A 144,179-nucleotide genomic window follows, 5' to 3' on the forward strand; every position below is an offset into this window, starting at 1 on the left:
GCTCCCGGGGTGGGCGGGGCATGGGCGGGGCCTCGTGTGCCGGCCCCACGGGAGGGGCGGAGGGGCCGTGCCCCGGGGGTGGTGCACCGGTGTGGGCGGGGCATGGGCGGGGCCTCGTGTGACCTCCCCACGGGAGGGGCGGAGGGGCCGTGCCCTGGGGGTGCACCCGGGGTGGGCGTGGCCTCGTGTCCCCTCCCCACCGGAGTGCGGGGGGCCGTGCCCTAGGAGAGATGCAGCCGGGGCGGGGCAGGGGCGGGGCCCTCGTGCGTCCGCCCCACAGAGGTGGCCGTGCCCTGGGGGTGGTGCACCCGGGGTGGGGCGGGGCAGGGGCGGGGCCTCGTGTGACCTCCCCACCCGAAGACGGGGGAGCCGTGCCCTGGGGGTGGTGCACCCGGGGTGGGCGTGGCCTCGGCCGTGCCCTAGGGGTGGGGCACCCGGGGCGGGGCGGGGCAGGGGCGGGGCCGGCTCGCGGGGCGCCTGCGTTCTCGACGTCTGCCGAGCCCCCGAGGCCAGGCTAATCTTAGAACGACGGCAGAGCACTCCAGGCTGCCCCCCAAAGTGCCGGGAGCGCGCAGCTCTGGTCTTAACGGAGTCGGGCTTAAGTCAAACTCGTTGCTGAGAGCCTGAAGGAGTAGCCTCCGACAATAGTGACATCTGACATTTGGCATGTTATCTTGCATTTTTCCCCATTATTACTGGCTTAATTTCTTGTCCCACACCTGTACACTTCGAAGTTCCATTATCCGTCAAAGTGGTCTGCATATGTTTAGTAAAAATAGTTGGTTTGAAAATATTCTATTTTTAAAGAGTTTGTTTTTTCCGAGAGACACAGAGAGGCAGAGACATAGGCAGAGGGAGAAGCAGGCTCCCTGCGGGTAGCCCCATGCGGACTCGATGCCAGGACCCCGAGGACACGACCTGAGAAGGGCAGATGCTCAACCATTGAGCCACCCAGGCGCCCAGAAAATATTTTATTTTAATGATTCTGCAAATATCAACACTAGTTGTGGTTAAGTCCTACGAGCTTTGTAATCTTTCACAACTCTTCAGCAAGGAGACAAGTGTGGCCTTATGGATAGAATCTTGGATTAGGAGTCTAATAAGGTACCAGAGATAAACCAAAAAACTCTGACTTTCCCTTAAAATTTCTAATTCATTTCTTACGAAATACCATTATTTCTATGTACAGAACTGGCAAAGGAAGTTACTAGGTGTTAACATTGTATTTATGGAAACCACTCCTTCAATAAATGTAACTAAGTACAAATATGCCAGTTATTGTACCTGGTATAGGGATAAAGAATAACGTTTTGAAGTAGGAGAATTTTTTTCTTTAGGGAGAAATATCTTTTCCCTATTTTTTTCTTTAGGGAAAAAAATTCCCCAAATAAGAATAGGTTGTATTGTGATGTAATTGTCAAGTCAAAACTGTCTATATTACCGAAGTTTTCATTTATTGTAACATCAAATTTGAAATAGCACATGGAGGAAAAAAAGATATGCAAACTTGAACAAACCTAAATAATTTCCATACTAAATTACATTGCTGTAAGCAGGATTTTTAAAAATGTATCATATACTGGACTCCCAATTTACAGTAAAAAAAAAAAAGGAGGGGGGACTGAATTAGAACATAGAAATTTAGGAATTAGGGGCTGCCCAGTGGCTCAGTAATCCTCTGCCTTCACTCAAGTCAGGATTCCAGGGTGCTGGGATGGAGTCCAGGTCAGCCAGGAGTCTGCTGCTCCCTCTCCCTCTGCTCCTCTCCCTGCTCCTGCCCATGTGCTCTCTCTCTCAAATAAATAAATCTTTTTGGAAAAAAAGAAATTTAGGAATTATGCAAACACCATACAATTTTTCTTGGAAATGACAAAGTTCCAAAGCTACCTTGATTTCTAGAGGTTTACATATTATTTTACAACTTGATTTTTTTCACTAGACAGTATATCTTGGACATAACTTTATATTAGCCTCATTCTTTTGACTAGTTGCTTAAAACTCCAGTGAATGGATGTATCTTTTTTTTTTCCCAATCAGTTTTCTGTTGATGTACCTTTATCTTGGCCCACTTGTGCAAATACCATCAGAGAGATAGCAGTGGAAATGCTGAGTCAACAGATAAATTCATTTTAAGTTTTGATAGAAACTCTTCCCCCAAAAAACTGCATGAAAAACAATACATTTCCTAATTCTTCATTTGATTTGTCAAATATCTGGATACTTGTGAATTTAGAAAGAAATGGGGAGGGATCCCTGGGTGGTGCAGCGGTTTGGCGCCTGCCTTTGGCCCAGGGCACGATCCTGGAGACCCGGGATCGAATCCCATGTCGGGCTCCCGGTGCATGGAGCCTGCTTCTCCCTCTGCCTGTGCCTCTGCCTCTCTCTCTCTCTCTCTGACTATCATAAATAAATAAAAATTTAAAAAAATTATAAAAAAAAAAAAAGAAATGGGGAAAATCTCCTCCTTCCCAGTTGCCTTTCACTTATGTCATGCCAAGAAATAAACAAGTTGTTTGAGAATCAATGATTCATATCATCTCAGCACTAGTAGACCTTTCCCAGGAGAATTAAACTATTTTTCTCCCTTTCATCCCACTTTAAGCCTTCCTGACTCTCTCTGAAGAGAAGAACTTGGACACTTGTCCAAGGAACAATGATTAAGACTCTCTTTTGACAAGACTTTTTACTATAAGAACTCTTAAATAAACTACGTCTGGCACTGTGTTACGTACGGGAAGAGCTATTCATCTTTCGAGAGAAAAAATCCTGCAGAAAAATATTTCTCAAATAATTAGTCATGAACATTGGAAAAAGAATTCTTGCATAATATGTGCTCTTGCAAAAGCCTAAATCAAATTGAATGCGATTTATTGAGACCAAGCACACATTGTTTCATTGTTTCCATATCTGTGTTCATACTACCTATGGTTTTTTTTTTTTTTAAGATTTTATTTATTTATTCATGAGAGACACAGATAGAGAGAGGCAGAGACACAGACAGAGGAGAAGCAGGCTCCATGCAGGGAGCCCGATGTGGGACTCGATCCTGGGACTCCAGCATCATGCCCTGGGCTGAAGACAGGCGCCAAACCGCTGAGCCACCCAGGGATCTCCACTACCTATGGTTTTAATGTATTCAGGAGAGCTTGAGGATGCCATGGAGAGTACATGAATTTACAATATATAATGACATTTTAGTTCAAAGCTAATTCACAAAATAGGTTATATAGAGACTATAGCTAAATTTTATTTTTTTTATTTTTTTATTTTTTAAGATTTTATTTATTAGGGACACAGAAAGAGAGACACAGGCAGAGGGAGAAGCAGGCTCCATGCAGGGAGCCCGACGTGGGACTCGATCCAGGGTCTCCAGGATCACACTCTGGGCTAGAGGCGGCGCAAAACCGCTCAGCCACCAGGGCTGCCCTATAGCTAAATTTTAAATAATTTGGAAAAAGATAATTGTAAGTGATGACACTGGCATAGAAATTTGAAATGGTGCTACTATTAAATTATTGAAAATTAAATAATCTTAAAGTGCTTAATGAAATTATTCCTTGGACACCTACTTTAATAATGCCATTTAGAAATTAATTTTTAAATTTTCCATTGTAAATTAATTTACAGTTAAATATAGCTTCTGTTATGTTGGGGGACAAAATTGAGAATAAATTTAAAATAAGGTAATGAACCACAGCAATTATAAACTACGTGGTGCACGGAATAACACTCCCCACCCTCAAAGGTGTTCTAATTCCTGGAACTCATGATCACTTTACCTTACATGGCAAAAGGACTTTGCATATATGATTTAAATTAAGGATCTTAAGAGAGGGAAATTATCCTGGATCATTCAAGTAGCCCTAGAGTTATCACAAAGGTCTTTAGAAAAGGGGGGCAGGAGGGTGGGTCAGAGGAAGAATAAGGGATGCAACAACAGAAGCAGAAGTCAGAGGTAGAGATTTGAAGATGCTAAACTGCCGGCTTTGAAGATGGGGAAGGGGACCACTAGCCAAGGAATGCAAGCAACTTCTAGTGGATATAAAAGGTAAGAAAAGAAATTCTCCCCCAGAGTCTTCAGAAGAACACAGGCTTGCTGACACCCCAATTTAAGCCGAGTAATCTGACCTACAGAACTGTACCTAATAAATTTTGCTTGAATCCAGTACATTTATGGCAATTTGCTACAGTAGCAATTGCAAACTGACACATTTTGTAAAATAGTTGCACCTAACTCTGACAAGTTATGGTCCATTATAGTCAAATATCAAAGTTGTGGGGGAAAGATGACAGCATGAGATTACCTTAATACCGACATCAGTTGAACCAGCTATTGGAGTTAAGAGCAATTCTTAGAAAACCATCCATGCAGTTTGCTTTATTTTATTTTTTAATAATAAATTTATTTTTTATTGGTGTTCAATTTGCAGTTTGCTTTAAATTAATCTACAAGGGAATGCGGGGGCGGCTCAGTGGTTGAGCGTCTGCCTTCCGCTTGGGTAGTGATGTGGGGTACGGGATCAAGTCCTGCATGGGACTCCCCGCGGGGAGTATGCTTCTCCCTCTGCCTATGTCTCTGCCTGTCTCTCTCTGTGTCTCTCATGAATGAATGAATGAATAAATAAATAATCTACAAGAATCCTATTATGGGGACGCCTGGGTGGCTCAGTGGTTGAACGTCTGCCTTTGGCTTAGGGGTGATCCTGGAGTCCTGGGATCGAGTCCTGCATCAGGCAAGCTGCAGGGAGCCTGCTTCTGCCTCTGCCTATGTCTCTGTCTCTCTGTGTCTCTCATGAATGAGTAAATAAAATCTTAAAACAAAAAAGAATCCTAGTATAAAGTGGGAAATTTCATCTTTTTTTTTTTTAAAGATTGTATTTATTTATTTATGAGAGGCACAGGGGGGCGGGGCAGAGACACAGGCAGAGGGAGGAGCAGGCTCCCTGCAGGGAGCCCGAGGTGGGACTCCACCCCGGGACTCCAGGGTCACGCCCTGGGCGGAAGGCGGGCGCCACACCGCTGAGCCACCCGGGCTGCCCTTTGGCTCAATTTCTACTTCCCACTCTTACACTTGTCTCTCTTTCAAAAATGATAATCCAAAAATAATAATAATAATAATCCAGACCAAAAGAGCAAGCCCAACTCTCGGTTTCTTTCCAAAGTCAAGTTTGAGAGGCGGGGCGCGGTTGGCGCCCCCGGTTTGGGCCAGCGCCGGGCTGGGCTGGGGGCGCTCGAGAGCGGGGGGCGGGGCGGCGGGGCGGCGGGGCGGCGGGGAGGGGGCGGAGCGGCCGAGAGCGGGGAGGAGGAGCGGGCGGAGGGGGCGGGGCGGCCGAGAGCAGGACCGCGGGCGCCGGGTGCGCGGCGGGCGGGCGGCGGAGAGCGGGGCTGCGGCGGAGAGCGGGGCTGCGGCCGGAGCAGGGAAGCGGGGTCCGGGTGCGCCGCGGGCCGGCGTCGGGGTGCGGCGGATGGCGCTCTCGGGGCCGCTGCTCGGGGGTGCGCGCCGGGCGGTCCTCAGGTCGGCGGAGGCTGCGCTCTGGGGTGAGCTCGAGGTCCCCGGGGGTCCCCGGGGAAGGAAGTGGCCCGGGTGGCGGTGCTCTCGCTCCTTGAGGCTACCGGTTAGACAGGAGACCCATGATTCTGGGCCCCTGGGAAGACAGCACCCACTCTCAGTTCTCGTTCCTTCGGGTCCCGGGCTGCTTGGGTCTGGGGGTGCCCCTGGGGGCCGCAGGGAGAGGTCAGCGCTGCTGCTCGGGGCAGGCGCGCGGGAAGAGGCTGGTGCTCCACCGGGCGGCGAAGGTGGGCTCGCGACGCCGGGGAGCCAGGGTGCCGGGGGAGCCAGGGTGCCCGGGGAGCCAGGGTGCCGGGGGAGCCAGGGCGCCCGGGGAGCCAGGGTGCCGGGGGAGCCAGGGCGCCCGGGGAGCCAGGGTGCCGGGGGAGCCAGGGTGCCGGGGGAGCCAGGGCGCCCGGGGAGCCAGGGTGCCGGGGGAGCCAGGGCGCCCGGGGAGCCAGGGTGCCGGGGGAGCCAGGGCGCCGGGGGAGCCAGGGTGCCGGGGGAGCCAGGGTGCCGGGGGAGCCAGGGTGCCCGGGGAGCCAGGGTGCCGGGGGAGCCAGGGTGCCCGGGGCGCCAGCTTCGCGAGCGACCCCTGGGACCCACTGGGGGGCCGCGCTCGGGGCTTGATGGCAACAGTCGCCTGAGATTATAACACGTTACAGCTATTAAAGTCCCGTGCTGATTTCACAGGCGGCAGAACAAGCCAGAGAAACAAGGGTGTTAGTGGAGGCCTCGGGTGCAGTACTCGGAGCAGGCTTCCTTCCAGTCCCTTCTTTTTGCTTCCCATGCTGCCTCTCCTTTAGCACAATTTTTATTTGTGGATGCAGCTGCAGAGACTGTGGCGTAACACTGTGCCCCCAGCTCTCCCTCCCAGTTCTTCCACTTGAACTGTTGGTACCTCCTCTGTAGTTTAAAATGTGCTTTAAAAAAATTTTTTTTAAATTTATTTATTCCTAAGAGACACAGAGAGAGAGAGGCAGAGACATAGGAGAGGGAGAAGCCGGCTCACGGGGACTCGATCCCAGGACCCCAGGGTCCCAGGATCACGTCCTGAGCCGAAGGCAGATGCTCAACCGCTGAATCACCCAAGCGTCCCTAAAATGTGCTTTTTCTCTGCAAACTTGTTTGTTGAGCACCTAGTAATGCAGGCCTCCTGCTGGGGATGCAGCCTCTGCAGTTCAAGTCACGGTTTTGGGAAGAGACAGACACAAGGAAACAGTCCCCACACATGGCCTCATGAGACAGCTATGGAAAAAGCTACGATTGTACCTGAGTTGGAGAAAGTGGTAGAGAAAAGGTGCATTTTCATTTAAAAATTTTTACTAGTGTGGTGCCTGGCTGGCTCCATTGGTAGAACGTGCAACCCTTAATCTCAGAGTTGTAAATTCAATCCCCAGATTCGGTGTAGAGATTACCTAAATTTTTCAAAAAAAATTCTACTAGTGATATATTATTATGTTCCCATTATATTCAAATAGACAATAAAGCACAGCCTGCGTTCCCCTTTATATACCCTCCCACATTCCACCCTCCTCTCCAGATGTGGTTTGGTACCCGTCCTTCTAAACACGTCTCTATGGTTTAGAATTTATGCCCCAGAATTCCTGTCCCTGCAATCGTACTCCCCAGGAATAGTTTCATATTTCCTTCCAGATGTTTTTCTGGACATTTATGAAACCTAAGTATTATATTGTCTTATGTGCATATAGATCTCAAAGGGGAAGCTTTTTCATTTAGCAATACGGACATCTCTCCAAGTCACTAAATGTAGGTCTGCCTCTTTCCTTGTAAATGCTCCGTGGTATGCTTCATCATTACTTTTTTTTTTTTTAATTTTTATTTATTTATGATAGTTACAGAGAGAGAGAGGCAGAGACACAGGCAGAGGGAGAAGCAGGCTCCATGCACCGGGAGCCCGATGTAGGATTCGATCCCGGGTCTCCAGGATCGCGCCCTGGGCCAAAGGCAGGCGCCAAACCGCTGTGCCACCCAGGGATCCCCGCTTCATCATTACTTTAACCATTTCCTGTATGAACATTTAGGTTGCTTCCAATTGCCAGGATGGGTTTCTGATCTTTCAACCAAGACTTTCCAAAGAGAATGCAGTCAATCCTTGTCTTCTTCATGACTTGAGGCTGCTAACAAGCGAGGTGGTTACTTAATCAGTGACCCCTGTAACACTGAAAATGGCCTTTGTCTCCTGCATTTCCATGAAGACAAAAGCTTGCTGTCTACCTTTATTCTCTGAAGCTATCCTCTCAAATCTTTTTCTGCTAGTTTTGTTGTTCTTATCTTCCTTTTAGCTTCTGTTTAGACTTAGGCAGAAGCAGGATCCCAAATCTGACCTACTAAGTCATGTGCACTATAGCCGAGTGCCTTCCTGACACACCTGTGTGGTGGCAGGAAGTGAGTGAACTCTGACGTACTCCATCCTGCCCTATCTTTGCCCTGAGTTCTGACCTCTGTAAGATAATAAGTAGCTTTCTGGGAGGTAGCCAGGTTGTATACAGGCCTTTACTTGATCCTTGTCCTGGGGCTGCAAATAACAGTGGAAAACACAGAGGTACCCTTGTCAACATGAATCAACTGCCAGAGTAGAGGATGCTTTAAATAAGGAGGGAGGTTGGGGAAGGTGGGGACCTGGGGACTGGTTGGGCTCTTTAAGGGAAAGTACTGTGATGAGAATAGTAAAAGGAGATGGAGAAGACAAGTGACTTTGAGAAGCTGAAAGATAGTGTAAGGTGGTCCCATCTGCTGTTAAACTCACCATTTCATGAAGTAAATGCATTGCCTTACCTAAAACTTCCATCTTAACCTTCATTCACTAGGATGGTTGTTCACATGCTTTTCACATTTTGCTGTAAGTGGTTGCCAAAAAAATCAAAATATTTATTAAAGTGATTATATCAGAAGTTATAAAATGTTCACCCTAAACCCAAATACCCATTTGAGAAATAAGCACAGCAAATGTTTTTCCTAATATTTTCTCTCCAAAGTAACAATCATTATTTCTACTATATTCTTTCTAGGTTATGTGTTGTTTATATTGACCGTTACATGGCCCCTAGTATAGTTTTCAATATTCAACAGATACTGACATGGGTTTTCTAAAGTGTCAACATCCCAAAGAAGAGGAGGGATGAACCAGAGAATTTATTTTATAACTGTGGCAAGAGTGAGTTGCTATTATTATGATTGTTGTTATTATTAAACAAAAACTGTTATGTCAAATAAGTACATTTTTCACATCAAAACTTTATTTATTTGAAACTATAAAAAGTATACCAAAATGAATTGGTAGGAAATAATGGTAGACTATTTCTTTTTTTTTAAGATTATATGTATTTATTCATGAGAGACAGAGAGGCAGAGACAGGCAGAGGGAGAAGCAGGCTCCCCACGGGGAGCCCAGTGCAGAACTCGGTCCCAAGACCCCAGATCACGACCTGAGCCAAAGGTAGATGCTCAACCACTGAGCCACCCAGGCTCCTGGTAGGTTATTTATAAGAAATTTAGTTTAGTATTTTTTTTAAGATTTTATTTATTTATTCATGATAGAGAGAGAGAGAGAAAGAGAGAGAGAGGCAGAGAAAACAGGCAGAGGGAGAAGCAGGCTCTATGCAGGGAGCCCAACTTGGGACTCGATCCCAGGACTCCAGGATCATGCCCTGGGCCAAAGGCAGGCACTGAGCCGCTGAGCCACCCAGGGATCCCCTAGTTTAGTATTTTAAAGTACAACATATAGTATAAGACTATGCTATACAATAATATAGAAAAGAAGCTAAGTTTATGAAAAAATAAATTCAGAACCCAAGTCATGTATATGGTTTCTATATTTAGTTTCCTTAAACATACAATTAATTAAATTGCATTAGGCTAATTGAAATTAAATAATTTAAAGGATAGGGGTGCCAGGATGGCTCAGTTGGAAGAGCACAGTGACTCTTGATATTGGTCATGAGTTTGAGCCCCAGTTGGGTGTAGAAGTTATCTAAATAAATAAATAAACTTTAAAAAATTCAAAGAATAATTGAATCTAGAATTTAGAAATAATGTTGAAGTAATCCTAAATTTCTTAAGTTTTTTGTTTGGAAAAAGTGCTTATTTCTACAGGTCTCCTTACTAAAAAGACCTGATAATTGTAGTAGAAAAGCAAACTTCTAAACATGTAAACAGTATGGATCAGAGCATTCTGAATTATACTAGATCTTCAATTTGCATAGTCTAATATGATGTGATTTTAAATATTTTTAGGTCATCGTACTTATTTCAAACAAATTTGGGTTGGTAGGTTGATTTTTTAAATTTTTGTTGAACTGTAGTTATTTGAAAAACAGCAAATGCAGAGACAGGCGTTTTCTGAACTCCTCTTACCCATCTAAAGACAGATCCTCCAAAAGGATCTCAACTGTCATAAATCCCTTCCCCCAGAATTTCATCAACCAGGGAAGATTAACTCATCATAGGAAAGGAGATCAGAACTCAACACCACACCCAGATTTTGTCACAAACTGTCAAACTTTCTATCTCTGTTCCTCTTAGGGCCTATTCATCCTTCCTAAACATCATTTACTCTCCTCTAAGAAGCCTAAGACCCTTCTCCATTTTCCCTGTTAAAGATGAGAATTCTAGGGGCGCCTGGGTGGCTCAGTAGTTGAGTGTCTGCCTTTGGCTCAGGTCGTGATCCCAGAGGGCTGGGATCGAGGCCCACATCGGTCTTCCAGTATGGGACCTGCTTCTCTCTCTGCCTGTGGCTCTCTCTCTCTGTGTGTGTGTCTCTCATGAATAAAAAAAAAAAAAAAAAAAAAAAAAGGATGAGAATTCTAATTTTTTATCTAAAAAATATATATTTTTAAATTTTTACCTTTTCTACCTTCATCCATTTCTCCCACCCCATACTCCCTGCCTCTGGCAACCACTAATCTGTTCTGTGTCTATAAGCTTGGGCTTTGAGAGTTTATTTTTTTTGTTTGTTTTAGGTTCCACATATGAGATCACACATTATATTTGCTTTTCTCTGACTTAGTGTAATAATACCCATGTCTCAAATGACAAGAGTTCATTCTTTTTTATGGCTGAATAATATTCGTGTGTGTGTGTGTGTACTACAATTTCTTTATCCATTGACACTTGGATTGTTTCCATATCTTGGCTGTTATTTTTATTTTTTTAAGGATTTATTTATTTATTTATTTATTTATTTATTTATTTATTTATTTATTTATTTGAAAGAGAGAAAGCGAGAGTACAAGCAGGGGGAGACAGAGCAGCAGGCTCCCCACTTAGCAGGGAGCCCGGCGTGGGGCTGCATCCCAGGACTCTGGGATCAGGACTTGAGCAGAAGGCAGATGCTTAACAGACTGAGCCACCCAGGTGCCCCATATCTTAGCTGTTATTAATAATGCTTCAGTAAACATGGGAGTGCATATAGCTTTTCAAGATAGCATCTTCATTGTCTTCAGATAAATACCAGGAGTGGAAATGCTGGATCATATTGTAGTTCTATTTTAAAATTTTTTAAAGATTTTATTTATTTATTCATGAGAGACACAGAGGGAAGCAGAGACATAGGCAGAGGGAGAAGCAGGCTCCCTGCAGAGAGCCCGATGTGGGACTCCATCCCGAGACCCCAGGATCACGCCCTGAGCCGAAGGCAGATGCTCAACTGCTGAGCCACCAGTCATCCCCCTATTTTTAATTTTTTGAGGAACCTCCATACTGTTTTCCACAGTGGCTGCACCAATTTACATTCCCACCAATAATGCACGAGGGTTCCCTTTCCTCCACATCCTCACCAACATTTATTATGTCTTATCTATGGATAATGGCCGTTCTAGCTGGAGTGAAGTGATAACTCATTCTGGTTTCAATCTGCATTTCCCTGATGATTAATGATGTTGAACATCTTTTCATTTGTCTTTTGGCCATCTATATGTTTTTTTTTTAAGATTTTGTTTATTTATTTGAAAGAGAGTGAGAGTGAGAGAGATCACAGAAAGAGAGGTAGAAAGAGAAGCAGTCTCCCTGCTGAGCAGGGAGCCTGATGCAGGGCTGGATCCCAGGACCCTAAGATCATGACCTGAACTGAAGGCAGATGTTTAACAACAGAGCCACCCAGGCATTCCATCTGTATGTCTTTGGAAAAATGTCTGTTCAGATCTTCCACTCATTATGCTTTTGTATATTATATATAGATCTGTAGCAGAAATCATATATATATATATATGTATAATGTGATCTATTGTGCACACTTTTCTGCATTTTTTCTCACTTAGGTATTTAGAAGTTTCCATGGCAGTACACATAACTCTCTTAACCACTGCTTGTATTCCACAGTATGGATTGCCACAGTTTATTTAACCAGTCTCCTGATGGACATTTTGGTTTCTATTTTTTGCTGTTAAAATTTTTTTTCCAATAATTATCATTGTACATACCTCTTTGTGTATATGCACAAGTATTTTACTAGAATAGATACCTATAAATGAAACTAATTGGGCTGGGGACAAGTGGCATTTAACAGTCTTCAAGGAGAGTAAGAGTGTGTCAGGTAGAGATGAGGAAGGGAGGTATTCCCTTCAGAAAGAAGTGTGCAGGGATCCCTGGGTGGCTCAGAGGTTTAGCCCCTGCCTTCGGCCCAGGGTGTGATCCTGGAGACCCAGGGTCAAGTCCCATGTCGGGCTCCCTGCATGGAGCCTGCTTCTCCCTCTGCCTATGTCTCTGCTTGTGCTCTCTCTCTCTCTCTGTCTCTCTCATGAATGAATAAATAAAAATTTTTTTTAAAAAAATCTTAAAAAAAAAGAAAAAAGTGTGCATAAATCATGAAGGAAGGCGAAAAAATATACTTAAAGATTGCACTGTATAGATTATCTAAATTTCACAGCAACTCAGAAAGGTTAAATAATAGTATTCCTGTTTTACAAATAAGAAACTAAGTCCCAGAGAGTTTATATAATCTGCCCAGGATTACAGAGCTAAATGGACAAGCCAGGATTTGAACCTGGTTTATCTGACTCTAGAATCCCTGCTCTTTCCATTGTAAAAATGTAGTGAGAGCACATGTATACTTTTAACGTAGCTGGAGGGAAGGGTTATTGAGGCAGAGGAGGAATGAGGAAGAGGAGAAGGTGTGGTAAATTATGCTGGTAAAGTAGGTTGAAGGACATAATAGAACGTACTAAGGAGTATGGACTGTGTCCTATAATGTAGGCTGTAGGTAATACCCAGGTGAGGCTAGATTTACCACTGTGCCAACAGCCAAACTGGAGTTTATTTAAAAATTAGGCTCAAAAATGTGAAAAATCAGGTACAGCTTGTGTTACTCTCGGGAAGCCCTCAAGAGAACCCTACATCATCCCAATAAATCCCAAACAGACAGTTTTCCTTCAGTGTAGGAACTGATTGCTGTTTCTTTGATCAAGCAAAGGATGAAGTGGTTGATTTACACGTGGAAGCCCCCTTGTACAAAAAGATACACTAAAAAAAAAAAAAAAAAAGATACACTATAGCTTTACCTAAAGAATTAGTGTGGACTGGAGGCTCATACCATGAGAGGCTTGGGGGAGCTGAGACTTATTAGGGGAATATTTGTACTTTGGCTCAGAGTGGAAAGCTAGGAAAACTATTCCTCACTGATTATAAACCTGTTTTCCAATGCCCCCCCCCAAAGTATAGCTGAATTAGAGAAAGTTCAAGGTCAATTTGATTCTACAATATAAGAAAAACATAACTGGGGGTACCTGGGTGGCTCAGAGGTTGAGCATCTGCCTTTGGCTCCAGTCATGATCCCGGGGTTCTGGGATCGAGTCCTGCATCAGGCTTCCGGCAGGGAGCCTGCTCCTCCCTCTGCCTGTGTCTCTGCCTCTTTCTCTGTGTCTCTCATGAATAAATCGATAAAATCTTAAAAAAAAAAAAAAAGAAAAGAAAAGAAAAATACGTAACTATCTCTGATTCAGTGGCAGAGGTTACATGCTGAGATGATGTTTGCTTCCCAGTGTGAAGTACCACAGTCTTGATTTTAACAGTTTTTTAAATTACCACACTTCTCCAGTTCCTAACAATGAGGTACTCAGGAACAAGTGTGAACTCAGCCTACTGACTTTTTATATCTGGGAATTCACAAAACAGCATGTTGAGTGAGAAATAGTTTTATCCCAGGCATTTTAAAGATCTAATCTTGTAGATAACATGAGCTGACTTTTCAAAATCTGAAGAGGATGGGGAAATTTGTATTTGTATTTTTTTTATTTTGTTTACTGTGATAGAAATATACATAACATAAAATATGTCATTTTAACCATTGTTGAACGTACAATTCAGTGGCATTAATTATATTCACAACATCGCGCAGTCATCACCACTGTATTTCCAAAAATTTTCATCACTCCAAACAGAAACTCAAGCCCACTGGGGAATAGCACCTTTCCCTCCAACTCCTGGTTACCTCAAACCTACTTTCTATGAATTTACCTGTTCTAGATATTTCAAATAAGTGGAATCATAAAATATTTGTCATTTTGTGTTTGGCTTACTTCACTTAGCATGTTTTCAATGTTGTAGTTTCGTGCTGTAGTTATGTGTTAGAATTTCATTCCTTTTTCTGGCAGAATGATATTCCATTGTGTGTGTATCCTACATTTTATTTACCCGTTCATCTGTTGAATGAGCTTGGGTTGTTTCCACCTTTTGGCCTTTGTGAGTGATTGTGAATAATGCTGTTATGAACATTGATGTCTTTGTTTGAGTCCCTGTTTTCAGATCTTTTGGGTACATACCTTGGAGTGAAATTGCTGGGAAACCTGTATTTTTAAACTATTGTATTCGTCCATTTCCCCATCTTTTGCTATCAGTGAGAAAGGCAAATGAAAGTAGAACAGTGTTTGGTTTTTATAAGAAAATATGGTGCTTCAGAACTCACTTTTGGCTTTTCTTAACTACTTAATAAATAGAACCATAAAACATCTCTTTTGGCCTATGTTTAATCCACAGACCTTATTTAAATTTCATCAATTTTCCCACTGATGTTTCTTATCTGCAGGAAATTTACTGAGACGTGAAAGGATGAACCAAGGAAGAATGGGAACCTCTGGTTCATACGTGGTGTTCTCCAACTAGTTCTTTACATTTAATGCTCTATTTTGGACTACTTACATTAAATAATATTCCATTGTATAAATGTACCACTTATAACCATTCCCTTATGGATAGACTTCCAGCTTCTTTCCATTTTTCAGTATTGTAGAGAATGCTGCCAACATATATATTTATACATACACACATTTGTATGTATTCGCGCTAATACTTCTGTATTAAGATAGATTCCTAAAAGTAAAATTGTGAGGTAAAAAAGATATACCTACATAAAATGTCATTAGGGCTAAATTTTCCTTTCAAAAGGTTTTAACATTACACATTCCCAACAATGTACAAGAGTACTAATTTCCTCATACCCTCACTAATATTTGGTGTTATCAAATCTTTATTTACAAACCTGACAAAATTTGAAAACTTTTGTTTACATCTTGTATTTCCTTCATAAGTAGTGAGACAGGGCATTTTTTTACATTTTATTAACCATCTGTATTTTTCAAGTCAAGTTCCCTGTTTTTGTTTTGACTGTTTTCCTAGTGAGAATTTTGTCCTTTTCCTATTTGTACGGGCTCTATTAATACTAATGTTTTGTCTTTTCTATGTTACAAATATTTTGTTCCTGCCTGCCACTTGTCTTATTATAGCACTTTTATGAGGTCAATTCTTTATGACTTTTGATTTTGCCATGTTTAGAATGGCTTTCTTATCCCAAGATCTAAATTATCTGCTCATATTTTCTATTAGTATTTCTAAGATACTAGTTTTTAGGTTGAAATTTTAATTTATTTACACGTAAGGAATGAGGCCATAGCCTGCTTAAAGTTTCTTCCTGATGCCTAGCTACATATTTATTGAACAAAATTTCCCCATTGATCTGACTGTTACCAAATACCTAATTCTCATAGATAGAATATTGTGTGTTTCTGGACTTAGACATTTAAACCTTTTCCTGTGCCAGTTTATACTATTTAAACCAATTTCACTTTGTAAGATCTTTAATATTTTAAGCAGAATTTGGAGCATTATTAGTTACCTTTTTTTACAGTAGTCATTTTGTTGTAAAATATTAGTATGTTTTATTTTTATCCTATTTTTAAAAATCTTTTGGGTTTTCTTTCATGTTTAAAAAAACAATTTGGGGGCAGCCCTGGTGACGCAGTGGTTTGGTGCTGCCTGCAGCCTGGGGTGTGATCCTGGGGACCAGAATCGAGTCCCACATCGGGTTCCCTGCGTGGAGCCTGCTTCTCCCTCTGCCTGTGTCTCTGCCTCTCTCTGTGTGTCTATGAATAAATAAATAAAATCTTAAAAAAAAAAAGAAATTGGAGGGCAGCCCCGGTGGCGCAGCGGTTTGGCACCGCCTGCAGCCCAGGGCGTGATCCTGGAGACCCGGGATCGAGTCCCGCGTAAGGCTCCCTGCGTGGAGCCTGCTTCTCCCTCTGCCTGTGTCTCTGCCTGTGTCTCTGCCTGTCTCTCTCTCTCTCTCTGATTGAATAAATAAATAAATCTTAAAAAAAAACCAAAACAATTTGGACCTACAGAAAGTTGCAAAGGTAAAAAAGAGTTCCCTTTATTCTTACTCAACTTCCCCTAATATAAGCATCTTACATAGTACAGTTTTTGAAATCAGGAAATATTGACATAATACTGTGAACTAATCCACAGACCTTATTTAAATTTCATCAATTTTCCCACTGATGTTTCTTATAGTCCTATATCCAATCCAGGATCCTATGTTGTATTACGCTGTATGACTCTTTAGTCTGCTTTAATCTGTGATAGTTCCATAGTCTGTCATAACTTTGACACCTTTTAAGAGTACTGGTTCTTTGTAGATTGAGTTTATCTGAGATTTTCTTCTGATTTGATTCAGAGTATACATTTTGGCAAAAATACTAAGGAAGTGATGTAATCTTCTTTGAGCATATCAGAAAGTACGTGATGTCAACATTTCTTACTAGTGATCTTTGAATAATTGGTTAATGTAGTATCTTTCAGCTGATTCCTTTTGTAATTAGTAGGTATCTCCTAGGGAGATACTCTCCTATTTCTCATCATAATTTCACCCACTAACTCTAGCATCCACCAACATCTCTTGCTGAAATAATTATTATTGGATTGTCAACCTAATGGTGATTTTCTCTTCAAAATTCGTTCTACATTTATAAATTGAAATAATCCCTTCTCCCCATTTACTCAATTATATCCTTATATCAATATGGACCCATGGATTTATTTTATGGGTTATTACCCAGTACCATATTATGTTATCAATTATTTTTTTAAGGTTTTTTTTTTTTAAGTTTTTATTTATTTAAGTAATCCCTACACCCAATGTAGGGCTTGAGCTGACAACCCCAAGATCAAGGGTCACATGCTCTTCGGAGCCAACCAGGCGCCTCACCAATTATTTAACAGATAGTAACAGTGCCTGTAAGTACTTACAAGTGTAGTCTCAAATGTAAGGTTCCCACATCTAACATATGGCTTATTATCTTCGCTTGCAAGGGGAAATTAAAATTTTCTTAACATTATAAGTTGGATCATGGTAAGACTTACAAATTATTTGCAAGATTCAGTTACCAAATAGTGAATGTGTACTTACAAGCTCCACAGAATTAAGGACTTGGAGAGTAGAATATGAGCTGGCCAAGGCCAGCCATTATGCATGGAGGGCGAGATGGTAGGCTCTTACAGGGTGTGTGCAAAATACACAGTATGGTGAAGTCAAAAGATCAACTACAGTTAGCTGACTGGAGCCAGAGGGAAACTCCTTTGACCTGCTTTCCAGATATTAATAGCAATGTTATTTTGAAGGTGCCTAAATTATTTTATTCTTTCCAGGTTTGAAGTCAATAAAAGGAAGCTGCCACAATTTTTGTACTGCTATTTTTAAAGATGTCACTTATAAGGAACTTAAAAACCTCTTGAATTCCAAAAAAATTATGTTAATTGATGTTAGAGAGACATGGGAAATTGTCAAGTATGGAAAAATCCCTGGGTCTGTCAATATACCACGTAAGTGACATGTATCTCGAACTGATTCATCCCACAAAAGTATATATTGAGTAATTTACTGTATCTAAAATTTAATTCAAATTCTTTTTTTTTCAGTGGGTGAGGTAGGTGAAGCTCTACAGATGAACCCAAAAGACTTCAAAGAGAAGTACAATGAAGTAAAGCCATCCAAATCTGACAGTCTAGTGTTTTCTTGTTTAGCCGGAGTGAGAAGCAAGAAGGCATTGGACACAGCAATATCCCTGGGCTTTAACAGGTGCATAGATAAAGTATAAAATGTATTCAAGAATGTGCATAGCAATGTTTCATATGTATTACATTTTTACTGGTCTACTGAAAAATTTCTTATAATTACTGTGTTAGTAATTGTAGGCTCTTATATTTTCATCCTACTCAAAAGTAACTCTTATAAATAGGCTTGAGGTCTAGAGTAGTCATTGTATCTCTAAATCACTAAAGTTTCTATCAACCTTGTGTTATAAAGCAGGAGGAAAGTTTACAGCACTAACCTTGCTATATGTTTTCAGTGCTCAACACTATGCTGGAGGATGGAACGAATGGGCAACCCATGAATTTTCAGAGAAGAAACATGAAAATTGAATTCTGGAACACAAGTTGGCTCTTTTCTTGTGTACATGCAGCCTAGGATAGTGAAATGAACAAAAGAATAACAATCTAGCCCTGGCATCACTGGCTAATGGGAAGGGGATTTTGTGTAATTCAATTATTTGTTGAATCTTTCCCTTAACTATAAATTGAGAATACTACTTGCCCTTAGCTATTTCCAAAAGCTACTGATAATTGAAATAATGTATATGACTTGCCATGGAAATATAAGGTTGGGATTCTCGAATTTTTAAATAGTTTAGTATAGTACAATAGTTTTCCTGAAGCCTGGGTTACTTATAATACCTAATCATATTGTATGACCATTTGTGTTAGCATAGCGTCTATTCATTGAAGAGGCTATGAGCTAGACAAGTTATCTTTTTAAATGATTAAAATACTTTTTTCCTTTGTAAATTTCCCAATTTTAGAAAATTCATAAAAGTTATTTTCCTATTATGATATACAGTACAGATATTTTTGTGGATCTACTTTTCACCCATGAGTATTTACTGAATGTTGAATAATATAAAACAGCTAGTAAGCATTTCTTGAACATCTTTTCTTAGTTTAGATCCTATGCTAAATATTCCAAATGCTAAAAAGATAATAAAAAAGATGTGATTCTTCTCTGAATATGTTTGATTTCTAGCAGAAACTTATAAAACTTTATCAGCTTATAAAAGTTAAATTTAAAAAAGCGGACTTAGTCTTAAAACACCAAGAATCTGAGATCCAGAATAGTAGGTGAAATATGAACAATGAAAATACATTAACACCACCCAAAAACTTATGGCAGTGTTGTAACCAGCATGATAGTGATACGATCTGCAACTTAAAAAATTAATATGATCTATAAAGATAGAAATAACAACAGTGATTGCTTCTGTAGAGGGAAGATTAACTGGAAAAAGCAAGGAGGGAAATTTCTAGGGTGATGGAATTGCTTTAGATCTTGATTGAGGTGTTGGTACACAGTATACATTCATCAAAATTCACTGGACACTTGAAAACATACATTTTCTGTAAATTAATCTCAATTAAAAATAATGAAAATAGGAGGGAAAAAGTTTAAATGTAAAAGACTCTCACTAGCATGAGTATATGCCTTTGGAATGTCAAGTCCTATATTTATCAATGCCCTAGTGCACTGGTGCTTCCTTCCATCTGTGCCTTTCCAGACCCAAATGTGTTTGGTCTCTTTTATGTAGTCATTCAGACCACGTAGGCCTAGGAAGTAACTATAAGAACTTGGTTTGTCGGGGGATCCCTGGGTGGCGCAGCGGTTTGGCACCTGCCTTTGGCCCACCGCGCGATCCTGGAGACCCGGGATCGAATCCCACGTTGGGCTCCCGGTGCATGGAGCCTGCTTCTCCCTCTGCCTGTGTCTCTGCCTCTCTCTCTCTCTCTGTGTGACTATCATAAATAAATAAAAATTAAAAAAAAAAAAAAAAGAACTTGGTTTGTCCTAAATGATATTATAAAGCCATGGGGAATCTGGGGTAGAGATGTGATGTGGCCACCTTGAACTTCTATTTCTGATAATGTCAGTCTAGTTTCTAGCAGAGCAAATTCCCTACAAGAACTAGAAAAGCTGGGAAAAAAAAAAAAAACACCTGCACACATGCATGAATGCAGGCTCCTTGATGTTGGTTCATCCTCTACAGCTTTCCTTCTCTCTGCATCATATAGCTCTTCAAATCCTCGCTGCCTTAGTAATTCCTTCATGGCTTTAAACTGATCTTATTGATATACCTATATAGACAAATGTTACTAGGACAAATATACTAAGGTGGGATTTGAAGAGACACAATCTGAGAGAGAAGGGAAGTTGTGGTTGAAGTACTGGGCCCATCAAGAAATAAGAACCTGGGTAAATACACCAACCATTTTAGTTGGAAGCCCTGGGAAACTATACCCGAGGAGTAAAGGTGACCCAGAAATTGACCAACCCTCAGAAAATGTAAGACCAGCTTTGAATCCACTAAATCCCTGAATTGAGGTGATCTTCCTGATACCCTAAGTACCTACCAGCAGTAAATCTTCTTGTAAGAAAGATGTCATTAGCTGGCGCAAGGGGTTGGCAACAATAAGTATTTTAGGTTTATGGGCCTTAAGGTCTCTATTGCAACTAGTCAGCTCTGCTACTGTAGCACAAAGCAACGAGAGACAATACACAAATGAGTGAGTGTGGCTGTATCTCCACCAAACTATGGCCACTTTGGTTTGAATTTTATATTTCATGTGTTCCAAATAATCTTCTTTTATTTTTCAGCCATTTAAAAATATGGCAAACATTCTTAGCTCAAAGGCCAGGCAAAGCTAGACGGCAGGTAGGATTTGACCCATGGGGCATAGCCATGAACCACAAATATTCCCTACAGTTCTTCATATTTAATGTTCAGAATTCTATAAAACTTATCAGAAATAGCAGTAAATAAGACCTCATGATTGAAAAAGAAGAAAAACAACAGAACAAGGTAGAAAAAGAAGGAAAAAAGACACAATAGAAACAAATCTACAGATACGTGTCAGAAAATAACCGATTTTAGGGCAGCCCCTGTGGCGCAGCGGTTTAGCACTGCCTGCAGCCTGGGGTGTGATCCTGGAGGCCCGGGATCAAGTCCCATGTCAAGCTCCCTGCATGGAGCCTGCTTCTCCCTCTACCTGTGTCTCTGCCTCTCTCTCTGTGTGTCTCTATGAATAAATAAATAAAAATCTTAAAAAAAAATAACTGATTTTATATATTCAATAACTTAGGTGAGAAAAATTATTAAAGTAATGGAAACTACAAAAAGTATCAAATAGAAATTCTAAATTTTAAGAATACAGTAACTGAAATTAAAAACCCAGTAGATGGTGGATGGGCTTAACAGACACAGGTAAGGATTAATAAAAATGAAAAAAAATGAGGTACATATTAACGTGATGACTCTGAATATTTAGAGAAGTAAATTACAGAAACATGTACAATATAGTTTGAAACCATGCAAAGTACTGTTATTTATAAGTATATGTACATAAGTATAAATTCTGAGAATAATAAATAGCAAATTCAGAATAATTTCCTTTGGGGAGAAGCCACAGGAGACTTTTTAGCATGTTTGTTGGTTAAACAAATATTTTACATTTTGAATATATGGGATAGGAACTTAGTATCTCTAACTTGGAGGCAGGCAACTAAACCAGATTTTTATAATTATAATACTTTGGATTCCTGGTGCTTTTTAAAAGAAAACTTATGATAATGTTTCCTATTTACCCAAATATAATTGTACTTGTATCATTTTGAAGATAATATATTTTATATTCTATATTCAAATTTATAAAGACAAGCCTCATTGTCAGTTATTCTGAAATAAAAATTTAACAAATGTATCTGAAGCTTCACTGACCTTTATACTAAAAGTCTTAAGAGTAAAATCATTACTAACTTCTATGGTATTGGATGCCTCAAAATATATAACATGATTTAATACATAATTTAACAAGTGGCTACATCATGTTTCAGAAATGTAGAATGGCTAGATTACTTTTTAAAATGCTGAGCCACCTGGGTGGCTCAGTGGTTTAGCGCCTGCCGTTGGCCCAGGGCGTGATCCTGGAGTCCCGGGATCAAGTCCCACATTGGGCTCCCTGCATGGAGCCTGCTTCTCTCCCTCTGCCTGTGTCTCCACCCCCCCCCCCCCGCTCTGTTTCTCATGAATAGATAAATAAAATCTTAAAAATAAAAATAAAATGCTGTATGTACTGCTCATAGTTCTCATAATGGGATAAAAGGAAGCTGTCCTAGAAAACCTGGCAACAGTGGACAGGCTCAGAGTTCTGAGTTAAAGTGCGTCAGTTGGGGCAGCCTGGGTGGCTCAGCGGTTTAGCACTGCCTTTGGCCCAGGGCATGATCCTGGAGACCGAGGATCTAGTCCCACGTCGGGCTCCCTGCATGGAGCCTGCTTCTCCCCCTGCCTGTGTCTCTGCACCTCTCTTTCTCTCTCTGTGTCTCTCATGAATAAATAAATAAATAAGAATAAAGTGTGTCAGTTTTCCTTCATTTACATTCTCTTACTTGCCTTATGATCCCACTGAGGTCTCTTGCATTCTGATAATGCATCCCTTTGCTATCTACTATGTATATGCCATGGAAATACTGGAGAGAGGTAGGATCAGGAGCTAACCTGTGAGAAACTGGTACTATTGACAAATGGAAAACTGAGTGCTTCTACCATCAGTCAGTAAAAGTTATTTCTCAGTGTCTAAAAGGGCAGCAATTAAATAACAGAAAAGTCTAATTTTGTCACCTTTTCTCAGTGCTGCAAGTGTCGCCAGGAGCAAGGACAGAAAGGAAAAAGGAAATTTTAATAAAAGTATCATAATAGTAGAATCTGGCTCAAGTATATTCACATGGGGGATAATAGTATTGTTTTGAAGCTTACATAAGATAATGTATGCCCAGTATACTGTTACTATGTGGATCCGTACAGTATGGTACTTGTTTACATAGGCAGCTGATATTTTAGGTTGCATTCATTTGACATTAATGGGTAGAGTGGTGAAACTTCCAGCTAAACATGTGTGGGCAAGAATGCCAGTGAGATCCCTTACTGCAGGTGGGAAGATAAAATGAAACTGAATGCTGTACGATGAGATTCCTAGGTCCCTGACCTCACTTGTCTCCAAGAACTCTGAATGGTCCAGCTCACTACCACCACACATAAAGCCAAAAGCTTCCTTTCTAGGAAAGCTGACTCCCTGGCAAAGAAAAAGCTTTAGAATATTTTGTTGGGGGTGGGAGGGATAATAACGAAAACACTTTGTTGTTCCCTGAACCTATAATGAGGCCCACGACTGTAAAGTCCTACCCATGCACACAGACCTCTCACTTATCATCTTGGGCCTTTCAAATATCAAGGATCCTGAGACGATTAAAGCAAGATTCTAACTTGAAAAATTATGACCAAACAGAGAAAAGGAACGTCAAGGAAAAAGTGTTAATGAAGGAAACAAAAATTTTAAAATGACCGAAAAGCCCAAATTAGTATCTGTAGAATGATAACACACTGCATTCTCAAACAAGAACAAGGTGCTACTTAAAAAGCACCTTTTCTGAAGCAACTAGTGTAGTCCATTAAAACAAAGGCAAAGAAAAAGATAGGATTCCCCCTATCTTGGCTACCTAAACAAAGATGAAGGGCTTGGGGAAGAATGTTTCCTTGTGAGAAACCTAGGGAGTAAATGAATAATAAGTGATTCTGGTGATAAATAAAAGATACAAAGTAAACTGAGCAAATTACAACCAAGGCAATTACCCTCCTTTCATAAAGACAAAAATATTCTCCAAGAAAGGAAATATACCACAGTATACTACAGAACACAATGTTATCTATATATACTTAATATATATATTATTAATTTAACAAAAAGTGTACACTTAAATTGAGAAGACAATGGAACAGAAGTCTTATTATTATATAACCGGTTTGGTGGGGAAGCAGGAATAGATGGAGGTGTGTGAGAAAAAAGTGAAATCTTCACCTTCCAGAGTAGGAAGTTACTAGATAATTTTACTACTGAAAAAAGAATCAAAACACTGGAGGGTAAACAGAGGAGGCAGTAAGGTGAAGTAATTAAGAGCATGGCCCTGGAGGCCAGCTGCCCAGGTTTTAAGAATTAGAACCTAATCCAAGCTCTTGTCACTTATTTGACCTGTGATTGGTAAGTTAACTTTCTGTTCCTGAGTTTCCTCCTCTCTACAATAATTGTTCTGAGGATTAAAGTACTTCATAATATAGGAAGCTGAGAAAATTCTTGTCATCTAAGTGCTCAATAAATGCTATAATTATATGCTTGTTACTTGGAAATGTGGAAGTAACACAACAGCAAAGAAATAACCAAAAGTTGCTCCTGGGGAGCAGGAATGAGCAGTAGGGAGAATGGGTCAGGGGTCTAACATTTTCCTTGCCTTACAGCAGCACAGTCCAACAACTATAATGCAAGCTGTTTAGGTGATTTAGTTGTCTTACATTTTAAAAAGAGGTGAAATTAATTTTAATAGTGTCTTATTTGGTCCTATCATCATTTAAAATGTGTAGCATTAAAAATTAGATATTTTACTTTCTTTTGTTTTTGTCCTAAGTACTGAAATCTAACATGTATTTTTACATTTATAGCACATCTCAGTTTTGACTAGCCACATTTTCAGTGTTCAATAGCCCCATGTAGCTAGCTAGTGGCTCTCACACTGGGTAGTGCAGCCTATACGATTTGATTTTTAAAAACAATACATGTCATCAATGGCTGACAAATTACAGAAAGAGACAATCAACTATGATATGCCCTCTAATGGAAGATACCTTATACAGTAGTCTACCTTTTCAAAAAAAAATTTTTTTTGAATCTGAACTTGATCAAGACTTACAGAAAATACTGGAAAAGGAACACGTTAAATGGCACCTCAAGGATACAATTAGCAAGATCCATATTGGTGGGATACTCTTAGTAGATAATCAAACCACAAAGGGAAATTTAAAAAATAAGATGGAAGAGGAACCATGAATTTAAAAAGATTTTAAGGATTTATCAATTAATTGCAATGTTTGGTCCTTATTTAGATCTGACTAGAATTATTTAACAATTTCTCCTGATAAATATAACTGAGAATTTCAACAATGAATATTTGATAGTACAACATTATTTTGACTAATTCTTTAGGTATAATACTTCTGGTTTTTAAAGAGCCATTGTCTTTAGGAATATATACTGAAATAGAGATGAAAGATGGTATCTTGGATTTGTTTCAAAATAATATCCATTTTATGGGAAGCAAATGTGAGTTTAATGAAATGAAATTGGCCACGAATTAATCATTGTTGAAACTGGGTAACAACACATGGAGTTCATTACACTATTTTATTTACTCTTGTATATGTTGTTTTAAATTTTCTATAATAAAAATTTGAAAACAAAACACCAAGTCATATGTATTGCTTTTCAAAATAAAAATTTTAAAGGAATAAAAGAGAGCTCAAATGAAAAATTAGGGTCAAGTCAATGATTGTGATATATAATCAGTCTGCTCTTCCAACCCAAACCCAACCTTAATCCTTTCAGACCCGAGGAGAGCTTTTTTCCTCATTTCTTATCCTGCCCATAAGCCTACAAAACCTATATTTATCATTGGTATTGACTTTACACATAATCTCTCAATTTATCTAATCCTCTCCACAAGGAAGGAGAACTCTAAAGTCTGTTTATAAGCCATTTGAAATTACCCAACTTGACAAACTATAGAAGACATTAATACTGATCCAAAGGAAGAAGGACTCAGAAAACAAAAGGCAGATTAAAAAAATAAATTCAAGACACTAGTCAATATAGCTGGAGAACTTTACTTTTATTCTTGAAGTTTTATACTAGGAAGTCAACATTTAATTTAATAATCCATTGTTCACAATTGATTTATAAAAAATTTAATCCTTAAGTTGTACATCAATATCCTATGACTCCAAATTTTATCACTCTCCTTCAAATCTGAAGAAAATGATTATTTTAAGTTCCACAGACAGCACAGTCCCACTGACATAACATTTAGTTCAAAGTCCTACACTCATGAGAATTAAGAATAGCCAGTATCAAACTGGCCTGAAACCTGATTGTGTTCCTGGCTCAGGATACCTGTAGTAAATTTGTAAATCCACACTAAGACACAAAAATAAACTAGGGTGTGATGTCATATAAAAAACTTTTCACAGTAGAGTAAAAATTAACATTAAAATGTTACCAAATTTCAACCATATTATGGTATTTTATCCAATTAGCTTTCAAAATGCCTGATTAACTGTGAATCAAATGCAAAGAACATCATGTAGGATTTTTTTTTTTCAAAGTTTGCCCAGCACTTCAAAATGGTTATGGAATTAATATAACTTTTAAAATGTCAAAGTATGCTATACATATTGCACTTTTCTGCTAGGCTGGGCTAGTATCTTCCATGGCAAGATACTAAAACTATTGAATAAAATACACTTTTAAATCAATAGGTACTTGATTAATTTCCCTGAAATTATCAACATCATTACCAAAATCTTCCAGGATTTTGTAAGATTTGATTCCTTAAATACAGTTTTAAAGTTTAACTTAAGGAGGGAAAAAAACCCTCATATATTTGACTTTTTATGTCCTTTTTTGGTCCTTCAATGACCAAAGAGAATTTTAAACAAATTATGCTTCATGTTTCTTGGCTTAATAAAAAGCTACAATTTCTATTATCCAAATTAAGAAAAAGTATACTAATCAAAAGCTATTAATTTTGAAATGTCTATGTAAGTCTGTCTGTAGGTCCCCTTAGAACCTTTCCAAGCTTTTATAATCAATTATAATCAATTTTAATCAATTATGTACTAGAATCAAATTAGGTAAAGAAAAACTTATTTTGCAAAAATAAAATCACTTCCCAATATGCTTGACAGAAACAAGCTATTCATTTTCATTTGTGTTCCATTGAAGACATAACTGAAATCTGTCCAATGGTTTATTTCCAACTGGTCCACTATGGAATTCTTCGGAATGTTTTAAGATTGGCTGTAGCTAGAGTTCTGACTTCCATTTGGACCCTGCTCTCCTTCACTGTTCAAGTGGGGAAGAAAGAGATGTTATACCAATTAAAAGACTCATTTTTAACACCCTGATAAGCCAACTAATTTTTTAAGTTAGTTACTCTGTGGTACAACTCTACAAAACAAAAGCATTCCTGATTGTAAGACACAGATATGGAAAATTAAAATACAGAAGACTAACATTTGGTTTTATATTTTTATTCTTATGTAACTTGGTGCCCTCACACATAACAAGCATTCTGGAAGTTAGTGTCCATATACACTCAAAAAATTTAAATAAGGGTATGGGATTTCATTGTCATTACAGGTATCACTCAACATAGAGATAAGAACTTTTGAACAAATTTCCTATAAAATTAAATCTTACATATAAAATCTTATATCTACTAAATGTGATAATCAAGAAGTGTTCTTTCAAAAAAATTACTGTCCAAAGACATAATAAAATCACACATAAATACAACAAACTATAAGTCAGAAAGAAAAATGGCAATTTCCTGAAAAATGCTGAATACTTAAAATAAAATTAACTAAAACTGAAAATACCAGTAACTGTGGCAATAGGATTATTGCCTTATCTTGTCCATCATCATCTTGCAGCTTCAGGCCCTGCCACTAGTGGAGAATCACTCAGGGAATTTCTGCAAAAAATGCATCCAAAGGTAGCTGTTTGAATGACTGCCTTAAACAGCTCCTTGTAGAAGTCAAGTATTAATTCTTTCCAAACAGCAAGAACTTACTAGACTACAAATCCATCCTAATATTATATAACTTAGGTTTTTTTTATCATTAAGATGGATAGCATTTCTTTGTTTCCCTTCTGACAGTTTTTCCTACTCCAAATGATCTGATATAGTGAGAGCTGAAAACCACTGAACTAAATGAAAAGATCCTATAAAAAACTACCAAAGAAAACCCTTGTAGCACAAGTGATTCATAGTTAGCAAAATTATGTTACTATGTGCCATGGATCTTCAGGTCATTTAAAAGCCAGAATTCCTTATTTATAATATCAGATTGATCACCTAAGTTTTTGAAACCTGCTATTGAAATTTATAAAACAGGATAATAGCCATGGGGGGCAGGGTCACAGAGTCAAATGGACAGGTGATACTACACAATTCTTTATCTTTGAATTTCAGATGAACTAGCCTAATTCTGTTCTGTTTAAATTAATGTACAGTATATAGCCATATGTTGAGGGATACCTGTAAGAGACCTGCCATTACATCAGGAAAAGTCAACAAATGATCAAATTAATGTATTTTTTTAAAATGAGACACTGTCAATCTATCATGTCAGATTTTTTAAAAAGTCACATAAATCATGAAGTTTGGAAGAAATTTCATGAAAATAATAAATACAACATAATCTATGAGAAAATATAATGTACATGAAAGATATAATTAAGTGTAATCAATAATTAAAATCTACAAAGTACCTGTTTGGAGGAGGTTTTGGTTTCGGCATCTTACTAAGAATAGTTGCCATCTCTTTTCGCTCATCAAAATTCTTCCACTGCTCATACAGTTTTAAAATAACCCTGATTATTTCCAAAATCTAGAAGTAAATATTTGAAAAGTTCTCAATGGCAATGTCAAGCAACATTTAGTATGTAAAAAACACACATCCTCAGAAAAGAGTGAAAAGATAGTCTCTGTCCTTAAGTATTCAAGTTAAATTAGGCAATCTTGTTAAACTTGAAAGCAGTATTTTTACCACACTGCTCTGTAGGCTTCTCCTTCTACCCTCTCATCTTTTAATAGGTATACCTTTCCATCCTTATCCATCTCTGCAGTTAGTTTTCTTCTATCTGCTGATATCTTGAACCAAAAAATGTGAGGTACTGGCAACAGAGGTCTAAATCATGAAGATATTCCTTCATGTATGTATGCCACTACAGAGTACACTCTTCTAATACCGATTGGGTCAGACAATTCAATGGGAGTTGGTACATGAAAGACATTGTTTTATTTCTCTGTTAACTGCTCTACACAAGTTAAGGTGCTCAAAAATTGGCAGCTATAAATCTGTCAGATCCAGTTTCTAAATTAGCCCTCTTTCTCATCTGAGTAGACCTCACATTGGATTGATTCTAATGCTATCAACATTTCAGGAGAAAAGGCAGAAAAAAGGGCAAAACCCATTTTGTCAGGAGACAGGCTGTGTTACAACAATTTAGAGTAGTATTTGATGGTCTCTAAGTAGCTTTTAAAATAATCCTGAAAATTAGAGGCAGCTTTGCAATTAAGCAAACCAAGTTTACCATTCTGTTTAAACCTAAACCCAAAAGAGAAATATCACCTAAAGAGTCAACATCAACTCTTTTTACCAAACTTGTTTCTTAGTATTTTTTACCAAAAATCTTAGCCTGGTGAACATCATAGGATTTTAGACTCATGTTAAGTAAATATCATATTAACTTTAAAATGTCAAAGTTTATATTCAACCAAGGGAATTTTATTTTTATTTTATTAATTTATTTTTTAAATGTTTTAATTTTTGTTTTAGAGAGAAAGTGCAAGAAAGGGAAAGGGAAGAGGGAGAGAGAATCTTAAGCAGGCTCCACACGCAGTGCAGAGCCTGAAATAGGGCTCGATCTCACAACCTTGAGATCATGACTGGAGCCAAAATCAAGAGTTAGACACTTAACCAAATGAGCCACCCAGGCACCCCTCAACTAAGAGAATTTTAAAGAATACCTTCTCCATATCCACAGAAAGCTCAGCAAACCACTGTCTGGCATCTTTCTGCTGAACAACACAAGCTACATGTAGACAAGCTAGAAAGAAAATGAGAGAAAAAGGCCCATGTTTAACCACAAATATGGAATGCAGGGACTTAGAACTAAAGATATTCACTTAAAATTTTCACGTGCATTTTCCAATATTCTTTTTAAAAATTACATAGATTTAGCTAATAGTTACCAATAACTATCCCATCAATTTAATGTAATACAGAAAAAATTACTAGACTATATTAAGGTTCTTGACATCTCCAGCTGCTCACTGTGTACCAGTGATAGTACAGTTGCTCTGAGATTCAGAGCATGTTAGGAAAAAATTCAATAAGGAAACTAGAGCAGGGAAATGATCCCTGAACAAAGGAGTGGTCAAAATACATCCAGGAGTCAGTCTGACACACACACACACACAGAGCGCCAATAATATTCTGATAAATTTCAACTGATTATATTTTGATATTTCAATTACAAGAAGTGTGTGCCTATTTAAAGTTACCAGCACATGAGCAAGTCAGGCAAATACTGGGCACCCCAGTAACGAATTCAGTGTTACAATCAAATGGAGCTTAGAAAAAAATGTAATGCCCTATATACAATATAATTACAGTTGACCTCTGAACAATATGAATCTTAGGGGTGCCAACCCCTCTGCAGTTAAAAAAAATCTGCAGGTAACTTGACTCTCCAAAAACTTTACTAATAATCTACTCTTGACTGGAAGCCTGACTAAATAGCAGATTAACACATATTTTGTATATCTATTATATTCCTTACTCTTATAATAAAGGAAGCTAGAGGAAAAATGTTGTTAAGACAAGCATAAGGAAGAGAAAATACATGTACAATACTATAAAAAAAACCTGGCTGTAAGTACAAGGCCTGCACAATTCAAATCCATGTTGTTCAAGGGTCAACTATATACACATTACACGCACTATAAACATTAAAGGAGCCCAAAGACAACAATCTACATCATAATTTTGCCTGATATAACTCCAACAACCAGCTTGGCTACACTGAACTCACACCAGCTTCGTAAGTTATATTACCCTGGTTTAGTTAACCATACGATTTTGTTGAGGATGACATTCTAAGCAAACAGTGACTCATATGTGAACTGACATACTGGTTGCCCCAAGTTAAATGAAGCTGTAAAGTAGGGTGTAGGCCCTGATGGGACTGAAAAGCCAAAGAACTGAAATTAACAGGTAATTAAAATACAGTGGGAAATGTCATAACAAGGAAAACACAGAGTAAATTAGAAACAAAAAAAGACATCCTAAACCCAGACTGAAGTGATATAGGAAGTTTGGGCATAGGGAGGGTTATTACTAAAGAGGTGATATCTGAGACAAGTCTTAAAATAAGGTGAGAATGTAAGCAGAGAATGGTATGTACAGGTTAAAAGAAGTTGTGTATTTTATCCAGAAATTGAGTGGTAAAAGAATAGGGGGAAAATCAAGATGACAAAATCTTGGAAATCAATAGGAAAAAGAGAAAAGAAACTAATAAGTGCTTAATATATGGCAGGCATTACTGGTGTTCTAGAAGATATCTCATTTAATATTTGCAACAGTTCTGTATGTAGTATCCCTAACATTTTGCAATTAAGGAAACAAACTCAGCAAGGTTAAATACTTTTCCCACAACTGTAAAGAAAGCAAAGTTTAAACCTAGGACTATCTGACTCCAAAGACTATGTTCTAACTAACCCATTACACTGCCTTCCACAGATAAACAAATTGGGAGCTAACTTCTCCCTCCAGCAAGGCACTGACTACAGAGGCTCCTTTACTGTTTTATTTTTATTTATTTATGATAGTCACAGAGAGAGAGAGAGAGAGAGAGAGAGAGGCAGAGACATAGGCAGAGGGAGAAGCAGGCTCCATGTACCGGGAGCCCAACGTGGGATTCGATCCTGGATCTCCAGGATCACGCCCTGGGCCAAAGGCAGGCGCTAAACCGCTGCGCCACCCAGGGATCCCCCAGAGGCTCCTTTACTGAACCTCTGAGGACTGAAATGGGCTCAGGAAATAAATGACAGGCCCAGTTATTCTATATAATTTACAAGTAATATTAACAGGCTTAATTCTGAACTTTTTCTCCTAAACAAAAATGTTCTATTCAAACACTGGTCAAAATGATTTTAAATGATTTAAAACACAAACTTAACAAGAGAGGGGAGTGAAAGGGGCAATAACTCTGACCTCTGAAAGCTGCATATTATTAAAAGTTCACATGCCAGGATTAGTCTATTATTTCATGAAATGTAAGAACATAGAGTATAATAGGGTGAAATTTCTTTTGGGATGACCTAAATAAGCTTATAACAATTTAACTAATAAAGAAATACCATGCTTACCTACCTAAAGCTATCATGAAAGGAGGATACAGTAGGCAAAGATCCGTTCTGTAGGTATCATTCACTATCCTCCTATAGAAATGTAAATCATATTATTACTGAAATCAGAACCACCTTATATGATTGTACATCTCCCTCCAGAGAGGGCCAGAGTTCCCATCTTTGTACATATTTATTTCTTTTAATATTATTGAAGCATAGATATAAAGGTGAAAACATCAAGGAAAAAAAAGATGGATACATGAAAATGACAATGAATAAGCATTTTTTAATGGATAAAATTACAGCTAAATAGATTTTAATTTTTTATTTTTTTGCTAAATAGATTTTAAAACTTAAAACCTTACAGTAAATTACAATATAATGATTTTTCCAATTTTTCAAAAATTAGAAAATCAGAGGAAACCAGAAATTATACAATATGTATATTAAATACCAATACAAAGCATTCTATTTGAAAACCTGTCTTAATTTTTATGTAAACAATGTTTTTTATAAGAATCAAATTTTAATGGAAATAATAAATAAGAATCCTTACCAATTTAGCATTTATAAATATAGTTAATTAAAATTCAACGAGCAGATATTTCGCTCAACATACAATATCTTGGGGCACTAGTTTAATTACTTTAAAAATACTAAACTTGATATTCAGTTGTCAACCTTCCTAGCTAATAACATGTTACACTATGAATAACTTCTGTTCTAATTACCATGCAAGGGGAAGCAACATGTCTTCTTGGCCCATGTCCTGCACATACTGGAGCAAAGGTCTATAAGGATGATACACTATCAAGCAACAATCCTAGAAACAGTTTAAAAAATGTGTATTGTATAAAAACAGATTTATTACAACACAAAAACTTATCATTACCCAACTGATTTATAATTGTGTATTTCAAAATGTATTTCTCTAAGTCATGCTTGCTTCCCTCTTATTCTCTTAAGCAAGCAGTATGGCAGCCCTAAACTCTACTATAATAGTGAAGGCAGTGCTCTCTCTGGAATATACCTTGGTAAATCGGTTGGCAGTCAGTCAGCATCCATTCCCTTAGAGACTCAAAGTGTCACATCTGCAACACACTGAAACCTCTTATTAGCCTATAAATCCATAATTCCCAACTGGAGGAGCAGAATTCTGCCAAAGACATAATCTATCTTTAAATAACACCACACACATACACAAATTGTGCAAATAATTTACAGTGGCTTAATGTCCTGACTGGTTTGCTTGTAATCCTTTTACCATAGTTACTATAGAACAGAAAAATTTTCCCATCCTAAGTGGGATATATAATTATTTTACAGGCTTGTGAGAGGATATAGGTGATGATACCACTAGATACTGTGATTTCACCATCATGTATAACTTGGATGGTTTTAAAATGCACCTCCCTACAAATCATTTCTTTAAATATTTCTGACTTCACTGTAGTTGAAAGTAAGTTTTACTTTATTAATCATAAGGAAGTAATATACTTACCATTAGTTCTAAAAGATAGAATTCACATTCTAATATCTGTTTTAAAAAAAAGATTACAAATGTCAACATGAAACAAATTAGATGAGTCTACTTAGTCTAACATAACAATTCATACATTAATGTAACATAGATTTTTACCAAAAAATTTTTTAAATCAAGAAAATATACACAGTAGTTTATATCAGAATGAACATGCCCAATAAAAATTACTTTTTTACTACCATACAATGCATGAAATTATTATTATAAAGGATTTTAATCCTTATAGAAAAGTCAGCCTCATGTAAGCATTACTACTTTACTTTAAAATATTCTGTGTAAACTTCAGATTTTCCAATATACCTTCCACTCAACAAATGCAAAAAATGCAATTATCTCTATTTATGTGTTATTCTTATATTACAAATCAATAAAAGGAAAGAATACTGAATACAAAACAAAAATATACAATTTACAGAGATGAAGAAATCTCTTACAAGTTAGGAAAAGGAGATGTCTATTAAAAATGTTAATAGAAACTCACCTTCTAAATTAATGTAAAGTTTCAAATATGGTTTTCATATTGTTACATTATAGTAGTTCTCAGTCCTAGCTGCACACTAGTATTGGGAGCTTTTAGAAAATACCAGTCCCCAGGCCTGAAGCCTAAAAATTCTGTTTTAGTTGGGCTGGAGAGCCCCTGGTATTAACATTATTAAAAAGTTCCCAAAGTGATTTGATGGGCATCCAGGTTTGATAACCACTGCTATTAAGTACCTTTTTTTAAAAAAAAAGTTAGAACTTAGCTTTAATTTAGAATTAAAATTTATATTTTTGTAGTATTTAAAACTGCCATTTATAGGAAACTGTTCAATTTATTCTAACATAAAATGGAGCTAGCTTATACAGCTTTGAAAACAGGTTTTTGTTTTTTTTTTATAACATATACTTACATGGTTCATCCTATAAGGAAATTCCTTTGGAAAGGCATATGAAAATCTAGTTTTTACTGCAGAAAACAAAAAAATGACTTAAACTAAGAAAATGAAAAAGTAAATTAAACCAAAATTTCTTTAACACCGTGTAGAATATTAGAGGAAGGGCTAAATCACTTTTAGTAAGAGCTCTTAGAGATGCTTAGGGACCCAGATTTTGTTTTTTGTTTTCAGGCAAGTAGAAAGCACTAAGTGGCAGGAAGCCCTAACTATATTACAATTAAGAGAGAGCTTTAATTATATACTTCATGTATTAAGAAAGGGTTCTGCTGCTTAAAAAATAAAGGGGTTGGATTAAAAAAAAAAAATCACTTAGATTTTTTTCATCTCTAAAATCTTTCCAGCTCTAGAATGATATTGGTTTTATTTTTCAGTAATTTAGCTTGGAAGGAACACCAGTTATATATGTATTCATACATACGTTTATATGAATTGAAAAGATAATACAACCAAAGAATGTTAATAGTGGTCATCTGAGATTTAAGGATTTTAACTAATCTGTACTTTCTATAATAGATACTTTCTTATCAAAAGATACATTTTAATAAAAGTATAAACATACATCCAAAATTCTCCAGCACTTTTCCACACCACGCACAAACATATAGTTATTACTCTTCTTTGTCACTAAGTACAAATGAAAAAAACTGTTGATTATCAATCCTCTATGTCCTCAAAATGATAAGTATACACATTTAAGTACTACTTGAGAAAACTGTATTCAAATCACTATGATGCTACATTTCATCAAGGGACTGACTACAGATAGTCTCTAGAGGATCTGTTCTGTGATTTCTTTCATTTTTATAAAAACCAAGACCTCACAAGGATTTAAATTTTTTTTCATTTAGCCTACATACTTTATTTTCAAAAAGTTTTATTTTGGGGCAGCCTGGGTGGCTCAGTGGTTTAGCACTGCCTTCAGCCAGGGGCCTGATTCTGGAGACCCAGGATCGAGTCCCACGTCAGGCTCCTTGCATGAAGCCTGCTTCTCCCTCTGCCTGTGTCTCTGCCTCTCTCTCTCTCTGTCTCTCTCATGAATAAATAAATAAAATCTTAAGAAAAAAAAGTTTTATTTTGTAAACTGAGGAATCTAACAACTAATTTAGATAGGTAACATCTGCCAAGATTTGAAACCTGACCCATTTCAAGTTGACTTAGAAAATTTATACTTAAGCTTTCCTCTTCTTCTTTATTTGAAAACATACCTAATATTAAGGTTTCTGAGTTTTACAGATCCTTCTGATCTAAACAAGATATACAAGTAGGAACGCCTGGGTGGCTCAGTGGTTGGGTGTCTGTCTCCAGCTCAGGGCGTGATCCCCTGGTTCTGGGATCAAGTCCCACATCGGGCTCCCTGCATGGGGCCTGCTTCTCTCTCTGTGTGTCTCTCATGAATAAGTAAATAAAATCTTTTAAAAATTTTTAAAAAAAGTATACAAGCAAAATAGGTACTTAAATGATAACTAATCAACAAAGTAACATCTCTGTACATAAAACAAATCTACATCCCCAACTCTGAGACCTTGACACCTAATGTTAAGATTTACCTGATACTGTTAGCCTTTCTTCTATTCCATGATAAAATTGATTTTCTATCATCTTCTAATTCTTTTCTAATTTGTGAGGAAAATTAGAATGAGATTGCTTCTTTCTTATTTGTATATTCTCATTCTCTATTGCTACCTCTACCATGTGTGTATTTGTTTTTCATCTGCTCAACTGACAGTCTGTACTTTTCTTTTTGTACCCTTAACCATTCCTCCTCCAATAAATCTGTCCCATCACTTATTAAATGCTCAAATTTCTCTTAAAAACAAAAACACATAAAACCTCTACCAAATTATATTCCTCTGCTTTTTAAAAGTAGACTATTTTTTAGAACATTTTTAAATTTATAGAACTGAAAAGGTAAGAGAGCTCCTATATACTCCTGTTATGGGCTGAATTTTGTGTCCCCCCAAATTCATATATTGAAGCTGCAATCACCCTGTGATAGTATATTGAGCCACCTCCAGATTTACGGAGTTATGGAGTTAATTAGGTTTAGATGGGGTCATGAGGGTGGGGTCCCCCTGATAGGATTAGTGTCCTTATAAGAGGAAGAACAATCTCTCTCTGCCATGAGAGTACAATGAGAAGGCAAGCTGTCTGCTTGCCAGGAAACAAATGGCCAATCATGGAACTGATCAAGGCAGACACTTTGTTTGATCTTGGACTTCCCAGCTTCCAGAACTGTGAGAAATAAATGCCTATTATTTAAGCCACTTAGTCTAAGGCATTTTGTTAGAGCAGCTGGAAGAGACTGAAATAACCTCCCATCTGATTTCCTTTGTTTTTTTTTGTTTGTTTGTTTGTTTTGTTTTGTTTTATGATAGTCACACAGAGAGAGAGAGAGAGAGAGAGAGGCAGAGACACAGGCAGAGGGAGAAGCAGGCTCCATGCACCAGGAGCCCGATGTGGGATTCGATCCCGGGTCTCCAGGATCGCACCCTGGGCCAAAGACAGGCGCTAAACCGCTGCACCACCCAGGGATCCCTGATTTCCTTTGTTATTAACATCTGATATTAGTATGGTACATTGTTTAATTAACGAACCAATATAAATACATTATTATTAATTAAAGTCCATAGTCTATAAACTATGGACTATCTCCTTAGTTTTTTCCTAATGTCCTTTCTCTGTTTCAGACTCTCATCCAGGAGACCTCTACATTTACTTGTCATGTCTCCTTTAGATTCTACTTGGCTGTGACATTTTTCCAGACTTTCCATGTTTTGATGACCTTGGCAGTTTGAGAGTACTGTTACTTTCTTTTTCAAGTAAAATTTTGTTGTTTGACCCTCTACTGGAATTTGTTTGATGTTTATTTAATATTTAGATTGGGGCTGTGGGATTTTGGAAGGAAAGATGAGAGAAGTAAAGTGTCATCGCGTCATATCAGATGAGAGCTACATGCTACTAGTGATTTATCACTGTTGAAAAGGACCTCAATCACTTGGTTGAGGTAGTGTTTGTTGGGTTTCTCTACTCTGAGGTTATTTCCCCCTTCCCTTTTTATAAAATACACATTAGAAGGAAGTCATTATGCACAACCAACACCTAAGAAGTGGAAATTTATGCTTTTCCTCTTTGAGGGTGTAGTTAGCTACATAAATTATATTAAATTCTTATGTATTAGAGACTTATCTCTTCTCCCCCCATTAATTCAATAAATTATTTACATCAGTATAGACTCATGGATTTTTTTTATACTTTGGGTTACAAGCCAATATTACTTTTTGTTATTGTTATTGTACAAATTCTTCTGTCTTTAGTCATTGAGCCCTTTCAGTTGAATTATTTGTCCCTTTGACATATCCCCATTAAGGTAGGTGTTTTGTTTTGTGGATTTTTTTTTTTTTTGAGCACTTCCTTATTTATTGGCATTAATGCTCCAGGTCTGTCTTGTATAGTTCCTGTCCCAGTCATTTCTCCAAGGAGACCTAGTTTTGTTTTGTTTTGTTTTGTTTTTTTAATTGGAGAATGGTATTAGAAACAAAGATCTAGGCCCTAAGAGAATTCATTACTACTGGGATGTCATTATAGACTCCCTCTAAATCTAATCAATCATTGCATGGATCTTTCTGGTCTCCTCTTATTTGTATATTCCATTCCAACTGTGAGAAACCTGGCTCTCAACATCTGCCATCCATTTACCATGGATGTATCTATTTACTGGAATTGTTCAATTTCAGATACAAGTATAAACAGTACCCGAATTGTTAACTTGTACCCACATTAAGTATCAAATCTCTCAACTAGAGTATAGTGCTTACATCCAGTTCCTTTTGCCTTTAGTCTTACAAATGTACCTCTTCCCAAAGTTACTTAGGTCAGCAACTCCCCTTACCTACTTTACTGAAATTATTTCATATATTTGTAATATAGTTAAATTCTCCTTTTCTCAGCACCTACTCATTTCTTAGTTCTTGGCCATCTCGCTTCAACTCCTACCCCATAATGTCTAATGAAGGCGACATTCTCTCTCAAAGATCACAAACCCCAAAGGTCTGGTTTTTTTCCTTTGGTACTTATCTTCGAAGCAGCGCAAAGACACCAGGCAACTCTTTCTCTTAAAATTTATCAAGTTCAAATTTCTGTCATTGGTCTCACATTTCTAAGAGGTTCTACACTTAGAACGTCCAAGACTAAATTCAACTCTTTCTAAAACTCACTTATCTCTTCTGTACCACCTTCACCTTCCCAATGCCCAGGCAAAACACCTCAAAAACCATTTCTGACTTTTCTTAAATCCTTGCTTTTCAAAAGTCCTGCTGACTCTATAATGCAAATCTAGCTTGCTTGTTCTCCTTGCTGGGGGCCAAAAACATCATTTTAAGCCTTCAATAGTACTCGCCTGGGTCACTTCAATAACTTCAAAATAGTATTTTTCTACTTTAAACTTGTTAGGTTTTATTTCTCACAGCACCCCGTGGTGATGGCACTGACTACAGTTTGCAGTTTTTTAAGTATTTCAGAAGGATTCTTTTGGGTAGTTTTTAAATTGTGGTAAAATACACATTATATAAACTTTATCATCTTTACCCATTTTTAAGTATGCAGTTCAATATTAAGTATACTGTTTTTAAATTGTGGTAAAATACACATTATATAAACTTTATAAGGTTTTTAAATTGTGGTAAAATACACATTATATAAACTTTATCATCTTTACCCATTTTTAAGTATGCAGTTCAGTATTAAGTACCTTCACAGTTGTGCAACCATCACCACAATCAATCCCCTGAACTTTCATCTTGCAAAACTGAAACTCTGTACTCATTCAATAATTCCCCATTTCCCCTCTCCCTCCAGCCCCTAACAGCCTCTATTCTACTATTAATTTGATTATTCACACTATTAAATGGAATCGTATAGTACTTCTTTTTGTGACTAGCCTATTTTACTTACCCAAATGTACTCAAGGTTCATCCATGTTTTGTTTTGTTTTTTGAGATTTCATTTTTAAGTAATCTCTGCACTCTACATGGGGTTCAAACTTACAACCTTGAGATCAAGAGTCATATACTCTACCAACCGCAAGCCAGGTGTCCCAAGGTTCATCAGTGCTGTAGCATGTGAAAAACGTGAAAATCTGTCTACCTTCAACTCACATTCTCCTCCAATTTAGCTTACATTATTCTGCCAGATTTACCTTCCTAATGCACAATTCTGGCATCATCCTCATGTTAAGAAATAAAGCCTTCAAAGGTACCATGATTGTTAACAGAACAAATTTCATGGTCTTCACTGAAGGCCCCCTATTACCTGGCCTTAGTCAGGTAGAGCTTTTCCCAGCAATTTCTTTACTGACCATTCACTGAATGTAACTCATTAGTTTTCTCTATTTTTGACCACACTATTTGATATTCCTAGACTATCTTTCTTTCCCTTATATTTCCCCAGGGTCAATGTCCATCTTTCTTTACCAAATTCTATTTAAGGCCTTCCAGATTTATCTAACATAACCTTTTACCACTCAAATATTCGCTGCAGTCTCTAATTCTCTATGCCACTTATTTTTTCTTTTGTATTAATTTTGTATATGCATGTCTTATGTTCTCGTCCTTAAATTCCTTGTATTTATCTTGTATCTACAACTGCAACCAATGTGGTGTTTCTAGTGATGATAAAATAACACTGTTACTGATGCTAACGAGTAGGCACTGAAGTCTACTGAATATATGATGGACTGAATTGTGCTCTCTGCCCCTGCCAAATTCCAATGTTGAAATTCGGAGATATTCGAATGTGACTGATTCGGAGATAGGTAATTAAGAGATACTTATGGTTAAATGTGGTCATAGGGGTGGGCACAAATTCTATAGGGCTGGTGTCCTTAAAAGAGTAAGAAACATTAAGGGTACACACCCATAGAGAAAGGGCCATGTAAGAACACAGCAAAAAAGGTGGCCATCTGCAAACCAAGAAGAGAGGGCTCAGGAGAAACTAATTTATTAACACCTTGATCTGGGACTTCAGCTTCCAGACTGTGAGAAAATAATTGTTGTTTAAATCACTCAGTCTCTTAACACTTTGTATGGCAGGCCTAGCAAACTAAAATGCCAAGCAAGATATTGTTCAGAGTTTTACTGATATTAACTCCTTTGATCCTCAAAACAAGCCTTGAAATAGATATTATCATATTATCTTGCAGATGAGGAAAATGAGACACAGAGAGGTTGTATTTTGCTTAATTTGCCACACAGAAAGCAAGAGGGCTGAAATTTGAAATCTAAGCTATAGGGGCCTATATAATAAACTAAAATTTATCAAATAAACAAAAATATTCTACTATGACAATTTCCTATTCATTAGTAACCAAACACTGTTACAAATATACCTTTACAGTTCTGCATGAGAAATAAACCTTAGGAACAAGTATCTTTATATATATATATATATATATATATATATATTTTTTTTTTTTTTTTTTTTTTTTTGAGAAAGGCAGGGAGAGAGAGTGCACATGCATGAATTGGGGGGGAGAAGTAGATGGAGAGAAAGAGAGAATCTTGAGCAGGCTACACACTTAGTGCAGAGTGATGCAGGGCTTGATCTCAGAACCCCAAGATCATGACCTGAGCTGAAATCGAGGTGGATGCTTAACCGAGCCACCCAGGCACCCCAGTATTTTACATTTTAAAAAATATACACCTTCTAAAAAATCTGGAAAACAAAAAATGCCATTAAGAAGAAAATAAGGCACCTAAAATCCATTACTTACAGATAAGCATTGCTAACATTCTGGATTTCCTTCCAGTTGTTTTTGAATTTTTAATAACTCAATTTTACAGAGGGCAATTCAATACTTATCAATACAATGTGATACATCTGCTATATAAAATTCTATGGCAAAAGTGATCACTACTCTGCTATCCTTAAAAGAGTAAAATATGGCATGGAAGACTACACTCTTTTCAGAAAATGGAATGACCCAAAAATATGAAAATTTAGTCAGCTTCACAAACCTAAAACCAAAAATCCTTCTGCCTCTTCTATGTAAGATCACATAAATTAAAAAAAAAAAAAAACTACATTATTTTTCATCTTTTGTTAGGTGCTACCTTTGTTCTTAACTCATGAAGATGGAGCATAGCATAATGTTAATACCTTGTATACAATATTTTATAATCACTAGTCTATATTGTTATTTCCTTTAATGACATGACTCAGAGACAACTAAACCCCACCTTTTTAGAAAAAAAACTAAAGCCAAGAGGTAAAGCTATTTGCTCAAGGCTATATAGCTGCTGCTTAGAACTGTGGCTCACTACTATAGTCAGCATTTTTTTTTCCTGTACCATGTTTTTCAATATGAAGGCAAAATACATAATTACCATCAAATACATACACAACAATAACTAAAGAAACAGTTTACCCAAAAGAATGACACAATGGCTTAGTCATTATGAAGCAATAAAATATAAATAAAACTGGGAAATAAGTTTTTCTTTACTTTTATTAGTTAAAATTAAGAGCCACTGAGCTGATGTTTTTGGACAATAGCTACTATCCATTTTTAGTATTAAAAATAATGTCCTGGACATAATTCTCTAAGTGGTCTTTTAAATTTTTGTATTTTAACTTTATTTTTAGCCAAATACACTAGCCATAAATATGACCACAAGAGATTTAATAAACCCAACCAATCTTTCACAGGTCTCATAAACTGAAAAGCATTAAGGTCCTGTGGCACTTTTTTAAAGAATTATATCCTTAAAGTAGTATCCTTTTACACTTACATACAGAAGTAGCAGCAGAAATCAATCTTGTATTTGAGACTACTCCAAATTCCTAGAGAAATAAAAGTGAATGAGATTCAGGTACATGGTAAGCCAATGAACCTAAAGGTATCTGGGATCTATTCAAAACAAAGTATTTCCTTTGCCCCCCACCATGTTTGTAGTCTGTCATTCATCGTCTACCTATTTGAGGCATAAGGTACTTAACTCTCTAAACATGTTACTTTTTTTTCCCTTATAATTGCTGCAATAGGACAAATATTTAAATAGTTTTGTCATTTAACATTGAGAGGTACCAAATTAGAAACCAAGCCCTAAAGTAACAGTGCCAGTTTCCTGCACTCCAATTAGTTTCCAAAAAGATTTTTTAGATTCTACACTTAATGGCAAGAAAAATATTAAGTATGCTTCCTATTCAACTGAACCTGGACTAACAAATAGGTACTTTATGCTATTCAGTAATAAAGCAGTTGAATCTCAAAAGATAAACTTATACTATCACCAAAAGAATTCCAAAGACCACAGAATCTATTATTCTATTTGAAAGAAGACAAGAATGATAGAATAATAGAATGATACAGTATAAGACTTTTTTTTTTTTTTAAAGTAGGCTCCATGTACACCCAGCCGAACACGGGGCTTAAACTCACAACGCTGAGACCAAGACCTAAGCGGAGATCAAGAGTCCAATGCTTAACTGACTGAGCCACCCTGGCACTCCAACATACAATTTTTTAAAAAATAATTTCAGCCTTATCATAAAGCAAGCTTTTTTTTTTTCTTTTTTGAGAGTGTGACTGGGGATAGAGGGTGGGGGGGAAGGGCAGAAGAAGAGGGACAGAATCTTAAGCAGACTCTGTGATGAGTGTGAGCCCAACGCAGGGCTCTATCCCACAACTCTGAGATCCTGACCTGAGCCGAAATCAAGAGTTCAACACTTAACCAACTGAGCCACCCAGGTGTCCCAGGACTTCTGTCAGTTCCCATTTCCTCATATACATTGTCTCATTTAATATGATTAACTAACCAGGACGCCTGGGTAGCTCAGTGGTTGAGCATCTGCCTTCAGGGCATGATTCCCAGATCCCAGGATCAAGTCTGGCATCGGGCTCCTTGCGGGGAGCCTGCTCCTGCCTCTGCCTATGTCTTTGCCCCTCTCTCTGTCTCTCATGAATAAATAAATAAAACCTTTTAAAATAAATAAATAAACCTGAAACCACAGTAACTGAAACTAAAAAGTAGATGCCTCAGACATCTTAAAAGTCATTTCTACATAATTCCCATACAACTTGACAAAACACAGAAAGATTTGGTCACAGTTAAAATTTAAAAAATAACGCTATAACCAAATATGAAAGGATACTTTTTTTTCCAGGAATAATTCTTTCTTTTAAAGTAATCTGGACACCCAATGTGGGGCTCAAATTCATGACCCCGAGATCAAGAGTCATATGCTCTACCAACTGAGCCAGCCAGGCAACTGGATCCAGGAATTATTCTTTTTTTTTAAAAAAAAAGATATCATTTATTTATTGAAATAAATAGAAATGAAGATATTACTAGCATACACCCCCAGGAATTATTCTTTATCCAAAATTCTTTTTTTTTTAAGATTTTATTTATTTATTCATGAGAGACACACAGAAAGATAGAGGTAGAGACACAGGCAGAAGGAGAAGCAGGCTCCATTCAGGGAGCCTGAAGTGGGACTTGATCCCAATCCCGGGACTCCAAGATCATGCCCTGGGCAGAAGGTGGCGCTAAACCACTGAGCCACCCGGGCTTCCCTTTATCCAAAATTCTTAAAGTGAAAACTTTCACTCACTAAATCATTTAACAAAAGATATTTAACAAACTAAACAAATTAAAATCCCCAAGTTAATTTTCTAGAGTAGAAATTTATTAAAAGATTTTGTCTAAAAAATAATAATAATAAAAGATTTTGTCTAGATTTTCCATACTGGTTGTGCTTCATAATACATCAAATGACATGGTAATATTTGGAAAAACCACCTCATAATATGAGCTTTTTATAAACACTTTCTTTTCCCACTAAAGAACTTAGTAACAACAACAGGGCTGGTTCTCTCCCTTTAAAATACCACTTGTAATTAGAAAATCATAAACCTCTAGAAAGTCTGTCTTAATATTATTTCCTAATAGAGTCAACTCTCATTACTTTAGGTAATATTTGGAAAACATGCCTTAAATAATCCTAAATAATGACTGGAGCAAAACTAAATAAAAATTGAGTGCCAAAGGGAATTATAAACCTACTAGGTTTAAATTACATTTATTTTTCAAGAATACAATTAAGATTCTAAAGACATCTAAGAAACATAATACAAAGGTTTCATAACATTAAGAATACATATATTATGATGAAAATCAGTCTATATATCCTATTACTGTCTGGGTTTTAGCTGTGCTCTCTCAAAATTACCGAAAAAGAAAATAAGGTGAGCAGAGATTGGGTCTCAGCTCCAAGTTCCCATCTCTCTTCCCTTTCCCTCACTTAATTTCTCTACCCTCACTGCCCTAATAATTCCTCATTGGAATCTATATGACTAGAGCCACACTCATCCTTGCCTTCCCTCCTGCTTTCTCTATGGTTTGGAAGGCAGCCATTATCAGGTGGCAGGGAGGGAAGACAGTAGGACATAGGAAGCATATGGTGAGAAGGAGGCACATGGGAGGAGGTACTATAATACAGGTTATAGTAAAGAAGCTGTGGCACTTATGGAATACTACTTAGTGCCAAACAGTAAATGTCTTAGAGAACCTAGAACAAAGCAGTTAAAAGCATGCAATTAGTAGCCAGACTCCCAGGGTTCAAAATACTGGCTCTGCCACTTACCAGCTCTATGAATTTAGGCAAGTTTCTTACTCTCTATGTAACTCAGTTTCCTCCTTTATGGAATGAAGATATTACTAGCATACACCCCATTGTTTGTTATAAGGATATTATGAGTCAGTTATAGTTTAAAAGGACTTAGAATAGCACTTACATTTACATAAGTAGCATTTACAAATTTACAAAGTAAATGCTACATAAGTGTTTGTTAAATGAATGTATAAAGACGTATATCTTTGATTTTGTATGAATTTCAATACTTTGCATAAATCTCCATCTGTCGTTATTTTTATACAGGTAATATGAAAACTAGGGCAGATTAACCAATGTGCATTGTGTATACTTCAATGAAGAACAGAAAACTATTTCATACCTCTACTTTGGATGCCAAAAACACACATGTAGGAGCCATTAATACAGGATCTATACTTTTCAGAGAATACCTAAAATATGATGAAAACAAAGTTAAATGTCATTCATATAGAAAACATTCGGAAAAACCAAGATAACTCAATGCAAGCACATGATTCATTTATTTATACTAAGGTTCATCAACATTACGTTAAGCGTTTCAAACAGGCGTAACATAATCTCAAAATAAAAGTCCTACCTGGCATAGAATCTCTTGAAATAGACCGTAGCAGTGGCAATAACTTGTTGTCTTAATTTAAGATGTTCACCTAATGCCTGAATAACTAAAAGAAAAATAATAAAGTTTTAAATGTTCTTTTGTTATCATTATGATATTAACATTGAACAATAACTTTCATGTGGTAAATCATAACTATACTAATTTTTAACAAAGAGAAAAACCTACATATGGTTTAAAGCTCTACTTGGATCACACTGGGTTAGGACTAGGATTTGCAAATCTGTTAAAAGAATATAAGTATGCATAAACAACAATAAAAAATAGAAACTGTCCCCAAAGCAAACACTATTCTTATATTAAGAAGATTGAATGATAGGTATTTCCCTCTATCTTCTAAGTATTTTCAGTGTTTTTCATATTATCTTTAGAAAAAAGCAAAAGTAAAATATTAGACAGCTATCAAATTCACCTCAACTACCACTTTATAAAGTTTATTAAAAAGCCCATAATGAATTCTCAAAACAATAGAAAGGCAGGTTTCCAGAAAAGTGAACTGGTTTTAGAAAGATCAGGTAACAAAGCTACATGGCAGAGCAAGGATCTTCTGAGTCTAAAACCCCTTTCCTCCAAAGCAAACTTGTAAGATAAAAATGACCAACATAGGAGGTCAACCCAAAGAATCCATTTATCCTCAAAATACTTGCTTTAGCCAATCTTAAATTGACTTAATAACATATTATAAAGGTTTAGAGAGATTAATGACACTTTCAAACTGTCTTGAGTGTCCCTGACATGTAAGATTCACAACAGACTTTATGTCACTTAGAAAGATAAATATAAGTTATGAAAAGAATACATGTATAAATAAAAATGTTAAGTAGGGACTAAAACAGCTCACCATAGATTACTATACAAAAGTTTTAATTCAAAAAAAAACAAAACAAAACAAAAGTTTTAATTCAGAGGTAAACAACTATACCATTTCAGTTATTTATTTTTTTTTTACCATTTGTAAAAAATATTTGTAATTTCCAATACTCTTCTTCTGAGAGAAACTTTAAATCCTTCTGGCGTTCCTTCAACAGATCTTGTTTATCCAAAATCCATTGCAAACTAGAAGAACAAAGATGTTAAGACACGTTACAGAAAATCAACTAAGACACAAAAAACATTCTAAGACTGAACAAGTTGTGAACATTCTAAGAAATACAAAATGCCAGAAGTAAACTCAGAAGACAGTATTTTTCACATTTCTTGAAACTGAGAATTATCTCACTAATGAATGTAAATATGCTCTGAAAAAAATTCCACTCTAATTTTGTCTTTTTCATTCTCTTCTCACTACCTTACACTGTTATTGCATTGGTTTTAAGACTCTGATATCAAGAAAGATCTCACAGTCAGTGATGCCTTAGGCTTTTAATTGGCAGCACGTTTATTTTTTTCCTAGTGATACATAAAATAATAGTATAGTTATTTGGCACTAAATGATGATACCTTAGATTTGAAGTATCTTTTCTTAGTTGTTCATGAGTAACTACAGTATTTAATTTCTCGACTTCACAAATTCCAATCATGTTAAAAGCTGCTTTGTAATTTATTACACTAATAGCCTCCACTTGCCTAGTTAAGTCTACTATTTTTAACCAGATATGAAATTGAAATGACCCAAAAAACCACTCTGCAACTTGCCTTTGTCACTCAGTATGTACTGGAAGTCTTTCCATGTCAACAAATTTGTTATTCAGCATCTCTTTAAATCGCTGCACATCATTATGGATGGATTATTTATTTAGTTAATTCCTATTAACAGATATGTAGCTTATAATTTTTTATTATTAAAAATAAGACTTTAATGAATAGCTTTGTACTTCACCCTTGTACATTTGGTTAATAATATATTTAAAATAATTTCCTAGAAATAGAACTGATTGGTTGGTTTTGCTGATAACTTTGACATTTTCAGTTTGTATTCCATACATCATACCAATTTCCATTCCTATTAACAGTACATGAGAGTGTTTTAAAATATTTAAACCCCCTATGGGTTACTGTTAATCTTTTAAATACTGTACAACTTAAAGGCAAAGTAGTATCTTACTGTTTTAGGGGATTTTGTTTTTTAGTTTACTTCTGAGGTTAAACATTTTTCCAGGCCTTATTGGCTAAATACAGTTCTTCTTTTGTACACTGTAATTCTAACAACAGTTTTTCTAATGGGATGGTCTTTTTCATGATTAAAAGATTCTCATGTAATTTGCAAATTATGGATAGTAAATCATTTGTCAAATACACTGAAAACATTTCCCAAGTTCATGATCTCTTAATATTTAATTATTTGTAATACAGAAATATGAACCACTCAACACCAACCCATTTTGTACTTTGATATTATGCTTGTCACAAATGGGAAGGCCTTCCCTGACACAAAATGACTAAAAAAAAAAAAAAAAAAAAAATCACCTACATTTTCCAATCACTTAAGGCTTTTTTCTTTCAATTTTTCTTATTTCTATGCCATGCTATTTTAAAACATAAAATTAAATTATTGAAAAAAATTAAATTATTGAAATCTGGTATGGAAAATACCCTCCTTGCTGCTTACTATTCTTTAGAAAATTTCTCCATATTCTATTACATTTATTATTCTAAGGCTTGAACTTTTGAAGTATGTTAAGTCCCAAAAAAGGAAACTCATTCAAAATTGTTTGGGATTGCATTAAATTTACACATCAATATAGGGAGAAATGCTATCTTTACAACACTAGAATTCAAACTCCATTTATTAAAATCTTTATGTTCTACTACAGAATTTAAAAATTTTCTTCCTATAGATCCCGTACATTTCTTTAGTTTATTGTGTATTTCATATTTCCCACTGCTATTGTATTTTATGTTTCCATCATTCATTTAAAAGAAAGCTCTCCACTTTGACATTTTGTAACTGGTCACTTTATTAAATATTATTTATAATAATTTGTCTATTAACTGAATTTTCTGGTTAATTTTATCTGTATAGGATGACAATTTTGTCATTTTTTATATCTCATTCTATTAATTGTATTGAGTAGCAATTCAGAACAATGTTAAGCAGGCACTCTAATTTTCCTAATGTTTCACCATTAAATATCTCTTATCATTCATGCTTTGATGTTCTTACCATGTTAAGAAAGCATCCTATTTTAGTCAAGAATAGATGTTGAATTTTAATAGACATCTTCTGATGCCTTCACTGTTTATTAACAGATTTCCTAATATCGACTATATTTCTACAAAATCACTACCTTTTTTAATTACTAGTATAATGTTAGGCTCTACTTGTTAATACTTTATGATGTTCACATCAATATTCAAAACGGAGACTGTTCATAGTGCTACCTTTGCTAGATTTTATCAATGTTATTGTAGCTTCATAAAGAGAACTGGAAAGCTTTCTTTCTGTGTGAACTGAAATGATTTCAGTAGCAGATCCTCTTGAAAATGGGAAAACATATACCCATGAAATAACGTGGGTATGGAGCTTTTTAAATGTTTTAGCTTTCAACTTTATTACCATGGAGATAACCCAAAGGTACATTTGGATTTATTTATTTTTCTCATTCCTAATTTTGTATCTTTGTATCATCCCTCTTTTCCTTGATTCAAGTAGCTGCAGTTTAGTCTACTGTTTTGATTTTCCCTCCCAAAGAACTAGCTCTGATATTTTCTATTTTTTCTTTTAATTTGTTACTGTCAGTGTTATCTTTAATAAGTCTTTCCTTTTTTCTCCCTAGGATTTATTTCACTATTTTCTTCTTTATATTCTTAAGTAGACTATTTTGATTTATTTTTATTCTTTCTGTTATTCTGGATTTTAGTTTATAACTTTGGCTTTGGTTACATCCCATAAGTGGATATACATTGACCTCATCATGTTATTTACCTGATATTATGTAACTTTATTTTCAGTTTCCTCTTTGATACAATAAAGTATCCAGGACAGATTTTGTACTTTATTTCTTTTACCTCTTCATTAGTTCATTCAGTGAGCCAGCTAGTATTTAGTGTCCTTCTACTTTTACTGCAGTAAGGTCAGAGAATGTGTTGTGCTTTATTTCAACTTTCTAGAAAATATTGATTCACTCTGTTCTGGAATTATCGTTAACTCCATCCTCACAACCACTCAATGTTTTTAAAAAGATAAATTTCACAAATATTTAAGTTTTTCCTCACAGCACATAGAATGGAGGTTAAACCAAGAACACTTATAAATACCAAATCTCCTGAAATTTAAGATTACATTTTAAGATTCACCATTATTTCATGTGCTACTGAGAAACAAACTGTCATGCCCACTTCAGAAATGTTAAAATGTTCATCTTCAAGACATGACACACAGCATATTACGTGTCAGTTTTCCTCTTTTACCCAAATCTTTTTTGTTTTTTTTTTTTTGTTTTTTTGTTTTTTGTAATCTTCTTGTTGGTTTTCCAGAATTAATCGCCTTGTCTTTTTCACTTGTAACCTTTTGTAGATCATGATTCTTAAGAGATCTCAGTGGCCCCTTCCTCCAGGACTATTTGAATTGGGAGGCAAGGACACTTTGAAAAAAGCACATTTAATATTATAACAATTTTATATTTCAAGAGTGAAAAGAACAAATGTTATAGATCTTGTCCCTCGTTTGCTAAATGTTCTTACTATGCCAACAAGAAATCAAAGTATAATGAAAATACTTATCGAAAGGCAGGCAGAGTCTTTTTTTTTTTTTTTAAGTTGAAAAATGTCTGTAACTTCTGGTAATCAACAGCTAGCTACCTATCAATTCTTCCACTTTTTTTTTTCAAAGTTTATCAAAATGCTACCTCTTCTTTAAATCCTCTGTACTTAAATTTTGCCCAAGTCGTTATTACAGTGAGCAAAAACAGCGCAAAATAAAAATATGATCAGAAGTAACGTTACTACAGAATCCCAACTCCACAGCACCACTTTACAGCAAGAGGAAAATCCGCTTTTCTGAAAACAGGTTTCCAAACTCACTGTTTATTTTTTCTTCTCTTACGAAGGACTAGAAAACAGAATGAATAGGAATCCATCTTCTTCACAGAATCACACCTTCAATCACAAGGACTAATGCTCTCTTGGCATTAAGATATATTTACGCTAAAATATTATAGCAGCGGCTTCTGCTCGTCTTTCAACCGGACAGTGGAAAAAGCCTAGTCAAAGTTCAAGGAGTCCCATCACTCACCTTTCGGCCTAAACAAATGTATTTAAGGGAAAATGTTTTTTGTTTTGTTGTTTTGTTTTGCTTTTAACATTACTCTAGTTCTTTCGTGGTCACTAACAAAAACAGAAACTGATGAAACAGTTTAAAGAAATCGGAAAAGTCACTGGAAAATAAACGTAAGGCACAGACTAATGAAACGGATAAATTTTGAGAGCGCTTGCCCTGTACCTTACCAACAACATACACCTCCACCTGGGCGTAAGGTGGCGGCGGGAGGCGGTTAGAGAGCAGAAACAAGACAGTCCCCACCGTCTCCTCGGAGTACTATCAGATCCGCTCAGGCTAGAAGGTCATGACAAAAGACCACAATGCCGACTCCGGGAGGAAGCCCGGCAAAAGCGAAGCGCAACTGTCCTCGAGCCGGCCTCACAGTCCGGAGCTGTGCCCCACTGGCCATACCTGCGCCCACCCCACCCCACCCCATCCCACCGCATCCCATCCCACCCATCTCACCCCATCCCACCCATCTCACCCCATCTCACCCCATCCCATCTCACCCATCTCACCCCATCCATCCCACCCCACCCCATCTCACCCCATCCCACCCCACCCCATCTCACCCCATCCCACCCCATCCATCCCACCCATCTCACCCCATCTCACCCCATCCCATCCCACCCATCTCACCCCATCCCACCCCATCCATCCCACCCCACCCCATCTCACCCCATCCCACCCCACCCCATCTCACCCCATCCCATCCCACCCATCTCACCCCATCTCCCATCTCACCCCATCCCATCCCACCCATCTCACCCCATCCCATCTCACCCATCTCACCCCATCCCATCCCACCCCACCCCACCCCATCTCACCCCATCCCACCCCATCTCACCCCATCCCATCCCACCCATCTCACCCCATCCCACCCATCTCACCCCATCCCATCCCACCCATCTCACCCCATCCCACCCATCCCACCCCATCCCATCCCACCCCATCCCATCCCACCCCACCCCATCTCACCCCACCCCATCCCACCCCATCCCACCCCACCCATCTCACCCCATCCCACCCCATCCATCCCACCCATCTCACCCCATCTCACCCCATCCCACCCCACCCCATCTCACCCCATCCATCCCATCCCATCCCATCTCACCCATCTCACCCCATCTCACCCCATCCCACCCCACCCCATCTCACCCCACCCCATCCCACCCCATCCCACCCCACCCATCTCACCCCATCTCACCCCATCCCATCCCACCCATCTCACCCCATCCCACCCATCTCACCCCATCCCACCCATCTCACCCCATCCCATCCCACCCCATCTCACCCCATCCCACCCCATCCATCCCACCCCACCCCATCTGACCCCACCCCATCCCACCCATCCCATCCCACCCATCTCACCCCATCCCACCCCATCCACCCCATCCTACCCCGCTTCCAGGCCTAGCTTATCCAACAGTCCCAAGTTAAACTCCTTCCTTCCAGAAAGACCGAACCTCCTTGGCCCCCTCCCTCTCCCGCTCCCACATCCCCCCGCCCCCCCCCCCCCCCCACCTACCCCCCGAAACGCGGCCAGGGGGCGGGGAGAGGGGAGTCGCCAGAGAAAAGCGCATCCCGCTTCCGGCCGCTGCCGCCTCCCGGGAGACCCCGCGGCGCTCGGGACAGGGGCCGGATCCAGGCCAAGGGGAGTCGCAGGCCCGGTCCTCACCGACTCCCAACCACAAACCCCGGGAGAGAAGACGGAAGATCACTTACTAATGGGAGCTCTGCCAAAAGTTCCCTGCCATGGGACACAGCTTGCCCTGATAAAAAAGCACCAGCCGGCGGAGCGGCCCGCGGAGCGACCATAGACCCAGCCCGCCCGGTAACCGCGCTCCTGGATCTGATCTGCTCGGCTCCGCTCCGCGGCGGCTACGGGGAGAGGAAGAGGATGGCACTCTATTCTCCTTGACGCCGGCCGGCAACACTCCACACAGTAAACCCGTTCCTACGGATAAAAGTTCCGGCCCGCCCCGCGGTAGCGGAGGAAGCCGGCGGGGAGCAGCCAGCCTGTGGGCGCACGGGGGGGGGGGGGGGGGGTGCGGGGGGGGGCGGGAACTCGAGTTCACGGAAGGCTCTCGGCGGTCGGCGGCTCTCGCGAGACTTGCGTCCCGGTTCCGGCCTGGAGCTCGGGAGCTGTTGTCCGCGAGCCACGTCCGGTCGCTGAGGGAGGCGGACGCGTGGGCCGCTTTGGGGTTTTTGTTCCTTCCTTTTACAGGCCTGCCCTGTGGCGCCTCGTTAAAGTGTAAGATTTCCTGGCTTCGGTTCTTTCTCCTGCTATTGAGAAGACGGATAAAGATCATTTTGTCCTCAAGGACCTGTCAGAACCTGCCTGCCGCAGCCTGAATACGTCCTCAACCGGGTCCTTTTGGGCCGGAATGCAAACTTTCAGAGGCGGTGCTTTGCGGTTGCCAGAGACGGCCCGGTTTGCAGAACTGTGGAAAACATTTTTCCTTCATTCCATACGTATGTATGTGTATTCACCTCTAAGTACCAAATAGAAACAACCAAAAATGCAATGATTTAATTTTCTTAAAAGATTTTATTCACTCATGAGAGACACACACAGAGAGAGGCAGAGACACAGGCAGAGGGAGAAGCAGGCTCCACGCAGGGAGCCCGACGTGGGACTCGACCCCGGGACCCCGGGGTCACGCCCTGGGCTGAAGGCAGGCCCTGAGCCGCTGAGCCCCTCCGGGGCTGCCCACAATAATTTAATTTTACAAGGTAAAATCACCTGTATTTCCCACTTTGATTATCACTGTGACATTGTATTTATTGTAAAAGTTACCATTCTGAATAATCGGGTACGCCTGAAAGCTGTCCCTAGCTGACCAGTGTTCTGAGCGGCTTACGTTATTTTTCAGCTAAGTGAAATAAGAGAAAGACAAATAGCATGTGATTTTATTCATGCGCAATTTAAGAAACTAAACAAATGGAGAAAGAAAAAAAAAGGCAAAAAAAAAAAAAAAAAAACAACCAAAAACCCATAATCTTAAATACAGAGAACAAACTGGTGGTTGCCAGAGAGGAGGTGGGTGGGAGTGAAAAAGATGAAGAGGATCAAGAGTACACGTACCCGTGATCAGCGTTGAGTAATTGCCACGGAGCCAGGAGCCAGGATGGTTCCGAGGCAAGGATATACGAAGAAGGACTCGGAGTAGGCAGCCCGGGTGGCTCAGCGGTTTAGCGCCGCCTTTGGCCCAGGGCGTGACCCTGGAGACCCGGGATCGGGTCCCACGTCAGGCTCCCTGCATAGGGCCTGCTTCTCCCTCTGCCTCTCTCTCTCTCTCCTCTCTGTGTATTCTCATGAATAAATAAATAAAATCTAAAAAAAAAAAAAAAAGACTCGGAGGCTCACTGAATTTCAGTGTGGGGTTCCACGGCCCGAGAACCCTCCACCGGAGGGGAGGCTTTGTCTCATCCAGCTTTTATTGAGAGAGCTAGCAGATTAGCTATAGGAATGATTAACCTTGGGAAACAGAAAAACATGTTCACTTCAAAGGGTGAGCGAATTGTCCCTCACAATGCTTTTTTGCAGTCCTGCCGGATGAGGTGTAAGGAGGCTATTAACTAACTCCAGGAGGAGCAGTGGAAAAGCTGTCTCTGGAGAACAATGTGGTCAGGAGTCAGCGTGCTGGCTCAGGGCCTCCCCTAACCCCGGTGTGCTGAGGGTAACTAGATGCAGGGCTCAGGTAAGCTCCCCAGCAGCTTACCCACAAGCAACGTAGAGAATTACTGAATCCGTCTATTGTACATCTGAAACTAATATAACCCTATATGTTAATTATACTGGAATCAAAAAATTAAAAAGATAAAATTAGAAAAAAAATTTTAATAAAAAGACTTTATTTTTCACTTTGTGGGTGGAGACCAATTAGGATGTAGTGACATTGTGAGTCTGATAAGCATTTTCTCCGAAGGAACTAAAATACCAGGTATGTCAGAAACAGCAAGTATTATAACAGTATTATCTTAAAATTTTGATTCATATATATGCATATATATATGCACATATAATGTGCACGTGTAATTACCATAAAGTCTGACTTGAATCACAATCACCTCCATGGTGGTTTACTCAGAATTTCAAGGATCTAGCATACTTATATCTTTCAGCTATTGCATCTTGGCTCTGGGCCTCTAGGCTTGAACCAGAAATGTTACAATCATTTCCCCTCATGCCTATTGACCGGAATAGGCCCATGACTCCCAACTTCACTACAAGGGAGGCTGAGAAATGTAGGGGAGCATGTAGTATGTTTGAACAGTATTGTCTGCTACCCTGCAGATAACAATAAAAAAAGTTTGAGAAGTGGTAACTTAAAAAATACTAGGCCAGGGCACCTGGGTGTCTCACTTAAGCTTGTGCCTTTGGCTCCAGTCATGGTCCCGGGGTCCTGTAATCCAGGCCCATGTTGGGCTCCCTGTTCAGCGAGGAGCCTGTTTCTCCCTCTGCTTGCTGTTCCCCATGCTTGTGCAGGTTCTCTCTCTCTTTTTCTCAAATAAATGAATAAAATCTTTTTTTTTTTTCAGATTTTATTTATTTATTTATTCATGAGAGACACAGAGAGAGAAAGAGAGGCAGGCTCCACGCAGGGAGCCCAATCCTGGACTCAATCCCAGGGCTCCAGGAACACACCCTGGGCAGAAGGCAGGTGCTAAACCACTGAGCCACCCAGGGAACCCAAAATGAATAAAATCTTAAAAAACAGAAAAAAGCAAACAGGCTATAGGCTACTTCACAGAGGTTCAGAGTTACTTCAACTCTGAGGTTTTTAGCAGTTCAGTATCTTTAAGAAGACAAGGACACTGCAACAAATTAATATTGTTAAATGTTTTGTTCTATGTGCCCCTATTATACTTTGTTTCTACTACTAGGGTAGCATTGTTTCATGTCTAAGTCTCCACTCTTCTTCCCTACAAAACTGAACTCCTTCATCTGTGTACCTCTTTTTGTTCAAGGCATAACACATGGTAGGCACAGAAGACACTGGTATTTGAAACTGAGGTATAAATGGGCAAGGTGCTTAAAGAGAAAATATGTAGCATTATAACCGCAGAGTTAGGTGTAAAATGAACATGTAGAATGTAAAATAGAGATAAAACAAATGGCTGAGGCCTTGAAGATTCAAGTCCCTTTCTTCTGTGAGCTCTTTTAGGCAATTTACCACAAGTGTCACATAGAAATTCTTTCCACATTTCTGCAACCTGGTTTCTGCTTCCCAACCAGAACTCCACATAGCCAGCAGCTCCAATGCTCCCCGTGGCTGTGTAAGTCAGGGACCTGAATGAAGCTCAGTCTTCGTTAGCTTCAGGGTAAATCATCTCTGGGGGTACCCTGTAAATGTAGGTTGAATTGAACTGACTTGAACCAAAAGCTAACTTAATTTAAGGATTTCTGTGGTGGGATAGAGCAATTTATCAAAGCTCTTAAAATGCCTGGAAATCCCAGTTTACCTGGATGCAAGAGATAATGAGCCATATAGATTTGCTTAGTTTTACTGATAGTTTTTTTAAACTTTTCTTTATAATTTTAGTATTGTTTCTCAGTCCTCACTACTCAATCACCTACTTAATTACTTAAGGAAATCAATTAGTCCTGTCCCTTCTAATTTTTGACTTATACTTTTCAATTTTTTTTTTTTTTAATGATAGTCACAGAGAGAGAGAGAGAGAGAGGCTGAGACATAGGCAGAGGGAGAAGCAGGCTCCATGCAGGGAGCCCCATGTGGGACTCCATCCCAGGACCCCAGGATCACGCCCTGGGCTGAAGGCAGGCACTAAACCGCTGAGCCACCCAGGCGTCCCACAATCAATAAATTATTGATGCTAGTATTACACTTGATCTTAGCCAAAAGGCCGAGAAGTGATGCTAGTATTGATTCTCCTGTGATTTAAAAAACGTATTTATCCTTTTTCCTACAGTGCCTTCTCCAGAAGTATGAATGCTATTTCTCAGAAACTAGAGCCTATAAATATAGTGGCTTTATCAAGCTCACTTAGCTGGCTAATGGCAAAACAGCAAGAGTCTAGTTCTTCAGATTCCCAAAACAATGAGCTTTTCACCCAACAATACAGTTTTAATAAAACTATAATGACTGGGATGCCTGGGTGGCTCAGCGGTCGGGTGTCTGCCTTTGGCTCAGGGCGCAATACTGGAGTTCCCGGATGGAGTCCCACATGGGGCTTCCTGCAGGGTGCCTGCTTCTCCCTTTGCCTCTTTCTGTGTGTCTCTCATGAGTGAATAATAAAATATTTAAAAAATAAGATAACTAAAACTATAATGACTAAGGTACTGTAAACACATTATTTCAGGTTTGTAGAAGTTTCTCTTCCTAAGCACTTGTATTGGAGACCACTCATTACTTTTAATTAAATTATTATTGTAATTTGCTTTGGTACTAATAGGCTTTACTATGAAAATATCCTTTCCTCTATTTAGTCATTCACTGTGCTTCCCTTTTTTTTTTTTTTTAATTTTTTATTTATTTATGATAGTCACAGAGAGAGAGAGAGAGGCAGAGACACAGGCGGAGGGAGAAGCAGGCTCCATGCACCGGGAGCCCGACGTGGGATTCGATCCCGGGTCTCCAGGATCGCGCCCTGGGCCAAAGGCAGGCGCCAAACCGCTGCACCACCCAGGGATCCCTGTGCTTCCCTTTATTTTAATTTCTGGAAACCTATATTTGTGGAAGATGAGTAAACCTCTAACTTATGGTAAAACACATACAGTTAAGAACTCAGTCTCTAAGACTGATCAAGGTCAGGTAATAGCTCTGCCACTTACTAGTTGTATAACTTAGCTCAAACTGCTGTAACAGAATACCACACACTGGGTGGCTTCAACAACAGACATTTATTTCTCAGTTCTGGAGGCTGCAAAGTCCAAGAACAAGGTGCCAGCAGATTTGATTCCTGGAGAGAACTGTCTTCCTGGATTGCCATTGGGTATCTTCATGGGGCAGAGAGAGACAGACAATAAGGATACTAATCCTATCATCAGGGCCTCGCCTTTATGATTTCATCTAACCTAATTCACTCCCAAAGGCTCCCCCTCTAAATACCCCTGCGGGTATCAGAACTTCCACATATGAATTCACGTTCAGTCTATGTGAATAACCTTGGTCAAACTACTTAATCACTCTGAACCTCAGTTTCTTCATCTGTAAAATAGGGATAATCATAGTTCCCAACTCACAGAGTTCTGGTGAGCTATAAATGAATCTTAAATTGGAATAGTGCCTAGAAAATGTAAGAGCTCGATAATTCTTATATTTTACTTATTTTTACTTTTAGCTTCCATTGTATAAAACAAGTTTAGATTCTACAATCTGGACTATAAAGAACTCTTTTCAGAGGTAAGGAAAATAATGCTATCTTGGTACAAAGATGTACTCTGCCTCTTAATACTAGTCCTTGACACCTTAACAACTGCACTCCACAGAGAACAATAATAAAATATGTTGATTTATAATGTGCCAGTTTATTTATGCCATTAAGTGTTTGTTTTGCCCTGTATACCTCTAGGTTTGGAATCTCCAAATAGTTTAGGGATTCCAGAATTCACTTTCTGGTTTCAGGTCTCTAGTATGGCCTTTGAGAGAAGACACTGTATATCTTAAGAAACCTGAGAGCCAGAGGCTAGTATCCTTATTGTATGAAGATTCCCAGGACCAAAAAATGTGCCCCCCTAAAAAGGATTTTATTTATTTGAGAGAGAGAAAGAGAGCACGTGTGGGAAGAGGGAGGAGACTTCTTACTGAGCAGAGAGCCTGACATGGGGCTCCATCCCAGGACCCTGGGATTGTGACTTGAGCCAAAGGCAGATGTTTAACCAACTTAGCCACCTAGGTGCCCTGAATGGCCCATTTTTAAGAAGATTCCCCAGAACAGAAAAAAGTCCAAATAATCGGTGATTGGCCTTCAGTCCAGGCAACGGGATTCATCTGGGGAAGCATATCAGGATTGTGATTGCAACTAAAAGCTAACAAGTAATTATGTCATTTTGTTTAAACAAGAAAAAAAAAAAAGGAAAATTTGTGGAATATATAAATGGAAGTCAGAACGGTCAAATTGACAGTGTCTCTGAGTTTCTCATTGCTACTATAACAAATTAAACAGTGGCTTAAAACAACACATTTTTTTCATCTTATAATTCTAAGGTCCTAAATGAATCGGTCTCACTGAGTGAAAATCAAGATGTCAGCAGGGCTGTGTTCCTTTCTAAAATCTAGAGGAGAATCTGTTTTCTTGCCTTTTCTATCTTCCAGGGGCTGCCCACATTCCTTGGTTCATGGCCCCTTTCATTTTCTTTTTTTTAAGATTTTATTTATTTATTCATGAGAGACACACACACAGGCAGAGGGAGAAGCAGACTCCATGCAGGGAATCTGCTGCGGGACTTGGTCCTGGGACTCCAGGATCAAGCCCTGGGCCAAAGGCAGGCGCTAAACCACCGAGCCACCCAGGATCCCTGCCTTTCATTTGCAAAGCTAATAATGCCAACTAATTCTCACAAACCAGAACTCTCACATTCGCCTCTCTTTTCTATACTTAAAGCTTGTGCTTATTATATTGGACCCACCTGAATAATCTAGAATATTTCCTTTAAATTCAACCAATTAGCAACCTTAATTCCATCTGCAGACTTAACTCCCTTTTGCCATTTAACATATTCACAGGTTCTGGGTATTAAGATTTGGACATCTTTGGATGGGGGTGGGTGTATTATTCTGACTTCTGCAGCACCTTCGGTGGCTCTGGCTCACAAACTTAAATATCTAGGCTCTTCAGCAGGTAAATTCTTAGAATAGAAGTGGATACATCTGAGTGTTGTAACTTGCTAGCACTAACTGCAGCTAGCTCCTCTTGATCTAAAGATTTTATTTATTTATTCATGACAGATAGAGATGGAGTGAGGCAGAGACATAGGCAGAGGGAGAAGCAGGCTCCTCACGGGGAGCCTGATGTGGGACTCAATCCCGGGACCCTGGGACCATGCCCTGAGTCGAAGGCAGACGCTCAACCACTGAGCCAGCCAGGTGTTCCAACTCCTCTTGATCTAAATTGTATACCTATCAAGAAATCTTCCAATAGTAATTTGGCTTTTCACATGGATTTTGCTATAGAAATACAATGCTCTTAGAAGTAAACAAAAATAACTGATAAATTTGGCAACTATTGTCCACATAAACCAATAAATTTATACTTGGTTTTTAATATATGAACTTCACTGGGGATGATTATTGTGTGTTCACACCTAAGAGATGATCTAGATGATCTAAACCTAGCTGGCAGCTCAGGTTTCTGAGTCTGCACGAATGAAAGACAGATTCCCAAACCCTGTGGAAGTCCAAATGCCTTAGTGGCCTTCCCAAATGATCAAATATGACTTTAATATACTCTTTCTCTTCAAACCCAAATGCAGAATGGATCTTATCATCTGGCTATGGACTGGATGCTCTCTTCTATTACATCCTTTATCCCTGCAACACTGGCCAATTCCCTTCCCTCTTTCATTCATTTTTATTTCACATCTATATATTTTAATTAGACTCTTGGTTACTAAGGTTACTTCCAGAAATTTACAGTTCACTCTAAAGATATGACTGACACTAGAATTGTATCTAGAAAACTGTCTAAAATTGAGGCATATTTCTCTGTTTTCTGTTTTCTTGTTCCCAACTGGCCTATATAGTCTCCCCGCTATGCATCTGCTTCATCGTTTCTGCTCATTATAACTTTAGTTTGTATGTTCTTCAGCTTTTGTCTACATCATAAACTTTCTCTTTTTAAAAGATTTTTTTATTTATTCATGAGAGACACAGAGAGAGAGAGGCAGAGACATAGGCAGAGGAAGAAGCAGGCTCCTTGTGGGGAGCCTGATGCGGGACTCAATCCCAGGACCCCAGGATCATGACCTGAGCCAAAGGCAGACACTCAACCACTGAGCAACCCAGTCCCTACATCATAAACTTTCAACTTCAGTTCCACTTTACTTCATTTTCTACTTATTTCTTCTGTTTGCCTGTTTGTTTACATAGATAAAGGTCATACACACGAGCAAGGTGTAGCCTTGATTAGATTGACCATGATTGGCTTAGAGTGGTGATTCTTAACCATGACTATACCTTAGAATTGCTTGGGTTGCTTCTACAACATTCCATTTCTCAAACTCTAACCCCAGGCCAAATGAGCAAACACACCTATATAGTATTCATATTCCTGTGTGCTTATTTATGTTTGAGCAAGGAGAAAAATGGGAATATACATCAAGGCATTAAAATGATAATGGGATTAATGGGAAAGAGAATGGGGCCACTGCTAGGGTGTGGGGTTTAGGCAAAAAATTTTGTGGGGGTCTCTCTCTATAAACGTTCTGATTAAAAAACACTCCACTGGAACCTATAAGGCTAAAAACAAAAAGAACTGTATGTAAGCACTGTACTCTGGGGATCCCTGGGTGGCTCAGCAGTTTAGTGCCTGCCTTCGACCCAGGGCATGATCCGGGAGCCCCGGGATCGAATCCCACATCAGACTCCCTTCATGGAGCCTGCTTCTCCCTCTGCCGTGTCTCTGCCTCTCTCTCTCTTTCTCTCTGTGTGTGTGTCTCTCATGAATGAATAAATAAAATCTTTAAAAAAACCCACTGTACTCCTGTTTGTACATCTGTTTCTCACAGGAGTATAGATTAACAATTTTGAACTTGTTTTACATGCATGCTGAGGTTGAATGCATAAGTAAATGGATAGTACATAATGGGAACCAGGTTTGTCACTGTCAGAGAAAGAAGTTACAAATCATCAAGTGAAGAAAGATAGAATGAACTCTATGGTAACGAATTAGAATCAGAGATTACAGAATAGCTCTGCTCATCTATATACACAGATACGTATGGAGTAGGTATACATAAGTTTGTATATGTGTATATGTGTATTAGTATACATATGCTAAAATGTATATATATAAAACATATATATATATATATATATATATATATATATATATATATATTATGTGCTGAGAGGAGTTGGAAGCACTTATACCCAATTGTAATGAGCATACTCACACCCAAATCTTGGCTTGTAAATACCACTCTCCAATAAAAGGAACCCAGGATCCTTGAAGGAATGGGTATATCTTAAGACTGAGTAGAGAAAATACAAGATGGTTCTGACACATAATACCAGCGAGGAAGGAAAGTACTCCCAAAACAAAAAATTAGGATTATTTCAGAACACAGAAGTCAACCTGAAAGAGACCCCAATAGCCTAAGCTGAAACAGTGTGAGCAAAAACAACAAAATAATGTGGGATTATAACCCACGTAACAAAATACAAACACTTGAATCAATACTGATATATAATTGACTAAATAGATAAAAAGAGGTAAGGCTTTTTTAATGAAGAATTCCAAACAACATATGTAAATATTATTTCCACCATGAGATGGAACTTAATTCCTCTCCCCTTCAGTATGAGCTGAACTTTGTCTTGCTTCCAAAGAATGGATTATGGAAAGAGAAAAATGGTGACTTTATAATGGAGATACCCAGCAAACACTACTTTAACTAAATGATTAAAATTAACAACAGCAGTGATAAATCATGTTGATAGTATATATTCCTGACATAACATTATGAGAAGAGCACTTTGCCTCTGTGGTTTTCCTTCCAAAGGCCGATAACCCCAAATTGGTCATGAGAAAAGCATCAGACCCAAATTGAGAACCTTTCTATGGAATGCCTGGCTAGTATTCTTCAAGATGTCAGAGTCTTCAAAAACAAGGAAAGACTGATAAATTATCACTGACCAGAGAGATATCACTGACCAGCCTCCCTAGTCAGGGAGGCTCGATGACTAAAAGTAATGTGATATTCTGGGTGGGATCCTGGAATAGAAAAAGAGCATTAGTGGGAAAAATCTGAATAAAGTGTGGAATTTAGTTAATAATAATGTACCAATATTAACCTCTTAATTTTGACAAATGTACCATAGTTACATGAGTTGCTAATATTAGGGAGAGAGAAATGGGTAAAAGATATACAGAAACTTTCTGTACTATCTTTGCAATTTTTCTGTAAATTAAAATTATTCTAAAAAGATTTATTGTAAAAACTATATATACTCTAAATTACAGGGCCCTGAAGCATGGGCTAGAGCAATATTTACCTTGACTAAGAGCAGTGCCAGCTCCCATTTGCTTTCCATGTGGTTGGTTGAGGCATGAGCATGTGGTGATCCTGGCCAATGCAGTAGAGGAAAAATCTACAGAGAGCTCCTGGACAAGGTCTTCATTGGTCTTAAACTGTAGTACTTGGAGGGGGAAAAAAATCAGTCTCTTTTCTGCTGCTGCTGATTATCATTATCTGTTTGTTGGTGGTTCTTAACTGGGGGTTATTCTGACCTTTGTGGGCCATTTGGGATTGTCTGAAGACATTTTTCCTTGTCACAACTGTGGGTAGAGGCCAGGGATGTTGCTAAACATTCTACAATGCACAGGACATCCTCCCCACATCAGTGACTTATGCAGCCCCAATAGTGCCAAGGTTGAAAAGCATTATCATATTTTCTTTTCTTCATTTCTCTCTTTCTGGTGTGATAGGAGGAGGGATATCAAGAAATACAGCACATAATGAAAGCCTTCAAATGGTCATATGGGACTATTTATTTAACTAGAGGTGATTAGTGGCAACACTGGAGGCAAAAGAATCAGGTACCCATGGTCAGTAAGGTAATTGCCTTGGATAAGCTGACTTAAAAGTTTAATTTGGAAGCCATGGTTCAGTCAAGCTGCAATAGAAAATACTTGACTCTGGTGAGTTACTGCTCTAATGCTATCTCTCCTTACAAATGATAAATATAATAATGATTGGAAACACTCTTATTATGAGTTATCTCTTAAATTCACATTGTCGATTACAGAAATCCTTATTCAGTTGTTGGGTGATCAATTCTTGATCTTCTATCTCTGTGAAATCAAATTCAGCCACCTGAAACATCACCATACTTAAAATTTTTACATGTACATATTTTATTTAGTCCTCTTGACAAACCTATTAAGTAGATATTATGCTCTTTTTATGGATGACAAAGCTTGACCTGAAAGATTAAGTGAGGAGCCAGGTCTACATATATAGTATGGTGGAGCCAGGATGAAAACCAATCTGTGTATCTGGAGTGTGTATGACTTCTGTGTCATACTGATACTGCTAAGAAGGAATAAACTAGTTATGTGTCAACACTGAATATATTAGGGGCCAGCAAATATCACATTCCAAAAGGCCCTTGCACTTTAAGTAGGCATTTAATTACTAGCAACCCCTCAATGAATATGTATTGATTACACTTTTTAAAAAATGTGCTTAATGGCATGAAGAGTTAAACATCAGGCCAAGAGACCAACAAGAGCTCTTCCGTGAACCAATCACAGAGCTTTGGACAAATTACTTAATTTATCTGAGACTCAGTTTTAAATTCAGAATGACAATACCTGCTAGGCCTACTTTGCAATATTGGGACCATTTACTGGGAAGTTCTTTGGAAAATGTGATTTGTTCAATAACTGAAAGGTTTTGCAGTCTCAAATTTCGAATTCAAAGAATCCCATTAGGTAGGGAACCACTCCTTTGGAAAAAACAGCTCAGCCCAGCTACATAGACTTGATTATGGTATAAACCTACCTCAACATCCCACCACAAGTCTGGCTAATATTTCATTCTTTCACTGGATCCTACTTCTCTGAACCCGTTTTTCTATCTTTTTCACTTGATTCCATCACCCCTCCATCCAAACTAATCAACTTCTTTTTCAAAGTCTTTTTCTGGAGCTGAAGAAAAGGAAGTATGTGTCCAGAGGTTAGACTCTTAGAGGCATTCTGGACAAGAAATTTCTGTCTTTTTTTTCTTACCTCAGGCTGTCATTAATCATATTTCATATTTTCTCTACATTATCATATTTTGACATCTCAAAAAATCCTTCTGGCTGGGGACAGACTGCCCTTATCAGGGCTAGCCAATTTGTAGAGATTGCAAAGGGTCTAGCTCAGAGCATGCCTGTGACATGCAAACTAAAAAATCCAGAGCCATACCTTCATTATCTTGCCTTTATACCCCAGGAGGCAATATTCCTCTGTCCATCATCCCAGGGCCAAGAGCCAGGCAACTAGGAACCACCAATATAGCCCCAAACCCAAGGAAATTATTCAAACTACTCAGTCTTAAACTTTTCACCCTGCCCTGTCTTACCTTTCCCAGAGGACCCCAAATAGAGAATCTTCCTAAACATACTGATTGCTCCTGCCTTTGCTTCCTGACCTAAACCTGGTGTTCCTCTGGTGGGCTTGTGTGGTGAGTTATGCCTCTTGTTTGCAGCGGAACTTTGAGTAACATTAATTTTCTTTCAATGGTATTGACCTCTGTGTCATTAGTCACCTTTACAATAAGATCTAGGCACAGAACACAGGCCCAGCAGATCTTTTCAAAGCCAGAAGCTAAGGTAGCTTAAAAAGGAAGTGGAGTCACTAGTATTACCAAGACTTCCACTTCAAGGTCAGATTCCAGGGCAAGGGCGTACTTACTTCATGATTCTAATTCCCTTAATGATCAGTCCTGGATCTAGGTTAAAATAGTAAAGAATTCATATGCTTAAATACAGTTTCTTTGTAAGAAGGGAACATGAGACATAGTGTTTTTTTGTTTTTTGTTTTTGTTTTTGTTTTTGTTTTTTTTATGATAGTCACAGAGAGAGAGAGAGAGGCAGAGACACAGGCAGAGGGAGAAGCAGGCTCCATGCACCGGGAGCCCGATGTGGGACTCGATTCCGGGTCTCCAGGATCGCGCCCTGGGCCAAAGGCAGGCACCAAACCACTGCGCCACCCAGGGATCCCGAGACATAGTGTTAACCAACCCAACCCCCGTTCTTTTTGTTTTCAGTCCTTGCACTGAACTCTTCTCATTCCCTTTCTTCACCTTATTTATTGTCTTTGTCTTAATGTCATGAGAGCAGAATGGCAGATTATTTTTTTAAGATTTTATTAATTTATTCATGGGAGACAGAGACACAGAGAGAGAGAGAGAGAAGCAGAGACACAAGCAGAGGGAGAAGCAGGCTCCATGTAGGAAGCCCGATGTGGGACTCGACCCCAGGACTCGAGGATCATGCCCTGGACCGAAGGCAGGCGTTAAACCGCTGAGGCAACCTGGGATCCCAGAATGGTAGATTGCATTTAGACCTTAAAGACAGACTTCTTTCTCTAGTATATATAATATCCTGACCATTTTATTCCATTCAGAATGTTATAACAAAATATCATGCACTAGGGTGGCTTAATAACAGTAAACATTTATTTCTCACGGTTCTAGAGGCTGAGAAGTCCAAGATCATGACCCAGATGGATATCTGGTGAGACCCTACTTCCTTGGTTCACAGAGGGCAGCTTGTCTTTTCCTTGAATCCTCACATGGCAGAAGGGGAAGGGATCTCTCTGGGGACTCTTAGAAGACCATTAATCCCATCAATGAGGGGGCCATTCTCATGACCTAAACACCTCCTTAAGATCTCACCTTCTAATACCATCACACTGAGCATCACTTTTTTTTTTAAAGATTATTTATTTATTTATTCATGAGAGACACAGAGACAGAGGCAGAGACATAGGCAGAGGGAGAAACAGGCTCCATGCAGGGAGCTTGATGCGGGACTCGATCCTGGGACTCTAGGATCACTCCCTGGGTAGAAGCGTAACCGCTGAGCCACCCAGGCGTCCCTGGGCATTAGGTTTCAACATATTAATTTTGGGAGAACACAAACATTCAGACCAAAGCATCTTTTAAAAAATTTTTTTAGAGATTTTATTTTTCATTTGAGACAGCATGAGTGGGGAGGAGAGGGAGAGGGAGAAGCAGACTCCCCCCTGAGCCAAGAGCCCTATGTGGTGCCCCATCCTTGACCAGAGATCTTGACCTGAGCTGAAGGCAGACAGCTTAACCATCTCAACCACCCAGGCACCCAGACCAGGGGATTTGATACCATAAGAAAATAGGTAATCTGCCCACAGAACACAGAGCTGATCACTGCAGGAGATCCCTCCTGTCATCTTTTACCTTATTCCCTTCCCCCTGCAGACACAAGAAAGAGGGAGGTGATGGTTCTAGTTCTATCCCCCTGACCCTGTTTTCCTTTCTTGTCCTTTTTGAGGTGACCTGTGGAAAGGTGGCCAAGTGGTGCCATCACCTTTCCTACAGCTGTTCTTGATACATGATTCTGCATTCCTTCAACTAACTGCAAATAGAAGCGCGTGAGGTCAGATGCCTGGCCAGTGTGGTTCCAGTCGGTATGGGTGCGGGCACGCAATGAGCACTCCACCAACACTCGTTAAATGAATGAGCCGTTATCTTTCTGCGAGTTTCTGTGCGCTGGTTACAGCTCCAAGAGCTGACAATAGGGAAGTAAACCCTACACTGCGCTTCCTTGGGAGGCTGGCCCTGGGGAACAAAAGCAGTCGCGAAGTACTCTGCCCAGCAGAGGGAACCCCCTCCCGGCGGAAACTGGGGCGGGGCGGCGCTGGGTGGCCTGCGCGTCCGCCGGCTCGGTGGCGTTCACGCTCCTCCGGCTCCCGCAGCGCCCACCGATCCGCAGCGCCGGCGGCAGGCCCGGGAGAGGCTTACGCGCCAGATGATTCCTCCGGACCGGCTCGCCCGGGGCGTTGCGCTCTCGCTTCCAGACGCCTCCCGGTGCTCCGGGGTTCGGCGGCACACACCTGTCGACCGCGTCTGCCCAGCTGCGGCTCAGTCCCGCAAGGACTCCGGGGAGCGATGCCCTCCCCCGCCTCCACCAGGCTGCGGACCAGATCAGCAGCGGGGCCTCCAAGAAAACACCCCCCAAACAAAACTAACCGAAACCGGCAAATGCACCCCTAAGTTCTTCCTCGCGACCTCACCCACTTCGGTCTGCGGATGGGGTGAGGACTCGGCTTTGAAGCCGGAGGCAGGGCCTGAAGCGCAGCCTCGGGGGCGGCCGGGGCCCTGCGCGGTCCTGGGCTGCTTCCTGCAGGTCCCCTCGCTGGGTGCTGCAGCTTCCCTCCGGAGGGGAGAACCGAGGCTGTGGCGCTTCCTCTCCAAGCCTCAGGGTTTATTTATTTTATTTTATTTTATTTTTAAGACTTTATTTATTTAGAGCAGCCCGGGTGGCTCAGCGGTTTAGCGCCGCCTTCGCCCAGGATGTGATCCTGGAGTCCCGGGATCGAGTTCCACGTCGGGCTCCCTGCATGGAGCCTGCTCCTCCCTCTGCCTGTGTCTCTGCCTCTCTCTCTCTCTCTCTCTCTCTCTCTCTCTCTCTCTCACTTATTTATACATGAGAGACACACAGAAAGGGGCAGAGACACAGGCCGAAGGAGAAGCAGACTCCCCACAGGGAGCTTGATGCGGGACTGGATTCCAGGACCCGGGGATCGCGACACCAGCGGAAGGCAGATGCTCAAGCGCTGAGCCACCCAGGTGCTCGAAGCCTCAGATTTTAGCTGGAGCCAGAGAAACCCGCCTGTCCAGAGGCCCAGCGTCACGGCGAAATTCCAGAGAACTTGAAGTTCTTGGATCTTACCCGGTGAATGCTAGGGGAGACCCCAGGAGGGCGCGGGGCTGGCGGGGGAGGCGGTGCGTGAGTCTCCTTTCTGAGCCAGCTTTTGCAGACCTGCCGGGGCTCAGGAGCCCAGGGAACATACTATCTTTTACTTAAGGGTTCTGAGGCCCTATTACCCCTGCCTGACGTCTCCAAACACGACCAACGCTAACGTGATTGTGTGGCGAATTCGGGGGTGGGGGTGTGGGGGGGTGGAGATGGGATTAGCCAAGGAGAAATTAGGGCAAACAAAGGAAAAAGTAATTTCTCACTAGGTTTATTGCCTCTGCACTTGTGTCTCTGTCACTTGTGTTTTACCTAAGGGTAGTGTTAGACTTTGCCAGCTATGTCAACTTGACAATTTCAACATTTCAACAAAAGTTTCCTAAAGAAAAAAAGCCCTCCTTCTTGATAAGCATGAGTTCTTGTTTGTGTTTCATAACAGACAGAATTATATTGTGCACCACGGACACAGGAAACCGATCACTATCTTTTACAGTCACAGTCATGGATTTTCTGTATCTATCCTTAGGATGGAGTACTTAAATTGACTGCAGGTCTTTTTTTTTTTTTTTTTTTTCCAAGCTGTGGTTTTAACTCTGTGACTAAGGAGAATTAATTTTACACATTCAAACCTTTTTTTTTTTTTTTAAAGGACTAGATAATTATGATGATAATAGTCTTTGTAGACTTCCTGGTCTTGCTCCAGGAACTGACTGACTGGGCGCCAAATCCCTGACTTTGGTCTATTTTCTCTCAAACATCAAAACTGGAGTTTAATTCCAAACATGTGCCTGGGAGCACAAAAGTGAACTGGACAATCTTTTCCTGAACGTGATCCCGACTTTCTTTGCAATGATCGCCAAGCTCCGCAGACCTTTTGAAAACTGTCTGCAGTCACCTTGCAGCGCTCCTGAAAACATGGGGCAAGATCATGTGTGAAGGGCCTAGAATGATGCTTGTGCCAGCTGCTCTATAATAAGCGCTCATTACGTGTTCATGGGAGGCGTGAATGATGCATGAATTCGTCTGGGTGCTCACACTTAGAGGTCTGTTAATCAAACTTTAACAGATGATGATGAATTCCTGCTTCCCTTTTATGATCATTTATGCCTTTGTCACCAAAATGCTTCCCACCTTGAGAATCTGACGCCAGCCTGGTACCGTGGTGACGGCACCTGCCTCGCTCTGATTTCGGCCATGGGGCAATCGGGTTAGTAGCGCCGGGCAGGGGACGGACAGGGCCCACAGAGGAGCCGCCCAGCGGTGCCCGCCTCCTGCCAGCAAGTTCTGGAAGTCGCGGGGAGGCGCGTGGGTACACGCACTTCAGCGAGGGCTCCTGCGGCTGCGCGCGGCTCCCTGCGAGCCCGAAGGCCAAGGTCACCCCGACACAAACCGACCTCTAAGAAGGAATTGGAGCTGCGTGAACCGTCCCCAGCGAAGTGGCAAAGGTCTTGCGTCTTGATCGATCTGGAGCGAGCATTTTTATCTTTGCTTCCTTAGGAAAAGAGCCTGACCGCCGCAGGGGTCCAGCCCTGGAAGGAAGGGAGAGGGGTCCCCTGCACCCGGAGGAGGCCGGGGTGCTCCTCCACCCTACGCGTCGGGCTAAGGGGCCTCGCGCTGGGTCCGGCTGTCGGATGGAGCCTCCGTGGTCACCGAAGCGGGCTTCCCCGCGCCGGGAGTGGTGCCGCCCCAGGTAGCCCAGGGATGGGGACGTCCCTTGTAGGCGGCAGGCAGGGTCCCCGCCAGCTAGGCGAAGATCCCCAGCGTTTCTCTCAATGTCCCTGCTTGCTCAGCATCCGCTTGTGTTGCTGCCGACGTCCCCCAGGTCGCGTAACTTTGCAGAAGCAAATGAGGGAACTGATGGAGCCACACTTCATCCCTTTCTCACTTCTGTGTCTGTCAAAGGGAGCTTTGCATGGAACTTTCTGCACCGGATCGTCACTGTGATGGAAGGAAGTATATAATCTGATGCCCTGAGCAAATCATTTTTTTGAAGAGGACCCATTTAATCATTGTAAAACTCCGCTAATTGCATTGCCCCAGAAAGAGGAATCTTTTTGAAATCCCAGCATTCACTGTAACATTTGGTATTTCTAGAATGTAGAATAATTTGTTGGAAATTATTTTTCCAAAGAGGAAGTAGAGTTGTAATGCTGTTACAAATTTCTAACCAGTTTTTAAAAGGCCAAACAATGCTGAAAAGTAAATTAGCTGTAAGTACTGGAGGGCAAATATTAGTTACAAAAAGTAATGAAAACAACTATTAAAAACTAGTTCCTCTTTTTTAATTCTCTCCCAGCAACTGTCTTCCTCCTCCTTCAATCCCCAATTTTGCAAGAGGAAAAAGCAAAGTAAAATACCCACATCTGATACTTAGATTACAGATATTGTTGTCAAATTATTCAAATGAGCACCCAAAGTTTCTCTCTTTTAATGTGGAGATCTAACTACCTAGCAAGCTGGGTAGAACTGAACAAGTTGGGCAGGCAGGAACTCTCTTTAGGACAGGACTTTCCAATAGTTGAAGTACTAGTTCCTTTCAATTTGTACATCCAAGCTAACCTTGATCTTCTCAGGTGGAAAAATTCTACCAAAGTAGAAAGTATTAAGGAATTTGGAGTATGTTTGGGATGATATAAGTTTGCTGAGAGCAAAAGGGCTTCTTTTCTCTTCCACTTAATACCATTTTTATACAAATATCTTGTTTTAAAATGAATATTTCAGCTTACCAGATCTCAGTATCCTTAATCTTAGATTTATTTGGTAATATGAAAAAGGGACAGATTCTTAATGTTAACTTTATCCCATGTTTATTGCCTTGGGTGCCAAGAATGAAATGCCATATGCTAGGACTTTGAAGATATTACAACCATCCTTAATTCACAAATTCTTTCCAACTACCATCCTTAGTTCACAAATTCTTTCCAACTTGGAAGAGAATGTAACTTTCTTCCTGAGATCAAGCAATATTTACTTTTCTTTTCCATGTGTTATCCCCCAACCTTCCATTCTAATAACAGGAAGGCTTGAGAATTAGTTTTCATTATATAGATAATATGAAAATAAGTAGGAGTGGTTTTCATGGTTAACACACACATTTACCTTATTTTCCTTGTAAATATTGGATGGAGTCTAGTTAATTCTCCACTGTTCTCATCTTAATCATATAAAATAATCAAAGTTAGAATTTTGTCAGTAATGCTATCCAGCATTTAAACAATATCAATAATTTTTTAAATTGCTTTACTGGCTGAGAGTAAAGGCTAAAGCCTTTACTAAATAGCTATGTTTTTTAAAATGGAATAGATTCCAATAAAGTGCAGCCTGTGTTTTTACTATTCTCATTATTATATAAACATTTTGTCACTTTTTACAACTTTCTTTTTCTTTTTAAAGATTTTATTTGTTTATTCATGAGAGACATAGAGAGAGAGAGAGAGGCAAAGACATAGGCAGAGGGAGAAGCAGGCTCCCCTCAAGGAGCCCAATGTGGGACTTGTTCCCTGAACCCCAGGATCACACCCTGAGCTGAAAGCAGAGCTCAACCACTGAGCCATCCAGGCATCCTGCTTTTTACAACTTTCAAAATATTTCAGTTGCCTTTAAGATTTATTTATTTTTTGAGGGGGGGGGGGCGAGAGAACGAGCTGATGGGGCAGAGAGAGAGGGAGAGAGAATCTCAAGCATAATCTGTGCTGTGTGGAGTCTGACAGGGAGGCTCTATCTCATGACCCTGAGATCAGGGCCCTGAGATCACAACCTGAGCTGAAACCAAAAATCAGGCACTTAACTGACCATGCCACCCAGGCACCCCTCAGTTGCCTTTTTATTATTTTGTCCTTGGGTCACCGGGGTGGCTCGGTGGTTGAACATTTGCCTTTGGCTCAGGTGGTGATCCCAGGGTCCTGGGATCAAGTCCCCCATCAGGCCCCCTGTAGGGAGCCTGTTTCTCTCTCTGCTTATGTCTCTGCCTCTCTCTGTGTCTCTCATTAATAAATAAATAAAATCTTTAAAAAACTGTTTTGTTCTTAAACACACCAAAAATTTTGAGAGTTTACCCACAGGCTATATCTGCAGAGAGCTATTATTGAAAACAATAAATTGCCCTGAATTTATGCCTGTTTTTTGATGACTTTAAAGTGATTTGGTGAGATTTCCCCCATTTTGGGGTATAATTTATTTGCTATGAGAGAGGAAGTATCTCTCCTTTATTGGACCATAAAACATTGAGGCCAAAGAAGTTCAAATATGACTAGAGTAGAGGACTAAAGATGGGTCCTGAAATAAGAATCTTTATCTCTCAGATGTTCACCTGTTCTGGTATCCGTAAGTATCAAGTTAAGATGTCCTGTGGAATTTATTTTAATTGAGCAACTTAGAAGAGTCATATTTATTTCATTTGACTTACATCTTACCTATATACATTTATATTTAAAAAAAATATATGTGAAGTTTAGGACCTGGAGCCTTGTGATGTCCCTTTGGTTCTGAGATACATGGCTTCATGAGATACAATGCAAATGAGTGTTTGGAGTTGTCTAGTAACTAGGTTATGGTGGTATTTGGTAGGGCTGTGTTAGAAGGTAGGAGTTGAGCCAGGCTTGGGAGAAAACATGGTTGCCCAGAGGAAGTGATCAATTCAAATTAGACCATAAACTATCTTGGTTTTAGACCCCAGGATCAAAGCTCTTTAGATAAATGCACCTAAAAAAGCTCATTTAGATCCTGTTCACTCAAATTGACTGAGCTGCTTGCCCGAGAACTGGTGGCCATGTTGAGGGTGACGCTTGCAGGTCAGTCTTCCTACCTGGAATTGAGGAGTGTTAGTGACAGTGCCAATCCTTCTGACTTCCAAGAAGAGGCATTAGAAGGCCAAGATGAGAAGAAGATATTGCTTCTCTCACCTCCCTTTTTAACTACTCTAGAGGAAACATGGTGAGGTGGAAAAGCCCACTGCATCTCTCATTGTTTGTATACCTTTGGCAAGTGTGGCTACCTTCCATGCCTCAGTTTCCTCTTATCAAATTGAGAGGGTTGCAAAAGAACAAACATAGTGGTCTGAAGGGGTATCTGCACCCCAATGCTTCTAGCAGCAATATGGAAAGAGCCCAGATGTCCATCAACAGATGAATGGATAAAGAAGATGTGATATATATATATATATATATATATATATATATATATATATCACATCTTCTTTATATATATATATATATAGCGGAATATATATATATATATAGTGGAATATTACTCAGCCATCAAAAAATTGAAATCTTACCATTTGCAACAATGTGGATGAAACTAGAGAGTATTATGCTAAGCAAAATAAGTCAATCAGAGAAAGCCAATTAGCATATGATTTCACTTATATGTGGAATTTAAGAAACAGAACAGAGGATCATAGGGGAAGGGAGGGAAAAATAAAATAAGATGAAAACAGAGAGGGAAACAAACCATAAGAGACTCTTAACTCTAGAAAACAAACAAGGTTGCTGGAGTGGGGGAGGGGGGGATTGGGGTAACTGGGTGATAGGCATTAAGGAAGTCATGTGCTAATAATGAGCATTGGGTGTTATATGCAACTGATGAATCACTAAACTCTACCTCTGAAACTAATAATACACTAATAATATATGTTAATAAAATAAAATAAAACAAAATAAAATATTTTTTAAATGGAGAGGGTTGGACTAGATGGCCATTAAGGCCTTCTCAGTTTTGTGAGTTGATGAGAGATGAGGAGCCATAGGATTAAGGATTGAATTGCTGAACCTCTCTCCCAATATGCCAAATGTTTTCTGGGCTATGTTGCTATCAACCATACTGATTTAACTCTCAAGCAATTCAGCAATTGTCCCTTCCTCTCCTTTGAGCCATCAATATTTTCCTCTTGTGTGAATTGCCATCATCAGACAAGCCTACTGTAATAGGAACGAACTTTTGAAAACGCTTTGATCTCCTATCCCCCTAAAGTTACCACCCTATATTATCTGGTTCCTTTTATAGTAAAACCCATTTAAAAGGTAGTTTATGGTCACTGTCTCTACTTCCTCTTTTCCCTTTGTCTTTTGAAACCCACTTATCAGATTTTCATTCCTATTAGTCCAATAGAAACTTCTGCCAAAGTTAGCATTGACCACCATGTTACCATCTCTAATGATCAGCTCTTAAATCCTCATGTTACTTGACCTTACAGCAGCATTTGACAGAGATTGTCATTCCTTTTTTGTTTCTAGAAACCTCGCTTGACTCCTTTGGTTCTCTAACTTTTTTTTTTTTTTTTTAAGATTTTATTTATTTATTCATGAGAGACACAGAGAGAGAGAGAGAGAGGCAGAGACACAGGCAGAGGGAGAAGCAGGCTCCATGCAGGGAGCCCAATGCAGGACTAGATAGATCCTGGGACTCCAAGATCACTCCCTGGGCCAAAGGCAGGTGCCAAACCGCTGAGCCACCCAGGGATCACCTAGTTCTCCTATTTTACTGGTTGCTCCTTCTGTCCTCTCTGCTGGTTCCTCCTCACCTCTCTGACTTCTAAAAGTTAAATTGTCTCAGGGTTCAGTCCTTGAATATTTTTTTTCATCTCTATCTGTACTCACTCCTTCAATAATCTTATCCATTATCATGACTTTTAGTACATACTTTATGCTGATGACTTCCCAATTTATATCTCCAGCCTGACAGCTCCTCTAGTCAAAATTTATACATTCCAACTTCCCACTGAATTTTTCTTTACTTGAAAGTCTAATAGCTCAAATTTAATGTGATTCTTGTGTTCCTCCCCAGAGTTGCTGCTCCTTCTGTGTTTTTCATCTTACCAAATGACAAATCGATACTAACAATTTGCTTATTCCAAAAAACTAAGCATCATCATTGATTCCTCTTTCTTTCATATTCCAACTCAGTCCATCAGGAAATATTGGTGGCTCTGCCTTAGAAACATCTCCAGAAGTTTGTCTCTTCTCATCAACACCACCACCCCCCAAAACCACCATCATGTCTCTCCTGTATAGTGTTGTAGTCTCCTAACCAGTCTTTGCTTCTACGTTTGTCCCTTTCATCTTATTGTCAATATTATAGCCATTGTGATCCTTTTAAAGTCAATTCTAATTGTATTGCACACATGTTCAAAACTCAGTAATGATTTCTCGTATCACTAAAGTAAAATCCACAGTTAACATGACTCAGAAGGCCCCATGTGAACAGGCCCAGTTATTTTCTCTCTAATCTCATCTACTACTCTTTCTCTCACACAATCTTAGCTAGTCATATTGGCCTTTTTGCTATACCTGTGTTGTGCCCAAGATTGCGAATCCGAGAAACCACCGAGGAGCCGACACCAATGCAAGCGCACGAGGGTTTATTAGCAAGCTCGAGCTTGGGTCCAAGTATACCCGACACAGCGGAGCAGGGACTTGGACCCCGAAGTGGGTTACAGCTGGGTTTTTTATAGGCTGGTCTAGGGGATTTTCAGAAGGGGTGGAGGAATTTCTCAAGTTCTGTTTACATTCTGATATAGGGCTTTCAAGAGCATTGAGCTCTGTTCTCATTCTAATATGGGACTTTCTACTACGGTCATGGGCTCTGTTGTCTTTCTGATATGGGATTCCCTGCTGAGGACATTTCTGCAGTTTTTCCTGTAAAGTTCAGCTCTTATTCACAGGGGCCTAAGATGGCTGTACTTGTGCTAATGCTAAACTTTAGGTGGGATGGCCTTAATTTTTCTCAGCCTCCACAACCTGGAATTTACTAGGCATGTTTCTACCTCAGGGCCTTTGTACCTGTCCCAGCTATCTTATATGGTCTCTCCTTCATGCCCATTGAGTCTCAAGCATCATCTTATCAGAGAAACTGTTCTTAGCCATCCCATATAAAATAGCATCTTCCTCCATCATCTTGCCATTTAACTTGCTTTTATCTTTTTTTAAAAATAGCATTTATCATTTCAGATGTTTATCTAAAGGAAGAACTGTTCTAAGGTCGGTTAATTAAAGAATAAGCCTTTGGCCTCCTTTGAATGTTGATTTCTGTCCTCAGGTTTGTTCCCTCATGATTGATTATTGCTATTCTAAGCGTCTCATCATCACACAACATTCCAAGACAGAAATAGTGGGGACTCTTTCCTTTTGGACTCCTCTTTTTTAAGATCAGGCTAAGCCTTATCCATGTATCTCCAGAAAACTCGCCCTCGTGTCTTTTTGGCCAGTATTGTCTCACATACCCATTCCTTTTTTTGGTAAGATTTTATTTATTAATTCATAAGCGACAGAGAGAGAGGCAGAGGGAGAAGCAGGCTCCGTGCAGGGAGCCTGACATGGGACTCGATCCCAAGTCTCTAGGATCACACCCCGGGCTGCAGGCAGTGTTAAACTGCTGCGACACCGGGGCTGCCCTCACATACCCATTCCTAAAGCAGTCACAAACAAGAGGCAAAGAAATGCTATGATTGGGGTAAACTAATCAAGAGTCACTTCCTGAGATTTAGAGCATCTTAGCATTCCCTAAAGCACTTAACCAAGAAAATCTGGGTTCTATTAGCAAGAAAGAAGTACAGACAATAGCTATTAGGTGGACATCTTAACAGTATTTTCTACACTTGTGAACAATTAAAACTCCTGTTTTGTTGGCCATCTTTTGTCTAAATTGTTTGCTCTCACATTTCTACGGAGCAGATATTTGAATCAATGATTTATATCTGTTGTATTTAATTCTGTTCACTCATAGGAAGTATAATTATTATCTGTTGCCAAATAGTGAATGACTTTGAAAAGTAGAGGCAGAAAACAACTATTTATTTGCTCGGTATTCTGAAATTTGATCTCGGCTTACCTGGATGGATGTGTTTGCGGGCATCACCTAGGCTCATTCAATTGGCTGTAATCCTTTGGTAGGCATTTGGTGGCGGGGCCTTTCTCTCCATGTGATCTTTTACTTTTGTGGAGATGAGATCAGGCTTCTTCACAGGGGTAATCAACAGTGTACCAAAAAGGGCACACCCTGGGGATCCCTGGGTGGCGCAGCGGTTTAGCGCCTGCCTTTGGCCCAGGGTGCGATCCTGGAGACCCGGGATTGAGTCCCACGTCGGGCTCCCTGCATGAAGCCTGCTTCTCCCTCTGCCTGTGTCTCTGCCCCCTTTTCTCTCTCTCTCTATATATATATATGTCTCTCATGGATAAATTTTTTTTTTTTAAAAGGGCAAGCCCCAAAGTGCAAAGACTTATCAAATTTCTGCTGGTGTCACATATGCTGATGTCCCATTGAGCAGAGAAAGTCACATGGCCAAGTCCAAAGTCTATATGGGAGGATATACTACACGTGAGCATGGATACCAGGGGGTTTGATTTCCTGGGGATGATTATGTAACAGTTTACCACAGTAGAAAACTATTGAAAAGAAAATAAAAATTACTGGAAGAATTGTAAAAATCAAAGAGCCATTATTTTTGGGATTCTATACAACTTCTCTAAGATGTGACTCAGATACAAATAATGAGACTACCACATATGCAGAGTAAAACTTTTACTGTGTACAACTTATTATGCATTTTAAAAATAATTATCTAAAAATGAATTCAAGTAAGGATGAAGGTAGTAGAATCAGGTACAGGATAAAAATGAAGCATCTTCCTAAATATTTTTTCTTTCTTTCTTTTTTTAAAGATTTATTTATTTGAGAGAGAGAGAGAGAGAGACAGCAGGAACAGGAGGGGCAGAGGTGGAAGGAGAGAAAATCTCGAGCAGACTCTTCATTGAGCATGGAGCCAAACTCATGCCTCAATCCCAAGCTCCTGAGATCATGACCTGAGCCAGAGTCAAGAGTCAGGTGCCCCAATTCTCTTCTTTCCTTCTTTCTTTAATTAATTAATAAATTTTATTTTAAAAAAAGATAATTTATTTATTTGAGAGAGAGTCCATGTATGAGCCTGTAGGATAGTGAGGGACAGAGGGAATCTCAAGCAGAATCTTTTTTTTCTTTTCTTTTTTTTTTTAAGATTTTATTTATTTATTCATGAGAGAGGCAGAGACATAGGCAGAGGGAGAAGCAGGCTCCCAGCAAGGAGTCAAATGCAGGACTTGATCCCAGGACCCCGGGATCTTGACCTGAGCCAAAGGCAGATGCTCAAAAACTGAACCACCCAGGTGCCCTCTCAAGAGGAATCTTAAGCAGACTCCCTACTGAGTGCGAATGCAATGTCAGGATCCATCTCAGAACCCTGAGGTCATGACCTGAGCTGAAACCATGAGTCAGATGCTTAACTGACTGAGCCACCCAGGTGCCCCCTAAATCTTTTTCTTGTACAAAGCAGCAAAGCTCTGTCCTGCTTTATTTTCTCTCTATTGGTCTTATTTTATTCAGCATCCTTGGGTTATAAAAACAAAAGTCAAGTTATTTAAAAAGAACCAGAAACTTATCTTCAGCCTGTCAACTTAATAGCTTGCCTACCTATCCTAAAAATACATGCCCTTCCTGCTCTGGGGTGAGAATGGAGTAAGTAGTTTCTGATAGCTGCTTTTCTGTTATACCACTCTTTTTGGGCTAGTAGGCACTGAAATGTCTGTTAAGTCATCAGAGAAGAGAAACTATTTTGCTGAATCATATTTTTCCTTACAAAATCTTGAATCCAGATGCTGTCCCAGCAGAATCCATTTCTCCCCATGCTTGCAATCATACTAATCCAGAAATCATCCCATCTTTCTCTGTGGTTCAATTGCAAAGAATTCTAACAGCTTCTTACTTTTCCTTCCTTCTTTTCCTTTTCCTCTGTCCTGCCCTTCTATCACTTCCTCCTCTCTCCCTAGTTCTTTTTTAAATTATTCCTTTATCTCAAATCAACTCAACTCTTCACATGACTTAAAACTTAAGCAGCTGAAAAAAAAATCAAAACAAACTTAAGCAGCTGAAATGAAACAAAGTCCTCTGTTGTCACCACCAGTACTAAAATTAAAGACCATATTGTTATGATCTTTAGTTTGATCTTGGAAACCAGTAAGAGTACCTCCTTCATGGTCAGTGATGGGAATCCGCTTTTTCTTCCTGCACTTAACACGGTTTTGCATTTATTACTTTTCCCTGATAAGAATAAAATATGTCACATAGCTGTTTACTAATAAAAATGACTAAATTAATCAGTTGTGAAAAATAAGAAACTGAAGAAGATAGATGCCATGCAAGTAACTTAATGTCTTTTATTAAGAGCTACTTTATTAAATACACTTAAACCTTGGGGCAACTGATAATGTCTACAATTTAGAACACAGAAAATCCACGGATGCACAACATTGTTGTTCTGGATTCAAAGGATGTCTTTATTTTATTTTTAAAATATTTTATTTTAAGATTTTTTTATTTATTTACTCATAGAGACACACACACAGAGAGAGAGGCAGAGACAGGCAGAGGGAGAAGCTGGCTCCACGCAGGGAGCCCGACATGGGACTCGATCCCCCGCCTCCAGGATTACACCCCAGGCTGCAGGCGGCGCTAAACCACTGCACCACAGGGGCTGCCCTTAAAATATTTTATTTATGTATTTAACAGAGAGAGAGAGAGAGAGAGAGAGAGAATATAAGCAAGGGGAGTGGCAGGCAGAGGGAGAGGGAGATGGAGAAGCAAGCTCCCCACCAAGCAAGGAGCCTGATGCAGGGGTCGATCCCAGGGCCCTGGGATCATGACCTGAGCTAAAAGCAGACGCTTAACCAACTGAACCATCCAGGTGCCGCAGGACGTCCTTATTTTTTAAAAAATTAAATAGCAGTTTTCAAGAGAATGTTTCCTGTTTTAGTAATAACTCATAATTTTGTTTTAATTCTCCAGGTATTTGGGGTAAAATAAAATCAGTGGTATCTCAGTTTCAAAGGTTTCTTTATTTATAAACCTCCCAAATATAAAAATTTAAAAATTACAAGGAAATCTAACGTCATTTTATTGATAACACATAAGTAAGGCCAAAGCCCAAAATGAAACAAACCAACATGTTCCATATGTTAGTAGTAGCACTTAGGAATTGCTTTTAGGGATCCCTGGGTGGCTCAGCGGTTTAGTGCCTGCCTTCCGCCCAGGGCATGATCCTGGAGACCCAGGATTGAGTCCCACGTCAGGCTCGCTGCATGGAGCCTGCTTCTCCCTCTGCCTCTCTCTCTCTCTCTCTCTGTGTGTGTGTGTGTGTGTGTGTGTGTGTGTGTGTGTCTCATGAATAAATAAATAAAATCTTAAAAAAAAAAAAAAGGAATTGCTTTCAGCTGTGAGTAACAAGACCTTGTGCCTTCCTCTTCATTCTCCCCACATACCCAAAGTAGTGGTCCAAAGACACCAGGTTTATTTTCACCTAAAAGAAGTCCAGACAGGTAATTGGTGTAGTGATTCCATTAAGTCATCTGCTATCTTGCTTCCTTGTATCTTTCTGTTTGTGCATCCTTGGCACATGACTTCCATACCTGGGAAGTGTTTTCATGGACCAAGATGGCTTCTTTAGCACCAGCTGTTTATCTGCTCTCACACATGAGAAAAGGCAAAAGAGGGCTAAATTTCTCCTTTGTTTCAGAAAACATTTTGCTTACATCACATTAACCAGAATTTACCCAACCCAAAGAGTCTGGAAGACACAGTTTTGTTCCAGACAGCAATGTAACCAGTAATGTAATGTAGGCAGATACATTACATTCCTGTTAGATACATAGGAAGCAAACAAAAGACTGATAGGTGACTAAGGCAATATGGAGAAATCATAGCATGCTTTTTTTTTCTTTTTGGCCACCTATGAAGACCCTTCAACTATAATTGCCTTTTACCTTCAACTATTGACTATCTACCCTGTGGCTTCATCTGTCCTCTGTTTGTAGGTCAGAAGCTCACTTCTCATGTTTCTTTTAACATCTAGGGCACAGCAATGTGGCTTATGCTGTAAGTCAGATGCTACTATCTAGGACTTTGATTTGGAATCAAGTAATATGAAAAAGCAAATGCTTGTGTGGAATCTATTTTTATGAAGGTAGTAGCAGTGATACCAAACTCCCTGTGGCAGCAGTGGCAGAGGCCCGTGCTCAGAGTTGGCAATGCAGTTTGTGGGGTCTGTGTCCTGTACAGTTGCTATTTCCAGTGAAGCCACCTATAGTCTAATTTTGGCAATTTTCCTGGAGAGTGGGTTGGTAGCCTCCAAGTCTGTCCTTCTGCCATGTGCTTAGAATCAGAACCATCTAATATCTTTTTCTGATTGAACCTTTAAAAGAGGGTTTCTGATGTTTGTACCTGGATTGGTTTGCTAGGGTACCATAACAAAATACCACAGACTGGGGGGCTTAAGCAACAGACATGTATTGTCTCTCAGTTCTGGAGGCCAAAGTCAAAGTGTTGACAGAGTCGGTTTCTTCTGAACAACCTTGGATCTAAGGAAGGAGCCATTCTCTGACTCTCTTTGGCTTGTAGATAGCCATCCTCATTTCATATGTTCTCCCTACATTCATAGCTATGTCTAAATTCCCCTTCCTGTAAGGACACCAGTCATATTGGGTTAGGGCCCATCCTAATGACCTCATTTTAACTTGATTACCTCTATAATAGGGAAGTCTCTTCCTACTTCCTCTTCCTCTTTGAAGTCTCCAAATGTCACATTCTGAGGTGTTAGGATTTTGACACATGAATTTGAGGGGGCACAGTTTTACCCATCATAAGAATTCTCAATGATGCACATATGTCTTAGGGCATTAAATTAGGAGCACTGTATCCTCAAACTCTTTAGTAATACAGAGGACTCACCCTCTCTCCACTGCCTTCCATCCTTCCTACTAGTTTCAAAAACAGAAATGCAGGACTGCAAAGGTCAAAGATGAATGTGGGATAGCTTCACTGGTTTTTTTATTTTAAAGGAAGGTATTTGTATAAATAAAATGAATTTAGTCCATTTATAATTGACTTAAGCACAGACCACATTTGGTGGGTTCTATTCCAATTAAGAAGAGGAGGAGGAGTTTTATTCAATGCCATAGGATTAACATTTTTGATTGTGACAGCTTTGGACACCATGCCTGTGGGTTCCTTAGGCCTGGTGGGGCACCCCTGTAGCTGTGAATTCCAGATGGTCTTTTAGATTGAAGACTCTACATTCTCTCTGGCTCATTTTTGCTACAGCTTCTTAAGATCACAGAACTGAAGGACTTATTTTTTTTTTTCCCACAGATTTCAGTGGGAAATATTGACACTGTATACATACTCACCACCTGCTCCAGAACTCTTCTCTCCAACTGGATTTCTAAAATAAATCTAATTTTTAAATGACATTGTATTTTGGAAAATTTCCAACACATACAAAAGTAGAGAGAAGAGTATAATGAACCTCCATGTACTCATCACTTAAACAGATATCAACTTATGGCCAATTTTGTTTCATCTATATCCAGTTGTTCTCAACTGGGAGTGATTTTGCCCCCCTGAAACATTTGGCCATGTCTGCTGTCCTAATTAGAGGAGGGATACTACTGGCATCTAGTGGATAGAGCCCAGCCAGGATGCTGCTAAAAATCTTGCAACAGGACACCTCCCACAACAAAGAATCCTTCAGTCCAAATGTCAGTAGTGCTAAGGTTAAAAAATCCTGATCTATAACTGTACCCACTGCACTCCACCTTAGAATTATTTGAAGCAAATCCTAGACATTACATTTAATCTGTTAATATTTTAGCATGCATCTTTGAAAAATAAGGATAAAGATAAACATACTATAATTATTCCACTAAAAATTAATATTAATTCCTAATATCATTAAATATCTAGTCAGTTCTAAAACCGCCAAGGAGGGATCTGCAATGCCTTTTACAGCCTAGTCTCAAAAATCATACACTGTCATTTCTGCTATATCCTGTTTGTTACAAACAAATCCTGAAATCTGACCCACACCCAGGATCCGCCTTTGGAAGAGAGGATTGTCAAAGAATCTGTGGACATATTTTAAAACCACCACATCCTTTATGTGCCTTTAAATCTTCTGATTCCTCTCCTTCTCCACCCCTGCCCCCCGCTGCAACCTATTTGTTAAGTATAAAAACAGGTCATTTGTTCAGTAAGGGTTCCACAGTCTGTTATTTATTTATTTATTTGTTTGTTTATTTATTTATTTATTTGACAGAGAGAGAACACAAGTTGGGGAATGGAAAGAAGAAGGAGAGGGAGAAACAAGCTCCTTGCTGAGAGAGGAGCCTGATATGGGGCTTGAACCCAGGACCCTGGGACCATTACCCAAGCAGAAGGCAGATGCTTAACCCACTGAGCCACCCAGGCACCCCCCACAGTCTGTTATTTATTATTTGTTTCTGATCATATGCCTATAGATTTGTTTATCAAGTTCATCTGCCTCTCTATTTCCTATTATTAGAACAATCATATTCAGGTTTAATTTTGTTTGCTTGGGATGCCTGTGTGGCTCAGTGGTTGAGCGTCTGCCTTTGGCTCCCGCGTGATCCTGGAGTTCCCCCATCGAGTCCCACATCAGGGTTCCCTGCACGGAGCCTGCTTCTCCCTCTGCCTATGTGTCTGCCTCTCTTTCTGTGTCTCTCATGAACAAATAAATCTTTAAAAAAAAATTCTTTTTGTTTACTTGCTTGCTTGTTTTGGCATGACTATTTCATAAGCTGTGTTTTGCATACTTCCACTCAGAGGCACATAATATGCAGTTGACTTGCTATTTGTGATGCTAGTTATCATTGATAATCATTATCTTCTACATTATTTTACAAAGTGTTGTAGAGCAATAATGTTTGCATTTTTGATCTTCATTTATTAGCCAGATTATGTCTGTAAAGCAAGGCTTGTCTAATCAATTATTTGCTGCCCTGAGGTACACAAAACTGTATCTTATGTAACTGCCTAAGTGCCTTCTGGTGTCAAGAAGTCCTGCTGCATTTGATTTATGATGTACAATTTCCAGCCTAAGAGTACAATGCCTTATAGGGCTCAGAGAGTGGTAAGCATAAGTATTATCATAAAAACATTAATAACTAACATTATTACTGAGTACATTTTTGAGTATATCCCATGTCCTGAATGCTGTGTCAAGCACTTTGTATCAACATCTCATGATTTTCTTAACAACTCTGTGAAGTAGTTCTTTTTTTTTCTTTTCTTTTCTTTTCTTTTCTTTTTTTTTTTTTTTTTTTTGAGGGATGGGAGAAAGGGGTGGAGGGAGAGGGAGAGAGAGATACTTAAGCAGTCTCCACATTCAGCATGGAGCTATTTGGGGCTCAATCTCACAATCTTGAGATCATGCCCTGCGCCAAAATCAAGAGTCCCATTCTTGAAGCCTGAGCCGCCCAAGTACTCTGAAGTAGGTCTTCTTATTACTCATTTTTACAGATGAAGATACTGAAGAATAGAAAGGTTACCCTTGGTCAGGGTCATATGGCTAATAAGTCTCAGAGGCAGGACTTGAATCCAGGCAGTCTGACTCCAGGGCCTACTCTTTCAACCACTGAGACATTCCATGATAATTTAATGATCCTCATAGAGGATGGCAGATGTATGAAGTCAATTAAATCTTCTGAATGCAGTGTGATCAAGTGAAAATGGCTTGGGCTTTGAACTCAGAAGGATGTGAGAAGAATTCTGTATCTATTATTTACCATGTGACCCTAAGGAAGCTTCTTAACCTCTCTGAACTTTTCTCATTGGTAAAAGATAAATAATAAAATCTACTTATTAGTGTCACTATGATGGTTAAACCTAACAATATTTTTGTGTTGGTCATTTAAAAAAATGATTTAAAAAATGTATGGTACTCAATAATAAAAAGACAAATTGCCCAAATAAAAAGTGGGAAAGGAATTTGAATAAATATTTCTCTGTCGAAGATATACAAATGGCAAGAAGCACATAAAATGATGCTTGAGCTCTAGTCAGTTAGTCATTGGGAAATGCAAATCAGAACCACTTCACCCGTACCAGGCTGGGTATAATTTAAAAAGACAGATAATAAAATATGTTGGAGGATATGGAGAAACTAGAGCACCCATGCATTGCTGGTAGGACTGTAAAATTTGAAACACTTTGATGGTTACTTAAAAAATTAAAAATGGACCTATGATATGACCAAGCAATTCCATTTATGGGTATATATCCAAAAGAGCTAAAACATATACATGTAAAAATTTGTATGCAAGTGTTCATATCAGTATTATATATATTAGCAAAGAATTAGAAACAACCCAAAGGCCTATCAACTGATGAACAGATAAGTAAAATATGATATATTTGTTCAATGGACTATTATACATCCCTGAAAAGGAACAACATACTGATACATGCTATAACATGGATGAACCTTGAAAAATTATGCTAAGAAAGAATCCAGTCACCGAAGACAACATATTCTGTGATTCCATTTATATGGAATGTGCAAAATAAGCAAATCTTGGGGCTCCTCGGTGGCTCAGCCGGTTAAGCCTTGGACTCTTGATTTAGGCTCAGGTCATGATCTCAGGGTTGTGAGAGTGAACCCCATGCTGGCTCCATATTGGCTGTGTAGCCTGCTTAAGATTATCTTTGACACTCTCCCACTGTTCGTCCACCTGCCCCCCCACCCAAGAAAGCAAATCTTTGCAGACAGAAAATACATTGGTAGTTGCCTAAAATCAGGAAGTTTGGAAACAAATGGGGAATGATAGCTAATAAGTGTGGGCTTTCTCTCAGAGAGAAGGGATGAACATGTTCCAAGATTAGATTGCGGTGATGGTTGTACAACACTGTGAATATACTTTAAGAAGTTGTATTGTACATTTGATCTATCTGTCTCTCATTTTAAGTAGCTGAGCTCAAGAGTCGACACTTAACTGACTGAGCCACCCAGGTACCCCTGTACATTTTAAATGGTGAATTGTATAATATATGAACTATATTTCAATAAAGTTATTTAACAAAGAAAAATAGTGTGCATAAAAAAATCATCTTTTGTAATATTACCTATTTTTTATCTTGTGATTATGTATGTATCCGAAAAGCTGAGTGTGAACCCCTACTATGAAATAAGGATATATAAAATTCAAACATACTTTCAGGAAACTAAAATGTATCATCATTTGGTCATGGACATGAATGACATGATCATGAATAACACGAGTGATAACATTGCTTTTTAAATCAGACAAATACATAATTAGTGGTGACATTAAGTGAATAGACAGGATATACTAGTGAACTTAACTGTTATTCAGAGATGCTGGTTATGAACCTGAATTTGGTTTTAGTTGTGACATAACTGGATATTTTTATTGTGTTCTATTATTATCATCATAACCATATAATGAACTTCCTTCACTCACAGGTTGTCTTAGGGGTCATAGAGCTAGCTGCCAGGACAGCTTCTTCCCATTACGCATCACTTCCCAAAGAGTTGAAAACTCGGGTCATGGGTTAAAGGAAAATTCTGCGACTCCTAACACAGATTTTAAAATTCTGTCTTCATGAAGCGCCTGGGTGGCTCAGTGGTTGAGCGTTAGCCTTTGGCTCAGGGTGTGATCCCAGGGTCCTGGGATTGAGTCCTGCATCAGGCTTCCCACAGGCTTCCTGCTTCTCCCTCTGCCTATGTCTCTGCCTCTCTCTGTGTGTCTCTCATGAATAAATAAGTACAATCTTTAAAAAAAAAATTTCTTCATGAGGTGGAGCAGCTTGAAGAAGAAGGTTTTTAGGTTTTCTGAGAAATTGAAAGAGAAAAATGTTTGGCCCATCACTGTGCCCTTCACATGATTATCTCGTCTGCCCAGAATCCTCTTTGTAGAAGTTGGAGAACCCATCTTCCCACCAAGGCTCAGGCAGTGGGGCAGGGCCCTGGATTGGGTGGTGTCAACAGGTGTCTCTAGAAATGCTAGGTTTGGGAACTCAACTCTGAGTAGAGATTTATTATAAATACTACTGCCTATTATCCTTTCTTCAGACCCACACATCACCTTCCTTTTCTTTTTTTCCCCTCTTTTTTCCTTTGCCTCATGCATATTATTTTTTGGGAGATTAAGTCTCAAAAGTAACTTTTAATTGGAAACACATTCTTATGGCACCAAATCTAAAACGACACCAAAAGGGATACAGTGAGACGTCTCCCTCCTGTCCTCAAGCTTAGACACCTAGAGTCTCCCACCCCTCCAGGGAAACAATATTTCCAGGTGGACTTAAACAAATTAAGAAACAAACACGGAAATCTAAATAATTTTAGAAATATCTGCTCTCTCTCTCGCCATTCTTTTGTTCAGGGTTCATCTGTCATTTCTGGCTTCTCTACTTTCAGGGACTAAAAGAGGCAGTCACTGCTCTCTGCTTAGACAACTGTCTCAGCCTCAGCTCCAGGCTGATTTTTTAGCTTCTGTAAGGCCTTGTCACCTTCAGCTGGGAAAGCCAGCAGCCACTTCACCGTGAACATTTACAAGAGACTATGTAGCTACATACACAGTCTGAATTTATGTAGATACTTATCATTCTGCTTGTGTCTTAACGTAGTGTGTGTATATTTTGAACACCTTTCCACACATCAGGAAATATTTGAGTGTGACATTCTCTTTAACATACAAAAAAACCTCCCATACTTTTCTTTCTTTTGACTCCCCCCCCCCCATGCAAATACCAAATTGTTCTTGCTATTGCCCCAAGAGATGGTATGTTCTTAGGGGGTGGGGATAGGAGGCAGAGATAAAAAGAAAGAAAGCCAAGCTCTTCAAGGGGAAGAAGAAAAAAAAAAGGGGGGGAAAGGGGGGAAAAAACCGTCTGGGAATCTCAAGAACATCTTTATTTCGCCTTTTAACACTCCGCCTTTCTGATTAAAGAGTTCAGACCCGCTCCCCCCCCCACCCCGCCCGCGTTCAATTATCCCCCAGCATCTTTTCTCAGAAGCTGTCACCACCACTTGCTGAACCGCAGCCGCGTCGTGAGCCATTAGCCCGGTTCTGTTCCGTTTCGCTTTTCTTTCCTCAGTTTCTCCCCCGCAAGCTTTATAAATCTCCCTTGGAGGAGGAGCGTCCAAGCGGGTGGAAGTCTGAACACAATGCGACCTGAGAATTTCTGTCACTCTCTGCATATGCTCCTAAGTGCTTTAATCCCAATTAGGGGCGGCTGACACACGGTCCTATTCATTCCCATCAGCTCTTGAATACATTTGCCTAGAAATGAACTTCACAAATAGAGGCGCTCCTAAATGTGCCCAACAGCAAGGAAAATCGAATTGAGTGCGGGCTCATTCGGCGGCGGCCGGCAGAGGAGCGCTGAATGTGGAGGTGCCCCGAGACATTGCAATTCAGCAACACGCTCGCTGACTTTTTCTTTGCACCATGTCAACCGAAAGGACCAAGAAATAAGTTGGGGAACTCCGGTTAAAAGGCAACTTGAGAGGCACTCTGAATACTTTTATTGAGCCGCTTCCAATGAGGAACTTAAAACAACAACAATAACAACAAAAAAAAGGCACCACGAACCCCACCAGCGGCGCCCGGGCTGCGCCCTGGCGGTGCGTCCCGAGCCTACCGGCCGCCGCGCACCCACCGGCCTCGCAATTAAGGGGGAAATGGCCCGGTCGCCTGCGTGTCATCTGGTGGCGTTCCCAGAGCCCGTCGCCGCCGCCCTATTCAGACCCGGCCTTAATGTCCCACCCGCGCCTCGGGGGCCGCGCAGCTGGTCCGCGCTGACCCGCCGGCCCGGGGCACCGCGGGGCCCCAACTCCGCCGAGTCCCGGGGGCTCAGTCTCCCCCGCGCCCTCGCCATCGGACCCTGACCCGGCGCAGCTCCCTCCATCCCGGTGTTGGAGACTCTGCGAGCCGGCCGGGGTTGGGGCGAGGCGGGGGTGGGGGGTGTTGGGGACTCCCCGGACACCCGGGGCCTCAAAGCAGAGGGGCTCAGGTCGCCCCCCATCCCTTCCCACCCCCCCACGCCGGGGACCCGAAGCCCAAGGACATTGCGCGCCCCCCCCCCGGCCCCCGGGCACCCCCAGGTCTGCAGAAGGGCGTTGGGCAGGCAGCCGCTGAACTCAGCACCGACGTCCCGCGGGGCCTCCTTCGAGGCGGGGCCCAGCCGGGTCACACGTGCTCGGCGCCGGCGGCGTTTGCAGCCCGGCTCCCGGGCGGGCACCGCCCCCCTAACCCGGCGCGGGCTCCCGGCGGCCCGGCCCTCCCCGCGGGCGGCGGCGCTCGGCCTCGGGCCTCCCCGGGGGCGACCTGTTAGCGCGGCGGCGCCCGCGCGGGCCGCCCCCGGACCCGCCTCGCCCCGCACCTCGGTACGGAGGCGATTTCGCTTTAACGGGGCCTCTGGACGCCCATTTTAAGTCCATAAAAAAGCCGAGTGGAATGTTTTGATTGAGTCTCAACATTGTCTTTGAATAAGGCTGAGACCATGTAATTAATGTGTCTTTTTAATAAGGGACAATACGGCCGTTCAAGCTATTTAATTTCATTTAATTTTCCATCCCATTTGCTGCACAGCCCGCTTTTACTTTTAACACCCAGCCTTTCACGGCCCATCTTGCTCCACTGGGCACATTAGATTGGTTTCACCCTTGCTTTTTAGGGGAGAAAAAATAAAAGAAAATGTGTTCCTTTCCTCCTTTGTGGACAATTTATTTCACTTGGGGAACTTCAACTCTGAGCCACAGGACAGAATAAAACTCGGCGAGCTGGTGTGAATGCCTCTGGCGCAGTCCCTTTCTTCTCGAGGGGCTGGGAACCAGCCACAATTGGCTATATTAATAAATAACTTTCCTCACAGTCGGCCTTTACATGGTCCTATTGATAAAATTGTTCGCGTGTCGTTCACGCTTTTTCACTCATTAAGGAGGGCCGGGGAGGAGCCCCGAACCCAGGCCCCGCGCTCGCCCCTTCCCGCTCGCAGTGCTGGTAATTTAAACTGGGTGTCATCCTGGAGTCGCCAGGCCAGAGGTTAGAGGGACATGTTCATGGCTTAAATTTATTGCCCTCGACTCCTCGGAGCGGCTTCCTCTCCTCCTCCCCTCCCCCGGCTTTTGCCATTCATGGGCCGCCGGATCAAAGGCTCCCTCCTCTCCGTCGCCAGCAGCCTTCGCAGCCCGAAGAGGGGCAATTGGAGGATTAGGAGGAAAAAATCAGAGGCAGCTCCCTCAGAAAGTGGCCCTGGGCACGGTGTGACTGCAGGGTCAGAGGGGCCGCAGCGGGGGGCAGCCCGGACCCGCCAAGTGTCCCTTGAGCGCCTCAGCGGCCGCGTCTATACAGGCCTTGAGCGAGCACTGAGACCCGCCATCCATGCGTCACCGCGCCTTTTGACTGGAGATGCTCAGACCTGAGACCCTTGACCTGACCCGGACTCCCCCATTCCTCAACGCTCGAGTTTTGGAGCGCCATCCACTGTCCACACAGACCATTGCTATAGACCTTCGCAACCAACCGGAGTGAACCGCGGAGTGGGAGCTAAATTTACATCATTCCCATTTTACGGATTCCGAGAATGAGGCTCTGCAGTGACTCACTGACACATCCCCGAGGTTTGAATGACCAGAGCAGAGACTGAATGGCCCTGAGTCTCCTGACAGTGTCCAATTAGGGCCCCAAAGCAGGTCTCCATCGAGGGGTGCCACGGAGCTTCCTTGAGGGCCTTGTCGGACCAACCACAGCTGAGTTACAGGTGTCGCCACCTTGCGTCCCGCCGCTGTCGTTAATCACATTCGGTCCCAAGAACCAGGCCTTCCGCGGACAATTCCGTGTAGTGGCTGCTGGCAGTCCTCCGCCCGGGGGTACAGTGCTTGGGCCTCCGACACAGGCCGGAAACCCACAGCCTCTCTGGCCCCTTCGGGGGGGGGGGGATACCGCATCCTGGTGCGTAGGATTTGGGGAGCGGCGCCCAGGATGCGCATCGCGGGGCAGGTACGCGCGGAGCTGTCACAGATATGCGAGGGACTCAATGACTTAGTTACCTTATGGAAAGAAATGTCTCTGCACAAACCCGAGGCTTCCTTAAAACGAGGAGCTCTCCGGCCCTCTGGTTTCAACTCCCCAAGTACGCACCTTGTCGCAGTTCAGGAACTCGGCTAAAAGGAGGGGTTGCCAATGCCCACCCCACCCTCTTTTCCGTAACCTTTGATAGAGTGAGTACCTTTTGAAAAAGTTAGCCCCAAGGATTTCCTCTCGATTCAAAACCTCAAAGGAAATCAGGGCTGGAGTTGGCCGGTTGGCATGGGAGGGACACCTGATTTAAAAAAAAAAAAAAAAGACCCAGTGGGCAGCACCCCTCTTCAACCCTCTGGTGAGGACAGGGCGCAGGTGCCCCTGCAAAGCCGCAGCCCTGAGGCCGCTTCCCATTCCCAGAGAAAGTGCGGGCCCGGGGTACACCACTGAGTCCACGTCTACTAAAACTGGTCCGGACGCTTCATATTTTGGGGCGAAACGGGACAGAAGGAACGAAAAGGCGGTTCTGAATAGACGACTGGCCTGGACCCAATCCCCTGAAATGGTAATATGGCCGTTATTTAAAAAGTGTAGGTATTTTCTGGTGTTTTCCCATCAAGTACCTGCCTAATTTCTGTATGGCACACGCCAGAAATCAATAGAAGTTAACAAGTCCTCCAAACAGTCCCCATCTCTTTGTTTAATCTCCTTTACAATAAAGCCAAGGGGAGAGAATTAAAAATCTTTGAAGTAGACCAAGGCTCAAAGGAATCAGCCAAGTAGACTTAAAGTAGTCACTTATTTCCCAAAACTGGTTTGTCGGCGAACAATAAAAGGAAGTAAAATTTATGGAGAAATTATACAGTGGATTTGTCACTTAAAATATCGTAACTGTCTCGAGGACAATACCCCATGCTGAGGATTAATGGTCCCGCCGGACCTTTGATTCACCAGCGCCTTTTCTTCGCCCTTGACAAATTGGATTTTTAGGAATGGGAAGGTCGCCGGGACCATTGTGCGCCAGCCATTCAGAGGCCGCGATTATGCAGAGGGCTGAGGGAACCACTCCATGTGACCCTCTCGGGTGGGACTCTGCAGCTGCTCCGCAGAGCAACTCTCTCACCAAACTCCGCGCCCTTGCGCTCGCGGTGCCAAAAGGCGCCCGCCCCGATTGAAAAGGCGCAGTGCATGCCCGGCCGCGTCACTCCGCGGGCGGAGGACGCACGTCGGGGTGCGGCTCCCGGGCTCGCGCGCCGCTCGGGCTCTCGTCCCTCGCGCCCTGCGGAGGACCCCGCGCGCCCCAGCGCCTGCCTGGCGGCGGCGGCAGCGATGCACGGAGCGGCCCGCGCTCCGGCCACCAGCGTGAGTGCCGACTGCTGCATCCCGGCGGGCCTGCGCCTCGGGCCCGTGCCCGGAACCTTCAAGCTGGGCAAGTACCTGTCAGACCGCAGGGAACCCGGGCCCAAGAAAAAGGTATTAGCCATTCCGACCTCCGCCCCCAGCCTTCCGCCTCCCTTTGCCCTGGCCCCGGCAGGGGTAGATGGGGCAAGTGGAGGAAAGGGGTGATGGAGTCGTCACCTGCCAGTTCGGCCAGGTGGCCTGGGGGACTCCGGTCATTCCCTGCAAGTCGCATTAAGCGAGAGCTGGACGTGGGCCGAACTGAGGGCAAAGGACGTGGCTGACCGGGGACAGCTCCCGGGGTGCGGGTGGGGGTGCGTGGGACTCCTTACGCGCAGGGACCCTCGGAGCCCGCGGTTTCCCGGGAGCTCTGGGGTCTCGTTCCAGAGGCGGGGCGGCCCCGGCCTCTCTGCAGACGCGCCTTTTCTCTGTTACACAACGCGCAGGGCGGTGAAGACTTTTCTTACCCCCTTCCCTTCAACGCGCTAATTTAAGGCTTACATCGACCTTTCAATCCCTTAATCTCATGTGTTGCGGGGGGGAAAAATGATCCTTGGGAAACTCTCAGTTCCTAGCCACCCCCCACCCCGGGTTCGCCCCCAGCCCCCGCGGATGTCTGCTGGGCAGTTGCGGTAAATGGAGAGAGGGTGAGCCAGGGGGCGGCTCCGACTGGGGCTCCCAGGGCGAGGAGCGCCCACCCGCGCGGGGCACCGGGTCCGCGCCCCTGCAGCCGGGCTCCGAGAGTCCGGGGTCGCAGCCGGGAGGCGGCGGGTCACCCCGGCAGCTCTGGCTCCCGCAGCGGCGAACGGACCCCAGCCCGCAGCGGGCTTTTCAAGGCCCCGCCCGCCCGGAGGCGTCCCGGCAGGCGAGGGTCGGCCCACGGGGCCCAGGAAAGGAGGCAGGGGTCCCGGTGCAGGGAGCGGGGGCGGGGGCGGGGGCGGGGGGCGGGGAGCATCTTCGCTTTGCCCGCTCGCTGCCGAGAGCTTTCTCGAAAGAAATTCCTCCGGCGCGCAGCCAGCGGGACCCGCATCTGGCTCCTCACACAGTCGGTCTAAGGCTTTCTTCTTTAAACGCGCTTTAATTGCTTTTAAACGGCCGGTGGTCCCGCGGCCGCTTTGTTCACACACTTTCACTGCCGGGCTCGCCGGCACCTCCGCACCGCGGGGCCGTGCAACGGGCACGCGGGGGCGCGACCGGGAGGTGGGAGGAAACTCTGGGTTTTGGTGCCGACTTCGAAACGTCTCTCCCCTGGTGTCCCTGCTGCTCTCAGAACCGCAGGATCGAGAACTGGGCCGGGGGTGGGAACGTCTAGGTGCTAGACCCCCCCCTCCAGTCGCTCAGGGGGGGATGCTCTCGCCCGCCCTCGATGGTGCCCAGGTGGGGCGAGAGGGGGAACTGTTGGGCTGGCCAGCCTCTCCCCCCTGCCCCCCCTAAGCAAGGGTCCTAGGCATTACCTTCGTCCCAGCAGTCCACAGCAGTCTGGCCAGAGTGAACACAACCATTTTCCTAGTAGGGCGGGGGTGTTGGGTGAACTTTCCCTCTGGGTCGTGGGCCTGGCCGAGGCGCGGGGAAGAACGACCACTGCTTGTGTTGCAGGTGCGCATGGTGAGAGGGGAGCTGGTGGACGAGTCGGGGGGCTCTCCTCTCGAATGGATAGGGTTAATCCGGGCAGCCAGGAACCCCCAGGAACAGACTCTCGAAGCTATTGCAGACTTACCCGGAGGACAGGTACTGTGGGCGTCCCCCCACTGCCAATTCTACCTACCTAACCGTTACTGAGGTGGCCACCAAAGTTAAGAGCAAAGCGCTTTAGCTGGAGGTCTCCTTTACACGTCCCGACGGCCCTGTAAGGTAGATACTATTATTTTCCCCGTTTGAAGAATGAGGGAAATGAGGTTCAGAGAGGTCCAATAGATTTTCCAGGGTCACACAGCGTCAGAACGACGATCAAACCGTTGCTCTTAGTTGTTTTTAGACCGATTACCCAGGAAATGACAACAAGCTGTCCTGTTCCTTGTGTCCCAGATCTTCTACCGAGCACTGCGAGACGTCCAGCCAGGGGAGGAGCTGACCGTGTGGTATTCCAACTCCTTAGCTCAATGGTTCGACATCCCTACGATTGCGACTCCCACGCACGACGAAAAAGGTACCGCGTCCGAGAGCGCCCCGGGCCAGCGGGGGGTGGGTGAGAGTCCAGCCCTTCTCCTGTCTTTGGAGGCGACCCCAGGGCCTTTCTCTTGAGCCATGTAAAACTGAATTCACCCTCCCCGTCTGTGTAGGCGGAGAGGGGATGTCACCACTACCTCCTTAAAATGTACTGTAAATGATAACAGCGACAATAATCTGCCTTGTGATGGCAGAGAAAAGAACATTCTATCTTTAAAAAAGATGTATTTATTGAGGGAGGGGAAGGGCAGAGGGAGAGAGAGAATCTCAAGCAAATTCCCTTTTGACTGTGGAGCCTGACATGGAGCTTCACCTCCTGACCCTGAGATCTTGACCTGGGCCACAACCAAGAGTCTGTGGCTTAACTTACTGAACCACCCAGGTGTCCCCAAAGATATTCTTTATGAACTTCATGGGGGTCATCTTTTCCTATTGCATACCCAGAGACAATTATTTACTCAGTTAAGAATCAATGAAAGAAAAAAAGAATCAAGGAAGAAGCCTTACATATAATCACATCATGAATTCCAAAACACACAACTCAAACCTGGAATGCTTTTAGAAGGTGGAGGGGCATCTCTTCACTGGTTTGAAGGAGAGTTAAGTATTTCTACAGCATTTTAGAAACATTACGGTACTTACAGCTGGTCAGTTGGCAGGTACTGAGGCCCTTCCATTTAAATGGTATTTATTCATTCCCCCTCCCTACTTAAATTGAATCTGGGATGTATCCCAGTTTCTTCTCAGATTTATTTGATCCCTTCCAAAGCCAAGAGTGGATTTATGCAAATTAAGGGGCAGTAACTAAAGAGAAGAACATTTTCAAACCTTCCCTAGAACACTGAAGACTACTTTCTGTGAAAGAAAGCTGGGAGGTGTAAAATAGTTAAGATCTTGAGACCTCCCTTTTAATTCACAAAGCTTCTCTGACTTCCTTTCTTTCCTTGACAATTGTTTTAGTTTGCAATTTCTCCTAAAGACACAGTTATATTTAAAGTCAACACAATGAATGCTGTGAAATATCTTAACATGCTCTCCTCCTGAATTGCCTGGTTAACTCTCATCCCTTTAGAAATTGGGTTAAGGAAATTAATACAAAAGTGAGAATTAAGAAACACTTAATGAATAAGACAGAATGAAGCTTATTCAGAACTATGAATCACTTCAAAGTATCAGTCTCATGGGTAGATTTGTGTGTATGGTATCCATAGAACATTATCCTAAAGTAGTTTGTTCCTTGTATCACACTATATTAAATTCTCTTGTCAACCTTTTCCGGTAAAAGGGAAACATGATAAAAGCCCCGTGGTGGAGAACTCTCAAGTCTGCCACTACAGGACTATTCTAACAGCTGCTGACCTTTAGGGGCCATACATTTCTTCACAGAACACCCGTCCTTAGGCACTCTCAAGTAGTACAAAAGCAACTTGTTTGAGTGGTGGCTCTTGTGTTTTCATTTCAGCCAATTGAGCTTATAAACAGATGTCAGAATAGACACCATTTTCCTTTTGGGAATGTGTGGGCTATTTTGAACCCTGACTTCCCCACCTTTGATATGCTTGAAATCTTGGCAATCTCAGGGTCACACTTAGGAGAGGACGCAAAGTCACTTTATGAAGTGTGTTTGATACTTTTGGCATAGGCTGGTAATCAGAGTCCAAAGAATATGTCAGTTGGTCAGGATAAACTGAAAAAAGGGACATATGGGAACAGAGAATGCATTTGTTTAACTCTTGAGAAAGAAGTAAGTAGGGATGGCTGCTATTCTTCCAATGCTGACTAACTCCAGTGGGTTTAAATTCCGTGGTAAGTTTAAGGAGAGTACGGACCCTTTGTTTTAGGGATAAAGCGTACTTGGCTTTGCAATCGTAGAGTCATTCTGGGGCAGCAGCCCTCTGAAAACTCCTTCTTTAAAAAGGGGTAATGAGAGGAAGGTTCTGAGAAGGGAGGTTATATTTAAGATATTAAATCAGCATACCGATCAAGAGAACCCAGGAAGTCTTTTGTTTTTTTCCTTCAAGATTTATTTTCGAAGCTATTCAATACAAGGTAATAGAAATATTGGAATGATTTTATCTAAGTCTTCCATATACAATTAGGGTAGGTTCTCAGAGGCAGATCCTCTTTCTCCCCTTTTGCTTTCTGCTCTACCTTGGCTTCAGCTGGCATAAACAGATCTTTACTTGAACTTCCATCTTAGTTATCTAGGGGGACTACTTGCTTTATGGAGAGCCAAAAGTAAAATACAGGAAGAGGGAGGAAGATCTGGAATTTCTTTTGGTTGTTTTTGTAGTGATGTTTTAGAAGTTTGAGATGCTTGTGCGCAAGGGGACAGGGAATTTAACTTTTCCACTAAATTTAATGAGACAGACATATTTCGGGTACTTCCTTGTGGCTCAACTAACTTCTTTCTCACAGACATCCTTCAGTATTGCCAATCAGCCACAACATTAAAAAAGAAACCCAACTGCAAGATCTGCTGTTCTGTGTCCAGATGTAACAAGATCTTATTAAGAGAAAATTAACCTCCACCATGTGATCAAAATCTGTTTCATACATGTGTCTCTTGACTGTATTCCCAGATCCTGGCAAAATTAAAAAAAAAAAAACCCTAATGTTAATAATAGTAAACATGAGAACAGACTTGACACCAAAAACATGTATACAGTTCTTGGTAGAGAATTGTACACTTATTAAAAGCTGACTATCTATACCATATATATATATATATATATATATATACTCTATATATATCCATTCATTTCATAAAAAAAATAAACTATCTTTTCCAAGGATTAAATTATTAAGTCTGATTCATGCAGCTATCTAGGAGTTAATTAATTACTCCAGGTGGAACAACTGACAAGATAATGCAACATCATCCTTCAGTTTTTAGAATATCAGGACATAGGGCTTTTTCTTTTCTCTCATCAAATTAAATGGGGTTAAAGAGGAAATAAAGATACAAATAATGTTGAAGAATAGCAGATCATAGTCCCTATGTGGTCCTTCAGTTGGTCACGCTCCAGGAAGACCTCAGGCAAAATGTTTAAGGCTGGGAGGGGGTGGGAAGGGTGGGTAGTGGACATAAAAGGCATTGTTCTATGAAAAGGAATGATTACATATGGCCCATACATACAAGATATTGTCTCGTCTGGTAATGAGGCGCTCACGACCATTAGATTGGTCTTTGTTCAGTTTATCCAAACTCCTTGACATACGCCACCTATTCTGCAAACGCCAACAGATGGGCCCGGGCACAGCACAGCTTCAACACTTGATTTAAAGCAACAGCTGCTCTCTGTTCTGGTCCCTTCCCGGGCCAGTCTGCCTGAGCGCTGCCCTCCCAACGAAGGTTTGCTCGGATGGCCCGGAGGAAGTCTTCGTTGGAAAGGCACAGGTCACCCCTTTGGCCCCTGAGTAATCCCAGAGGATGGAGGTGGTGACAGAGTCGACCGTTTGGAGCTTCTCGGGCTCCTTGCCCCAGGGGGGCCACCCGACTAACTCACTCGCTCGCTGGACCCAGGAATACTCCTGTGCCGCCCCCTCCCGCTGGCCCAAACCTATTTCCCCTCTGGCTGGTTCGCCTCTCACGAGGTCGCTTTCCCCCTCTTTCTCGCCCAGGGGAGGAGCGCTACATTTGCTGGTACTGCTGGAGGACGTTTAGATACCCCAACAGCCTTAAGGCCCACCTGCGTTTCCACTGCGGGCTCAGCAGCGGCGGCGGGGCCCGAGCCTACCTGCACCCCGAGCACGCGGCTCGCCAGGGCGCCGCCCCGGCCGCCGCCGCCGGCCTTCCCTTCTCTGCGAAAGCCCCGGCGCCCGACTTCGCCGCGGCCGCGCCCGCGGGCACGCTGCGGTCCCACCCGCACGCCGCGCCGCCGCTCCAGGCCTGCGGGGCGCGGGAGGGCATCAAGCGCGAGGCCCCCGCGGCGCCCCCCGCCGCCTCGCCGCCGCCCGCCAAGTGGGGGCCGTCCCGGAAGGCCCGGGAGCAGCCGGACCGCGCCCCGGACACGAGCGGGGCCGCCCGGGGACACAGCCACCTCGTGGGCGTCGTGGGCGTCGTGGGCGGCTCCCCCGCGGGCGGCGGCCTGGCCTTCCACCCCGGGGCGCGCTCCGCTTTCAAGCCCGCCGGCTCGGCCCGGGCGGCCGCGGCCGCACACGGCGACCCCTGCCGGGAGGAGGGCGGCGGCAAGCCCGGGCCCGGCCTGGCCGTGGGGAGGCTGCTGGGCGGCGGGCGGGCGGGCGGGCGGCCGGGAAGCGCGGACAGCCCGGCGGCGGGCGGCGCGGGCCACCACCACCACCACCACGCGCACCAGCACGCGCACCACCACGCGCACCAGCACGCGCACCAGCACCACCACCCCAAGTGCCTGCTCGCGGGGGACCCGCCGCCGCCGCCGCCGCCGCCGCCGCCCGGCCTTCCCTGCTCGGGGGCCCTGCGCGGCTTCCCGCTGCTCCCCGGGCCCCCGGACGAGGCGTCGGCCTTCAAGCAGGTGGAGCGCGCCCCGCCCGCCGCGCCGCCCGGAGCGCGCTTCGCCCCGCTGCCCCCCGCCGCGCTGCCCGTCGAGCGCTGCGCGCTGCCCGGCCTCGGCCTCGGCCTCGACGCGGGCGGCCTCAAAGCCTACCCGGCCGGCGAGTGCGGCCACCTGCCCGCCGTCATGCCGGCCTTCACCGTCTGCAGCGGGGAGCTTCTCTGCGGCTCGCCGGCCGCCGCCGCGTATTACCCGCTCAAGCTGCACTTGGGCGGGCTGCTCAAGTACCCCGAGTCCCTCTCGTACTTCAGCGCACCTGCCGCGGCGGCGGCGGCGGCGGCGGCGGCGGCCGCCCTAAGCCCCGCGGAGCTGGGCTCCCTGGCTGGCATCGACCGGGAGATCGCCATGCACACGCGGCAGCTGTCGGAGGTGGCGGCGGGGAAGAGCCGCGGCCGCCTGGACGCGGGGGCGCTGGCGCCGGGCGTGGTGGCCGCGGGCGGCGCGGGGGGCGGCGGCGGCGGGGGGGGCGGCGCGGGCAAGCCCAAGACCGGCCACCTGTGCCTCTACTGCGGCAAGCTGTACTCGCGCAAGTACGGGCTCAAGATCCACATGCGGACGCACACCGGCTACAAGCCGCTCAAGTGCAAAGTGTGCCTGCGGCCCTTCGGCGACCCCAGCAACCTCAACAAGCACATCCGGCTGCACGCCGAGGGCAACACGCCCTACCGCTGCGAGTTCTGCGGCAAGGTGCTGGTGCGCCGCCGGGACCTGGAGCGGCACGTCAAGTCCCGCCACCCCGGACAGAACGCGCTCGCCAAGGCGGCCGACGGCCCGGGCGCGGGGCCCGACTGCGGCCCGGAGCCCGGGGAGCCCAAGAGCGACAACGACAGCGACGTGGACGTCTGCTTCACGGACGACCAGAGCGACCCCGAGGCTGGGGGCGGCGGCCAGCGCCACGCGTAACGCGCCTGCTGGGGACGGGGCGGGTCGGGAGCGCGGGGACAGAGAGGAGAAGGGGCGGGGGTAGCTCTGCCTGGGGGAAGAGGAGCTCCTGCAGACGTGAAGGATCCGGTTGACACCCTCCCCTTTTTTTGGTTTTTTTTGTTTGTTTGTTGGTTGGTTTTTGGCCGGGCTCCAGATTGGGAACCGAGAGAGGTCCCAGGTCCGATGCGCAACCTCCCAGCAAAGGTTTGGAAGCGACTCCGACAAGCCTGGCCTCCTGCGCGGGGCTTCTCGGACTGGCGGGTGCACCCCCACCCCCGGCCCCCCCTGGGCCCTCGGACTCCGCAGGTGCCCCCCCCCCCCCCAAACGCCCAGGAGGTCGGCTCTCAAGGTTTAGGATCGCATTAATGTGAACTTCGCAGCGCCCTTGAGGGCGCCGGTTTTAACTGCCGTGTATTTTTTTAAATTGTTCTTTTCTGTGGAGGAAATTGTGCCTTTTGAAACGATGTTGTGTGTGTGTGTGTGTGTGTGAGAGAGAGAGAGAGAGAGAGTTTTACATTAGCGTTTCACTCAATAGGCAAAACAGTAGTCACAGTTCGGTAGACGTGACGTCCATACGTTTGTTTCCATTGCATCGGTTCTCGTGTCAAAGACTACTACGCCTTCTCGCATTGACTACATAGGGGTAGCAGGTGTACACGTCGGTCAGGTTGCAACTATTTATAAGAGAGTAATGGCAAATGTAAAATACCTAAAGCATGAATCTAAAAGCACGCAATATATAATTTTAAAGAACATGTCTTACCTGGTAGAGTACAAATGTGATATATGTTGTCTTATAATGAACGATGTACAGTGCATTCAGTATTTTGGTCTTGGTTCCAGTTTGTGCAATCTTTAATAAAAATAAAGATACAAGTGACAGTTTCTTCACTTTGCGATTTCAGCAGATCCTTCAAAAAAAAAAAAAAAAGAAAGAGCTTAATTTGAAAACAATTGATGGGGAGACTCCATAATAAAATGAATCAGGACACTCAAAGACTTTGATTATTCACAAAATAAATGTTAAGTAGTGTTTTAATAGGGAAATATACCATTTCAATATGTGCACTTCACAGGCTCCCCAGATAGCGGGCAAAGCAATTGTTTTCTGAAACCGTTGTTAATTATGCTAAGAGGTTTTGGGTTTAGAAAAGAACTAATGACCTTCAAGGAAAAAAAATGCATTTTCCTCATCAAAAAAGAATTATAGAACTATAGAATCACTATTTCTTGTTCTGTATCTTTTTGACAGGATTTTTCTTGGGAAGCATACAAGGGAAACTTGCTCAGTGCTTTTTATGACTCCTATACTTTAGTATTCATTCAACAAATGCTAAGGGAGGATGGATATTATTGAAGGTACAGATCTACTGGTCTGTGTAGTTTTCTTTTCTCCATGCACTCTTTCCAATAATCTTGTGCTTTTGGTATGTGTCCCATTTTACAGAAGAGAAAATATACACTTCAAGGACACTGGGAGGCCCATAAGGAGAAGGCCAAAGTTAGAAACAATGACTTTGTTTATGGGTGTAAAAAATTAATGCTAGCTAATGGAAGACTATCATAAATAATATATTTCTGTGGGCTAAAATTGGAAAGCACCCTCTCTCCCCTTCCTATGTCATCCCTCAACCCCATAACCCCAGGGGAGGATTTCACTGAAGTTACATAAAAGTGGAGGATTAGCTGTTCCCTCAACTAAGGGCAGGTACCCTAAGACCAGGTCTGTAGTGCTCTTCCCAGAGGTTGGTGGGAAGATTCTTGTAGGTCACCAAAGGGTCTGGATGTGATCCGGATGATTTAATTCAGTTAAATATGACTTTTATTTTCTGAATCCTGAGTACTGCAGCGGTCTCCACCCAGCTGTCTCCCAGGTGGAAACATGGCCTCAGTCACTGGGTGGCTGGCAGGGGCTTTTTCTAACCCATCCTAGCAAGAGGCATGGGTGGGGGGAGGAAGAGGACATCTGACTTCTATAGGGGCTGATTTGCAAAAAAGACTTTTTCTAACTTATGGAAGGGATTTTAGGTTTTTAGCATCGGCTGACCAGAAAATGTTTTGCTTTGTAAAAGAAAGCCCAAAAAAGAAAAAAAAAAAATCCATGTGGATTAACACATGTATACAGTGACAATGATACTACAATTTTTTGAGGGTCTACCTTATGCCAAATCCTTATGCTCTTTGCAATTCTTTCCTCTCTGTAGAAGATGACCATGGGCTTGGCCCACTAGGTTCAGTGATTCCCTGACACACAGAACTGGAAGTGAACCCAAGCATCTGCCCGTTCAGCTTGCTCTAGACGCCCAGGGCTTCTCATTGCCTACTTAGTATCACAGTCCTGCCCTTCAAAGCAGTTACTGCTTGAAACAAAATCCACCCTCATGGAGAAATATTGGAAAACTTTCGGAAATCAGATTGTTTAAATCCTCAGGGAGAGTGAGAAAGGCTGCCCAGATTTAAAACATGAAAAGTTTTATCTGCTGTAAAAGTCTTTTTTCTTTCTTTCATTACTTGGCTCCCTACTAAGTCCTATAACTCTTAGTCGTTTATTATTTTTTTCTTAGTGGTTTAAAGAAATAAATTAAAAAGAGTTTGGTCAAAGGAAATACATTTAAAATTGATAAAGATTTGTTTATTTTTAAAGATTTTATTTATTTATGAGAGACATAGAGGCAGAGACACAGGTGGAGGGAGAAGCAGGCTCCATGCAGGGAGCCCGACGTGGGACTTGATCCCAGGTCTGTAGGATCACACCCTGGGCTGAAGGCGGCACTAAACTGCTGAGTCACCCGGGCTGCCCTAAAATTGATAATGATTTAATGAAACAACAAACTGGCAGCTTTCTTTTCCCCTTTGTAAATTGATACTGACTAGGTCATTAAAACAAATTTCAATATAAAAAATGAAAGTTGAATATAGACTTAAGAGTTTCTTAACAGCAAGTCATTTGTAATTCTCCCTAGGTCGCCTCAGATAACCTGCATATTTGTCCATGGATGTGTACATTATCATATATAATTAATGTGATTATTTATTTTAATGACGAAGTCCAATCAGTGATGTACAACCAGTAACATAAATACTACTTATTTAAACGGCTCAGTTGAATCAGACGTCTAAAAGAAGTCTCCAATCCCTTTGTCTCCATTCCCACCCTCCAAACCTTGATCCTTCTCATCCTGATGACCATAGCTACTTTGAAGGTTATGCTCATTCCACTGGAAGTTTCTAAGATTTTAGCTAAATATCTTGTATCAAGAGATTTAAAAACGTGAGAACATTTATGTCTTTTAGAAGTAAAAGTATCTAGATTGTTTGGGCCCTAATTTGGACATTAAAATGTTTTGCTAACCTAAATAAATCAGACATGGGTTCTAGGCTTGCCTCTACCACTTACTTGGTGTCTTGGGCCAGTCTCTTTACTGCCTCAATTTCCTCATCTGTAAAACAAGTTGAGATAAGCAATAGGCAGGTTGTGAGGATGGAATGAGTTAACGCAGGTAAACAATTTAGAATAAAGCTTGATGCATAGTGAACTCTCACACAATAATAAAATAACCAGGTAAACAATTCAGAATAAAGCTTGATGCATAGTGAGCTCTCACACAATATTAAAATAACCCTAACAATTCTGCGGTTTCATTTTGAGGACATCAACCAGGAAGATAAGGGCAGACGCCCTTTTACCCCTTTTACAGTCATTAGCACTTCTTCTCCCCTTGGTTCACTTCTGTCCCCAGACAAACTGGCCCCAGCTACAGTAAATAAAGGCCTTTCACACTTTTGCCAAAGAGGAACTTCGTCCGTCCGTCACGCCCCTTATCAAGTCGTCTTTCCATCTTAAGCTCAGACATCCACCTGTTCAAGGGCCTCACAGCCGTTTAGCGCACGGGAAGAACGATCTTCATCTGTTTTCACTCATTTTTGAAATGCACGGCTGTGCAGAAGCCCGGGGTGGAGGTGAGCGCGCGGACGTCTCCCTCAGGGGTGGGGCAGGGAGCGGAACACGCGGCGAGAGCTGCGACCCCTCGAGGTTCTTCCCTGGGGAAAGTCCACTTCCCGTCGGGACTCGGAGGGAAGCAGGTGGGCGGCGGCGGGGTTCTAGCTTAGGGCCGCGGGTGGGGGAGCGGAAGGAGCTGTCCGCTGCGTGGTGCTGGAGGGCCGGGGACCAGAGGGCAGTGATTGGCGGCTTCTCTCTGCTCCGAGCGCTGCCATTGGCTCATTCCTTGGAGCCAGGGATGCTCCTGGTGGCGGGTGCTGTCCCCCCACCCCCAGGAACCCCCGGACCCACTGGCGGGGTGGCCGCCTGAGTGGGTGCCGCAGGGTCAGGTAGTGAGCGTGGCGCTCCAGCGGCTCGAGGCTTCGCTCTCCCTCCGGGAACGGGGCGGGGGGCGGGGGGCTCGGGTTCTGGGCTGGGGCAGGGGTGTGGGAGCCTTGCCGTTTTAGGTGTGGGGTCTGGGAGCCCTGGGGAGGGGGAGGGAAACGTGGGGCCCGCCCCCTCCCGCGGCAGCAGCGCCCAGCAGGAGGCCGAGGGAGTCCCTGGCGCCTAACCTGCCCCTGTGGAAGTGCTCCTGCCCTGTCGCGGCGGGGAGCTGCGGCACCAGCGCTGCGGCGCCCTCGCCATCTGCTGCTGCCTCCCGGGGGGAAGGGGGCAGAGGTTCTGGCGCCGTCGGGAGGTCACACTCGACCCTTGGCCACCCAGGTGTGAGTTGTGAAGGGGAGGACTCAACAGACGGCGGGGCCTACGTGTTTAGTTCCAGAAGGAGCGTGGCGCTCGCTCTGGGCTGGGTGACCTTCCTACAAAAGATGAAAAGGAGCGCTTCTGTCATCTGCGACTGTAGTTTAATTCAAATTAGGTGTAACCAGTTGTACGACGGACAACTTGTTAAAGCCTTTGGCTTGGGAACCGGCCTGGGGCCCTTAAAAAAGGGGGCCGAGCTTGTGTGGACTGTATGCCTGCGTGTAAAATCCTTTAAGGACACTCATTTCATTTCAAGTGCAATATGTTTTCATTGTTTAAATTTTAGCATTTCATGTAAATAGATAAAAATGAAAGCACAATTTATTATAAAGATGAGCGTGTTAGCATAAGAGACAGATGTTTGCAATCAGAATCGAACAGATTGAGGGACATTTTCATGTAGAACGAGGAAACTTTATTAAAAGTGAGATATATTAGGTATCCAAATATCATGAGTATTGTCTACCTTTTTTCCCCTCTATCCACATATGCTTTTGCATACTTTGGTATTGTAGGAAATGGCTGCAAATACACATTTCCTATTCTTAATGTTGTCAGTATGGTAATACTGTCATACTTAAATTAATTTAAGTAGAGAATGATTTAAAATCCAACGTTCCAAGGCAAGTTGTATTTGAATGGGAGACACTCAGTTCCAGCGATTTGTGTAGAAAGCCTTAGATGGAAATGTCTCATATGACAGGAAATATAGTGAAGAGAAATGCAATAGCAGATGGCTTTACACAAGAGCATAGTGAAGGTCAAAGACAATTTTTTTCTTTTTTCTTTCTTTCTTTTTAAAGATCCCTGACAATAGGCAGAAAGATAAGATTCTGTACTCAACACTGAGCCATTCATTCCTGAATTATCACCTTAAGGTAAATGGAGACATGACCAGGTCAGGTCTTAAGCTCACTTGAGTGCATTGGACCATAGCAGAACGCATCTATGAGCAACAAAATGCTTTCCGGTATGCTAAAAGTCAATCCAATGAGAAATGAGTCCATGTATGATGTCACATTTTATAAACTTTGTGATTTTCAGCAAGCTGGAGGAAGAAATGCCTTAGTAACCAAGAAGACAGAGAAAAGAAAATACATTAGGGGGTTTATAGGATAGGCCTCTGAACTACTTACAGCCCAAATTGCTGAAATGTGGTTTTAGGTACCACTTTTGCTGTCTATAGGTGTTTTACATATATTGTGCCCCTCATTTGTTTCCCAAATAAATTTGCATATCACTGGCTTCAGTTGGGTGTTTGGGACTTCATGATATTCATACTGGCCCATATTTTCCTCATAAAATGAGAAAAATATAGCTTTGCCTTGAAGTTTCCTGGAGAGCATTCATTGCATTAAACCTTCATTATCTCACTTAATCTTTACAACAATCTATTTTCCAGATAAGGGAAATGAGATTTGTGTTGCACAGCTAGCTAGAAATACTCCCAGGATTCATCCCTAGGCCTCTTGACTCCACAGCCTAACTCTCAATATGCTGTATGTCCTTTTTAAAGCCCTATCATCTGACATAGGAAGTGCCCAGAAATTTAGTAACTGGATTCAGTGAATGTTTCACAGGACAAAAGATGAGGTGAGTTGAAAGATTATTGGCTGCCGAGACTTTCAGCTGGAGCTAGAGTTAAATTGGCTTGTTACAGACTTGAAATTATTATTATTTGAATTCCTGTAAGGCTGGGTTCAGTTCAGTCTAGCCTGACTCAGTCTTATTAAACACAAAGTTGGGTGTCTGGGGGTGAGTGTAGAGTGGTCCACCTGTGGTCCTGCTGACCCTAAGAGGAAAGGTATGGTAGTTGGAGTCTGTTGAGAACTTCGGGACTAATTGGGCCCTATTCCCAAGTTAGGATCTAAAAAATTTCCCAGACTCCTAGCACCCCTTGGGACTGACACCGGTGGTATATAGTCCAATCAGTTTTCAAACTCTTTTCTCATGCGGCAGGCTGGATTCCTGGGAGACTAGGCCACCCGGGGGTGGGGCTGGATTCTCCTGAGGCTGGTCTGCTGATGGTGGACCTGAGGATGAGCAGGAAGAGAGAAATAAAGGCCTCAAATCAAAATTGAATGCTAGGCACTTTGTCATCCGGAAGGAGCCAGGCTGGGGCCAGAATCCCAGTAGTTACAAGGTGGCAGGAGTGAAATCAAACTAAAACAGGAAGGTTGGGATAGAATGAAGGAGATAGAGAAGGAATGAAACTGACAACACCTGGAGCCCAGGGATGGGAATTTTGTAATAAGTTAATTTTGTTTTTTAAAATAGGTAATATGCTCATATGTTCAAAGGTAGTAACTGTATAAATAAGTTTATATTTAGGAGTCTTCATGTCTCATTTCTGTACCGTCCTGTCCACCGGAGATAATTGCTAGGGGTAGATTAATTGCAAAGCTCATTGGCATGAGTTCCTTCCAAGACCTGGACCTAATTTTGTCTTGTTTTTCTTAAAGTGATTTTCCCCAATTCTTTTTTTTTAAGATTTTATTTATTTATTCACGACAGAGAGAGAGAGAGAGAGAGGCAGAGACACAGGCAGAGGGAGAAGTAGGCTCCATGGCTCGATTCAGGGAGCCAGACGGGACTTGATCCAGGGTCTCCAGGATCACGCCCTGGGCTGAAGGTGGCGCTAAAAAGCTGAGCCACCTGGGCTGCCCGATTTTCCCCAATTCTAAGAGTTTCAGAACCTACAAAATCTGGATCTGTACTTTGCAACCAGTTATTTTAGTTTCTTTTTGTTAGGAATAAACACTCCAGAATGGATATACATAAGCCGAAGATTTTTTTCCCGTATCTTGTGCCTTTATTTTTTAAAAAATCATAGGGCAGCCCCAGTGGCTCAGCGGTTTAGCACCTACCTTCAGCCCAGGGCCTGATCCTGGAGACCTGGGATCGAGTCCCACGTTGGGCTCCCTGCATGGGGCCTGCTTCTCCTTCTGCCTGTATCACTGCCTCTCTCTCTCTCTCTCTCATAAATAAATAAATAAAATCTTAAAAAAATTAAAAATCATATACTCTGAAAGTCTTTCCAGAGCAGCTCCAAAAGAGCCTCCTCATTCTTTTTTTCTTTAACAGCTTCATAATATTCTATTGTATAGACAATTATAGGTTATTTAACCAATTCTCCTTTTGATGGCACTTGGGTTATTTTCTATAAAGAATGCTTCAATAAACAGCTTATGCTAGGGGCACCTGGATGGCTCAGTGGTTTAGTACCTGCCTTTGGCTCAGGTTGTGGTCCTGTGATCCTGGGATCGAGTCCCATATCGGGCTCCCTGTGGGGAGCCTGCTTCTCCCTCTGCCTATGTCTCTGCCTCTCTCTCTATGTCTCTCATGAATAGATAAAAAAAAAAAAAAAGGGAGCTTGTGCTAAGTGATTTGGTAGGTGCAGTGCATGTGAGGGAGTGGTCAGGGAAGACACTGAGCTGACCAGCATAGTATCCAAACCAGACCAACCTCAAAGAAATGGATAATTGGCTGACTGCTCAACTGATTACTTCTCTTAGTGGTTGCAAGGCTCCCTTAGCTCTTGACCATATTCTGCAATCGGGAGGCAACACTGGGGGCCTCTATCCATTATTTTCTTCCCTTGGGAATTTGACAGAGAATCCTTGAGAGACCTGAGCTATAGAACTGTACCTCTCCAGGTCAGACAACATGGAAATCCTGATGTTAGGCTAACATGGAAAATGTATGTTTGTGTGCAAGTGTATTTGAACTTTTGAAGTTCTCCTATGAACATTACCACCAAATTTTGATTTCCCTGAGATGTGTATTATTTGAAAGTACTTTATGTAAAACCATCTTTGGGATTATAATTCAGACCTGTAACTGGATGAATGGATGTGGGCCTGTGGTAACCAGTAGGTACAGAGCATAATCCACACCAGCTGTAGAATAGTGGCGAGCACTCCAGTAGGGAAACAAACGAATGCAAATGAGATGCACTTGGCCATGGAACAAAGATGAAAATGACATTCACTTGTAAATGAGTTTTCTGTGTTTGATGTAAACAGAATGACATGCATTTTGCAGGGAGACCTCCATGACCTTGGGATAGTTGTTGAATTCATTACATGGGGCTGCACATGTTTCTGACATTTTATCATTATGAGTGTATCTCATGATCTAACTATCTCTAGGCTTTTACTTAGAAGCATTTCCATGATTTTCTGGCCTAGGAAGTGGTCTCAGAGGTAAGGTGAGATGCTCATCACTGACAGCTTGAATGCTCTGGAATAAAACTTGATTCTGGCACTTTGCACTCAGATAAGGGCATAGATGATCTGATAGAGCTTAAGATCAAGAGGAAGAGCATCAATGTCTCAGCTTTGCCTTCCATTGCTAGCTGTAGGTCCCAGCCTTGATATTTGCTTACACATTAGACATGATGATGATTCATCTTTAAGTTTCCTTTAAAAATCTCCCCTCTTCTCTGTAGCCTTCCCTGACTGTCCCATCCCAAGGTGATCTTTTCTTCTTCTGGACTTCCATAGCAGGTGATCTGTGATACTCATTAGTCACTTATTTTGTCAAATACATATATGAGATTATGTCATTTGCTTTAAAAAATATCCCCAGCGAATATAAATAATAGTGAAAGGGAATATAAGGGAAGGGAGAAGAAATGTGTGGGAAATATCAGGAAGGGAGACAGAACATAAAGACTCCTAACTCTGGGAAACTAACTAGGGGTGGTGGAAGGGGAGGAGGACGGGGGGTGGGGGGGAATGGGTGACGGGCACTGAGGGGGACACTTGGGATGAGCACTGGGTGTTTTTCTGTATGTTGGTAAATTGAACACCAATAAAAATTAATTTATTAAAAAAAAATATCCCCAGCAAGGGTCCCTGGTGGCACAGTTGATTGAGCATCCAACTCAGGGTTTTGGCTCAGATCATGATCTCAGGGTGGTAAGATCAAGCCCCACATCAGGCTCTGGGTTCAGCATGGAATCTGCTTATTTCTCTCTTCCTCTACTTCTTCCCCAACATACTTGTTGGGTAATAAGTAAATAAATAAGTAAATGAATAAATTAACTTATTTAATAATTTAATAAATATTATTTAATAATTTAATAAATTCAATAATTTTATTTAATAAATAAATTAATAAGTAAATACATACATACATACATACCCTGGCATGATTTACACATAGATATTCACCAAATATTCATGAATTAATTGATTAAGCACTCTGAATTTCTGATTCTTCTGAAAACTATGATGAAGCACTGAGAGCCTGCTCTGTACCAGGCACTGAAGTGGCTCAAGATACGAGATGATTATAATAGTTTCAAGCTGCTCATGGTCCAGTGAGAGAGGAAAACACAGAAACAGAAACTGATAGCGTGGATATGATGATGGAGATAAGCACAGAGGAAGGGCACCTCCTCTGTCAGAGAGAGGAAGGTGAGAATAGGGAATGAGTTAAATAGGGAGGTGACACCTGCACTGTTTTATTTTATGTATTTATGTATTTATGTATTTATTTATTTATGGTTTTATTATTTATTCATGAGAGACACACAGAGAGAAAGGGAGAAGCATGCTCCATGCAGGGAGCCCGATGTGGGACTCCATCCCGGGTTTCCAGGATCATGCCCTGGGCCGAAGGCAGCACTAAACCACTGAGCCACCCAGGGATTCCTGACACCTGCACTGTTTTAAAAGATGAGTAGATATCATCTAGGTCAAGGGTAAAGGGAGATGGAAGGACATTTCCAGGAGACAGAGTAGCATGAACGAAGAAACTGAGTAGGGAAGCAGCATGAATGTGAGAGAAATTCTAGGCAGTACAGTGTTGCTGGAGGAAAGAGTGGCAGACAGAAAGTATTGCTGAGAGTCGAGGATCCATCTGTGAGGAAGTGTGGTGCAGTGATTAAGAGACTATAAGGGCTTGGGAATTAGGCAGAGCCAAGTTTGCATCCTGGTTCTGCATCCTCCTAGCCATGGGAACTTGGCTGAATTACTTAACCTCTATATGCATCAATGTACTCATCTGTAAAATGGGCATTATATTTAAAGGGTTCTTGTGAGAGTGGATTGAAGTTATGTTTGCAAAGTGCATAGCACTGGATAAACATTCAAAGCATGTTAGCTAATTGCTTTTGAGAGACTGGGCAGTTGTGTAGGGGCCATAAAGAGAGAGCCCCTGGAAAGTTTAAGCTGGTGCTGACAGGCAGTTGTAGTGTAAGAGGACTGTTTTGGAGTCCTGGAGACCAGTTACGAGGCAGTCCTATTTAGCATTTTAGTTGATAGATGGCGAGGGACAGTGGTAGTAGGGATGGAGAGGAGAGGATAGAGTTAAATATCAGGTATTGTCCATAGGATTTTGTAACTGAGTGGGGGAATGTGTAAGGAGTAATGTGTCAAGTGTATTCCTGACAGGATAGTTACACAGTGTTCAGTAGTATCAGACTGTGTTGATGGGCCATTGGTAAATGTGCTTCAGGTCAGGATGATCTTAGAAGTGTTTTGTTTTGTTGAAAAAACAGAACCTAAAAAAGAAAAAAAAGTCTGATACGTTTAAGTATATAAATAGCAAAAGCTTATGTTAACCCCTCACAAAAATAAAACTAAAGATAATGATAGTGTCAGGAAAATACTAGCTTTTCCAATAACAGAAGGTAAGAGCAATGTATAAATATCTCATGGAGGTCCTGGCTGGCTCAGCCAGTAGAGCATGAGACTCTTAATCTTGGGGTCCTGAGTTTGAGCCCCACATTGGGTGTAGAGATTACTTAATACATAAATAAAATTAAAGAAATAAATAGCTCCTTAAGATCGATTAAGAGGCTTCAGGATTCCAGTAAGTCAATGTCAGATGATTAAAATTAACCAAGTTGCTGGTAAACAAAGGGGTGCAAAGATGTTCTTTCTCACAGAAATCAAAGATAGGCACATTAAGATATCCTTAAATATAAAAATTAGATAAAAATTTAAGATAATGTCAGTAATATGCTGAAATTGGTGCTTGTGCATTCTGCTGATGTCACTAAAACCATTTGCCCAGCAATGTGGAAAAAATTTGCCAGGGCTATATAGATATACAAATGTGCTCAGAGCTCACACTTCTGAGGATTTATTCTAGAGAAAAAATTTAGCAATTTAACAAAAGCTTAAAGCTATATGCACATGGTTTTTCACTGCAGCATTAAGCCTTATAGCAAAGAAAGAAAGGAAAATTAAAAGAGAGCAGCCTAAGTACTCACAATTAAGGCTTGGTTATTTAGGGAACATCAATATTATGAAGCAATGTTAAAAAATAATGACTAAGACAAAACAGTGGGAAAGTCTTTGTGAAAATATTCAGTGAGAAAAGCTAAAAAGAAGTGATGCCCATCATCATTATAGTTACTGAAGAATATTTATTTGTTTAAAGACTGAAAAGTAATATGCAGAACACGAAAGTAGTGGTACAGTCGCTTATACCTATTTTCATGTGCACTACGTTGTCTTTGATTTTACAAGAGCAAGTGTAGTTTGTGGTATTCTTTAGTACCAGTTAACATTTTGTTATTTTTCACTGCTTATGTATTTTATTTTTTTATTTATTTATTTTTTGCTTACGTATTTTAAAGTACATTATAGTTATCACAACACATTAGTCGTATGCATCAAGAACATCACTGTCTTCCAGAAACATAATATAATCAAGCAAAGTCAACAATCCTTAATATCTAGTACCCTGTCCACAGTCAAATTTTCCCAATTTCCATTTTCTTTTCAAAACTGAAATAACTCAGTGAGTCTGCCCAGTGCAGGGGGATTGTTCACTGCTGAGAGTGACTGGATCCCAGGCTCCTGGTGTCATGGTGGTAAGTCAGTCTCAGCCCTCTGGGTCTCTCGGCATGGAGCCCTAGAGGGAGGACAGCTGGCTCAGAGAAGGTCAGCTCCATCTGCAAGTAGAGCTGTTTCTTTTTTTCCTGCCCTCTGCTCCTGGGAGCTGAGGGCAGAGGCTTTTAGACCCTTGGAGCCAGCTGGCAAGGAGGAGTGGGAAACCAGCCAGCAGGTCTGTGCTTCGGGTGAGGAACTTTGGATGGTTGTCATTGTCAAGCCAGTTGTGGAAGGTCCCAAGATTTCACACAAGCCTCCCCTACTCTGCTTGTTGCTGCCAGCTTCCAGACACCTGGCCGAGATGTCGATTTACCTCCTTTATGGTTTGTGTGAAGAACTGCCTCTTCTTTTGATTAGCTGGATCTTCTGAATTAAATCAGGCCTTAAAAAAATTGATGATGAAGGATATAACTACCTGATAAAGTTAACAAGGCTGTCCCACAACTTTTATAAAACTAAACAAAACCCCCCAAACAAATGAACAAAGAAAAACAAGCAAAAGCATTTTACTATGGAACTTTTCTAAAATTCACCAAAGTAGAGAGAATGATAAAACGAACCTCCTGATATTTAACCAATCTTGTTTCATTTGCTTTTGCTTAAGTATTTTAAATTCCAAGCATTTTGTCAGTTCTTCTCTTAATACGTAACAGAATTGACAGCTACTCCTTAATATCATCTAACACCCAGTCCCTGTTGAAATTTCTCCAGTTGTGTTAAAAATGTCTTTTTATAGTTGAATTTGTTTGAATTGGGATCTAAACAAGGTCCACTGATTGCATTGATTTACGTTTCTAAAGTCCTTTCACATTTATAATGGTTCTCTTGCTTTCACCCTCTCTACCCACCACCACTTTTATTTGTTGAAGAAACTAGGTCATTTGTCCTTTATAATTTCCAACATTCTGACTCTGCCTTCTGCCTGTTTCCCCATAGTGTTATTTAACACATTCCTCTACTCCCCACCACCTCTATCTTCTGTAAACTGGTAGTTACAGCTAGAGGATTGATTAGAATAGGGTTCAGTGTTTTTGTGTATGTGTGTGTGTGGAGGGGGCAAGAGTACTTCGTAGATGAAGCTACATACATCTTATTGATCACATTAGGTGGTGTGTAAGGTGTGCACGTCCCATTTTTAGTGATACTAAGATTAGTTATTGGATTCAGGTATAGTCATCATCTCTTCAATGAATGGTTTGGGCAGCCATTGACAAAACTTGCTTAGATTCATTCTTTTATAAGGGGTGCAAAATGGTGGTTTTCTAATTCTATCATTCCTTCTGTTTTTGTTATTTCTTCTGTTACCTCGTAAACTTTAGGTCTCTGTAGCTGGTTGCATTAGTCAGTTTGCCACACTTTCCCTAGGAGCTGGCTATGGCTAAGTTCTTGGGATAGCTATGATTCGCCTGCTCTAATTCTGACACTGCTTTGAGAAATAGCCTGGAACCAGGATTTCAGAGGGAGATTTGTCCCTTCCTCAGCTGTAAACTTTTGAGGTAATGACAACTATAAACAGTGTCAGTTTTATGCCCTGGCATAGTTTTGATGTTTGTGTGGTATGATTTGAGAATAGCTGAAAGGTTGGCCCGATGAGAATATTTTCCTCTTTCCTGGCTATCATGTGTGACACCCCCAACAGTGGTGTTCTCCCTTAAGGACCTTGTGCAGGCTTGTGAATTGTAACCAGATTAGGGTATGCCGTTATCTGGGAATGAGAATGGGAGAAGCAAGGACCAGCACATGAATGATCATATTAGTAGGAATTTGTTTACCTTGTTGTTAGCTGCTTACCACCTCTTGTGTCCATAGTAGGGTCTGGAACATGTAGCTGGGAATGGAACTTTTTAGCTTGTACAAGGTAAGGAAGTTTCCATTGGTGCAGGTAAGGTGAATACTTGGTTCCATTGGTACAGGTAGGGTGCATACTTGGTTCCATTGGTACAGGGAAGATGCATACTTGGGACTTGGTTCAGGCTTTTATGTGAGGCTTGAAGAATGAAGACTGTTGAGGCTACAGAAGGCAGAAGAAAAAAAATGTTGAAAGATGTGAGAAATTACTGCTTTAGACTTCTATTGAGGATGACTCTGCTTAAGCCCTAAAAGTAGTTTAGAAAGTAAAAACAGGACTCTGTTTGCTTCCTCTTCTTTTCTTTACTTCTGTGTTGGCCAGGAAGCATGAAAAACAGTGGGATTCTAGGTTCTAGGAGAGTTTTCCTTACAGGTCAGCAGTAATAAAGAAGTTTGAAGCCAGAATTCAAGTAAGATGAAAGGCATCATGGAACATGTGAGAGGAATCACTTTCTTAAAGGTGAAATATGGCAGATTAAAAAAAAAAAGAAATATGGCAGATTGATCCCTTTGCCATATAGGGAGTTCAGTTTGGCATTTTAGAGAAACAAATCATTTCCCCTTTTCCACCTACTCAACAACCAGTTCTAACAAGGAAGTTCAGTATTTTTTATCTTTATGGTAATTTCAGAAACAGTAGCCCATTTATTCCTAATAATGTTATTGAAAAATACCAGTAATTATATAATGATGGCAGAAATCACATTTTTAAGTAAATGAAGAGGGAAATGATTTTTTCTTATTATATGTCCTGAATTTATATGTAATTATCATCTATAAAAGAACCTCCCTGGTATGCCTAATAACCACCTTTTGTCCTTGCATGAAAAGTCGAGGTTTTTTGTTTTTTGTTTTTTTTTTTAATTCAAGGTTTTGTTCTGCTCAGCTTATTTCTGGCTGGTTGGGGAGATAGAGGCAGCTGTTTTATGACATGTCTCACAGGCCTTCCTCAGACCAGGGAGTGAATTGCTCTGGAAACCAGCTGGCCATGTCCTTTGCCTGTCAGACCCAGTGCAAGCAAACAGAATTTAGGCAAACAAGTGGAAATCTGCCAGTATAGGGAGAAGTGGCCCTTGATCAAAAAACATGGTCACTTTAAGCCAACAATTTCTAATTACCTGCAACTCTTCTGATTGGTAGATAATAACACATGATGCATAAACACGTATGATTTTTCCCCCATTTATTTTGGCTTTAGTGGTTATTTACTCCTTTATGAAACATCCTTTGAAAAACAAGGCAGGAAATTGAAGAGAACAAAATAAAACAGAGCTTCCTTTCCCATTTAGTGATAGCATCGAGTGGTTATAGGTGTACTGTCTATATGTCGCAAGAGCAATAGTAGAATAATAATTTTCCTTTTATTTAAAAATAAACATTTAGTTTGTTCTCCTTTCATAGATTTATTATCTATCTATGGCTAGCTAACATTTTATTTTTGTATTTAGTATGTTCAGATATCATATACCATAGTATCTTTATTAAATTCTAATATTTTTAAACATTTCACATGAAATAATATTGATATGTAGCGTAGTATATAGATGACAATATTTTGCATATCTGTATACAATATTACTTATAATAATAAACGGTATGTGTACGTACATATATTATAAAGTCTTACATTCATTCCTTTGTGGGTTGTTTTGTTCATTTAGTCACTCACTCATTCCTGAAACGTTTGTCGAATGTCTGGTTAATGCCAGGCACTGTGCAATCGTAAAAGCTATAAAGGCGGATGGTCAAAAGATCACACGAGCTGCTGAGTAGAGAAGGTATTATAGAATGAGGAAAGGGTGGCTATCTGGGAGCTATAAAGAGTATACAGTTTGGGAGAGGACCCAGGAGGGTAAAAAAGGATTTCCGAAATATCCCATCAGAGTGCAAAAGGAGTGAATAACCAATTTACAACTCAGTGGTGATGTTCACTTATTATCAAGGTAAGATGGGGGAGGCCTTCATTTGTTTCATTTGTATGAGATAGCAGGGCAAATGGATCCTAAAGATCCAGCATGCTTGTGTAGATGGTCCTTGGGAGCCAGGACAGTCAGGCGACTTTAGTTCTAACTGTAGTAGGAATCCATAAAAATTAGGTTTTAGGCAGGGCAGTGATGTTTAGAAAGAATATGTTAGCTGCTGGTGGGGGAGGTGTTGTGGAGTAAGGCAAGGGTAGAATCAAAAAGGTTCTCTGAGGAGTGATGGGAACATTTCAAGAGAGAGAGATGGTGGTGGCTTCACTCCAGTGTTACCAGCAAATGTGATGACAAGTGATTGGATGCTGACATATGTTTTGGAGACAGGGCCTAAAGCACTTGCAGATGGGTTTCATGTTGGAGGTTAAAGAAAGAGATGAATCACTGTTAACTTTTAGATTTAAGATGTGCAAACTCTGTGTGGCTGGTCATACTGTGGCTGAGATGGGGCTCGGGGAAGAGCAGCTGGGAAAATGGGGAAGCGGGAGTACTTCACGATTATGCTTTTTCCTGAAGGGCTTAGCAACAGTACAAGTAAGAGGATGTGAGTGAGTGGGTCATGCTAGTTTAGTCATTATAAAGGGAGTTAAGGAGGTGACAACCTTGCAATTGCACAGAGAAGGAGTTTGTTAGGTTGCATACTTGAAGAAGAAGAAAGACTTGAGGTGCCTCAGCATGATGCAGTCAAAGATTGTATGTCAGGTGGGGTGAAGCTTGAAGGATGAGGGGATAAATTTGAGATTTTATTTTTATTTTTTTAAAAGATTTTATGAGACACAGGAGAGGCAGAGACATAGGCAGAGGGAGAAGTAGGCTCCCTGCGGATAGCCTGATGCGGCTCTCAATCCCAGGACCCCGGGGTCACAATCTAAGCCAAAGGCAGGTGCTCAAACACTGGGTGCTGAGCCACCCAGGCATCCCGGAGTTTGAGATTTTAGATGTGAAATCTTTCTGGGTGATGTTAAGATCCAAGATGTGATCATAGATATGGGTAAGTCAAGAATGGAGATAAAATTTTTAGGGTTTAAAATGTTAAAGAAATGTGGTACTGTTGGAAAACTTAAAAAAAAAAAAAAAAAGGATATTGAAGTCCCAAGGAAGGATGAAAATAACCAAGACAGAGAAAAAAAGAAAAGTAACCAAGTGCTAGGATCATGGGAGGAGAGATCTGGAGGTTGGCAGATGACACTCAGGAAGAGACAGATAGGTGGTACAGAAGCATAGCATGGCTTTTAAAGACTTGTGTAGAAATGGAGTTGTCTGGATGCAAAACAAGATAGGAGAACATTCCCTCTGGATTTCTTGGGAAAGGAAAGGGAGAGTTCTTCACTAGAGAGAGCCCACAGGGCTGCTGGGTCCTAGTAGGGTCGGAAGTCTAGGTTTTAGTTAACTCTGGAGGCACAGGCATGACTCTGAAAGGTTCAGGGTGCAGGAGGACTTGCTGATGAAGGAATGAGGGCTCAAAGGGAAAAATAGAAAAGAAGGAGATTTAGGAGGGTTGCAAAATAAGCTGTGGGCTAAAGGGTAGAGGAACTGGGAAGAGGACTGCAGTGGGGAAGAGCTCAGAACAAGATGGGGAAAAGATAGATTACCAGAGAGACTTGCAATTAGGGTAGTAATAAGAGCTATACAATTTCTGCATGAAACTATAAAATTTTGGGGCAAATTTCTTTGTTACAACTTGGTGGTATTAAGATCCTAATTCCACACCACAGATTGCTTGTTAGGTAACTTTTCAATCTATCAGGGGCATTCTAACCGATATATCCAATTTAACATTCCAGTAATGGGACAAACTGACTTGTGTCCCTTGATGAAATGCACTTAGAATGACCCAACAGCAACCACATAGTACTCCTGCCCAGAATGTTTAATCTAAATCAGGTTATGAAGAATAGGTCAATTTTATTTATTTGTTTATTTGTTTGTTTATTTATTTATTTAATCCCAGGACTCTGGGACCTGAAGGCAGACACTTAACCAATGAGCCACACAGGCACCCTGAATAGGGCAATTTAAACTGAGGGGCTTTTCTTCAAAATAATTGGCTTAGATTCTTCCCAATGTTAGTATCATGAAAGACTAAAAAGGACTAAAAAACTGAACTATTTTATATTAAGGGACATTAAAAAGATAACAATTAAATGCAGTGCATGATCCTTGATTGGATACTGGATCGGAAACAAACATATATACTGCAGAAATCCCCAAAGCTCACTCTGAAAGGACTAGAGAAATATGAATATGGGTTATATATAAGACAATAGCGTTGAATTAATAATTATCCAAATGTTTTAATTGTATTAAAGTTATAAAGGAGAATGTCCCTTTCCTTAGGAGATGCATGTTATAGTCTGTTGTTACGTATGCCTTTGACTCTCAAATAATTCAGCAATGGCTATATATCTGTAATACCTGTTTCTTTTTATTTCTCTATATTAAAATCTGTTTATGTTTAGTGAGACAGAAAGTAAATATCTAAACTGACAGATAAAGCATATGCTTTAAATTTGCAGACTGTATTTTAAGATGTGATCAAAGTGAAAAATATTTCAACATTACAATAAACACAAATAATTATTAAATTATCAATTGACATTTAAATAAGAACTATTTTAAGAATTATATTAAAATCATAAAGCAATATCAATCTATGATATTGCAAGTCTATTGCCATATCATTAACAATCATCACGACTCACTTAATAACATAATGTGCCTTATTTTACATCTGAGAAGTCATCCAAATAGGCTCTGTTGTGTAGATAGAGGAGCATATACTTTATTATTTATTCAAATCAGTATCAATTGTGCGCTTCCTTCATTGAGGAAGAAAAAGAGAACTTCTTTAGATGGACCTTTTTCTTTTCTTTCATAGATCTCTATCATGCATGGAATTTCTGGGGTGGGAGTCCACAGACAATATGGTGGAATTAAGGCCATAGAACGTATTATTCTGGCTCTGGACTTTCTGCCAGCTTTGCAAAGTGGGACAATCACTAATTCACAAAATCTATGCTTGGTTTCTTCTCTTCAAGAGAGACAGTTCCAGAGGCAGCTGCTGTAAGCTGTGGCTAAGGAGAAAGTGGAGGTGGGAATGCTATAAACAGGTGTCTCAAAACCTCTCTTCTTCCACCATGTGAGATGGCATCATCTATGAATGAGGAAGTGGGCCCTTTCAAACACCAAATATACTGGTGCCATGATCAAGGACTTCCTAGTCTCCAGAACTATCTACGAAATAGGAGGATCTGAAATCTGGATGCATTTTATGATGGGCATTAAGGCAGGCATATGATGGGATGAGCACTGGATGGTAGATGTAACTAATGAATTATTGAAAACTACATCTGAAACTAATGATGTACTATATGTAGGCTAATTGAATTTAAATTAAAAAATAAAAAAGTGTGCACCCCCAAAATAAATAAATTAATGAAATAATTAAGCATTTTATTTTTTATTTTATTGTATTTTTTGTTAGTAGAATCTTTTTTATTTAGAAAAAAAAAAAAAAACCAAACAAACAAAAATCCAGCCCTAGCCCTAGCCCATGTAGTTTCACAGCAATGAGAGGTGTGGGATAATGCCCCCTTCTTTAAATAAAAATGATATATGTGTGTGTATGGAAAGGAGAGGGGTGCAAAAGCAGTGGGGAGTGGTGGAGGAAAGGGAGAGACAATGTCACTGGGAATGCTTGCAGGTGGGTGCCCATTTCATAATATTTCTTGTTGATAATACCACCGTGGACACCTTTGCCCATCAGCAGGACTTGGCAGTCATGGTGCCAATGATGTTGAAAGTGGGAACTCTTGCTGGTGCTCCTGGTAGGAAGATCCATGGTGAATTTCTCGTCCTGCAGTGGTGAGTCCTGGATAACAGAACATTTCTGGCCCTTGGGTGTGAGCCCACTCATGAAAAACCTGGACTCGTCTTTGCCAACGAGGACACCAGCCTCAGCTGACATGATGTTGATAAGTGTTTCCCCAGGACAGTGGCCCAGACAGAGAAGAAGTCCTTATAGCTCATGATGGCTGTCCTGACAGGCCCCATGTTGTCGATACAGCATTTCCACTTGGCCTTGGAGTGTTTGCTACTGGGGCTGCTCTCCACACTGCTGCAGGGGCCGCATCCCAGGCTTGGGGCATAGGCAGATGTCAGTACCAAGAATGAGCCTTTTTAAAGAAAAATTCAGGTTAAATGAACAAGTTGTTAAGGAGATTAAGAAAATAATTCCATTTACAATACCATCAAAACCCCCAATACTGAGAATTAAACTTAACCAAAGAAGTGAAAGACCTGTGCAAGATAATATTAATTAATAATATTAATAATATTAATGAAAAACATTATAGAAGACTGTATTCATGGATTGGAGGACTTAATATTGTTAAGATGTCAATACTACCCAAAGCTATGTACAGATTCAATTAAATCCATATCAAAATCCCAATGACATTTTTTGTAGAAATAGAAAAATGCATCCTAACATTCATAAGGAATTTCAGGGAAACCCTTAATACTCTCAAAACAATCTTGAAAAGAAATAAACTTGGAGGTTTTAGACTTCCTGGTTTCAAAACTTAATACAAAAAATTACTATACTAATCAAAGCAGTGTGATACTGGCATGAAGACAGAAATATAAATCAATGGAGAAGAATAGAGAGCCCAGAAATAAACCATTGTGTATGTGATCAAATGATTTTCAACAAGGGACCCAAGACCTCTCAATGGTGAAAGGACTGTCTCTTCAACAAGCAGTGTTAAATGCTTAAATGTCTTTCAGCAAATAGTGTTGGGCCAATTGGATATCTATATATAAAAGAAAGAGCTTTGACATTTATGTTATATCATATACAAAATTTTTTTTAAAGATTTTATTTATTTATTTATTTATTCATGAGACACACACACACACACACACACACAGAGGCAGAGACACAGGCAGAGGGAGAAGCAGGCTCCAAGCAGGGAGCCCGACGTGGGACTCAATCCCTGGTCTCCAGGATCACACCCTGGGCTGAAGGCGGCACTAAACTGCTGAGCTACAGGGCTGCCCCCATATAAAAAATTAACCCAAAATGTATTAAAGACCTACATTTAAGACACAAAACTATAAAACTAGAGGAAACATAGGTGAAAATTATCTTGACTTTGGATTTGGCAATGATTTCTTGGATATGACACAAAAAGTACAGGCAACAAAAACAAAAATAGACCTATCAGACTACATCAAACATAAAAACTGGGGGATCCCTGGGTGGCTCAGGGGTTTAACCCCTGCCTTCAGCCCAGGGCGTGATGCTGGAGTCCTGGGATCGAGTCCTGCATCAGGCTCCCTGCATGGAGCCTGCTTCTCCCTCTGCCTGTGTCTCTGCTTCTCTCCCTCTCTCTCTCTCTCTATCTCTTATGAATAAATAAAATCTTTTAAAAAAAGTAAAAACTGCTAGACATCAAAGGACGCAATCAGCAGCGTGAAAAGATAACCTCTAGAATGGGAGAAAATAGTTGCAAATCGCATGTGTGATGATATTACATATCTGTTGATATCCAGAATATATGAATTATTATTATAATATCAAAACCAAATAAACTTATTAAGAAATGAGGTATGTAAAGGTATTTTCTTTACATATGTGGTATGTAAAGTAGTCAAATTCATAGAAAAACAAGCAGTGGCTTCCAGTGGCTGGAGGGAAAATAGAGAGCTGTGGTTTAAAGAGTATCAATTTCTGCTTTGCAGGATGGAAAGGTTCTGGAGGATCTATTGCATACCAGTGATGATATACTTAACCTACTGAACAGTTCAGTAAAAACTGGTTATATAGCAGATTTTATTTAATACTTTTTTCAATAAAAAATTTTTAAAATGTGAAAACAAAACTGAACAAACCTCTGTCTCTCTGTAGGCAGTATGTTCTTGGGACATGGACCCACCTTATACTTAGAGTACCACCTTGTGTACTATATTATCAGTTGTAGTTCAAGGGGACCACATGTAGTTTTTTTTTTTTTAAGGTTTTCTCTATTTATTCACGAGAGACACAGAGAGAGAGGCAGAGACTTAGGCAGAGGGAGGAGCAGGATCCCCACAGGAGCCCAATGCAGACTAGATGAGGGACTTGATCCCTGATCTGGGATCAGGCACTGAGTCAGGGCAGAGGCTCAACTGCTGAGCCCCCTAGGCATCCTAGTTTTTCTTAATTTTAAGAAAAATCTTTTCTCCCTTTACCGATGGAAAACATGCATTTTTTTTTTAAAGATGCATCTGTCTTTGAGATAGAATACTGAAAAAGAAGTAAGACCCAATTTTCTTTAAATTATATGGGAGTAGAGGAAAAGAGAAATATTAGGGAGTCCATTCTGGGTTCAGAAGTCTGGATTAGCAAGGTAAAAAAAAAGCCATTGTAAAGCAACATTAGTTGCTTATGACATCAAGAAAGAAAATATATGGACATAGATATTTTCATACTCTTAAATTTAAAACTTTATTTTTTAAAAGATTTTATTTATTTGAGAGAGAGCACAGGAAAGGAAGCATGTGAGCATGAGGGGGGTTATAGGGGAGAGGTAGGGGGACAGAGAAAGGGAGAAGCAGACTCCCCACGGAGCAGTGATTCCTGCTTGAGGAGACACAGGGGCTCTGATCCTAGGACCCTGAGATCATGACCTGAGCCAAAGTCAGACGCTTAACCCACTGAGCCACCCAGGTGCTCCATATTCTTAAAAACTTTATAACATAATTTCTTATGATTGTCAAAAAATCTTTAAAGCTATTTACTAAATAATATGCATATCTTCCAAAAATGAATTTTCTTGATTTCTTGATTCAGTTGATTAAGGAGCTGTTTTTCTGCAGTTCACTCCTTATATTTGATATAATCCAATCCAACTTTTAGAAATATTTTTTAAAAGTTCACTCTTTTAAGTCAGAAAAGAAGTACTTTTTTTAAAAAAAGATTTTATTTATTTATTCATGAGAGACAGAGAGAGAGAAAGAGAGAGAGAGAGAGGCAGAGACACAGGCAGAGGGAGAAGCAGGCTCCTTGCAGGGAGCCTGATGTGGGACTCCATCCCGGGTCCCCAGCATCACACCTGGGGCTGAAGGCAGCGCTAAACCGCTGAGCCACCAGGGCTGCCTGTAGTACTTCTTTATCGCAGAAAAATCAGAAAGTTCAAATTAGCAAAAAGAAGACACTTTAAAAATGCCCATAACATTACTTACCTGGTGAAAACCAACATCAGAGCTTTGGCCTATTACCTCCCAGACTTTGCCCTGTCACATATAGGGACATATGTGGTTTTCATATAAATGAAACTTTACCTTACATGATTTTGTAAACTACCTTTTTTTTTTCCACTTGACAAAATATCATTGCTATTTTTGAGTCCTGGCAGTTCTTTTAGCAGGAACCCTGAGCTTCCTTTCCTAAGCAAGAGTAGATAGACCCTGTAATTGTGCCATTCAGACATCTTAAATTGATCTGTGATCAAATGCTTTCACTGAAATCTTGTTTTTAGTGGTGTTTAATCTTAACAATTTCAAACATTTCTGGCAGGAATGAATATGGTCTTTGTGGTCATATAGGATTCAGTGTCCTCATTTCTTTTCTATGCTAGGAAGCATTTTACTAATTTGGGCCCTGCTATGGATATTTCTGAGAAGTTGTAGTTTTACTGCTCCATATAATCCGTATATCTCATCAGATCACACTACACAATCTTGTTAGGAAAAAGGATGATAGGGAAAGACCAAAAGGTCCAGGCAGAAAGACAAAACCACCAAATAGCTTTACAGAGATGTCAGTTGAGCACGCACATGGGAACATCAGGCAATGGAAGTGACATTCCAAACGACACGTCTTTTTTCCCCCTCTACAGACTAAAAATGCTTGTATTAATTGACAGCAGATAAAAAATGAGAGAATACAATGCATAGTAACTCATGTTAAAGCTTACAGGTAAAAGAATGAATTCTTGTGTGAAAATAATTGCTTTCTACTTAATAAACTGGAGTTGTTCCAAGGACATCTTTTCATTTCTGGAGCAGGTGCAGATGAAGTTTTGAGAAACTTGTGCGGTATTTAAAAAAAATAAGACATTTAATTAACGAGCTTGAAAACAGTGGAGCACTTGAAGTGGGAATAAAACAATTGTTTTATATCAAACAGTGCAAATCCAATTTGTGAATGCAACTATATTGAAAAGCTGTAAAATATTAATAAATTGCTGTGGGCTTTAAAAAAGAAGTTTTAATTTTCTTTCAAGGTTTCCCCTTGAGACAAGTTCTAAACCAGAAAAGATGTTCAAATGAATGAAAAAAAAAAGTATATTCTTTTTGAAGGTCCAAAGGCTTATTTAAAAGAAGCAAGATGAAAAAGAGTTAGAATATTTATAAGCACTAAAATAATAAGTCGTATGCAAACACATCTATACATGTGGATTTTGTTTGTTGAGGTTGTTTGGAATTGCAATTGCTATCATGACTCGTTAATAACTTGCTAGGATTTAAACATAATTAATTTGAAAAAATGATGTAATATTAAAGGTACATCTTGTTGTTTTCTAAAGGACAAAAAGCATAAGGAGATCTGTAAAAGTTACGTATTAAAAAGAACCTGGAGAAAGGTACCATTCAAGATAAGAAGACTTTGTATTAAAGTTTCCATGAAGTCATTCTTTCTTGACTCCAGCCTTTTGTGTCATAGTCTCTGATAACAGCACACACCGTTGGTCATATCTTGCTCAATCTTGCTCCACTGTTTGGTAGGCTCTCAGGTATTGGTTCTCTAGTGATTCTGGTCAGGTTAGGTGCCCTGCAAAGCAAACTGGGTAAACCCTTGTGATGACAGCCAGACCTTTTTGCAAAGTGTCTGGAATTGACAGGCCATCACTGCTCCTTCCTTTTTCATTTCCTGTTTGGAAAAAATGCAGCAAATAAAAAAAACTGAACAGCTTCTGGTAAAGTTGGCCTGCACTTTGGGGACCTAATGAAATTAAAGAAAAACTTGATTTCTGGATTCTGACAAGGAGCAGGTGATCCTGAAGGTACCAGAAGAAATTAAAGGTATATTGGTTGATGTTTTCCAAGGCACTCACAGAAAAAGGCAGAACAGTGGCCACCATTTACAAACTCCTGGACATTCTGTTGTTCACAGCTTTCTTTTTTTTTTTTTTAAAGATTTTATTTATTTATTCATGAAGACACAGAGAGAGAGAGAGAGAGGCAGAGACACAGGCAGAGGGAGAAGCAGGATCCATGCAAGGAGCCAGATGTGGGACTCGATCCCGGGTCTCCAGGATCACGCCCTGGGCCAAAGGCAGACGCTCATCTACTGAGCCACCCAGGTGTCCCTGTTCACAGCTTTCTTAATAGGTGTTCTTACTCCTCATATTAACCAAATAGTTTATCTTTTTTAAAGATTTTATTTATTTATTCATAGACACACACACACACACACACACACACACACAGAGACAGAGACACAGGCAGAGAAGCAGGCTCCATGCAGGGAGCCCAACGTGCGTCTCGATCCCTGGTCCCCAGCATCACACCCCGGGCTGCAGGTGGCACTAAACCGCTGTGCCACCAGGGCTGCCCATAACCAAATAGTTTAAAGGGAGGTAATGGTTTAATAAGAGAAGATGCTCTGATTTTCCTTTTAAGAAAACTAAGAATCTGATTCTATATGCTTAATTTTCCAAGTCTTGAAATTATAATCCCTTGGCTTAGAGTGGATTACTTTGTTTTTGTTTAAACAACCATCAAAGAGGAAAAAATAAGGCAATGGATGGAAAATTGATATTTTCCATTTCCATAAGCTGCATATCAAGCATTCTGTGCTATTATGTTAGTTAATGCTTACACTTAAAAAGTGCTCCATTTTCTCAAATGTATGCTGCTATTCCTCCTCTAAACAAATGCCCTATTAAGCTGCTCAGTTACACTTCCCTTGTATTTCATATGGGGTTTAAATCTTTTGATCTTTTCGTAGCATTTTGCCTTTTGATCCCTTGATTCTCTTCATTCAACCTGTTTTCTTAATTATTTAACCTTCTTAATTCTCAGCCTCTACCTCTACTCTCAATCAACCTTTCATCTTTTTAGGTGTCCTAGCACATCTTACTTTTCTTTTTATTCTTTCTTTCTTTCTTTCTTTCTTTCTTTTTTTACATCTTACTTTTCTCACTAACCTTTTATCTTGTGAAACCTTTTATACATTGAAAGAAGCTACAGAGATTAAGAATACTTTCTACTTACCTAAAAAAAAATCACAATATTTGTATTTTCTTTTCGTATATTATCATGGGTAATGAAATACAAATATTGTCATGTTCATGGTTTCATGTATTACTGTTAAGTCCTTGCTAGGGTATTGTACACCATGTAGAAGAATCACAGAGAAGTTTAGAAATTATAGCTACTCTTAGCCAGAAATGAAGAGGAAGACTTTATCAGTCTGTTTCTTAAATTTTGATAATTTTCTCAAATTACGGAGGTCTATATGTGACATCTGGCAGAACTTTCATCTCCAGGGTGGGATTTAGCTAAACTTCTCTAGGTCGAAGACTCCATTAAAGAGGACAGTATTCAAAGATAGAGAGAACAGCACTTTGGTCAAGCACATATAAATGTGAATATTGGAAAATAATTTTGAGAGAGATACCAGAGTACTCTAGTAAATATACTTAACCTTGACCAATTACTGAACCTCTCTCAGCCCCAGTTTCCTTACCTACAAAATGGGAAAGATGATGATATTATCTACCTCATAAAGTTGTGGGAATTAATGAGTTGCTAAATATTAGTGAAATATTGAGACAAATGGAAGTTGTTGCTAAATATTAAAACATTTATGAGATTCATTATCACATCTTTTTAAATGCAGTAGGCAGAAAAGATTTTTTCCCCTTCTTTTGTGGTTAAGAGTTATAATGCATAAATCACCCTGATGGTCTTAGGCATCTCTGAAATAGGTAAGAATGTATACTTATACTTTAAATGGCTCCAGATAATTATGCTTTGTTGATTTTTTTGGTCTCCTTCTGGTTGTAGACATCATTTTTGGCTGCAGTCAGTTTTCTCTTGCTGCCTCCAATATGCTGCTCTATGTTGCATATAATTCATTCACTTTAAAGACCTGTCCTATCTGTTAGCCAAATATATAATTTAAAATTTTCTAATAGTCACATCAAGCAAAATAAAAAGAGTCTGGTATAATGATCTTTAATGATTTCTTTTATTTAACCCAGTATATAAAGATATCATTCCAAAAATGTAATCAATGTACAAATGTATTTTACACTCATTTTTTTTTCATACTAAATCTTTGAAATCTGGTATATAGCTTATTCTTGCAGCACATCTCAATTCTAGTGCTAAATTTTTATTAGATACTTATTCTTAGATATCTTAAAGCCTACAGTTGAAAATGTAGATTCACATGTCCAAGTTGTTCCAAATATATTTAAAAGTTTCTCAGTGAACAGAGTATCCATTTTAAATTAAAATAAATTAAAATTAAATAAAATTGAAAATTCTGTTCCTCCATTGCACTAGTCACATTTCAGGAGTTCAGTAGCCACATGTGGTTGTGACCACCACATTGGTCAATATAGCTAAAGATGCTTACTGAGCACCTATGATGTATATGAAGGCCTTAGGCTAGAGACAGATTACAAGACATGGTGGTGCCCTTTCCCATCCTCAAGAGTAGGGAAGTTGAGAGGAGTACAAAATATAGTAATGATCTGAGAGTAGTTCTTTGCTTATTCCTATAGAGTAACGTGACTTAATGGTTGAAAGAACTTTTTGTTTTTTAAAGGCATTATTTATTTGTTTGAGAGTGCATGAGAGAGCATGGGCAGGGAGGTGGGGCAGGGCAAGAAGGAGAAGCTAAGCTGGGAGCCTGACTTGGGACAAGATCCCAGAACCCTAGGATCATGACCTGAGCCAAAGACAGACACTTAACTGACTTTGCTACCTAGGCAGCCCAGCTGAAAAGAGTTTTTAAAACTTCCTTTTGAGTTAGTATCCATGACCAAGATGACTATTGAGTCTGACTTCTCAATAGTGAGGCATTATTTTAAATTTGCATAAATATAAAATATTTTTATATTTGTATATATTTTATATTTGTATATTTTCCATTTAAACTGTGGCTTTAAACAAATAGCCCAATATTTGCCAATGTGTCATTAGATTTTCTAATGTCAAATGTATGCATTTGTCAATTATTCAAGCTCACCATTCATATTGTTGTTAACTTCAGATTTCTATCTCATTTCATCCCTAGTTATTTCATCGAGAAACTAGCTTTTTCTCATTATTTTTTGCTACTGAATCCAATGTTGCCCAGAAAAGTTGATTTGTTAATTAGTTTAATCGCCTCTTCTCATAATGGTGGGGTAAGATTAGCGGAGGAAGCTTGTTATCAATCCGTGCTACCGGTAAGCAGTAATTATGGATAATGATGCTTTTGTCTTGCTGCATTCTGAAGATTGTCCTGAAATCCTCCTCGCTGAATTAGCAAATGGACTGTCATGTTGAATTTTCCTCTGGTTTCTTCCCATAACTCATCTCCTACTCTCCCCCCAATGAAACAAAATTGCAGCTTGTTAGGTGGAAGCTCATTTGAAGTCTCAATTCTCTTGAGTATTCAGCTCTCATAGGGAAGTGCCAGGTGCTCATTCGTGGCCACAGCATTTGCCTTTGGCTTCAGGTTCTGACTCAACTGGCATCCTACAAGTCTTTGATTTTCCTTTTGCTTGAAGAGGCAGTGGTTGTCTTGACAGCAGAGCTAAAGCTCTATCCTTGTACTTTGATGCACATTGTGGTACAATCTAATAATCAAACTCATTTGTCAAGAAACAACGTGTTCACACTTTTCTCTGAAGAGATTGGAATAAACAGCAGATTTTACGTGGATGTAAGCCAGAAATGGCAGCCACCATCACTTTAAAAATGTGCCTGGAATGCAGAGCCCAGAGTAGCTTTTAACCAAGACCATATCTGTATTAGTGGTTCTCAACAAAGGACAGGTTTGACTTCTAGGGGATATTTGGCAATGTCTGGTGACATTTGTGATTTTCATGATCAGATTTCCCTTTCAGAAGGGAGATGCTACTAGCATCTAATCGGCAAGGTCAGGGGTGCTGTTAAACATCCTACAATACATTGAACAGTCTTCCACAATAAGGAATTGTCTGGCTCAAAATGTCAATAGTGCCAAGATTGAGAAACCCTGTGGCATATTTGATCCTCTCCCTCCTCAACAGCCAATTATTTATATGGTTAGGGGAATAGCTCATTCAGTAGAAAAATTGGAATTGCAAAAAGAGTGAATTTCCCGTGGCTTGCCCTGAGGACTCCTTATGGATAAGAACTACAGAATAAAAATGGAAAAAAAAACCCACTCTCTTATAAAAGTAGAAATTTGTTTATTTTCTACTTTTGCAGAAATGTAATGGAGGCAATATGCTAAACTGACATACTTCAGAGTCACCAACAAATTCCCCAATAGAACCACATTCTTTCACCAGCAGGGAGAAATTAGGTGGAATCACGAATACAATCACATATATTTGGTCATTGTATTTTCTTGTATTTTTCACTTCCTGAGATTAGACTCCATTTGGGGGAACTCCTAATGGTGTAATCTTGTATGACTCCAAACCCAGTCTAACTCAGAATAAGTTGGAGAGAGGTTCAGGTGTGAATATATTTTATGAAAGTAAGGAGTTTGTTTGAATAGAAAATTTCTAGGAGTATCTCGAACTGAGGTGGATGTCTGGAGTTGTGGACAGGGATCTCCTCAGAACTTGCAGGCACTATCATTTCTCATATATTTTGTTGTGCAGTCCTACAAACACAAACTTATTCTTGGCACTTACATCCCGGCATGTGAAATGGGATGACATATTTAAAAACATTTATAGATCTCAACATATTGGTGAATTTCAGCAAACAATGGTAACTTCATAAAGGAGACATTGCTAACACTTTGAGCTCTTTCTCTCGAGAAATGGTGAATTTTCTTTCCCTCACTGCAGATTTTCTGGCAGTGGCCATAGATCACATGTGGATATTCTTATTGCACTGAGTTGAAAATTGTGTTAGATGATTTCTGAGATCCTTTATAACCTTGTGGTTATAAAGATTGAAAGATTGAAAGATTCTGTGAGTTTATCTTTAAGAATTTATAATCGTGCAGCCTCTCAACTCCCAACTCCCCACTCCTCTATGTACACTTCTTCCTAATTTGGTCTCATTTATTGCTGTCTCCATAATCCTCCAAATGGAACTGCTGTGAATATCATCTCTGTCTCACGCGTACCATGCTCTGGAATGTTTTCTGTTCTTCCTCTGAGGCTTAGCTCACATATTAGCTAAGCTAATAATTGTAGTCTAAACTAAAAGAAACTGGTTCCTCTTTCTTATTTCTCCTATTCCTGTAATCTGAGGGAAATATATTAATTTTTTCCATTAAACTAGGCATATCAGCAGAAGATAAGTAGTTATCTACCTATCTGTGGCTTCTATGTTTACTTCTTATGTATGAGATTTTCACCTCTTCGTAATTTATGACAATGAGACTATTTAGCACTTGGCTATAAATTGTCTTTCATAGACATTCACCCCTTTAATTGAACTCTAAGCTTTCTGGAACTATACATTTGCTTTGATTCCCCTTTGGTGCCTTTTATAGTGCTGAGGTCATAGCAGGCAGGCAATAAATGACTACTACATTAGATGAGGGACTGTGGCAGGTAACCTGGTAAGCATGGCCAACATAGTGAAGCACACACTATATACCAACGGAAGTTAATGTTCAACTTAAATAATAACATATACTTATTTATATCTATTTTTATATTTCCCATAACAATAATAGAAATACTTCCCCTCAGGTTACTTTATTTTTCTCTTTTTTTAAAAAATGGCAGTATATGACTCTGTTTCAATCCCCCTGAGTCTCACATGAGGCTTATTTATTTCACCATCCACACCACTTGGAATGTCAGGAGAGGAAAACAGAAAAGAGAGGGAAGCAGCAGGTTTTGTAGGTAATTACCACTTTTGTGATGCTGTGTGGCTAAGTGGTACATCTATTACTGTTTCCCCTAAACTCCCCCTGGATCCAAGGGGAGTTATTGTTGTTTGCAGGGAGCTACTAGACTGACCACTTCTTCTTCCTTTCTTCTTTGCAGGATGTAAGAAGAGTGAGAATGATACTCAGGTGTAGATGTTTTCAGTATAATATGAATAAAGGATGTCGATTATAATGAAAACAGATGTGTATACTTTTCAGTTTTGTTTTATGAGAAAATATAGGTAATACATCAAGAAATAAAATAGATAATATATTTTGAATTGTTATTAATAGATAAGAAATGTTATCACTTATTAAATTCTATTAGCTCTTAGAATTTAGATACTAATCATAGAACTCTGGCATAAGAACTTTAAAATAGAAATTTTCATATTAATAAATGAGGAGCTTATCAAGGAAACTACATTTCAATTTTTTATTTTTAATGCAAATTTATTTTTAATGAATAGTTTGGCAGATGTCTTATTGCCAAATGCACTTGCTTAGAAAACATGGCTTTTATTTCTGTGATTTCTGTACACTTGGCACCTAGTGCCCTGGACACAATGTGTTCATTGTAGCAAAGATTTTTGTAATGTTTCTGGTAAGATTTCAAATGGTAATTTTTTTAAATCTCCTCTTAACAGAGTAGAAGATATTCTCTGTTATTTTTTTCTTCAAAGATTAGTTTTTATCTTAAAATTTTATTAAAAATTTTTTAATTTAAATTCAATTTAGTGAACATATACTATATTATTAGTTTCAGGGGTAGAATTTGCATATAACACCCAGTGCTCATTACATCAAGTGCCCTCCTTAATGCCCATCACCCAATTATCACCCCTCCCCTCCAAGTAACCCTGTTTGTTTTATTTATTTTTTTATTTTTTAAAATATTTTATTTATTTATTCATAGGGACACAGCTAGAGAGAGAGGCAGAGACACAGGCAGAGGGAGAAGCAGGCACCATGCAGAGAGCCCGACGTGGGACTCTATCCCAGGTCTCCAGGATCACGCCCTGGGCTGCAGGCGGCGCTAAACCGCTGCACCACCGGGGCTGCCCCCCTGTTTGTTTTCTATAGTTAAGAGTCGCTTATGGTTTGTCTCCCTTTCTGATTTCATCTTATTTTATTTTTCTCTCCCTTCCCTTTGATGCTCTGTTGTGTTTCTTAAATTCCACATATGAGCAAAATCATATGGTATCTTTCTCTGACTGACTTATTTCACTTAGCATGCATAATACCCTCTTGTTCCATCCATGTCCTTGCAAATGTCAACATTTCATTTTTTTTGATGGCTGAGTAATATTTAATTGTATACATATATACATCTTCTTTATCCATTCATCTGTAGATGGACATCTGGGTTCTTTCCGTATTTTGGCTCTTGCAGACATTGCTATTATAAACCCTGGGGTTTATATTCCCCTTTGAATCATTATGCTGGTATCCTTTGGATAAATACCTACTAGTACAATTGCTGGGTTTTAGGGTAGCTCTATTTTTAACTTTTTGAAGAACCTCCATACTATTTTCCAGAGTGGCTGCTCCAGTTTGCAATTCTATCAACAGTGTAAGAGGGTTCCCCTTTCTCCACAACCTTGCCAACATCTGTTGTTTCCTGAGTTCATTTTAGCCATTCTGACTGGCATGAGGTGGTATCTCATTTGTGGTTTTGATTTGGATTTCCCTGATGTGGAGTGATGTTGACTATTTTTCATGTCTGTTTGCCACTTACATGTCTTCTTTGGAGAAATGTCTGTTCATGTCTTCTGTCCATTTCTTGACTGGATTTTTTGGTTTTTTTTGGGTGTCGAGTTTGGTAAGTTCATTATAGATTTTGGAGATTAGCCCTTTATCTGATAAGACATTTGCAAATACCTTCTCCCATTCCATAGATTGCCTTTAGTTTTGTTGATTGTTTCCTTTGTGTACAAAAGGTTTTTATTTTGGTGAAGTCCCAGTAGTTAATTTTTTTGCTTTTGTTTCTCTTGCCTCTAGAGACATATCTAAGCAAGAAGTTGCTGTGGCCAAGGTCAAAGAGGTAGCTGCCTGTGCTCTTCTCCAGGATTTTGATGGATTCCTGTCTCACATTTAGGTCTTTCATCCGTTTTGAGTTTATTTCTGTATATGAAATAAGAAAGTAGTCCAGTTTCATTCTTCTGCATGTGGCTGTCTAATTTTCCCAACACCATTTGTTAAAGAGACTGTCTTTTTCCCATTGAATATTCTTTCCTGCTTTGTCAAAGATTAGTTAACCATAGAGTTGAGGGTCCATTTCTGTGTTCTCTATTCTGTTCCATTGATCTATGTGTCTCTGTTTGTGCCAGTACCATACTGTTCTGATGATTATAGCTTTTTTTTTTAAAGATTTTATTTATTCATCTTGAGAGAGAGCATGGGGGAGGGTGCTCCCTCCTTGCTGAGCAGGGAGCCCTATGTGGGGCTCAATACCAGAACCCTGGGATCATGACCCGAGCCAAAGGCAGACACTTAACCGACTGAGCCACCCAGGCACCCCTATGATTACAGCTTTGTAATTGAACTTGAAGTCTGGAATTATGATGCCTCTAGCTTTGGTTTTCTTTTTCAACATTACTTTGGTTATTTGGGATCTTTTCAGGTTCCAGACAAATTTTAGAATTGTTTGTCCCAGCTCTGTTACAAAATCTGGTAATATTTTGATAGAAACTGCATTGAATGTGTAGATTGCTTTGGGCAAGCATAAGCATTTTAACAGTATTTGTTCTCCCAATACATGAGCATGGAATGTTTTCCATTTCTTAGTGTCTTCTTCAGTTTCTTTCCTAAGCTCTCTATAGTTTCCAGAGATCCTTTACCTCTTTGGTTAGGTTTATTCCTAGGTATCTTATGGTTTTTGGTGCAATTGTAAGTGGGATTGATTCCTTGATTTCTCTTTCTTCTGCTTCATTGTTAGTATATAGGAAAGCAACAGTCTTCTGTGTGTTGATTTTATATCCTGCAACTTGGCTGAATTCCTATATCAGTTCTAGCAATTTTTTGGTGGAGTCTCTCAAATTTTCTACATAGAATATCATGTCATGATGATGTGAAGAGAGAAAGTTTGACTTCTTCTCTGCTGATTTAGTTGCCTTTTATTTCTTTTTTGCTGTCTGATTGCTGAGGCTAGGACTGATTTCCAGTGCTATGTTGAACAGCAGTGATGAGAGTAGACATCCCTGTCATGTTCCTGACCTTAGGGGTAAAGTTCTCAGTTTTTGCCCATTGAGGTTGATATTCACTGTGGGTCTTTCGTATATGGCTTTTATAATGTTGAGGTATGTTCCTTCTATCCCTGTAGTGTGGAAGGTTCTTAACAAGAAGGGATGCTGTAGTTTGTCAGATGCTTCTTCTGTATTTATTGAGAGGATCATATGGTACTTTTCCTTTCTTTTATTAATGTGATGTATCACGTTGATTGATTTGTGGATGTTAAGCCAACCCTGCAGCCCAGGAATAAATCCCACTTGGTCATGGTGAATAATCTTTTTAATGTACTGCTGGATCCTGTTAGCTAGTATCTTGCTGAAATGTTTGCATCCATGTTCATCAGGGGTATTAGTCTGTAATTCTCCTTTTTAGCCCACTAATAAGTTTTGTCTTTGTCTGATTTTGGGATCAAGGTAATGATGGCCTCATAGAATGATTTTGGAAGTTTTCCTCGCATTTCTATTTTTGGAAAAGTTTCAGAAGAATAGTGTTAATTTTTCTTTAAATGTTTGGGAGAATTCCCCTGGGAAGCCATCCAATCCTGGACTCTTGTTTGTTGGGAGATTTTTGATTAGTGATTCAGTCTCTTTGTTGGTAATTCTATTTCAGATTTTCTATCTTTTCTTGGTTCAGCTTTGGTAGTTTATGTGTTTCTAGGAATTTATCCATTTCTTCCAGCCTAATTTGTTAGCATATAATCACTCATAATGTTCTCTTAGAATTGACTATATTTCTTTTTTTTTAATTAATTAATTAATTTATGATAGACATAGAGAGAAAGAGAGAGAGAGGCAGAGACACAGGAGGAGGTAGAAGTAGGCTCCATGCCAGGAGCCCAACGTGGGACTCGATCACAGGACTCCAGGATCACGCCCTGGGCCAAATGGAGGCGCTAAACCGCTGAGCCACCCAGGGATCCCAATTGACTGTATTTCTTTGGTCTTGATTGTGATCTCTCCTTTTTGATTCATGATTTTATTTATTTGGGTCCTTTTCTTTTCGATAAGTCTGGCTAGAGGTTTATCAACCTTGTTAATTGTTTCAAAGAACCAGCTCCTAGTTTTGTTGATCTGTTCTCCTGTTTTTTTTTTTTTTTTTATTGTTATACCATTGATTTCTGCTCCACTCTAATTTTTATTTCTCTTCTCCTGCTGGATTTGGGCTTTATCTGCTGTTCTTTTTCAAGTTCCATTAGGTGTAAGTTTAGGTTTTGTTCTCTTTGTTATGCTTTAAGTTGATGTATTGAAATTGCCACAGCCTGTTCTTGAAAAGATTTAATTTATTTCATTATTTGCAATTACATAGGCTAAACCAATCCAGCCATTTCTCTGAACTATGATGTACTTCTTTCCAAATATCACTTTAGGCTTAACTGGAAATCGTGTCTTATTAGTTTTATTTAAAGCTATGCTATTTTGATTCTTGTTCCTAAGATGTTAGACTATATATTGGCAGCATTAAATCATAAAAGTTTTCTTCAACTGAATGAAATAAGTGGGACCTGCTTGAAAAAATATTCAAAGGCTTTAAAATAAACCTTTTGTGGGACACCTGGGTGGCACAGTGATTGAGTGTCTGCCTTTGGCCCAGGTCATGATCCTGAGGTCCTGGGATTGAGGCCCACATCAGGCTCCCCAGAGGGAGCCTGCTTCTCCCTCTGCCTATGTCTCTGCCTCTTTCTGTGTCTCTCATGAATGAATAAAAATAAAATCTTTAAAAAATAAATCTTTTGTGTATGAATATTACTGCTGGATAACCTTCAAAATTACTTTTGACTGTGATGATTATTTTACAATGTACACGTATACCAAAACATCAAGTTGTACCCCTTAAATACCTGCAATTTTTGTTAGTTTTACCTCAGTAAAGATGGGAAAAAGCCTAATTTATTTATTTAGATTTTATTTATTTATTTTATTTAGAGAGATTGTGTGCATGCATGAGTAGGGGAGGAGCAGAGGGAGAGGAAGGAGGAGAATTCCAATTAGACTCCCCGCTGAGCAGGGATTTCCACCCCCTCCCCAGGAGTTCCATCTCAGGACCCTGAGAGCATGACCCACCCAAGCCAAAACCTAGAACCAGCTGCTTAACCTACTGACCCACCAAGGTGCCCTGGAAAAAGCCCAATTTAATAAAAGGATCACATGTGCTGTAATCACAGTATGTACATACGTATCAAGGTAGGTAAAAAAGAGAAGGCTTTGCTTTTTGAATTTATTTATTTATTTATTTATTTTTAAGATTATTTATTTGTTTATTCATGAAAGACACACACAGAAGGAGGCAGAGACACAGGCCGAGGGAGAAGCAGACTCCCTATGGGGAGCCCAATGCAGGACTTGATCCCAGGACCCCAAGATCATGACCTGAGCCAAAGGCAGATGCTCAACCACTGAGCCATCCAGGTGTCCCTGCTCTTTGAATTTAAACATATGCTGAGAACAGACTGAAATTATGCTGAAATTGTTTGGTATATATAAGTCAATTTAGTGGACACTGGAGAGCAGGATGGCTTTCTTTCTTTCTTTCTTTCTTTTCTTTTTTTTAAAAAAGATTTTATTTATTTATTCAAGAGAGATACACAGAAAGGCAGAGACATAGGCACAGGGAGAAGCAGGCTCCCTGCAGGGAGCCCGACGTGAGACTTGATCCTGGGATCTGGGATCACGCCCTGAGCTGAAGGCAGACACTCTACTGCTGAGCCACCTGGGCATCCCAGCAAGATGACTTTCTTGGAGATACTTGGTTTTGAACAGAGCTTATGGGTAAGAATATAGTGATTTTTAGTTTCTTTCCATATCCCGAATATTGACTCAAGATCATATTTCTTAGAAAAACTTAGAAAATCTTGGAAAAATTCCCCAAATCACTTTCAAACCTCTCTAAAAGGATTACATATTTACATTATTCCCTCTTAGATGTCTGCAGGCAACTATTTTATGGGAATAATGAAATAATCCGTGTTTGGGAGTAGATTCTTATTTTCGTCAGGATATTTTTTTAACTTCAGACAAAAAATCTTTGAAATGAGCTCACACTTTTTATAGCAATGCATATTTCATTTGAAAGCCTGAAAAATTATACAAATATAATTAAAAACCTTTTCTTATAGAAAATTTCAAACATATAAAAAATAGACAAAATTGTATAATGAAGCCCTAGGCAACCACCCTTAAGCCTCTCAACAATGATAAATTCATGGCCAACCTTATTCCATCTGTGTAAGTGATTTTGAGAAAAGTATCTCTTTTCCGCTATCCTTTTTTTTTTTTCCTGCTATCCTTTCTTTCTTCAGTTGTTCAACAGTCACAATTTAACTGATTAAATAAAGTCCTTGGTGAGACAATGATGGAAGACATTTAGGAATTTTTCTGCCCTTGTTGTTCCCATTTGTTTTGAGTGACATTTCAATTTTATGCCTTGTGAAGATATGGTTCAGCTGGATGGGTGTGGCTGCCTCACAGTTCCTGAGGCTTTTTTGGTTGTTTTTTGCCTGGTGATGTCCAGGATCTGAAATCCAGCTGGTTTTTCAAGGGGCGGATTTAAGTCCTAAGGTGGTGCTGAGCTAAGATACAGCCTTATAAAAATCTTGGCTGTTCTTTCCCCAGCTGCTGGCTGCACGGAGAGTGAAGACTGGTACCTATATGGCACATTTGACCCTCAGAAACAAATGAACGACCTTCAAGGATGAAGCATAGGAGCATTTTGCATCAGTCCTCTTTTCAGACTTTTTGATGAAAATAATGAATGGTAGAGGGCTTTGCTGTGAAGGAGACACTTCCTTCCTAAGTACAGTCCCTTTGTGTCTTTACTGTCTCTTGTACGTGTACAATGGAGAGAATAGCTCAGGAGACCCTTTGCCCAAGTCTATTATGCTGTTATTCCATCTGTCTGTGGCAAACCAGAAAAAAACCGTGTTAGGTCTTGCCTTATGGCAAATTCTGATCCACAGTTGCTGTTTTCCCACACTTACTTAAGCTTCTTTGCACATCTACTGGCACAAAGGCCCGAGGGCTTCCTTCTGAATGTGAGATACTTTTATACATCCGGGCCCTCTGGCCTTGCCTCTGGCAGATACAAACAAACAAACAAAAGGCTGCTCTGAACTGACTTCCAACAGTAGAAACTGGTTCATGGCCAGAATAGGAGAAGGCATATTACAACTACAAGTGTGTGCTTTCACTTGTCTGAAGATTGGCAATGTTTTGTAACTTTTTGAGTAACATAGGTATTTTTATATAGTCTTTTGAAATGAATTGGCATTAAACAAGAGCCTCATTGGAAAAAATGACTCTTTTTTTATGCGAGCCTGTATAAAATGTAATGTGATTTGAAAATTGATGAATAGTTCTAATAAATTTGGAGGAAGTACTTAAAAGGTGAGTATTAGGCTGCACGTTATCATGGTCCTTATAGAATGTGAAAAACAACACATTGTCTTACAAAGCACATTTTAAGTTCTGCTGAATCGAGTTTTGGCTTCCACTGATGTTGTAACAATTTTACTTCGTGTATCAGTGGCCAGGTTGACCCTGGAGAATAATTTTATGGACAATTGAAGTTTTAGGAAAAATGAAATGTATATATGGCTTTGGGTTATCCATGGCTTCTGTCTCTTTTGGCTATCTATCTTCTACCCGAATACGGAATATGCAGAGCATCTTTCTATTTTCAAACTTGGATAAAGAATAGATGATTGAAATCAATGGTTGACTCAGAAACTTTTGGGAAACCGAGTTTAAAATTTTTATCTGGTTTTAGAATAAAGGAGACACCATATGATACAAGACTGTCCTCCACCCCTATGGATAATAGTTGTTAATAATAATAATAGTTGTTATGGATAATAGTTGTCTCTTTCCACAAAGCCCCCATTTTTAAGATATGATACCAACCCCATATTAGGGAAAATGAGAAAACTGGGAATTTAGTTATGAAAATGGCATTAACTGAGTTTTACCAACACTTTGAATGGAGGAAATAAATATGATCAAGAATTTCTATACTTTGAAGGTGGGATTTCCCATCTGAAGGATGAGAAGGCAAAGGAGAGGAGGCCTTTTCTTCCCTAGCCTCTCTTCTCTGTGTCTGGCCTATAGTCTGGGGTTAGCTCCATCCCCAGTCCATTAGCTGTAGCCTGTGTGTAGTGTCATGTGCCCTATAATGTGAGGCGGTTTGTGTGCAGTCACCAGTGGCTGCTTTTCTTATACGGGGATTCTTTCTGAGGCAGGACTCGGAAAACCTCAGATTGTCCACTGCAATTCGTGTCTCCCGGTTTTACCTCCAGCTCCTGGTGGCCAGCTTTCCAGACTGCAGTGCAATTTTTCTGTGATTTTTCCAGTGCTGCTGCTTTTCCTAGTTCTCCTTTTCTTCCAAATTGATCCATATGCTCATAATTTTCAATTTTCCATAGGGCACTTTTGACACACAACTCCAATTTAATTCCATTTGGAACAAACTAGGTAAATTACTTTAAATTCCAGTAGAGTTTTGCTTTCCTTTGATATTTCAATCTGGTCAAAAGATGGGTGGCCAGATGATAGATATTTGTTAAGATTTCCTTGGGACTTTTTGACACGCCAGTGTGTTTGACTTGCATTACTAAATTTCCCGTTCCTCCTGCCCAAGGATGCAGGTTGCTTGAGTACAGCTGATTCATCTTGGCATCTGCTACTTCTTTGTGGAGTTTCTGGGAAGCTGGGAGCAGACCTTGCCCAGGGTTATTATGTATTGTATGGTGACAGATAGCTGTGAAGCTAGCTTCTAGTTTTAGGAACTAGTATCTATTTCTATCATGGACCAGTAGCTACTGACTAACTGGTTCAGGAATATCCAGTCACCTTTCAAGAGATTTAGTGTAGGCATCCCAAAGTATGTCCCATGAAAAAGGGTTTTCAAATATGCTGATAAAAATCTGCATAAGGCATTATTGTCTTAGAGATTTATAATGCATATTAACTTAAAGATCCCAAGAAGTCCCACAGTAGAGAAGGCTGTTTTTCTGTATTTAATTCAGTGTTTCTGAAAGTTATTTGGACTCAGAACCCTAAAAGTCTCCTTATCTATTAACATTTTCTGGAATTGGTATTTAAAAGAATAATTTTTTGGGAATTCTGGCTTAGGCTGTTTCTTTTCATCACATTTAAAAATGACTTTAGGGGTGCCTGCCACTTGGCTCCCCACCCTCTCAAATAAATAAATAAGTAAAATCTTAAAAAAATAAAAATAACTTTATTTAAAACATATTTTGTGAAACAGATTTTCGTTTTATGATGAGCCTCATGTACTGGAGACTAATTATTATTATTTTTTTTCACCCTGAAAGGGGTTGTGGCTTTTATTTATTTATTTTTAATAATAAATTTATTTTTTATTGGTGTTCAATTTGCCAACATACAGAATAACACCCAGTGCTCATCCCATCAAGTGTCCACCTCAGTGCCCGCCACCCAGTCACCCCCACCCCCACCCTTCCACCACCCCTAGTTCGTTTCCCAGAGTTAGGAGTCTTCCATGTTCTGTCTCCCTTTCTGATATTTCCCACTTATTTTTTCTCCTTTCCCCTTTATTCCCCTTCACTATTATTTATATTCCCCAAATGAATGAGACCATATAATGTTTGTCCTTCTACTGGAGACTAATTAATCAGCAAAAGTTCTTCAGGATCATGCAGGTTTAGGGAAATGTAAATTTTATGTTATTTCTGATTTAGGTTGTCTTAATGGAGATCTTGATACTCAGTTCTTTGAACCCTTTGGAAACTTAATTGTGCCCTTTTAATACAGAAGCAAGAATGTGACTTTGGCAGTTAGTAAAGTAGTAGTAGATAAGCTGAAAATGAGATACAATTTACCTCTTCTGATAAACCAGACCTTTCAAATGGAAAGTCACCCAGTTAGTAACAGAAAGTGCTGTTGCCAGCAAAATGTGCCTCAAGATTCAGGCCTCACAGTGCTTTATCACTGTCTACCCAGCTCAGGGATCTTCCTTGGCAAGAACATATATTCTTTTTGACAACTTATTTATGTAATCTGAGTGACCATTTTGTCCCATGCTAACCTTTTATTACTATTCATGAATTTTTCTGAATTGGTTATATTTTTAGCCTGTTTAATTTCTTAATGTGCTGGACTGAACTCATCTCTTCAGTGGATTAATGGGTTAGGACCATTGTCTTCTATTCCTCTTCCTTGCTCATGTCAGAACCTTCTTGGCCCTGCCCTGATTTACCAGTTTCACTGTTACTCATGCCCAGCTGCTTCTCCAGGTGAGTGCACTGTCCATGCATGTGCCCCTGTTTACCATCTTTGCCCTTCCTGAGCAAGGGCTATTGGTCTGATTAGTTCACTACACATTTGTTGAGCACTTACTCTTTGTCTAGCATATTGTTAGGAACTGAGGAAAGAAGAATAAGACACAATCTTTGCACTTTCAGAGTTAATAATCTAGGGGGACATAGGCAAATAAATGGGTAATTTCAGTATAATGTGGTATGTGATGATAAAGGTAGCACAGTGTTCTTTGGGAGGTACAAGGGAGGTTGCCATATTCAGCGTAGGGCAGTCAGGGAAGGCTTCCTGGAAGACGTGACTTGAACTGAGACTTTGAAAGACAAGAGTAAAGTAACAAATGGGCAAGGGCATGGTATTAATGATGGATTTTTCAGGCAGAGGAGAGATTATGGACAAAGGCGTGAAGGTATAAGCTACAAATACTTTCGTATTGCGGTTATGTGTAGACTTTGAGGCCAAAGAAGGTCGGAGATACATCTCTGTACCCTTTTCATACATACACTCAACTCAGGCTGGATAGCTTCCTAAAGGATGGTAGGAACAATTTATCTTTGCTAAGACCCAAAGGCTGCAAGGAGAACAATCCCATCATTTAGAAAGATCACAGTACAGAATGCTAAGATGGTATGGGTGAGCTTCTTTATTCCCTTGGGATTTTCCTGTTTTTTTTTTTTTTTTTTTAAATCTGCTCTATATTTGGAGAAGGTATAGTTTTTGGTGATGATTGGTCCTACTAGATACCAAGCTAAGCAGCAGCTGAAAGTCATTGTCTTATATCCAAATGCTGGACATAGATGGTCTTGATGATAAGTAATAAGGATCGAAGTTAATATGTCACCTATATAGTCTAACTATTTATTAAACAAATATTCTTTTTCAGAGGCAGGCATTGTCTTAGGGACTGTATATGTTGATGAACAAAACAGAGGTGATTCTTATCCTCTTCTTCATAGTTTCTTATCCAGTTGGGAAGAAAGAAATTGAAAAAGTAACTAAAATTGTGTTATGCACAATGGGGGATTCTAACTAGCATGTGAATAAGAGTATGTTTAAGAGGGGTACCTGGGTGGCTGAGTCGGTTAAGTGCCTGACTCAATTTTGGCTCAGTCATGGTTCTCTGGTTCTCAGGATTGTGAGATAGAGCCTCATGTCAGGCTCCACACTCAGCAGGGAGTCCGCTTGAGATTCTCTTTCTTCTTCTCCCTCTGCCCCCCAAATACATAAATAAATTCTAAAAAAAGTATGCTTAGCAATCTTATTTCCAAATATAAGTGGTCATCTGAGCACTCATACACATAAGAGAAGATGTCTGCAAAAAGTGCTATCCTTATCACTGAAGTAAAAGCTAATAACTCTGTGGTCATACTCATTAGTTTTAGGATTTCTTAGTGAAATTTGGCATGTAAAGGAAGACTATCACTGAGCAAAATCAATCTTAGAAATGATCATTTTTATGGGTTAAAGCAAGTTGCTAATATAAAAGCCAAGCATAACTCTTTTTACCAAAGGCCCAGGAATATTTTAACCAAGGGCTCCATCTGTCAGTAGGGGAACTGTAGTGTGGCATGTAGGTGGTTAGGTAATGTTGCCAGAAGCTCACTGACTGCAGGTTATGACAAATGACTGACCCCTAGGGCCACCAACCCTGGCTGCCTGGTGCTCTGGTTGGCCCCTGCCGAGTGGCTCCTATTCTCTCACTTCTG

The 144,179-nt window shown here is 40.7% G+C and overlaps 3 protein-coding genes and 1 long non-coding RNA gene across 5 annotated transcripts; 3 read left to right on the plus strand and 1 right to left on the minus strand.

Annotated features, from left to right (window-relative positions):
* Positions 1-5,370: 5,370 nt before the first annotated feature.
* LOC112923179 (thiosulfate sulfurtransferase/rhodanese-like domain-containing protein 3) lies at positions 5,371-18,898 on the plus strand. Its single transcript, XM_026002920.2, has 4 exons — positions 5,371-5,538; positions 17,483-17,656; positions 17,753-17,912; positions 18,184-18,898. The coding sequence occupies exons 1-4, from the start codon at positions 5,466-5,468 to the stop codon at positions 18,254-18,256; spliced, it is 480 nt and encodes a 159-aa protein (XP_025858705.1). The 5' UTR covers positions 5,371-5,465; the 3' UTR covers positions 18,257-18,898.
* Positions 18,899-25,630: 6,732 nt separating this feature from the next.
* CCNC (cyclin C) lies at positions 25,631-52,948 on the minus strand. 2 transcript variants are annotated; one of them, XM_026002921.2, is made up of 12 exons: positions 52,649-52,948; positions 46,673-46,779; positions 45,685-45,769; positions 45,448-45,517; positions 42,221-42,272; positions 34,392-34,447; positions 33,460-33,495; positions 32,690-32,781; positions 31,981-32,048; positions 29,574-29,653; positions 28,313-28,431; positions 25,631-26,881 (listed from the first exon to the last, which is right to left on the minus strand). In XM_026002921.2, the coding sequence occupies exons 1-12, from the start codon at positions 52,678-52,680 to the stop codon at positions 26,827-26,829; spliced, it is 852 nt and encodes a 283-aa protein (XP_025858706.1). In that variant the 5' UTR covers positions 52,681-52,948; the 3' UTR covers positions 25,631-26,826. The 2 variants fall into 2 exon arrangements, with proteins under 2 accessions (XP_025858706.1, XP_025858707.1); XM_026002922.2 differs by lacking the exon at positions 25,631-26,881 and adding an exon at positions 27,049-27,512 and having other exon boundaries at positions 52,649-52,940.
* A 108-nt stretch (positions 52,949-53,056) lies between these two features.
* On the plus strand, positions 53,057-59,066 carry LOC140595525 (uncharacterized). The gene is made up of 2 exons (XR_011997234.1): positions 53,057-53,398; positions 57,434-59,066. It is a non-coding gene; the product is annotated as an uncharacterized lncRNA (long non-coding RNA).
* Positions 59,067-92,731: 33,665 nt separating this feature from the next.
* On the plus strand, positions 92,732-100,428 carry PRDM13 (PR/SET domain 13). Its single transcript, XM_072746994.1, has 4 exons — positions 92,732-92,894; positions 94,416-94,547; positions 94,845-94,965; positions 98,610-100,428. Exons 1-4 carry the CDS (start codon positions 92,751-92,753, stop codon positions 100,421-100,423), a joined length of 2,211 nt encoding a protein of 736 aa, XP_072603095.1. The 5' UTR covers positions 92,732-92,750; the 3' UTR covers positions 100,424-100,428.
* Positions 100,429-144,179: the final 43,751 nt, after the last annotated feature.

The sequence above is a fragment of the Vulpes vulpes genome, chromosome 1 (genome assembly GCF_048418805.1).
Source record: "Vulpes vulpes isolate BD-2025 chromosome 1, VulVul3, whole genome shotgun sequence".
NCBI lineage: Eukaryota > Metazoa > Chordata > Mammalia > Carnivora > Canidae > Vulpes > Vulpes vulpes.

Bases quoted from the DNA above. Each gene is read 5' to 3' on its own strand.
- LOC112923179 (XM_026002920.2), top strand. From the start codon at position 5,466: ATGGCGCTCTCGGGGCCGCTGCTCGGGGGTGCGCGCCGGGCGGTCCTC. The intron at 17,657-17,752 runs GTAAGTGACATG...TTTTTTTTTCAG, and splicing joins TGGGTCTGTCAATATACCAC to TGGGTGAGGTAGGTGAAGCT. The intron at 17,913-18,183 runs GTGCATAGATAA...ATATGTTTTCAG, and splicing joins ATATCCCTGGGCTTTAACAG to TGCTCAACACTATGCTGGAG.
- CCNC (XM_026002921.2), bottom strand. From the start codon at position 52,680: ATGGCAGGGAACTTTTGGCAGAGCTCCCATTA. The intron at 32,782-33,459 runs GTAAGTATATTA...AACTGTTTCTAG, and splicing joins TCTATCTTTTAGAACTAATG to GATTGTTGCTTGATAGTGTA. The intron at 29,654-31,980 runs GTAGGTAAGCAT...TTTTCTTTCTAG, and splicing joins TCCTTTCATGATAGCTTTAG to CTTGTCTACATGTAGCTTGT.
- PRDM13 (XM_072746994.1), top strand. From the start codon at position 92,751: ATGCACGGAGCGGCCCGCGCTCCGGCCACCAGCGTGAGTGCCGACTGC. The intron at 94,548-94,844 runs GTACTGTGGGCG...CTTGTGTCCCAG, and splicing joins CAGACTTACCCGGAGGACAG to ATCTTCTACCGAGCACTGCG. The intron at 94,966-98,609 runs GTACCGCGTCCG...TTTCTCGCCCAG, and splicing joins TCCCACGCACGACGAAAAAG to GGGAGGAGCGCTACATTTGC.